The sequence below is a fragment of the Protopterus annectens genome, chromosome 9.part0 (assembly GCF_019279795.1).
Source record: "Protopterus annectens isolate FY-2018-M chromosome 9.part0, PAN1.0, whole genome shotgun sequence".
Taxonomy (NCBI): Eukaryota; Metazoa; Chordata; order Ceratodontiformes; family Protopteridae; genus Protopterus; species Protopterus annectens.
Window position 1 is genome coordinate 1,842,637,299 of NC_056743.1, and position 144,179 is coordinate 1,842,781,477.

Consider the following 144,179-nt stretch of genomic DNA (forward strand, 5'->3'; position numbering starts at 1 on the left):
GATGCTTGCCAATACATGACTAAATCACATAATCTTATTATAAATAACCATTCACTTTTAAAACTGTGTTCAATTTTGGTAAAATGCATGAATGAATTAAAAAATACTAAATAAGTAAAAAATGAAATGAAACTTTCCTTTGATGAAAGAAATACTTCTGCAAAAACTAATCCATTTAGCATCATCTAGTGGCCATACCAAGATTTTGCAAGGAACAACAAAATAACAAACCATTCATTTTCCTTAAAACATAACTTACATAGAGTGTGTTCTAAAAATGCCTACTTTAATATATGTTTGGTCTATAAATACATATATATGTTAAAAATACATAATTAACATATTACTGTTTAATTAAAAAAACTCATTAAAAACCATGTTATTAAAATTGCATTCAAATGAACATTGTAATAAAAATTATTTAACAAAAAAACATGTTTAGTAAAAAGTATGTAGAGAGTTTATAAAGCAATTAGGACACTTTATAAGGTTTGAACAACTTTCTTGAAATTCCTATTAGACGCTTTTTACAATTTGGCTGATCTTATTTTCAAAAAGGGGGCTATGGAAATATTTTCGTTAAGACCAGGGGCTTTGTTTGCCTCTAGTAATAGTTGCCAGTACAGATCCCTATATTCTATTCTTTCTTCCCACAGCCTTCCCCTTTTATCTATGTCTACTATCTCAATAACATAAAATGTAAATTGTGCCTCCGGGCATTCCTTAGTGTGCTTATATAGTGCATTTGTTTCCTTTTTTACCTGTATATCATATATATACTCGTATATTCTCCTTTTTAGTTTCCTTTCTGTTTTTCCAACATAAAAACCTTAGCATGTCTTACACAATGCCAGGTATACCAAGCCTTTAGAATCACAATTATTAAAGTCCCTACTTTCTAGCTTTATGTTTCTACTTTCTATAAAAACTTCTTCTTTGTTTATATATAGGTGCATTGCGAACAATGACCACATTTAAATGTTCCTTTCTTTATTCTCCTATTAGAATATCGGGTATCTGTATTACCTTCCAATAGTTTTTTGAGATTATTGGAATTTTTATATACTACTTTTAAATTACTTTTCGAGATGTTGTCCAAATCAGTGAAAGCTATGAATCTATTCCATTCATTTTCAACTATTTCTCTCACTATCCTTGAACTGGCATTGTACTCTAATTCCAATGCATTACTGAAATTCTCATCCACATTTCTTTATTTACTTCCTTTTCAGTAGCATCTATACCCAATATAGGTTTAAATTTATTCTTCCTACCCTCCATCACCTCTATTTCTATCTTTTCTATTAACCAGTCAGGATAACTTCTATTCTTAAACATTTTTCTAAGAACATTCATTTCTTCCATAAAATCATCATCATTTGAAGTCATCCTAGATGACCTAATATACTGGCCTTTAACTATATTTCTTTTATAATACATAGGATGAGCACTCTTATAATGTAGGTAAGAGTTTGAATAGGTCTTTTTCCTATAAACCTTGGACTGAAATGTATTGTCTTTTTTATATATTTCTATATCCAAAAATTGTAGGGTATCTTCACTCAAGGAATAAGTGAATTCTAAAAAATCTGTACTTGTATTTACAAATCTATAAATACTGGTACCTGTTCACTCGGAGCCACCCAAAGAATACAAATGTTGTCCAAAAATCTCTTATATTATATCCAACACCTCTTATATTGTGATTGTAAAACAAATTTCTCTTCCCATTTAGCCAATACCAAATTTGCACATGTAGGGGCACAGGCTGCCCCCATTCCTACTCCCTTTATCTGGTGAAAGTATTCTCCCCTAAAATAAATGAAGTTATACTTTAGAACCAGATCAATCAACTGCATAATTACTGTACATTCATTGTGACTTAAAGTGTTGTCTTCAAACACTATTTCTTCCAGTAATTTTAATCCTTGTTCATGGGGTATGCTTGAGAACAAGTCTACTACATGTATAGTCAAAAATCTTAGATGCTCTTTCCATAAATCCTGTTTTAAACCTCTTAAAAAATCCCAAGAGTCTTTTAATATATTACACCTTTTTACCCATATTGCCTTCAACTTCCCATCTATAAACTTAGCAAGTGGTAAGGTTTTAGATCCTTCAGCCGAAACTATTGGTCGCAAGGGTGGATTAATTTCATCCTTATGTATTTTCGGAATCCCGAACATGGTGGTTATTCTTGGCTTCTCCACTTTTAAATAACCATATGTCTTACTATCTATTAAACCATCTAAAAATAATTCCTCTAGTACCATATCTATACGTCTGTATGCTATATTGATTTAATTTATAGACACGTTAGAATATTTATCAGGATCCGTCAAATTTAATTCATTTTCCCCTCATAAGTCATATTGTCCATAAGAACCATTCCACCACCCTTGTCTGCTTTCATAATTCTTAGATTTTTGTCACCCCAAATTTCTTTTAATGTCTTACTTTCAAGTGGGTTCAGGTTATTTTTGCATTTTACCTTATTAAAACTATCCTGAACCCCTCTTTCTATTATATTTTCCAAGTTTTTTATCTGGGGGTGTAGGGGGGATTAAATACACTTCTAGTCATTCTTGTTGGTTCATATTTAATATTCTGACTAAAAATGGTTTGAAAATTATTTTTGCTAGTAAATTCCTTTACATTCATTAATGTTCTGGCAAGATCTCCTCTGTTCCAAGGAATACATTTGATATCCTTACTTAGTAGACTAAAATGTTCATTTGTTAAAATTATGTGATTAAAATTATAAATACTGAAATCACACTTAATAAATTTAAAAGGGTTAATTTCATCTTGAACAATGTCTGAAATTTCTAAGTCGGGGTGGTTGGTACTAACCATATTCAATACCTCTTCCTACCCCTTCTTGCTTCCCCTCGAAAATTTGAGTTCTGTCTTTCATTTTGGTATCCTTCCCTATTCTTTAACCTTTCAGATCTCCTTAAAGGTTGTTCCTCACAAAAATCATCTCTAAAATCATCCAAATCTATCACACGTTCACTGACCCTCACATTTTCATTTCCTTTTCCTACCTCACTGTTCCTCCATCCCCAATGCCTTCCTCCTACCTTAGGTTTAAGGTATGCACTATCATTCTTGTACTCATTTAAGTCCCTTTGAAGTTTTTTACTTTATGTTTAATTAATTCATTGCACTGTCCATCTATGTCCCTCCTAATGTTGTCATACTTCACTCTTTCCTCAGGACTGCTGTGAATCAAATCATCTTTTATACATTCATTTAACATTTCTACTTCCTTTAACAATTCATCTTTTACTCTATTGTTTTCTACTATCATACATCTTAATACATCAAGCCCACATATGTTGTAAATTTCTACAAGTTCCTTATACATATTGCTACCAAACACAACATTATTGGGAAATTTAAAAATTCTTTGTCCCTTGGGGACTATATTTTCAGAAATGCATTCAGTTAAATAGGCATTTTCAATGTCCAATGATTTATATTGATTACTGTTATTTGAAGCAGAACTGTTAACAGCCAACCAGTGATTGGCTCAATGGTCAAAGATCTATCAATTGGGGCAATTGCCCAGTCAATTTCTATAAATGAATAAGGTAACCCCGTGAACAACACGATAAACAACCTAAATACACAGTATGTTTTTGTTTCTCCTACTTCATCAGATGTGGGCTTCTCCAAAGCTACACCTTTTTATAGAGCACATTATTTCAATTAACAAATCACCTTTGCTAAGCAATCAACTTGTAATTGAAGTGCTTTTAACCTGATGTTAACATTTATGTTTTACATGATAAAAATTTAAAGATGCGTGCCAATACATGACTAAATCACATAATCTTATTATAAATAACCATTCACTTTTAAAACTGTGTTCAATTATTAAAATTATTATTAAAACTATTGGAAGGTAATACAGATACCCGATATTCTAATAGGAGAATAAAGAAAGGAACATTTAAATGTGGTCATTGTTCGCAATGCACCTATTTTATAAACAAAGAAGAAGTTTTTATAAAAAGTAGAAACATAAAGCTAGAAAGTAGGGACTTTAATAATTGTGATTCTAAAGGCTTGGTATACCTGGCATTGTGTAAGACATGCCAAGGTTTTTATGTTGGAAAAACAAAGGAAACTAAAAAGGAGAATATACGAGCATATATATGATATACAGGTAAAAAAAGGAAACAAATGCACTATATAAGCACACTAAGGAATGCCCGGAGGCACAATTTACATTTTAAGTTATTGAGAAAGTAGACATAGATAAAAGGGGAAGGCTGTGGGAAGAAAGAATAGAATATAGGGAGCTGTACTGGCAACTAATACTAGACGCAACAAAGCCCCTGGTCTTAACGGAAATATTTCCATAGCCCCCCTTTTGAAAATAAGATCAGCCAAATTGTAATATGTGTCTAATAGGAATTTCAAGAAAGTTGCTCAAACCTTATAAAGTGTCCTAAATGCTTTATAAACTATCTACATACTTTTTACTAAACATCTTTTTTTGTTAAGTAATTTTTATTACAATGTTCATTTGAATGCAATTTTAATAACATGGTTTTTAATAAGTGTTTTTATTTAAACAGTAATATGTTAATTATGTATTTTTAACATATGTATATATTTATAGACCAAACATATATTAAAGTAAGCATTTTTAGAACACACTCTATGTAAGTTATGTTTTAAGGAAAAGGGAATGGTTTGTTATTTTGTTGTTCCTTGCAAAAATCTTGGTATGGCCACTAGATGGTGCTAAATGGATTAGTTTTTGCAGAAGTATTTCTTTCATCAAAGGAAAGTTTCATTTATTTTTTTACTTATTTAGTATTTTTTAATTCATTCATGCATTTTACCAAAATTGAACACAGTTTTAAAAGTGAATGATTATTTATAATAAGATTAAGTGATTTAGTAATGTATTGGCACACATCTTTAAATTTTTATCATGTAAAACATAAAATGTTAACATCAGGTTAAAAGCACTAAAGCACTTTTTTTCACTTTTTCTAAGTTACAAGTTGATTGCTTAGCAAAGGTGATTTGTTAATTGAAATAATGTGCTCTATAAAAGGTGTTAGCATTGGAAGCAGCCCACATCTGATGAAGTAGGAGAAACGAAAACGTACTGTGCATTTGGAGGTGTTTATGTGAACTGTTTGTGGCTTGTGGAATAAACTTCTGTTTCCTTTGGCAGCTTCAGTTCTTTGCTTTACTGCTTTACCTTCTGGGTCATCATATTGTCTAATTTCAAGGTTGTTTATCGTGTTGATCACTGGGTTACCTTATTCATTTATAGTTTTTGTTGCTAGCCTTATGGAAGGTGAAATGAGCATGGAAGGTGACGACAGGACCAACAAGGAAGAGATTGGTCAAACCAGGAAATTGACTGGGCAATTGCCCCAATTGATAGATCTTTTGACTCCATTGAGCCAATCACTGGTTGACTGTTAACATGGCGTTCGAGGGGAGGAACCAAGAAGCAAATGGCCGGCAAAAATGGCGCGAAGATGGGCGCAATGGTGGTGCATCTAATTCTTGTAGTTCTGCTTCAAATAACACTAATCTTTACAACACACCAAGGATTTTGGAAGGAAGAGGGGAAACTAATAGTAGTGGAAGAAGTGAAGGCATCAAAATCGGCCAGTTCGCCAGCTGGCAATGGACAAAGTGAATCTGCAATGGACTTCCATAACTGGCTGAAGGTTAGTTTTTTGGCAGATTTTAAAAATAAAACAGCCAGATCTGAACCAGTTTCTGAAAGCTATAGAGTGAAACTGGTCAGGTTTGAAAAACTGCTCTACAAATATAAATCATTGGACATTGAAAATGCCTATTTAACTGAATGCATTTCTGAAAATATAGTCCCCAAGGGACAAAGAATTTTTAAATTTCCCAATAATGTTGTGTTTGGTAGCAATATGTATAAGGAACTTGTAGAAATTTACAACAGATGTGGGCTTGATGTATTAAGATGTATGATAGTAGAAAACAATAGAGTGAAAGATGAATTGTTAAAGGAAGTAGAAATGTTAAATGAATGTATAAAAGATGATTTGATTCACACCATTCCTGAGGAAAGAGTGAAGTATGATAACATTAGGAGGGACACAGAGGGACAGTGCAATGAATTAATTAAACATAAAGTAAAAAAAACTTCAAAAGGACTTAAATGAGTATAAGAATAATAGTGCATACTCTAAACCTAAGGTAGGAGGGAGGCATTGGGAATGGAGGAACAATGAGGTATGAAAAGGAAATGAAAATGTGAGGGTCAGTGAACGTGTGATAGATTTGGATGATTTTAGAGATGATTTTTGTGAGGCACACCCTTTAAGGAGATCTTAAAGGTTAAAGAATGGATACCAAAATGAAAGACAGGACTCAAATTTTCGAGGGGAAGCAAGAAGGGGGAGGAAGAGGTACTGAATATGGTTAGTACCAACCACCCCGACTAAGAAATTTCAGACATTGTTCAAGATGAAATTAACCCTTTTAAATTTATTAAGTGTGATTTTAGTATTTATAATTTTATTCACATAATTTTAACTAATGAACATTTTAGTTTACTAAGTAAGGGTATCAAATTTATTCCTTGGAACAGAGGAGATCTTGTCAGAACATTAATGGATGTAAAGGAATTTACTAGAAAAATTAATTTTCAAACCATTTTTAGTCAGAATATTAAATATGAACCAACAAGAATGACTAGGAAAAGTGTATTTAATCCCCCCTACATCCCCAGATAAAAAAACTTGGAAAATATAATAGAAAGAGGGGTTTGGGGTAGTTTTAATAAGGTAAAATACGAAAATAACCTGAACCCACTTGAAAGTAAGACATTAAAAGAAATAAGGGGAGAGAAAAATCTAAGAATTATGAAAGCAGACAAGGGTGGCAGAATGGTTCTTACGGACAATATGACTTATGAGGGGAAAATGAATGAAATTTGAGGGATCCCAACAAATATTCCAACGTGTCTATAAATGAAATCAATATAACGTACAGACGTATAGATATGGTACTAGAGGAATTATTGTAGATGGTTTAATAGATAGTAAGACATATGGTTACTTAAAAGTGGAGAAGCCAAGAATACCCACCATCTTCGGGATTCTGAAAATACATAAGGATGAAATGAATCCACCCTTGCGACCAATAGTTTTGGCTGAAGGATCTAAAACCTTACCGCTTGCTAAGTTTATAGATGGGAAATTGAAGGCAATATGGGTAAAAAGGTGTAATTTATTAAAAGACTCTTGGGATTTTTTAAGAGGTTTAGAACAGGATTTATGGAAAGAGCATCTAAGATTTTTGACTATACATGTAGTAGATTTGTTTTCAAGCATACCCTATGAACAAGGATTAAAATTACTGGAAGAAATAGTGTTTGAAGACAACACTTTAAGTCACAATGAATGTACAGTAATTATGCAGTTGCTTGATCTGGTTTTAAAGTATAACTTCATTTATTTTAAGGCAGAATACTTTCACCAGATAAAGGGAGTAGCAATGGGGGCAGCCTGTGCCCCTACATATGCGAATTTTGTATTGGCTAAATGGGAAGAGAAATTTGTTTTAAAATCACAATACAAGAGGTGTTGGATACAATATAAGAGATTTTTGGATGACATTTGTATTCTTTGGGTGGCACCGAGTAAACAGGTACTAGTATTTATAGATTTTTTAAATACAAGTACAAATTTTTTAGAATTCACTTATTCCTTGAGTGAAGATACCCTAGAATTCTTGGACATAGAAATATATAAAAAAGACAATACATTTCAGTCCAAGGTTTATAGGAAAGAGACCTACTCGAACTCTTACCTAAATTATAAGAGTGCTCATCCTACGTATTATAAAAGAAATAGAGTAAAAGGCCAGTATATTAGGTCATGTAGGATGACTTCAAATGATGATGACTTTATGGAAAAAATGAATGTTCTTAGAAAAATGTTCAAGAACAGAAGTTATCCTGACTGGTTAATAGAAAAGGTGAAAATAGAGGTGATGGATGGTAGGAAGAGTACATTTAAACCTATATTGGGTATAGATGCTACTGAAAAGGAAGTAAATACAAGAAATGTGGATGAGAATTTCAGTAATGCATTGATATTAGAGTACAATGCCAGTTCAAGGATAGTGATAGAAATAGTAGAAAATTAATGGAATAGATTAGTAATATGTTAATTATGTATTTTTAACATATGCATGTATTTATAGACCAAACATATATTAAAGTAGGCATTTTTAGAACACACTCTATGTAAGTTATGTTTTAAGGAAAAGGGAATGGTTTGTTATTTTGCTGTTCCTTGCAAAATCTTGGTATGGCCACTAGATGGTGCTAAATGGATTAGTTTTTGCAGAAGTATTTCTTTCATCAAAGGAAAGTTTAATTTCATTTTTTACTTATTTGGTATTTTTTAATTCATTCATGCATTTTACCAAAATTGAACACAGTTTTAAAAGTGAATGATTATTTATAATAAGATTATGTGATTTAGTAATGTATTGGCACACATCTTTAAATTTTTATCATGTAAAACATAAAATGTTAACATCAGGTTAAAAGCACTTTTTTTCACTTTTTCTCAATTACAAGTTGATTGCTTAGCAAAGGTGATTTGTTAATTGAAATAATGTGCTCTATAAATGTTAGCTTTGGAAGCAGCCCACATCTGATGAAGTAGGAGAAACGAAAACGTACCGATGTATTTGGAGGCATTTATGTGAACTGTTTGGGGCTTGTGGATTAAACTTCTGTTTCCTGTGGCAGCTTCAGTTCTTTGCTTTATTGTTTTACCTTCCGGGTCATCATACTGTCTAATTTCAAGGTTATCGTGTTGGTGACTGGGTTACCTTATTTATTTATAATTAAAAAAAGGATTACGCTTGGTCTATTTTACAGATGTAGATGTGGAAAAGAAGTTTTGTGTGCAAGATAGTAAAATAGCAGTATTTTACTGCTTACCAAAAACACACAAGGGCAGCTCAAATCTCAGTGGAAGACCAGTAGTCTCAGCAAAGAAATATTTTTGAAATCTATATGTATGTTGCTGCATGATTGTTTAAACCAAATGTAATGAAAATTCCATCTTACATTACAGACAATCAAGACTTTCTAAGTAAACTACAGGGGCTAAAATGGAAAGGTTCTATGTTTTGGCTACATATGGATATAAAAAGCTTGTGTACTAATATGAAACATGCTGAAGGAATACAAGCTTTGTATTATTTGCTAGGGGATTCTCCTTCATCTCGCCTTTTTTTTGTTTGAAAAATATTTTTTTTATGTTTAATGGAGAAGTTTTTCATCAGCTGCAGGGTACTGCAATTGGGGCTACATTTGCCCCTAAGTATGCTAAGTTGGTAACGGCCAAGTTTGAAATGGATTATATATACTCACATAATTTTTATAAATCTCAAGTAGTCTTTTTATTTTTGATTTATAGACAATTTAATTTTCTTATGTAATGGGAATACATCAGATGCCCAGTTATTTATAGCTGATCTTCTGCTTAATAATATGGGCTTGCAGTTTGATAGAATTCAGTTGGGATATAGAGTTAACTTTCTGGATATAGACCTTATGGGTCTTGCGACTGGTATTCACAGAAAGTTTGAACAAAGGAACCAGTTTATGTATGGTAATAGTTGCCATCCACAACATTTGATATCTGTTCTTCCATACAATGAATTCCTTAGAATAAATAGATTATGCAGCATAGATGATGAGTTTAATAAGGAACTATGTGAAGCTGAGAGAATGTTCACTAATAGAGGTTATGATGGAAGTGTAATAGTACAGGCAAAACTTAAGATTATAGAAATGAGGTATGGCAACATGCAAAGTGGTGATAACCGCAATAATGGAAATAAAAATAACATTATTTCTGAAAACTGGGTTGCTGGCAATATTAGAAGCAATAATTTTAGTAGGAGTGGAAATAGTTATGGAAATAGGATAGGTAAAAAAGAAGTATATTTTGCAACTACCTTCAATATTCTAACTGAACAAATAGGGTGGTGCGACAATTTTGGCCCATGGTGTTGAGACAGGGACCTCAGATATGTCTTGTCTAACTGTGCTAACATTTCTTATAAGAGAGCCAGAAACTTATCAGCCATGGTGGTGCATAATTATTTTATACCACCAGATGTCAGTATTAGTAGGAATATTGAAAATCTTAGAGGGAACTGTGCCATTTAATAGTTGCTCTATTTGTAAGAGATAGTTTATTTCTGTATATTAATCAGACAAAATTTGTGATAAATGTGAATTATTTTTGTAATACTGAAGGAGTAATTTATGTTTTGCAATGTACTTGTAACTTGTTTATGTAAGGAAAAGTGTAGGAGCTTTAAAGTTTGGTTCCAGGAATACATCAAGGACATAAAAAATGAAAGGCTGGATAGCCCGTTGGGTAATCATTTTTTGTCCTTACACAATGCTAACTCTGACGAATTTAAGTGTTCTATTATGGAACAGTTTGAGGTAGGTTTAGGAGAGTGTACAAGTACAAAAGATAAACTTTTAAGGAAGGAAACACTTTAAAGCCCTTTGGGCTCAATAAAGAATGTAATTGGAAATATGTGATTTGATTAACATTATTGTACAATTGCTTGTTATAATTGGAGTGTATTTATGCTGTGCTTAATCTATAGTTTTTGTACTCATTGAAGGCTCTTCAGCTGAAGCACTAAGGATTTTATTAACTTCTCTGTTTTTTTATTACTTGTGCTACCTCCTTGTACTTGTGTTTTCTTTTTTTGTATTATATGTACACACCACAGGAGAAATCTGATTGCATGTGAGCCACAGTGCATCATTGAAAGGATGACATCAGCTGTGTCATGCAAAGGAGATGTGTGTGCAAAAAAATGACTTCTAGGGCTGTGTGGAATTCTAAATGTTATCAATACTAAGAGGTGTTATACACTCTTGCAACCATTTACTTTCACACAAGTCTCACTGCTGTATTTGAACTCCCTACCTATTGACTGACACAGTCTACACACAAGTGTATCAAACAGACATCCCACAGGACAGGTATGACTGTAAAAGTATGAGAGTACATTACTAAAATTATGACCTCATCAGTGTGCTGCAGGCAGTATGCATTTGTGGACAGAGCGAAAATGCAACACGGGAATGATCTGCCCATGTAAATGTTTGTCACGACTGGAATTTAAATGAGCACAGCTGTTGATTTAATCCTCCAGTGATGCAATGGACCTACCATCACATACACAAGTTTATTGCTTTGAGATTCAAATCCAATCCCTCTCTAGTTATATAATGTAGAAGACACAGTACTTAATGCAAGTGCCACTGCAGAAGTCTAGCTTCATATATTGTGAGAGTGCACTTTATAGAGGATGATATCAGTGAAATGTTGCAGAGAAGATGATGTCAGGCGAATGGTCTGACATTAATGTGGACTCATCTTGCAGTGTAAAATTAATTGCAGACAACTACTTTATTGAGAGCAGCATTAGATAGAGTCATATTTACACAAGTGCATACAGACACATACACCCCAACAGTGTCTGCTGTGAGAATAGAACCCCCTACTATTCTAACTATGCAATCTATAACACAGAGCATTTAACACAAACACCACCACAGAAGTCTAACTTTTATACTATGACAGTACAGTATGGATAGGATTAGCTTCTCATTTTGTCTCAGAAAAGATAGTCTGATGTTGAAGATTTAATGCAAATCCATATTTGTTGATATGATTTAGCAAGTGCAATGTTATGATCAATAATACATCTGCACTGCTGACTTATCTCAGGTATGCTGTCATTAATATTTACTGTAGAAGTGAAAGTGACATGTGCCGACCTGTCTTCTGTAGATGACACACACACACACACACACACACACACACACACACACACACACACACACACACACACACACACACACACACACACACACTAGTAAAGCACAAGATGGACAATGAATTGTTAATTGGTCATCAGGTTATGATGATGGAATTTAAACCTTAATGAATGGTACTGATATTAGCAAGTGTATGTTGTCGTGCATGAGCAAGGTGGACTGCCAAAAACAAGTAATAGTTAATGTTCCAATGCAGGAGGAATACAAATTATCATTTACATGTGTCAGGGCTCTATGTGGTTGTATATATCATTTGTAAGTGTCAGTGCTGCAGTGCAGACCCAACTGTCCATAATTAAGTGGTCAGTTTATCACACAGCTCACTTCATTTCATATAAGTAAATTAAACAATTTCCATGTAATGAAGTAATATCATTCAGTTACAATACTTATTTTTGTTCCAAATCTCTTCTTAAAGCCCAATGATGAGACACCTATTTGCATGGATATTGGCAAAGTGTTAGCACATGTGTGATTATACTTTGATGTGTTGAAATGGGTTATGAAGTACCAGTGTTCAATGGTTTTGCCCCTGTTTTATTATACCTTTCCATAATAGCTGCAAAGCTCAATTCAAAAATGAAGTGTTGTGCTTGCCTTCCCAATTTGTGCAATGGTATGTTGCAAGCAAACAAATTTCTCTTCTGAAGGAAAAATGTGAAAAACTTTCATTTAATTTGCCTTCTTCAGAGCAAACAGCCTTAATAGTGATGCATGGCTGTCAGCACTCTGGGCAGTACATAGCAGAAAAAATCCACTTGCCTACCTAGCTTTCTCTGTGGCACAAGGTGTAAACTCTCTGAGCTAAATGAAAAAGCAGAGCTGAAGCAGCGTTTGACTCCAGTATGCAGATCATTTTACACACAGTGTCAGAATGTGATTATTATAGTAAGTTTTTTTTCATAACTTTAGGAATACCTATGAATGACTATTATAAATATGTTGCCTCACCAAACTGAGTGTGTAATAGCTACTGAAACACTCTTTAATAACTACTGCATACCAGACATGCTTCATGGGAAATCACAAGTTAACTGGATTTACAATGTGATGTAAGGCAAACACTCACTGCATTTGCAATAACTCATGAAATGCCATTTAGCAACACATACTACAGTTGGTTCTTGCCAGACCTCATGAAACTCTTAGGACTAGAAGGGTCTTCGACTGATACACAGTGGACTAATTCTCAGGAAAGATACCTTTAAAAACAGGCAGTAGGATTTGAACCATTATCAAGATGAAAATTAACTTTACAGTCTTGATCATTATCTCAGCACCCCCACCAAGAAAGTCATAGTTCACGCATCTCTAGACCACACTTTTGGAAGGAAAGTGATAGCCTACTCAGCCAATGGAAGATGTGCGTACTATTTTTCAGCAAAACAATGACAGTGTGAAAACGCTATAACACGACATTTACATCCGTCAGCCTAATGAACAGTAAACAGCTCAAAAGGGTGGGTAAGACGGGGTGAAGACAGAGACAAATAAATATACATGCACAAATGAAAGGGTGTGTTTGGGTCATTAATGTACAACTTTATGGTGTGTGGTCAGTATTCAGCTGTCATGCTGTGTATCAGTAACTCATGGCTCTGGGGTCAAGAACCAAAACCTGATGAAGATGTGATTGCAATAAGGGTGGTTTACTAGATCTTCTATATGGCCTTAGATGTCTTGGCAAATGCCTAACTTGATAAAAAGTGAGATGTGTGTCATGAAACATATCATAACAGTACAACATCACAGTAAGAAGTAATGTGCTATACAGCTGGAATTGAACCCTTGATACTATGGTCAAAAATTAATCTTCAAACAACTGATTTGTGTTAATACTCTAGAGAGAATATTTTACTTGGCTACAACCAATAGTCAAAGGATTGTGAGCATAACTGCTGCCAATGATTTCCTTAAGTCTGCCTTTAATCTGTATTCTGATAGAGCAGTGTGTTTAAGCACCTTTATACATTTGTTAACTGGGAAAGTCCAACTTGGAACGAAGCCAGTTTTCAGTGGAAGCTCGTGAGAAATGTTCCCGATGCATGTTTTTGTAATGTGGGACGAAACTGGAGTACTCACACGAATGCAGTACCCACATGAATGCAGGGAGGACATGCAGACTCCACACCAAAGGCACCCCAGATGAAAATCAATATGGAGAACCTCTTGCTGTGAGGCAAAAATGCTACCGCTGCACCACTGTGCCATTCAATTTATTTATTCGAGGATAACAAGGGTATTGCAGATGATGACAACAACTGACCAGGTTTTTCCACAGGACATGAACAGCCACTCACTGTCACTCAGCTTTGGTGTGTTATACCAACTTATGTGCAAATGATGAAGGGAAAAAAGTGAAGGCTTTCTTATGGGCCATTTCTGGCCATGTGTGTTGTGTGTGATTCTATTTTTTGACAAGATTAACTCATTCCCTCCAGTACAGCTCTTCTGAGTGTGTACCTTTAACTCCCAGTGGGTGTGGCTTCAGCCTTTAAAAAATGAAGTTATCACCTTACAGTAATAACAAATACTTATTGACAGAGGTCACATATCAGTGCAGTTGTGTTTGCCATTATATATGCTTCAAGATAAAATATTTTGATACCTTGTATTTAGCATAGTTTTGGAATTATTAATGAAAATATAAAAAGGCAATATTTGAGACCTAGAGGAGCAGTAGGCGTTAACTGCAGAAACACCTGGAGATATCACTTGGCTGTAATGAGTTAAATGCACAAAAAGGGATTATAGGAAAGTGGGGGAATGAAGAAGACAGGAGGACACACAAGAGAAAGATTGGAGACATTTGCAGGAAGGTAGTGGGAGAGCACCATGCCTATTCACTTCCTCACAATATAAATGTAGACGTGTAGCCACAATTTGCTGAAGTTGGACAGTCATCACATCAAGTGTAGCTGACAACAACAGAATAATATTGTACAGACAATTCTACAAAATCAGGTGTATCAAGAAGACACATAGGTGAAGTCGAGAGCTATGTATGGTTCATTAGTTTTTGTGGGGAGCTATGTATGGTTCATTAGTTTTTGTGGGGAGCTATGTATGGTTCATTAGTTTTTGTGGGGAGCTATGTATGGTTCATTAGTTTTTGTGGGGAGCTATGTATGGTTCATTAGTTTTTGTGGGGAGCTATGTATGGTTCATTAGTTTTTGTGGGGAGCTATGTATGGTTCATTAGTTTTTGTGGGGAGCTATGTATGGTTCATTAGTTTTTGTGGGGAGCTATGTATGGTTCATTTGTGTTTGTGGGGAGCTATGTATGGTTCATTAGTGTTTGTGGGGAGCTATGTATGGCTCATTAGTTTTTGTGGGGAGCTATGTATGGCTCATTAGTTTTTGTGTGGAGCTATGTATGGTTCATTAGTGTTTGTGGGGAGCTATGTATGGTTCATTAGTGTTTGTGGGGAGCTATGTATGGTTCATTAGTTTTTGTGGGGAGCTATGTATGGTTCATTAGGTTTTGTGGGGAGCTATGTATGGTTCCTTAGTTTTTGTGGGGAGCTATGTATGGTTCATTAGTTTTTGTGGGGAGCTATGTATGGTTCATTAGTTTTTGTGGGGAGCTATGTATGGTTCGTTAGTGTTTGTGGGGAGCTATGTATGGTTCATTAGTGTTTGTGGGGAGCTATGTATGGTTCATTAGTTTTTCTGGGGAGCTATGTATGGTTCATTAGTTTTTGTGGGGAGCTATGTATGGTTCATTAGTTTTTGTGGGGAGCTATGTATGGTTCATTAGTTTTTGTGGGGAGCTATGTATGGTTCATTAGTTTTTGTGGGGAGCTATGTATGGTTCATTAGTGTTTGTGGGGAGCTATGTATGGTTCATTAGTTTTTGTGGGGAGCTATGTATGATTCATTAGTTTTTGTGGGGAGCTATTTATGGTTCATTAGTTTTTGTGGGGAGCTATGTATGGTTCATTAGTTTTTGTGGGGAGCTATGTATGGTTCATTAGTTTTGTGGGGAGCTATGTATGGTTCATTAGTTTTTGTGGGGAGCTATGTATGGTTCATTAGTTTTTGTGGGGAGCTTTGTATGGTTCATTAGTTTTTGTGGGGAGCTATGTATGGTTCATTAGTTTTTGTGGGGAGCTATGTATGGTTCATTAGTTTTTGTGGGGAGCTATGTATGGTTCATTAGTGTTTGTGGGGAGCTATGTATGGTTCATTAGTTTTTGTGGGGAGCTATGTATGGTTCATTAGTTTTTGTGGGGAGCTATGTATGGTTCGTTAGTGTTTGTGGGGAGCTATGTATGGTTCTTTAGTTTTTGTGGGGAGCTATGTATGGTTCTTTAGTTTTTGTGGGGAGCTATGTATGGTTCATTAGTTTTTGTGGGGAGCTATGTATGGTTCATTAGTGTTTGTGGGGAGCCATGTATGGTTCATTAGTGTTTGTGGGGAGCTATGTATGGTTCATTAGTTTTTGTGGGGAGCTATGTATGGTTCATTAGTTTTTGTGGGGAGCTATGTATGGTTCATTAGTTTTTGTGGGGAGCTATGTATGGTTCATTAGTTTTTGTGGGGAGCTATGTATGGTTCATTAGTGTTTGTGGGGAGCTATGTATGGTTCATTAGTGTTTGTGGGGAGCTATGTATGGTTCATTAGTTTTTGTGGGGAGCTATGTATGGTTCATTAGTTTTTGTGGGACAGCTGCCCATTTTTTACTTTTCTTTCTTTCAAAGAGAGGCAGATGTTGGGGATGAAGCTTAGAAATGTGAGGGGAGGGTAGTAAGGCCAGGTGAGGAAGCAGGTGCAGACATACAGGACAAATAAGACAGACACGGTTCATGATGGACAGAAAAGGTTGGGGACAACCATGATTGGGGAGAGGTAGGGGACATCAGAGGTGCACCCATGTCAAATCTGCGAACAGGGAGAATCATCACTGTCTCCTCAGTTTCCTGTGTCAGTGATCAATATGGCATTGTCTTGGCAAAGTGACTGAGCACCTTTTCTGCATGGCACATTCAGGGACTGAGGCCCTTTCCATTTTACCTTCCACCAGCCCTGTCAGCTGTCAAGAGACAAAATCACTACCTACACTACTACTACTGCCAGAGGGTACCATTGCACCCGCTATCAAGGTAGATCTACCTGATGTAGATAGGGCAGTTGTGTCAGGGATTCTTGAGGTAGTAACCTAAAGTCCCCACAATATTTGGAGTACCAAAGGTGCACAAAAATGCAGAAAATTCCCCCAATGAGACCTATTGTAGCCTCAGAGGGTTCAGTCACAGCACACTTGGCCAGATGGTTAGATGTCAAATTAAAGGATCTATCAATGGAGGGCAATGGGGTAGTGAAAGATCCTTGGGATTTGTTACAGAATTTACCACAAGACGTGTTTGATAAGAATATTACTTTTATTACGATCGACATTGTAGATTTATTTTCTTCAATATCATATAGTGAAGGAATGAAATGGTTTGAAGAAGCATTGGTAAAATATGGAAAATTTAGTAACAATGATTTTTATCTCATTTTAACGTTAATGGATTTAGTTCTAAGTAATAATTATATACACTATGAAGATGAGTTCTTTAAACAAATTCAGGGGGTAGCCATGGGGGCGAGATGTGCCCCCACATACACAAATATCATTTTGTCTGCCTGGGAAGATAGATACATCATTAATTCCGAGTTTAAACATTGTTGGAAATTTTATAGGCGTTATTTGGATGACATGTGCTTTTTATGGGTAGGATCAGAGGATGAATTTTTAGTTTTCTTTAACTATATTTCAAAATCAACCGATTTTTTGGCCTTCACCTATCAGTGTGATAAGAATATTTTAAAGTATTTGGACATCTCCATAGGGAAATGTGAACATGGTTTGTTTTCAAAAATTTATAGAAAAGAAACCTTTTCGAACTCTTATCTAGCTTACAATAGTGCGCACCCTTACCATCAGAAAAAAGGTATTGTCAAGGGACAATATGTAAGGGGAAGCAGAATGACATCAAGAGAATCAGATTTCAATGATGAGTGTATATTGTTGTGTGATATGTTCAGAGATAGAGGATACCCTATTAAACTTATAGAGACAATAGAGAAGGAAGTTAGGATAGGAAGACAGGATAAATTTAAACCTATTTTAGGTAATAGAATAGGATGGAACAATGAAAAAGTGAAAGCAGATAAATATGAAGGGGAAAGTAACTTTGTAGTAGATTTTAGTGGGGAAGCAGTAAAGATAAGAAAAATTTTAGATGACGAATGGAATAGATTTAGAGAAATTTCGGACCTTGAAAGTATGTTTGTACTCCCCCTAAAATGTACTTATCAAAAGGGGAAGAGTTTAAAGACTATTCTGGAGGGTAAAAATGGAATGAATCCAGTTAGAGAAGGAAAAGTAGGAACATTTAAGTGTGGCAGATGTTCACAGTGCCCATATATTTGTACAAGAGCGACCATCTATATTAATAGTAGGGACTCCCTGATTCAAAGTAAATATTTTGCAAATTGCGAAACTAGTGGGATTGTGTATATAGGGTTGTGTGATCATTGCGATGCATTTTACGTGGGTAAATCAGAAAGAAAACTGAAAAATAGAATTTATGAGCACAATTATGAAATTAGGACGAAATGCACAAATAATGCACTTTATAGACATAAAATTTGCTGTCAGGAAGCAAATTTCAATTTTTTTGTTTTAGAAGTGGTGGAAAAGGACATAAGGGGTGGTCCATGGGAAACCCCTATAGAATATAAAGAACTATTGTGGCAATTATTTTTGGTGGCCAATAAATCCCCAGGACTGAACAATACAGTTTCCCTTGCCCCAGTTCTAAAGATGAGGGCAGCAAAACTTTAGTTATTTATTTATATGGTCTGATTTTGTTTTGTAAAATAGTCATTGCTCTCAGGAACTTTGTGAGTGTATTTCAAATCACCCTTATAAATTGTATTTTCCTAAGATTTCATTCGTGCAATATTATATTTTTACACTAGATGGTGCTAGCACACACAAATATTAAAAATGTACATGATTATCCTATGGAGTATTTTATATGTATTTTAAAATGTATTTTAAATGTATATTATTGTAGAACAATATTAAAAATATTTATATTAGAAAGTATGTTTTAAGGACTAGGTTATGGTAGTTAGGATTTTATAGTGTATATATTTTGTTCGGTTTTCTGTGGAAGTATTTATTAAATTAAATTATTTAATTGTTTTACTGATTAATTAGTTAATGAATTCAAATGATATATAAGGATGGGTGAGTTGTAGATATGTATTCTGTTGTACATCCGAAGAAGTCACTTGAAACGAAAACGCAGTGTGTTTTGTGAAAAGCGTTAATGTGCTTTACGTGCTTTGGAGTGCTGTGAGTTCTAATAAAGAGTGGTACGAGCAATAAAGGAGTCGAGCCTCTTTCTCTCTACCAGTGCCTTTGTGCTTGTTGGTTGGACTGTTTTGGCATTTGGTTCCATTGTTTTTATATTCTTGAGGTAGTGTTGTCAGCTTGAAACCATGAAGTGCTGGGTATTGTGGCTGCAACCTGTGGAGAGATGGGGGGGTTGATCCGCAGTAGTCGGTCTACCTCTCTGTGTTGCATGTCAGTTTTTGTAAGCAGAAATGTATGACAACAGAATATTTTTAAGGCATATAAAATATTTTTCCCAAGAAAACAAATGAGAGAGAAGGAGTGGAGTGACTCAAAAAAGAGATAGAATTAGATCCATGGCAAATCACATGACTAAATAATTTCAGAAAATAAACAATTATGATTATCCTGTCTGTATACCTGTGCCACATCCAGGTATGATGGGAAGGTCTTATTGTGATAAAGCATTAATAAATGACCCTGCTATGGTATCATAAATAAAAGTATTTTTTTCAGTATTGTCATACTGTATACAATTACAATAGCTATTAAGTTTACCGTAAGACCTGATGCATATGAAACTCTTGCCTCCCTAAGGTGAGTTAACATCCTTTTCTGCAACTTAAAGTTCACTGCAATTTCTTCAGCAGCTGTTTAACTCAGAAGAAGAGAAAAAGAGACATGAAAGCAAACTGAATAACAGTCTTGGTTGGGTCCTGCACCCTATATCATTTAATGCTGATGGGTCAGTATCCTTACACAACAAAAGGATGTCAGCAGTGATGTCAGCAGTTCTAAACTCATCCTTCCACCAGCTAAGGAGGTCTTTCTTAACTTCTTAAGTCATGTCATGTCACTATAGAGGTAATGAAAGCCAACAACAAAAGGACCAAAAATCTGCAGTGAACCAAGTTTCAGGAAAGGACTCTAAAAAGCAAACCAAATACTCAGACTTGGAAATGCTTGTGGCTTCTTACAAGTTTAAGTATGTAAGGAATTTCATGTACAGAAGCTATGAGCATTTCCAAGTGTAAGTATTTGGTTTAGTATAGTGTTAATGACCATTCTCTCAAGTGTGTGGGATGCCATTTGCATTAAAGACAGCCTTGGCTAACCTGGTCCAAGCCTCAGTGTTATAATGAGACACAAGTGCTTCACAAGAAGTACCACAGAAATCCTGCACACCTTACTTCTGTACTCTAAATTCTGCACCATCATCTCTCGCACCAGCCATGCCTGCAGAAGTCAAGCAACAACTCTAATTTTGAATTGGCACCAAATTTTAATCTCATGTTTAACAGCTGGTGTGCAAACATGTAGAACTATGCAAACTACATTTGCATGATGTAACGCACAGACATGCATTTGCAAACAAAAAGAAATGTATTTTATCAAACAGAAATGAAGATGTGAAACATGGCAGTGAGATTTGCCACATCTGATACACAACCTATTCACACTTGAGGTGGTCAGCATTGACATGTTCAGCGGCTTGCTTGTTATCTTTGGTGTTTTGGAGGTTAACTAGGATGCCCTGGCACGTAACTTGCAGTAATTACACATTGTAAAATGTTAGTTGACCAGTATGGGAATCAAACCTAAGGAAATAATACACACATTTCAAAGTGATTATTTGTCAGTGCTTTAGGAGTACTCCCTTTCAATCATGTTGATCATAGATCAACTGCATTCAATATCTATAGAGATATACTTCAGATAGCCAAGTATGTGTGTAACTTATCGGAAGTCCTGTGAAATGCATTCCCATGAAAGAGGGAGTATTACTGTTTGTAAATGTATGTCAAATGGATAGACTTTCATGAGCTGATTAATACAGGCTGGAGTATGATACATCCACACTTCACTACACATGCTGCATGAAACACAGAGTTGGGCTATGTGAGGAGAGAAGATCATTTTAACTTAAATATTCTGCCCATCATAAATATGCAAGTGCAATTTTAGTTTATCATAATTATTGTGCTTAAACAATTACACAAACATTCAACTGTGTTTCATAAGTAAACTATTTCTGAGATATGCTACTTAGAAAAATGTACTTATCAAAGCATTAATGAGACATTTCTTAGAAGAAGCATAATTATGATAGTCATTTGTATGAAGTGCCATCTTCCTAATCAAACTGTTGTTAGAAATTGCATTTGGACACCCTTTGTAAGGACAGCTATTTTGTGGATATAAACCCTGAAATCACCTGTTATCTAATTTTAAAGTCAGTGAATTTAGCATCTTGTACCACAGAGAAAGTTACAGAGCAAGTGGATGTTTTTCACTCAGTACTATCCAGATTGCTGATGTCCACACTTTGCCTCTAAGCCTATTTGCACTACAGAAGGCTTCCCAAATAAAGCATTTTACTTTTTTCCTTAAGTAGGTAAGTTTGATTGCACTCTACTAAGCAATGAGCAACTGCACAAGGCAAGAAACAGGAAAAAAAGATATGAAGTTGTGATGAAAGTAAGTCATACATCTGGAGTAGTAATTTTCACTTTCCCTTCATGCTGTATGGATGTAAACCTCAGAGCAACTCTGTTAAGGGGCCTAAGTCACTGCATTTCCAGTTTCTGTTACAAAAAGAAGTATACATCACTTGCACATCACTCATTAGAAATACTGCACGTCAGTGACAAAACTGTTTGCGCTAATGGAGATTACAGAAATGAAATTGCTCGCTCTTTCCTTCAACTTTGAGCCCTGCTTGTGCTCTGCTGAGCTGTACAGTAATTACACAGGCAAAAAAAAAAAAAAACGTTACAATTCCACACAAAAAAACACAGGTAGCATTTCCACCTCTGCTACAAACATTGCACAGGCAAAAAAAAAAAAAAAAAACGTTACAATTCCACACAAAAAAACACAGGTAGCATTTCCACCTCTGCTACAAACATTGCACAGGCAAAAAAAAAAAAAACGTTACAATTCCACACAAAAACACAGGTAGCATTTCCACCTCTGCTACAAACATTGCACAGGCAAAAAAAAAAAAAACGTTACAATTCCACACAAAAAAACACAGGTAGCATTTCCACCTCTGCTACAAACATTGCACAGGCAAAAAAAAAAAAAAAAAAACGTTACAATTCCACACAAAAAAACACAGGTAGCATTTCCACTTCTGCTACAAACATTCATAGCAGCATGTGGCTTCAAGCTGGATTCAAAACTTGCATCTTCTTTCCTGTTTGTTTAAAGTCAGTTCATTTAACCCATGTGCTATGATACAGATGTGGTACAGAAGTTCTTCTCTTACTGCTGTTCAGAGAGCTGTAGTAAAGCACGCCTGTGCCCCTCTAAAGTGCGCTACTGATGCCATGCCAAATTAAATTTCTCAGCTTGGACATTGGGCAGTGGACTCTCATTCACTGCTTCAAAATGGTGCCAGTCATCAGTGCACTTTGTCAAAACCCGCCCAAATGAGGAACACACAAAAAATAGTGTTACAATATCAGGGAATAATAACGCAAAGGCAGGATTGTGAAGTTTCTTAGATCTGTGTGTGTTACAACCTGATCATATGCTCAGAAAATATACATTAACTGTCAGAGAGTGCACTATTTGGAAATTAACCTTGTTAGTGCAATAACAGCACACACTCTGTTATGTTTTTATCCATCTTTGTCACCATCAACACATGAATAGAAAGTGTTCCTCTCTAATTTGCTTTAACATATCTATATCAATGTGATATTGACAAATACTTGACAATAATAATAGCCCACACCATATTCATGCCAGGTTATCAACACTGGCAGCTATTTCTTTTGTGTATTTTTTACAGTATTATCCTCCTCTCAGTTTAACTACAGAAGTGCATTGTCATGGTCATTTATTTGCATCTTAGTTTTAATTTGTACTATAGCTGATCAGCATTTTAAACAGATTTTAGGCAGATAATGGACAGTGTGCTCTTAGTGCAATGAAAAGTGTTGTTAAGGTTGTTCTCATAGCTCTCAAGGTGCTTATACTTATTTAACGTCTACTCTGTATGATATAATCACTTCAGAGAGAAGAGTCACTTCAGTATTGCTTGTTGGTGTAGTCACAGCAATCAGTAAAACTTGCAAGACATTAGTCACTAACAATTGTCATTTGCTTCTCCCTACAGTCATAGGGTCTGTGCATCCAATCATGTAGCTGCTTACAATATTTTTTTTGGTATTCAGGAATCCTAATGATTTCATACCTCATTTGCGCCTTCACATTGCTCACAGGACTGACTCTACACTATAGAAAGGTAACGGGGTAGCTACAAAAGTGGAAAGAGGGGGCACTGATTGGATACAGACAGACCGTTACGTATAGTTACTTGGAGGAGATTATTCTACAAATTACTGCACTGTTTCTTGAGTTATGTTTGTCCTCTTAACTGTTTACATGTTCATATTTTGAATGTATTTCAAAATGCAATGGAAAACAAAATTTGATATGTATGCAATTATAAAAGTTCACTGCTGATATACTACATGTATGTCAGTTCTTGTTGAGCTTTCCAAGTTAGTATGGCTACACTACAGTATTGTGTTATTATTTGCTACTGCATGACTGCCTCAAGCATGTGGATGACTTATTGGGTAGGGTGAGTGACACACTGAATCAGCAGAGTCTGTGATGGAACATCTGCTGGGGGAGGGCCAGCATCCACGTGTCCATAGAGCCACAGCATTCTATGTTGTTAGCTGATGTGGCCATGCCAGATACTGTTCCCGTATTGGCACTACTTCCACTGCTCTATCAGTGAAAGAGGTGTCCACACTTAGATATGGTAGGGCATGGGATTGTGGTCTTAGATGCAGTCATGAAGAAAGCTTGTCCAGCACGCATTACTCATGTTCAGGTAGCACCCCCACTTTCAACCAGGGACATGGAAGTGTCATTGTAAATCCTGGCAGAGGTAGTACACATGGTTGGGAGTGATGGCACTGAAATGACAACTCTACCATGCATGGCTCACACCTGTCGAACATTGCAGGATGTAGTGCTAGCACAGACCCTGATTGTGTTCATGCAGAGACACACTCAGGCAAGGTAAGAAAAATGTAATGTTGATTGGGATAAATCTCCTGTTAGTGGCTCTGATATTTTCTACTTTAATGAATGCTCTGTGTTTCTTACTCACATAGACTACTTTGATTTTGGCTGTGGCCTACTGCCCCCTACCCCCACCGTGAGCAAATGATGTTGTGTATGCCATGGCCTGTGTTCATTTGGGTTTGCCTTAAGGTTGCATATATATCTGATGCACAGAGTGTATAGGTAAGACACTGACAGTTCGCAGGTAGTTTATCTTCTTACTCATTTTATCATTTAATACAGGTTCTACACATACCTTGACATTATTACAGTTATGAGTTATATGTTTTTGGGCTGTCTCTGTCTGATGCCATCTGTGCAAAGACATTGCATATTTAAGTAAAGTTAGTGGACATCAGATGGCATTACTTTTAATATTTGCATGTGCTTAGTGTGGTATGTGTATTCCTTTGCTGTTGAGTGTATGTGTTATTATTTGCCTCTTAGTTGCTAAGTGTGTGCGTTAACCTTTGAGACTTAGGTTGTGAGTGTGTGTGTGCTGTTCTTTGCCTCTTAACCAGGGCAAGGGAATATTGTGCATGCCTATGTATGCTGGCTCCCTCTGCAGTTGGAGGTTCTTCCTCTGAATCCTCGTCTGTATGTGCTGGAGGTGCTGCCCTGCCTGTGGTTTAGGAATGCGTGGTCCTGGCCCTTCCTGGCCTTGTTGCAGTTGTTTCCCCAAGATGATATTGTCCAGCATGGCACAGGCTGTCAGAATTTCTGCACAGGTGCCTGGGTTATACTGCAGGACACCCCTTGATGTGTCTAGACAGTGTAACTGTGACTTCAGCATGCCAAATTCATGCTCCATTATGTTTCTTGTTTGAGCATGAACATTGTTGTATTCTTCCTCTGTGGGTGTGCATGCATTTCTGATGGGTGTCATGAGCCAAGGTTCCAGTGCATAACCTGCCTTAACCCAGTAGATGGCCTTGTGGAACATCACCTCTAGCAAACAATATGGCTGCAAGGTCTGCCATTTGTGTGAATCATGGTAACTATCTAGATTACCTAAACAGACATCGAGGATGATCCCTCAGCATACCTCTCAACATCTTAGAGAAAGAAATCTGGATAAAGCCACAAATAATGGGTGGACAAAGGGCCAAAATAGGGACACTTTTTAAATATTTCTCTTACAAACTTAGAGAGTTGATAGAATAACAGGTTTTACATTGGCCTGAATTTTCTGAAGGAAATTAAGTCTGAAAATCAAATGTCTGCCATTATTTTCTGACTTCAGTCCTCAGTGATTTGCCAGCGATTTGCTAGAAAACTACAATTTTATGAGAAATGAACCAAAATCTGAGTAAAAAAATATGGACATTGTGCAAAAATCTGGACAGTTAAAAACTATGGCCTTTTATTACAGACAACCTGACAGTTGATTGAGTTGAACCTCTTTCTGTTGATGTACATCCTTCCCTGTTCACCAGGGGGGGGGATTTTATTTCTATATGAGTGCATTCTATGGCCCACAAGTCTTCAGGAAACTGTGCTACAGCATAAAATCCTTGCATTGTTCTTGCTCCCTCCTGTGTTGTGCATGGGAAATATGTGCACTCCCTTGCATGTTGTAGCATTGCATTAAAACTTTGGTACAATATTCTGAAGGCTGAGGCCTGTGACTCCCCTAGTATATCTCCTGTACCATTAACTAATTTCATCAATGCTACACATACCTTAGTTTCCACTAATATAGGTTCTCCTTGATTTTCACTGGGTCTGATGTGGAGGTGACAGAAGACACAGAGTTCCTGTAGTGTTTCCCTATTAACCCTTTATTGCTCTACTATCTCAGTCAGTCCATGATATGTCAAATGGGGTCTGAACACCCTTCTTCTCCTTGGATGATGTCTATTAGCAGCATCAGCAGCATAGATTTGAGCGCATTGCACATACACATGCAAGAAAGAAGCAGCAGCAGCTCCTAAGACTGTTTTTTTTTTCTAAGTATGATGGTGGCAGTATTTCCGATAGGTTTTGGAACTCATACCAAAGGGCTTCACCATTTCTATCAGGTTACTTTGGAGCTTCCTGAATGGCTCCACCATCTTGGATTAGTTCATTTGCATGTAATTCAACAGATTATACTTTCATTTCTATACTCTGCTGTTTACCTTTGTTTGGCATCAGCTTTGTAGAACCATTTAATAAATACAAAATGGTGGACTGCTGCATGCATGGCACGGTGCAATGTGCACACTATAACACCACTGAAATTATCCATTCATGAATCTGACCCAAGAGCTATTCAGAAGGGTTGTATGTGTGTATATACTGAATTTGTTATCCGAGGTACACCAGTGATCTATTCTGACTTGTGATACTTTTTTTCAGCCAGCAAAAGAGTTTGGAAAGTGAAAACATCAGCATATTCTGAATCTGGAATGAAAGTATATACACTAGTGTGCTGATATTTTAGCTTTGAAACACAGTTTCATTTATCTCATGTACATTGGAAATATGAGGCAAGTTTTGCTCAGTAAATCAAAACACAGTAGTTTCTAGAAATGAACTGGTTAATACTTTAGGAGTAGATTTTGAATTTGAATCCAATTTTTTCAGTGTTTGCTTTTTACTTGGGCTAGTCAGACAGAATATAATTTCCTTGAAGTAAAATAATCAGAACATGAAGATAAACTCTGGGATTCACGATGCTAAAAATTCTGTGCAGGAGCAGTGTAGGTGCTCCTGCATGGAATATGGCTGTCAAGCGATCCAGGAATGGCCTGTTTTCACGTGCACAAGCATCCCTACACTATTCCTGCACAGAAAGCCATGCTGTATGCTAATCAGCTCATTTGGTGGTCACACCCATGTAATAAGCTGATTTAGTGATCCGGGAAGCAGGCACATCTCCATGCAGGAACAGTGTAGCTAGTAGCCAAATACATTTCTGCAAAATAGAAAACGGAGACATGAAAGCCTCAAAGAAAGCATGCATCCCTCTAATTAGGCATGCCAATGCCAATGGCCAAATATATGGCTATTGGCATGGAAAAATTAATAAAAATATAAAAATTTAAAGTTTTTTTTTTTTGCTGATCTCAGCCATTTAAGTTAAGGGCAGTGCTGCACAAATGGGATCGTGGGGAAAATTAAAAAAAAAATGTTAAAAAATGGAATTAATGTGAAATCTGCATTTTGCCATTATAGTCAATGGCATGCAGAATGTAAATAGTACTAGGGAACAGTGGTTGGTAAGGGGAAAGGCTCAGTGTCAGTGTAGGGACTATGGATTAAGGCAGTGGGGTATGATAATGAGGGGGACTTATAGTGAACCACAAATTTCTTCTAAGTGTCAGAGTCCACCTAATCGTGTAGGTGCTCTAACACCACCGTGTAGAAAGGAGGAGCAAATAACATGAAAAAGGGGTGTGTCATGCTTGCTGTAAGCACATTGGATCCCAGTTGGTCAGGTTTGCCCTTAGCTAAGCACAGCTAAGTGAGGGGGTGTGTCCCACAGAGCTTAGCTGTGCTTAGCTAAGTAAAGAAACAGTAAGCGTGCTCGCTTCTAGAGCAGGGACATTTATTTGTGTTAAAACCCGCTAAACGGGTTTGCCAGGTGCATCCCACGGCTTAAACAGGAAGTATGTAGAAAAAAAAGGAAATAGCAGAATAGAGGAAATGCAGTACATATTAGTAATTAAAATCCTGCAACTCACAATGGGCCATTGAAAGCAGCTAATAATGCTGCTAGCATCTGCCTGCATAGCAAGAAATGGCAGGAGATGTAACAGAAAGAAAACAGTAAACTGTAACAGCACAATAAAGGAGAAATGCAGTAGAAATCAGTAATATGGGACTCTTGCTAACTCACAATGGGCTGTTGAAATCACACAACAATAGAACTGGCAGCTGGCTTAAGGCAATCATACACAAATTGCCACTAATGCCTCTAGCACTCACAGTACATACATACATGCATACATTCATACATACAAATGTTTCAAACATGGGCATTAATGCCCTTCTAGCTTGCCAGTATATCAAAACACTTGTTCCCATAATAAATGTCCAGGCTGTTCTTAAAAATATCTAAACTAGTACTTGCTTTAATGTAATTTGGTAGTCTATTCCATGCATTGGCTACTCTGTCAGAGAACCAATTAGTGCACTTCTCATTCATATAGAATCTTCTATGTAGGTTGTCTGATGATTCTCTAGTACTTATTGATAACCTCAAACATTGCCAGAGGTAGTTGTCTCTAAATGCCTTATATACCTGAATAAGATCTCCACTTAAAAATCTGTAAGAGAAACTGTACAAGTTCAGATTTTTTAGTCTTTCAATAATAACTTAGATCTTCACATCCATGGTTTGCTCTGTACTCTTTCCAATTTATTCATGCTTGTTTTCCTATAGGGTTTCCATATTGTTATTCCATACTCAATTTTGGGTCTAATGTAACTAATTAACAATGACTTCATTATGTTTGATTTCCTAGACTTTATAAATCTTTTTATACAACCTATAGTTCTATAACTATCATTAGCCAATTGGTTGATATGATTAGAAAAACTCATAGCTGAATCTACCTATATACCCAGATCTTTAAATGAGTCTACAGTTTTGATCACTGTGTGCGGTATTAAATAGTCACCTTTCAGCTTATGTCTCCCAAATCTCATATGCTTAGTTTTTGATGTATTTATCAACATATTATTCTCCTGTGCCCAAATGATCAATTTAGTCAAATTATTTTGCAGACTTGCCTTATCTGTAACACTTGTAAACAGTTTACCCAATTTCAGGTCATCGGCATATAGACTGTAGAACACCTCAGATGAAAAAGTAAGGTCTGAAAGATACAATCTAAACAAGTAAGGGCCTAGGATAGAGCCCTGTGTGACCCCTTGACTGTAATCAAGGATTTCACCTGTCCATTTGATGTGTGATACTTGCCATGTCCTATTTGTAAGCCATGCAGCTATCCATCTTATCAGCAGTACAGCAATACCTAGTTGTACTAATTTATTGATCAGTATTTTGTGTATGATCCTGTCAAATGCTGAAGTTAAATCTATATAAATCACATCACAGCACAATTTTTCATTCATAGCTGTTATTATATTGTTATAGAACATCATGTTACAGATAGTAATAGATCTATTTTCATCATATGCATGCTGATATATGGTTTCAAGTCCCAGCCTGTCCAGTTCTGACAATAACGTACCCAGTATTACCTGCTCCATTATTTTTCCACAACATAAAAGTAGACTTAAGGGTCTATATGAAGGGTCTATATGATTCTGGGTTTGTCCTACTCCCCTTTCCCTTAAAGACAGGTTTAATAAGTGCATGTCTCCAATCTTGAGGAATTTCCTCATATTTATATGACCTAGTGAAAAATAGATATAATGGTAGTGTAAGTTCTTGCTAAAGTGTTCTCAAGTTATTGTTACTTATTCCGTCTCCTCCCTGCCCTTTATTTGGATCCAGTTTTCACAGTTCGTTTTTCAATATAATATAATTTGATTCCAGTATCTGGGGTTACCTAGATGTCACTAGGACAACTTACCACCCCTTTCGTGGAGCCAAACTGTTTTGCATAAGATTTTGTAAATATATTTATAATCTGTTGTGTCTGAGAATAAATTTTAGAATCTGCACACAATTTATCAATTTGTGTATCTTTACTCCTTCCACATCTTTATCTATAAAAAGGTTTCCTATTATGCTCAATATCTTTATATAAATTTTCTTCAAATTTTCCTTGATCTTGTCTAACACTATGCTTAATTTGTATGTCCAGCTTGTTTATTTCAGTTTTCAAAGTTGTAGTTCCACCTCTCTTCCATTACTTATATATTTTTTGTCTCTCACCTTAATCAGGTATCTTGTTCTTATGGAAATATACTCCCCTGATGTTGCATGCCTAGATACGGATGTTAAATATTTTTTTGGCTTTTTACACTCAAACAATTTCTCTTTCAAAACTTTCCACATCCTATCTGCAGTTTTTCCACTGAACACCTCACTCCATTTAGTTTTATATAGTAACTGTTCTGCTTCGCTATAATCTGTAATTAGCCTTCTGAGCATTGGCTTAGATTTCAATTTGGCAGAATTATCTAGCAACAAATTAACCTTAATACCCCCTTGATCACTGCACATCAATGGCGGTAAAACTTCACTTGAAGTTACAGTAATTTCTTTATGAACACAAACAATATCTAGTATAGTCCTTCCCCTGGTAGTTTTTTTACAATCTGAATCATTTGTTGTTCCTGAATATACTCTGTGAATAATTTCTTTACTAATGTTGTTGAATCAATAATATTCCAGTCTGTTTCTGATAAATTTAAGTCCCCAGCTAATATTATTCTTCCATCCTGTGTTTCATGTAAGAAATGTATGAATTCCTCTAGGTCATCTGTACTTGACTTTGGTGGTCTATGCACTCCAACAATTGTTATATGTTCCAGAGTCATTTCAAAGCCCATGAGTAATATAGTTGGCAGCTGGAATGTATCATACACAGCCAATCACACAGGCAGCATCTACAGCACAACAGTATAATGTTTGGAAGCACCTTACAGTCTTGTTTTTCCCATAAACTATGCACCATTGGTGTATACATGCAGGGGAATTTTAAATTGAAAAATGTTAGGGGCTGCCATTGCTTTGATCCATCAGTATGTGCTGAAGGCTGACAGTGGTGAGGAGGATTACACTGACAACTGCCCCAGAATCAGAAGGAGAAGGGTGTTCAGACACAAGATAACCTACCAGGGGCTACATGACCTGGAGATAGTAGAGTGCTACAGGTCAGACAGGAACACACCTCAGCAACTTGTTGAGCTGTGTTGGCCTCATCTCAGATCCAGAACAAACAACAAAGTAGAACCCATCCCAGTGGATACTAAGTTATGTATAACTTTCCAAAAACCCACTGGGCACATAATGGGGGTCTCACAGGCATATGCATCCAGGGTACTCCACCAGTTCCTGGATGCCATGTTACCACATGCCTGTGAGCACAGATACTTCACCCACACTCATGAGGAATTGACCAGCAATATGCGGCTCTTCCACCATGTAGCAGACTACCCAGAGGTACTGGGTGCAATAGACTGCATGCACATACACATCAAAGCACCATCCGGTGAGCAGGGTAGGGTCTAAATAAACCACAAGGGCTTCTCCTCCATCAACTGCCAGGTCATGTGCAATGCCCAGAGCATTATCCTGAATGTGTGTGCTGGCAGCCCTGGAAGCTATCACGACTCCCACATCTGGCATTCCTCACAGCTGTATCAGGGATTTGCCAGGGGGGACATCCCATATGGATATGTGGTGGGAGATGCTGGTTATGCACTGGAGCCATGGATGATGACACCCATCAGAATTGCAAACACACCTGTGAAAGAATGCCATGATGAGGCACACACACAAACCAGGATCATTATAGAGCATGTGTTTGGGATGCTTAAGTCATGGTTCTGCTGCCTGGACATATCTGGTGGAGCCTTGCAGTACTCTACATCCACATGTGCCCATATGTTCATAGTATGTGCCATACTACACAATATGATCCTGCTGAAACAGCTGCATCAGAAACAGGATGGGGAAGGGTCACCCAGCCCCCCACCATGGCCAAGGTTCCCACAGGCACAGAGGGACTCAGACGAGAAACCCCCTAAGCCAGCCCCTGTAGGCAGATGGAGGTGTGCCCTGTATGCAAAGACCTTGGCAAAGAGGTAATGCATAGCACACACAATGTAGCCACCCAGGGACTGACACCTTATTCTACTTGCACACACAGTAAAAACAGATGACACACACATTGCACTATCTGTAACTTACCATGTATAGGCAGTGTACTGTATGCATCCAACATAGGCAGCCCTCAAGCAAGGTAAACACAACCGCAACAGGCACAAGGTAAGTCAGTCACCTTAACAGTAAATTAATGTATCACCATGTTCTGCTAGCATTTGTATAGTATTGTTGCATGCATGCAAGAGAATGGAGTGGAATACTGGCAGAGTAGCAGACAACTGACACCTATGTGGGACCCCAGCTAATGTTTGCCCAATACAGGACTCACAACACTATGCATTAGTAAACTAGGTGGCAAATCCTACAGCAGGATATGTGTGTGGGCAACTAACTGGGGAGTCATAGCTCACAGCCATGGATGTCAGTGTGGGGTCCCTTACCCACTCCCAGACCCACACAGCAAGTCAGCTGTAGAAAACAGCACAGAAATCTTTGGCAAAGCTCCACAAATGGCAGCAATGTGAAATCACCCCCCAAAGAACCACACAGTCATAACACAGCAGGTCTTGCAAAATAGAAAACGGAGGCATTACAGCCTCAAAGAAAGCACGTATCCCCCTAATTAGGGTAACAAGTTGACATGCAAATGTATGCCAGCACAATCTCCTTTGTGTTCCTAACTGATATGCATGTAGTCCCCAGTATAGGGCACAATACTATGGTAAATGGAAACAAAATGTAAAGCAGATATCAGCACATTCTCTGCAAATGTCCACAGTTGACAGGTGTGCCCCCCCACATACCCACTGAAATGCAGTAACATGTATGTTTACAGGGAATAGCAGCATAACACAGGCTGATAGGGCTGTACCAAAGCACATGAAAACATGTTGCATGTGCTCAATATGCAGGGGTCAATCAGCAATTTGCATGTGTCGTCAATACTGACAGGGTCTGGCCAGCATGTTCTCCTGGCTGTTGTCTTATATTGCCCTAGGTACAGGCTGTCTGTCACAGAGCCATGTGCAGATAACTGTAGTGTTGACAATTATGCATGTCAGTGATACCTATTGCTCTGTGAAATGACATAGCTGGAAGTCACACTGCTATGTGGAATATACTACACATCTAATGGGCTTCTTGAGGGCTGTGTAGCTGATGTGCTTTGGCTTTTTTCAATACTCATGTATCAATTGTTGATGTGGCCTTTTCCCTTGTTTTATGTCTACATTCATATATACTGGACATGCCTGCACAGTACAATGTAGTCTGTACCCACACACACATATTGTCAAACCTCTGACAGCAACATGTCTGAACAAGGGCAGAATGAAATGTGGAACAAAGGCACAATGGTAGGCATGTGTTCTAAATATTGCCCTGTCATACTGAGAAAGTTGGTAGGTTGAGGGGTTTGTAGTAGTGGGAATTGTCTGAAGATTATGTAGGCTGACACAGAAATGTTTGTCAATATCTTGTAACATCTTTCTTCAATTATACCCAAATAATTTGCCATATGAACATGTGTTTGTGCAGACAGGGCAGACTGGACAGAACCTCTAGCCAAACAGCTGGACAATGTGCCAGAAATGTAAAGCAGACAGGAATGGCCACAGCAGGATATGACATCTCAGGTTACACAGATACCACAGAAGCAGAACATCCCCAGCCAGTATAATAAAACATGTTGCTGGACTATTCTCAACTGGCTGTAGACATACCTCACAATTGACCTAGTTGGACAAGAATGTACATAGCTGCCATCATAATATCAGTCTACACATCAGATGATTACTATTCCTCAGTATAGCACTGTGATCATTTCAGGATGTCTGACATTAGGTAATGACAAAATACACGGCACTGTCAGAATACAGTTATTTCAGAAAATGTCTGCCAAAACAAAACATTACCCAGAGGTAAGTCATCTGTACTGAGAGGTATGTCTGTAGCACACAAAACCCTGGACTGGAGTACTCTTATCTCTGGAATGCAGTCCCACTCTAACTATGCAAGTTGACACTGGGCATGCTCCTACACCTAGAGAATCTCAGGACCAGTTAGAATCTATATTGGTTACAACAATATTGTGTAGATATATCTGTGCATACAAACAGCTATGTACACCTTAGCTGTCCCTACACACACACATCAGACAGGATTACCCCCAGCTGGCTGTAGGTGGCCCATATGTGATATATCTGCATCTGTTGTATGTGACATGTAGGTATACATATATGGCCAAAAGATAAAATAATATATCAAGTATACACACACATGGATGTGGGGAAGTGACAGACAGTGATACACTGAGAGACACAGAGGGACACAAACAGCAGCATGGGTCACACACATGGGTACCCTGAATGGCATACAGTGATGTGCTGCTGTGGGAAATGGCATATAGGTTTCAAGCAGTTGCATGAGCAAGCATAAAAGGTGAGCCCCATTGATAATAGTACTGATGGTCAGGTGTTAAGATCACATTCCCTGCCTGTATGTCTGTGTGTGTGTAGGTCTAAGTATTAGCACTTTGTTCTCACTCACTACACATCACATTGGCCTTCTGCACATGATCTGCTGCTGTCAGTCACCCTAGAAGTACCATTGGATGCCTACTATTCCTATAAGCTTTGTAGTGCATGCAATAACTGTGTAAAACTATGGTATAAGTAACTACATAGGTAGGGGTTCTAAACTCAGTCCTAGCAACTGTGTGTGTGTGTGTGTGTGTGTGTGTGTGTGTGTGTGTGTGTGTGTGTGTGTGTGTGTGTGTGTGTGTGTGAGATAGTGTTGTGTGGAAGACTGAGGGAGTTGTGTGTTTATTTATCGGTGAAACAGTTTTATACCAGTCCCACCCACAATAATTCACACTGCCCCACCCTATCAGTCCGGATAGTGTCAGTCCCTTATCAGCAACCTTGGCCAGCTGTCAGCCCTATAAGCTCAGTAGTCCATGTGATAAATGATTCATACTATACTGCAAATAAATACTTTGTCAGGGGGTTCTACTCTTGTATATGGCAAATGTGTGTGTGGGTGTGTATGTTTGTAAGCTGAAGTATTATGATAAGTTACCCACACATTGCCCCACTTTATCAGCCCTGCTGAAGTCATACCTGATATCACCACCTTTGGCCAACATTCTGCCCAGTAAGCTCTGTAGTATGTGTGATAACTGTGTAACAGTATGGGACAATTAACTACTTAGGTAGTGGTTCTACTCTCATACCTGGCAAGTGTGTGTAAGTGTGTGGGTTTGTAGTAAAATGTATCCTGATATTTAATACCCATTGTCCTTCTTTGTCATTCCTGCTGCTGTCATTACCTTTATAGGTTAACAAGTGTGTAGCAGGCTAATGGTGCAACAGCCTTTACAAGCCTATGGCATAGAAGGGCCCTTCCATTGTGCCAGCTGATGTTACTTCACAGTGCCTGTATCAAGTAGAGCCACTGCAGTGATCCTTGGGTTGAACTGTCTGTGACCCATCCAGTCCTCAAGATTTACCTGAAACAGGGTAAGGTAGGTGCTCTACATGACATGTATGGGATGTGTATTCCAGGGCATGTGCAGTCTCTTGGTGAGGGACCTGTCCCACCACCATGTTGTGGTGATTGTGGTAACGAGGTAGAAGTCTATGCAGTGTGTGGTGTGGATAAATTCAGATGTCTTTATATGTAGCATTTCTAAAACAGCTGGGTCAGACATGACATTCTAAGTCAAGCACAGATAGCCTCTAATTAGGTGATATGATGCAGTGAATAGTTTGACTCTTCTGAGTCTGTCTGTGTAGGATGTGTATGTAATGCCTAGACAACCCTTTGGTAGGTTCTTCTGTTGCCTCTACAGCTGTTGTAGGTGTCTAGTGAGGTACATGACAAATGCGCCATAATACATGTGGAGTGGTCTAATGAGGGAACAGTAGACAGAGAACATAACCTCTGTCATCCTGGATGCCAAACCCTTGGTAATGCAATGTGCCATATAGCAGCACTTCCCCAACACAGGGGCAATGTGGTACTTAAAGGAGAACTTTCTGTCAACCTGTGTCCCGAGATCTATTATAATGCTTACAGTATTCATTGGGCTCCCATCAGTGTGGTACTTACTGGGAACTGACTGTTTTACCAAAGGGGATGATGATGCAGTTTGTGGTGTTAAGCTTCTGCCCATGGTTACCACAACAATCATTGCTGTCAGTGAGGCCTTTCTGTAGGATGTGTGCATCACTTGTCGAGTTCATGATAGCTCCAAGCTTGTAGTCCTCTGTGCTGGGCTGAACTCCTGAGAAGTAAATGCTGGACAGGGCACTACCCAGTACTGACCACTGTGGGACTCCACTTGTGACTGCATGCCAGTCGGACCTGAAGTTTGTCACTGTCACACTCTGTGTTCTTTGAACCAATTTGCAAACCAAACAATGATATATGGGTTGATGGCTAGTTTGTGGGGTTTATCAAAAATACCTCACTGAGGGACGGTATCACAAGCCTCGGACAGATTGATGTAGGCTGTATACAGTGCCTTGACTCACTCAAAGATGTCAACTAGGTTGAGCAGACATGATCTGTCATTCGCAATGCCAAACGGTGTGGTGCCAGAGGTAGGAGATCACCTATATCTTGGTCAATCAGGCACCTGATGATGTGGTCCATTTCCGTACATAGTAGACTTGTCAGGCTAAGGGGCCAATAATCACTAGGGTCTGTAGATGCTACCCCTTAGTGGAGAGGTATGACTGTAGAAGTGTGCCATTTTTGAGGGACAAACCGTGAGGTGAGGCTGTGATGGACCAGGGCACGCAGATTTGGTCCAAGGATTTGTATGCCATGTATAACATAGCCATGCATATGTCAGGATCTCATGAAAGCTGTATTCTTGCCTGTGGACGATGCAGGCCTGCAGTACTGCTGGGTGCCTGGCATTCATCTGCCATTGTAATTGACCACTTGGGGGGAGGAGAGGGGTAAAAATAGCAGTGAATCTGTTGGCAAGATTATGGCCAATATCTGTTGCCTCAGGATAGGAATTAGCATTGTGCAGAAACTCACAGCACTTGTGTTTATTGCTGTTGAGGCTGATGATATAACTATCAATGGCTTTTGTGATTGCCATCAGTGTCTGCTGCAATGCTGCTGTCATAGCTGCCTGTAGGTGATTCCATGAGGGATCCCACGTTGTTTGAGGCTAATAAGGGTGTTCACCACTCTTTGGACACCACCTTATTCTGCAACAGTGTCCTCCTTCTGTTGTACACTTTAGTAATGGCAGGGGAGCATCTGGCTTCCAATGCTCAGAGGACAGTGTCTGGGATAGGTTGGCTATGGCTAGTAGCATGCATATGTGTGCATTTGTACAGTGTATATGTGCATGATTTGATAGCCATGCAGCTATTTCCCATTGCTATGGGTGCAGTGATGTTATTCTTCCCTGTTTTTATGACTGCAACATCAGGTTTGGAGAGGTTTTGCAAGGTGATTACCTTTTTGGGGTGTGTGGGTGACATGTTGATTTCTGTGTTGATTACATCCTGTGTGGATCTCACCAAGTAGGGATTGACAACTGTGGATGGGCAAGAGTTCCATATGTAAGTAGTCAACACAGGTCTAGGTTGTTGCATTCTCTACTGGGGCTCAGTATGAGCTGGTCCATGCCATTGGAAATGAGGAATCCCAGGAAGTGTTGGGCCACTGTCCTGGTGCTTGGCTACTTTCCCCAGGTGATGGAGGGGTAGTTGAAGTCCCCTTCTATGTAAGTGTTGGGTTGGACCTTCATAAATGCCATTGACAGTCTAGGGCCATAGATGTGGACCCATAGCAGGCTATGGTCTGGATTGCACTATTACCCAAAGACAATTGTAATGGAAGTATTTCTGATGCATTATGCTGGGATACTAGTCTGTAGGTGTGCCTATCCATGATGAATATGGACACAACACCACCTGTGGTGGTCTGGTACATGTTTGGGGCCTGACAGCTGTGGAATGTGTCATAGTCTGTTACTGCAGGGTTGCTGTCTGCTGCTGAGTACCACCTCCCTGTTACAGTAGAAATGCCAATGTCCTCCACTCTAAGAAGCGCTTTGGGTGACGTCATATTGAAGGTTACATGTCTACTCTTGAGCAGCATGACCCTCAGATTGCAGACATGTCTAGTTGTTATTGTGGTAATTTGATTTGGAACACTGCCTAATAAGGCAATATAGGGGTGGCAAGACATTTAGCCAGTACCTGGAAAGCCTGGGCTGACAGATGTAGGACATCTGTGACAAGGCATGGAGGTCTGTCAATCATGTTATCCCAAGCAGAGACATACTGGATCCTCTGAGAATGACACACAACACGTAAGCCAATGTTGCAGTCCATCATCTATTGATACTACTGCAACATCATTCTGGGTGATGGCAGTATACTGGCCACACCTACTCTCATATCCTGTATGGACCACATAATTCGAGAGTTCAACCATGTCTCTTGTCATGTAATCCAGCGAGGTGTGTCCCAGGTCATTCACACCCACATGGATACAGAGTGATACTTGTAATTGTTGTGGAGTACCATGACAGGGTGTGTCATGTGTTGGATACTGGTATGTGATAGACAGTTAGCTGTTACCTGCTCCATATTCAACTTAGTGAGTGGCATATGTGTGTGCCTCAATATTGAGTTACCCATGATCACAGCATTGTGCAAGGTGGTTAGCATTAGGAGCTTACGTTGAGGGACACACTCTGTGTAGGTGACATATGTGTCCTATGGCACGTGCTATGTTGTGGTGTCTGAGTGGGTGGCTGTCTTGCTGGTCTGTGCTATTTAGTTAAATGCCCATTGAGTGCCTCTGTAAAGGTGGGTGTGAGGCTTCTCAATGTATGTCAAGGCTGTCATAGTGGGTGTTGTGGTGAGTTATGTGTTTTACATGGAGTAGTGCAGGTGCTGATCCTAACCTCTTGACTGCTAGGCCAGTCTTTGCTGGACAGTGCATATTTCCACATTTGGTGATATAGGGGTAACTCTTATGGGTCTGAGGGTTTGGAGTTTAGAGGAGAGGGTTGTCTTTGTACATGAGGCAGTTGCAAAAGTGCCTCAGAATGGACAAATGCACCAGGTTAATGGGTGAAAGCACACACAACTGCACTTCAGTCACGCCAGGAAGGGTGGTCATAATTAATAAGTACTGGGGCTACGTCTGTGATGAACAAGTACTGATGATGGCTCCCAGGTGTTCTATGCTTATTGATACCATAACCTGTTGAAGTGCAAAGCTATAATGCTATATCAGGTGCAAGGCAGAAAGAACTAGCAAGATGTAAGGGAGAAACTGAAAGCAGACTTTCTGCCACCTTTAATACTTTACCTCAGTTGTGCAGTTATCAGCAGCTTTGGCCAGGTGTACATCCAGTAAACTCCGTAGCATGTGCTGTAACTGCATGACCCTATAGTAGCAATAACTAAATAAGCAGGTGTTCTGATCTCATTACTGGCAAGTGTGTGTGTGTGTGTGTGTGTGTGTGTGTGTGTGTGTGTGTGTGTGTGTGTGTGAGAGAGAGAGAGAGAGAGACAATCAGGTACTGTCTGGGTTATACCCATTTTGACTTGTGTACTACTCTTAACATTTCCTCTCACTCCAATTTAGTAGTCCCGATGATGTCATCCACCTTAGAAGTACATTTGGACTAGGTGAAAATGGTTAAGCTCTGTGGTGCATCTGCTAACTGTGCAACACTAGATTGGCAGGGGTTCTAATCTCACGACTAACTGTTTGTATGTGTGTGTGTGTGTTTGTGTGAGATTCAGGTACTGTGTGGGTTATACCAATTTTGACTTGTGTACTACTCTTAACACTTCCCCTCACTCCAATTTAGTAGTCCTGTTGATGTCATCCACCTTAGAAGTACCTTTGGACTAGGTGAAAATGTATAAGCTCTGTGGCATGTCTGCTAACTGCATAACACTATAATAGCAATAACTAGATAGGCAAGGGTTCTAATCCAAGTAATGGTGTGTGTTTGTATGTGCGCATCATATCTTATACTATTTTGATGTGTGTACCATACATGGCTGGTGACCACCCCCTGATGCCATCGCTTTATATAGTGTGGTAACAGCATCTGCCTCACATGCAGCTTGTTAAACCATTGTACAGTCCTATGTACAGATGTGTCTGGAATATCCAGATGTTTGCAACCTATAAGTGGTCTGTGTACCTTAGCAATGTGCACGCATTGTTGCCAATTAGGCCACAGTGAGTGTACTGCCACATATGGCAACATCAGGTATCATACCTGAAATGAAACATCATGCTGTTACATCTTCCACCCTCTCACTTATCCAGGCTTGTAGATGCAATATATGTGTCCATATGCTTTGTTTTACAAGTGAACTGTTCATGTTATGGGTCATATTAAAGGTTATGGGTTACATTAAAGGTTGAAAGACATGTGGACTGCCATATTGTCATTGCAAGCTGTATGTATTAGAAACACCTGGCATCTTAACAGGGGTGTGTACATGTTTTATATCCACTGTATACCAATAATGTTTCACATATGTCCCTACCTTAGGCAGTTTGTCCAGGACATTTTGCTGGTCTCTGTACTGACATCTTACACTAACAGGTTGTGAGGTATGCCACAGGAATGTTATTATCTCTGCAGATAGGCCCCAGTGGTGACCACTGTAATGCAATGCAGTTAACCTCACCACAAGTGACCATGCACATAATGCAAAATGGCTATTACTGATAGTTGTACCCATGGTAAATTGCATTACCTTCACATGCCTTTGGTATTGCCAAAACACAACACAACAATTTCATACACACCAGCTTCAGGATGATGTCCCATATGTAGACCACAGGGACCTAGGTAGTTGTGAGAGAGAGGTATTGTCAGCACACTCACATTTGGCCTTGGTATAGAATGGATGCAGCATGTCTGTACACTTGCAGTACAAACACCAGTACTACGCAATTTGATGTCATCACCATAGGTGTACACCTCTGTGCATTAGAAGACCTCATCCACAACTGCAATCTGATCTGACACATGCATGTAGATACTCTACAGATACAATCATGTCTGATACATTAGTGTAGTAATCCCCACTGGGCCCTTACCTGCACGGTCCCTGTCCATTGTGTGTGTGGCACCCACCTCAACCATGTTGTGCTCTATACCCTGGTGTTGTAGCAGGGCAGGTTCTGCAAGGCTGCCAAGGAACCCATATGCTACACAAGTTTGTAGTGTGATGGATTACAAACATAAAATAAATGTGAAGTCATTTGGAAGATGTGGAGATGACTGAACCCAAGGGTGACCGAGTGGTCAGTGCAGCAGATGTCAATGGCCATGTTGGTGAAGGGGACAGGGGGTATGGGGAAGTGATGGGTATGTATGATGTTAAAAGGAATGTAGACAGTGAAACTGTAGTGGATTGTGCAAAACACATCAACATGGCTGTGGTGAATATGTACTGTTACACGAGGGAGGAGCATAGGGTGAGTTACAAGAGTGGAGTAAGATGCTCACAGGTGGAATATATCCAATGCAGTAGGGCCAGTTTGAAGGAGATTGGAAACTGTCAAGTGTGACAGGGGAAAGTATTTAGGCAGCATAGCATGTTTGTCTGCAAGATGATGTAAAAATAAACTACTTGCAATGTGTAATGTAATCAATGCATGTACTCATTTGAATATGTGAACTTTGCCACAAAGGAAGCAAATACATTAAATCAAATGTATGCAAATGTCAAGCAAGCTTTCAAAGCAATTTCCCACCCACAATTAGGCAGCTCAGATCACAATTCTACCTTGATGATCCCAGCCTACAAACCTATGCTGCTAAGAGGAAAACCTTCCAGGAAATAAGTAAGGCTCTGGCCAGAAGTAGCAGCCTTAGCCGTGCAAGAATGCTTTGAATGCAATGACTGCCACCTGTTCAGTGATGCTGCCACCACAGAACAACATGTAAACCTGGATGAGTATACAGAAATAGTAGTGGGGTATATCATCAAATGTGTCAAGGACATAACCACCTTGAAGGACATAACTATAAGGGCAACCAATAACCATGGCTCACTAGTGGAGTCTATGAGCTACTGAGAGCACGTAATGCTGCCTTTAAGTCTGGAGAAAAAGATGCCCTGAAAGTTGCAAGGGCCAACCTGAACAAGGGAGTAAGAGTAGCAAAACATGCTCATTGACTAAAAATACAAAAACACTTTTATTTATTTATTTATTTATTTATTTACATTTGTTGACTGGGAGTGTCTGACTGGACGTAGGTCCATTTTCAGCGGAGGCTCGGGGAGAAAAGCTCCACAATTAAAATAAACAGACAGTAGTTACATTGGATTACATAGCAATTAACAATTTAACATAGCAATTAATTACAAACATATTTACAGATGAAGAACATAGTACATCAGTAGACAACTAGAATCTTTATCTGTGAAGTACAAAACAGACATTAACAAATGTTACAATAAGAAGTTCCTGCTGTATAAAAAGTACTAGGCTTATAAGCATCTGAGCTTGCTATAATCAAGGTAGTTAGTGGGGTGGAAAGAAAGGTAGTGGTTGGATGAGGTGGGTGATATTAAAGTGGGAGTTGCAAGCGCATAGCCATCATGTTTTTAGTTGCGCTTTTAGTAAAGTTTTGAAGTGGGTGCATGATGGTACGGAGGTAACTGTGGGTGGGAGGGAGTTCCATAATTTGGCTATGGTGCAAGAGAATAGTGCTTCACCAGCAGAGTTATTGGCTTTAGTGATTTGCAAGTGATTTTTGTTGTTGGATCTTAGTGGTCTGGTGGTGCGATAGGGTTGGAGTAGATTCTGGAGGGATGGGACATTTAGTGGATGGTTTACTAGTTTGTGGGTGAGTGATAATTGATGCCATTGAAGGTGGTGAGGGAGTTCAAGCCAGCCCAGTTCAGCAAGTGAGAGACAGTGGTGACTACGGTAGGATGCCCCTGTGGTGAATTTGGCGATTTTGTTGTAGCAGGTCTCTAGCTTGTTTAGATCACATTGCCTTAGGTTGGTAAATATTGGAGAGGCATAAAGTAGGGTGGAGATAATGTGGGAATTTGCTATTGAAATCTTTGCTGCTTTGGTGAGAAGTTGCTTATATCTGTATAATGCTCCTAGTTTTTTTGTGGACTTTTTTATGTCATGGATATGTAATGTCAAATTTTAGTTTATTGTCTATTTCCACTCCTAGCAATTTGGTGTGTTCAGTTGGGTATATAGTGATGTTGTCTTTTGCTGTAATGTTAAAGTGAGAGTTGTTTTGAGTATGCTTGGTGGGTTGGAAGATGAGTAGTTTAGTTTTGTTTGGGTTGAGTATTAACTGGGCATCGGATAACCAAGTTTCAACAGAGGAAAAGGCTTCCTGCGTGACTTTGTTTGTGCAGGAACTGGGCTGAACAGATGATAGTTGAGTCATCTGCGTATTGTATGAGTGTGCCATGTTTGGTGGCAGAGGCTAGATTATTGGTGAAAACAGAGAAGAGTAGGGGTCCAAGGATGCATCCTTGGGGAACCCCTATGGAGACAGGTAGTTGGGGAGATATGTCATTCTGCCATACAACGGATTGTTGGCGGTCAGACAGGTAACTCTGAAACCATTTGGTGACTGATTGGGAGAAGGATAGGTTATTGTGGAGAGAGATGAGTTGTTTGTGTGGGACCATGTCAAATGCTTTAGATAGGTCTAGGAAAGTAGCAGAGGAGAGATAGCCATTGTTTTTATGCTGAAGGATAGTGTTAGTAAAGGAGAGTAAAGCAGTGGCGGTGCTATGGTTTGGTCGGAAACAATACTGAGTATTGGAAAGGAGGTTGTTAGTAAGGAGGTAGTCTGAGACCTGAGAATGTATGCATCTCTCTAGTATTTTGCAGAGTGGAGAGAGAATAGCTATGGGGCAGTAATTGGTTAGTTCTGTGGAGGGGCCGTCTTTGTGGAGGGGAATTATATGTGATACTTTCCACAGTGTGGGAATGTAACTTTCTGACAGAGATCGGTTAATCAAGATGGATACTGGGTAGGCCAGAGCATCAGCTGCGATTTGAAGGTATTCACTTGGGAGGTTGTCTGCTGCTAATTTGGTGGGCTTAAGTTTAGTTAAGTGTTTTTTTATGTTGGAGGTAGGTACAGGAGAAAAAGAGAAGGCAGTGGGGAGATTACTAGTTGAAGGTGTGGGTTGGAGGGAGGGGGGTTGTGTTGTTTAGCTAGTGATAGTTTGGTTTGTGTGAAGTGTGTGTGTTGAATGAGGTAGCAATATTTTTGGATTTGTGAGAAATATTAGGAGGATGGTTACTGACTTTACCTGGGTGGAGGATGGAGTTTATGGAGGACCAGAATTGTTTGGGGCTGTGTTGGGAGAAGTCTAGGGCAGACTGGTAGTATTGGAATTTGTCCTGTTTTATTAGCTTTTTAACTCTATTGCATAGTTCTAGGAATTTCTGTCTAGTTGAGGGGGTTTTGGTTTTGCTCCAGTGCTCCCAGGCTTTATCCCTGTTTTTCATTTCTGACTTAGTGGTTTTCTGTAGCCATGGGGAGGGTTGTGCTTTTGTTCTGGAAAGTCTTATGGGGGCATGGTAATTAAGGATGCTCAGGAAGGTAGTATTAAAAAATTCAACTGCGTCATCAAGATTGAGGTACTTTAGGGGATGCCAGTTACATACACTTCACAGATAAAAAAGATCCTAGGCAGCTGTGGAAGGGCATTACTGATAACAAACCTCCATCAGCACAATGTGCAGATAATACAGACTTTCTAAACAAACTTATATTAAATCAAGTATATGCAATGTTGAGCAAGCGTTCAAAGCAATTTCCCACCCACCCTTAGGCAGCTCAGATCAGAATTCTATCTTGCTGATTCCAAGCCTACAAACCCATGCTGCTAAGAGGAAAACCTTCCAGGAAATAAGTAAGGATCTGGCCAGAGGCAGCAGTCTCAGCCCTGCAAGACTGCTTTGAATGCACTGACTGGAACCTGTTCAAAGATGCTGCCACAACAGAACAACATGTAAACCTGGATGAGTATACAGAAATAGTAGTGGGGTATATCATCAAATGTGTTGAGGACATAACTATAAGGGCAACCAATAACAATGGGTCACTATTGGAGTCTACGAGCTACTGAAAGCATGTAATGCTGCCTTTAAGTCTAGAGAAAAAGATGCCCTGAAAGTTGCAAGGGCCAAACTGAACAAGGGAGTAAGAGTAGCAAAACATGCTCATAGGCTAAAAATACAAAAACACTTCACAGATAAAAATGACCCTAGGCAGCTGTGGAAGGGCATTACTGATTACAAACCTCTGTCAACACAATGTGCAGATATTACAGACTTTATAAACAAACTTAGCACCTTCTTTAGCAGATTTGAGGAGGCAAACAGCACCACACCAGAGAAACTATCCATGGATGAGGATGCCACACCACTATGTCTCAGAATGGAGACAGTCCGAAAGAACCTAAGAAAAGTCCACTCAGGTAAAACAACAGGGCCTGACATGATTCTGGGTTGACTACACAAGGACTGTAAAGATCAACTGACATTTCTTCACTGACTTCTTCAACACATCTCTTAGACAGGCTAATGTGCCAAGATGCTTCAAGTCTGCCATCATCATTCCTCTTGTCATCCCCGGTCACACTAAATTACTACCGACCCATCGTACTCACACCAGTAGTGATGAAATGCTTTGAAAAGATGTTCAAAGAGCATGCATCATCTTGTCTAGCTGCATATTTTGATCTTTTACAATTTTCTTACAGACCAAATCAATCTAATGCAGAAGCTATACCCTGGCACTACATCACACCTTGAAACATCTTGAAGATAAAAATTGCTACATATGTATGCTGTTCATAGGCTTCAGCTCAGCATGCAACACTTTAATACAGCAGCAGCTGTTATCTAAACTAAGTCAATTAGGCATAGAGCATATACTCTGCAACTGGGTTCTGGACTTTCTGACTGACAGCCCCCAAACTGCTCAAGTTGGCAAGAACCACTCTCGATGCATCGCATTGAATACAGCGGTCCCACAAGGTTGCAAACAAAGTCCACTTCTCTTCATAGTACTGGCCCATGACTGCTCTGCGAAACATCAGACAAATCACATCATCAAGTTTGCCAGTGATACCACCATGATCGGCCTCATCAGGAATGATGATGGGGGGCATACAGAGAGGAAGTGAACCAACTCACTAGATGGTGCACCAAAAACAAACTAGCACTAAATGTTGACAAAACAAAACAAATTATTGTTGACTTCAAGCGGAAATAAAGGTCTCATGCATACATCACAGATTATAATTTCTTATGGGATGGTATAAATAGCTTCACTGCACCTCCCCCATCAGATGGAACTGGCAACTATGCCAAGTTCTCCACCAATGCTTTATAGAAACACATTTATAACTGCATTGAATTGGCCATACCTAACAAGACCAAATCAAGCTCCTCAAGAAAGAGCGAACCTGCCTGGTGGACAACTGCCACTAACAAGCTTTACAATAAGAGGAAGACATTGCTGTCTAAGAGTAAGAGAGAGTGAGCCCTAAACTGGAAAAACTCCCTCCTCAGCTTAAACAAGCAAATAAGACTTATTGTGAAGTCCTCCAAAGCAAATTATGAATCCAACTTAGCTTCCTTAAGTAAGAAGAACCATACAGTGTTCTTTAGTTACATTTGTAACCTAAAAGGAAAGGCCCAGATATGTGCTGAACTAGTAGTTAATGATCCCACATATACTGAGCCTGTGGACATAGCAAACCTGTTGGCTAACAGGTTCTGTGAAAACTTCACTCCCCTGTCCCTACCACACATATGCCATGACGTACCTAGCACTTGTCTCCTACCTTGTATCTCTAAGAGCAGATAGAAAACACCCTCTCTAAGGCCAAAAACACAGCATCTATGGGACCTGATAATATCCCAGGCTGAGTCCTACATGGGTTCCAACAAGAATTAGCAACACCATTGGGTAATCTTTTCAAGCATAGTCTAAGCACTGGCTTTGTCCCAGCTGAATGGAAAATGGCCACAATTATTCCCTTGCATGAAGGTAGTGCTTCCACTGACCCTGGGAACTATAGACCTATTAGCTTGACTATCCTTATCTGCAAGGTCATGGAGCAAATCATTATGGACCTTATCAACAAGGATACAGGTAATCTCCAAACACTTGACCCTATGCAGTTTGGATTTGTTAAAGGGAGATCATACCTGTTAAACCTGGTGGACTTCTTTGAGACAGTCACCAAAGCCCTGGATGAGAGGAAATCTGTGCATACAGCCTATCTACACTTAGCCAAGGCTTTTGACATTATCCCCAACTCAGGCATAATAGACAAACTCAGCCAGCTAGGTATCAACCTTATATCATTAGATGGGTCACTAACAGGCTCACTAATAGAACACATATAGTCAAAATAGGAGAATCCACCTCCAACAGCAGACCTGTAACCAGTGGTGTTCCACAGCGATCAGTCCTGGGACTTCTACTGTTTGGAATCTTATTTCTCTGAAGTACAAGCTAAAACTAAGTTCTGTGGCTGACAAAGTTTGCCGATGACTGCAAACTGGGAGTGGTTATAGAATCTCCAAATTATATCAACATCCTACAAGAGGGTCTTAAACAAATGATTGGTGCCAAAGTCACGGCCTTAAAATCAATGCAAAGAAATGAATTAGCATTTATCATCCCTTTCAGTAAGAGCATTGCTTCTGGTAACTACCACATCAATAGCAACACCCTAAGTACGCACTAGGTGGTGAGAGGCCTGGACACACAGGTTGACAGCAACTTTAGCTTTGATCACCATGTCTCCACAGCAGTAAGAAGGGCATTCTATATTGATAATCTCATAAGTAAGGGCATTGCCTCCAGAAAAAAAGAAGTTATAACCTCCCTGTACTCTTTCCTTATCAGGCCAATAATCGAGTACAACGCCCCTTTTGGTATGTACCTTTCCAAGCACCAGCAGCAATTGGAGAGACCACAAAGCCTCCTCACAAGGAAAATTCAAGGTCTTCAGCATCTGTCCTATGTGGATCATCTGAAGTCACTGTCACTTTATTCTGTTTAATACAGACTGCTCAGAGGTGATCTGTGCCTTGCATATACAGTAAGGCAATCTCTGACCCTGCTTTATTGGAAATGCTGGAAATCCACAAGTCAAATGGTACACAGGTTACTAGCTCTAAAGACCTTAACCTGGTATCTGACATTAATAAAACCTGCTGCAGGGACAGATTTGTCTCCCAGAGGTTACCACACCTTTGGAACAGACTCCCACTTCATGTCACACAGAGCACCTCATTGGCCCTCTTCAAATGTAGTCTGGACAATTGGATGGGTAACTGTAAATTCACCACAGGGCTTCCACCTGTGTCCCTCTTGGACAGGGCCAATAGGTGCTGATCATGGAAATAAGGGTAGAACTTGGCTAGGCTTGTAAAAGCCCTAGATCCATTAGCCTATTAACTTGCTAAGATCCTATGATCACCATCAGTCGTACTGCCGAGGAAAGAGTAAAAAACACCAAATTCCTAGGGGTGCACATCTGAGATGGTCTAAGCTGGGCAACAAACATTTCCAACCTTGTAAAGAGAGCCCAACAACCCTTCCACTTCCTCCAGAGACTATGCAGAGCAGACGTCCCCTCTCACATCCTCATGACTTTCTACAAGGCCACGACTGAAAGCATAATGACTAACAACATCACAGTCTGGTATGGAAACTACTGATGCAGAGATTGCAACGCATTAGAGAATGTTGTAAACAGGCCAAGAAAATCACGGGATCAAACCTAAGTCTTCACAGGACATTTACTCTTGCAGATGCTATGACAGGGTCGTGAAACTGATAAGGGACAAGTATCATCCCGCACATGGACTGTTCCGCATCCTGTCTTCAGGGAAATCATACAGAAGTATCAGGTATAGAACATCAAGATTCAAGAATAGTTTCTTTGCACAAGCAATCAGCCTGCTGAACAAGTAACCTTAACAATGTCAACACTCCCTCAGTCTGTGAGAACATCATAAGTGCAATATGACTCCCCAGGATTCAGCAGTTCTGCACGGAGTGCCTGAATAGTGCCAGAGCTGCTGCACGCAATATGGCTGATGAGCGATCCAGAATCGAGCCACCCGAGGCATGAATGAGCGCTCCTACACTATTCACACATGGACACCACTGCCATATGCTAATTAACTCATTTGCTGGTGAAAAACATGCAAATGAGGGGAATTAGTGATCCAGGAAGCAGGCAGGCATCTGTGCAGGAATAATGTAACATGCAGAAATGTATTCGGTTACTAACCAAATACATTTCTGCAAATTACAAAACGGAGGCATGATAGCTCAAAAGAAAGCATGTTTTTCAATGTAGTAGGCATGCTAATTGCCAAATATATGGCCATTGGCATGAAAAATAGGTGAAATGTTATAAAAAACAAGTTTTATTTTTTTTTTGGGCGATCTTGGCCGTTTAAGTGTAGGGAAGAGGTGTGTAAATGAGTTCGATATGTAAATGAAACAAAGGGGGGAATAAGCTTTTATACCCAAATCTGCATTTTGCCATAATAGTCAATGGCATGCATAAGACAACAATACCAGGGAATAGTGGCTGCTAAGGGGGAAGGCTCAGTGTGAGTGTGGTAACCATGAATTAGCATTCTGGTTTATGTAAATGAGGGGATTGATACTGAATCACAGACTTCCTCTCAGTGTCAGCTTTTACCCAGTCATGTAGGTGTAGCAACACCATTGTATAAGTAGAAGAAGTGGATGACGTCATAAGGGATGTGTCATGCATGCTGTAAGCTTATTGGAGCTCTGTGGCCTGTGTTTGCTCTTAGCTAAGCAGAGCTAAGGAAGGGGGTGTGTCTCACATTACTGAGCACTATTTTCCTTCCATAAACGGGTGCGTGCGCCATGCACCGGGTATTAAACACGCACAAAAAAAAAAAAAAAAACAGGAACTAGCAGCACTGGTCACATCTGAGTACTGGGTATGTGTGGCATGCCTTGGGGCTTAAACAGGAAGGCAATAGGAAGGGAAAACAGCAGTAGGAAGGCAAACAAGGAGAACTAGCATAGCTGTCAGGTGAAATGTATTAGAATCAGCTAATTACACAGGCAGTAGCCCAGCACACTACTATAAATTATGCAAACACCTTTCAGTCTGTTTTTTTTATTCCCACAAGCTCTACACCACCGGTGTACACAGATGGGGAAATTTTACCTGACAAAACTAACAAAATGTTAGGGGCTGCTGTCACTCTCATGCATCAATATGTGCAAGAGGCTGAGGTTGGTGAGGATTTGAATGCTGATGACCATCCCACAGTGAGGAGGAGGACAAGAGTGTACAGACCCAGGGTAACCTACCAGGGGCTACATGAGCTGGAGATAGTGGAGCACAATAGGGTGGACAGAGACATTCTACAGCAAATTGTTGAGCTGTGCTGGCCCCGCCTCACACACAGAAGCAACAGAGGGGAACCCATCCCAGTGGATACCAAGGTATATGTAGGCTTAAGAATACTAGCCACTGGTACCATTCAAAGGCCAACTGGGAATATCATGGGGACCTCACAGGCATCAGCATCCAGGGTACTCCACCAGTTCCTGGATGCCATGTCAGCACATGCCAATGAGCATATATATTTCAACACCCGTGAGGAGTTGACCAGCAATATGTGTCTCTTCCACCAAATAGCAGAATACCCTGTGGTAGTGGGTGCTATAGATTGCATGCACATACATGTCAAAACACCACCCGGTGAGCGGGATAGGGTCTACATAAACTGCAAGGGCTTCCCCTCCATGTGCAATGCCCAAGGCATTATTGCAAATGTGTATGCTGGCAGCCCTGGAAGCTAACATGACTCTCACATCTGGCATATGACACAGCTGTACCAGTCATTTGCCAGTGGGGACATCCCATATGGCCACCTAGTGGGGGATGCTGGCTATGCACTGGAGCCGTGGTTGATGACACCCCTCAGAAATGCACACAAACCTGAACAAGAACTTCATAATGAGGCACACGCACAAACCAGAATCATTGTAGAGCATGTGTTTGGGATGCTCAAGTCACGGTACTACTGCCTTGACATAGCCAGTGGAGCCTTGCGGTACTCGCCAGCTACATGTACACAAATGTTCATAGTATGTGCCATGCTACACAATATGATCCTGTGGAAACAGCTGCAGCAGGAACAGCACAGGGCAAGCCCACACAGCCCCCCACCATTGTCAAGGCCATCACAGGCACAGAGTGACTCAGGGTGACTACCTGAGTCTGCCCCTGTAGGCAGAAAGAGGTGTGCCCAGTATGTCCAGGCCTTGGCAAAGACACAACACATAGCACATACACTGACATGGTAGGGAACCAAGGAATATCACCTCTCTCTCACTTGCACATACAGTAAAAGGGATGCCAAACATGACACTACCTGTGCTTTACCATGTATAGGGATTGTACTATGTGCATCCAACATAGTCAGCTGTCCAGCACCATCCTCAATACTGGCCCAGCCACAAGGTAAATCACTCTTCCTATCAATTACTGAATGTAGTAGTATGTTCTGATAGTTGTAGCTACAGTATGGACGCAAGCATGCAAAGGAATTGGGTGGCCGAATGGGATGGTGCCAGATAGTGGACACCTATATGGGCAGCTTAAAATCCATAACAAATACTGGTATCAACATACTAGGCAGTACTAAACAAGGTAATAAATCCCACTGCAGTACATGTGGTGGCCCAAATAACTGTGGGTATCATAGGACACACACATGCATAATAGTGAGGCTCACATACCTACCACCAACCTTAGCCAGCAGGACAGGTGTAGATGACCATAAAGAAAGGCTGGGCTAAGGCCTCCAAATGATGACAATGGTGAACACCACCCTCCAGACCTACACAGACAGACTACAACAGGTATGGCAGTTGCATGTCACTTCTGAAGGGTAAGAAGTCTGAAACTGAAATGTAGGTCAATAAAACCTAAGATCTGTACTCTACTTATATGCCTCCATTCTGCATGATAGGTCAGAATACAATATGAAATTAAAGTCAACAGAGTACCTGAAATACCAGTACAGTCATAACAAATGTTTAAAATTGTCAGGTGTGCCCCCCCCCCCCACAATCATATGTAGAAATGCAGTAACATGTAAATGTGAGAAGTAATATTAACGGACCACAGATTACCTGAGCTGGGCCAATCTACAAGATAGATTCTTACACGTGTACAATATGCAGGGGTCTGTGTGTTAAGTTGTTGTGTGTTCAATATTGCCTGGATGTGGTCAGCATGTAGGCATGGAGGGTTGTGTCTCAGTGGCCTGCGGGCAGTATTGTGGTCGACAGGGCCATGTTCTGACAACTGTAGTGCCAACCACAATGCTTCTCAGCAATACCCATGTCAGCAGTCGTTTATACTCACTGTTCAGATGTCAGTATCTGTCACCATCTGAAACACGGACATCCCATGAATTTGGGCCCATACATGCACACAGTACACAGGTGGAAATACCCTAGACAGAGTGCATATAATGCAACTGTCAACTACATGCAACTTTGGAATTGTACATACAGATTAGCAGCACATTAGTTATCTGTGTAGTATGGAATACTGATGTAATCTGGCCAATCACTGGCAGACCACAAAAGACACAGTTATAAAGTAATGAGAGACTGCCTATGTCTACGCACAAGGCAGCCTAAGGGGAATATCCCAGGTATATCGGTGAGTCAGCTGTAAGTAGCTTCCATATCACACATGCACTCATCTCACCCCACCATCAGCCACAGGATTATCACAGGTCATGTCCTTGCTGTTGGGAATTAGTACAGTATGACCCCACTTCTGTATGGGAATAACCAGAGAATGCAGCATGCTGAAGAAGTTTCCTGTGCAGGTGTGTCTCTAACTGTAAGCAGCACCCTGCCTGCATCCAAACTAATGGATCAATATGGACAGGAAGTATTGCCAGTAACACACTTATCCTGTCACCCCAGGGTAATCCACTGGCTCACAACCTGGGAATACATGATTGGCAGAATGCACTGGCCTGCTACAGATGACCTGCATCACTAGCAAATGGCCTACAGTCCTCTGTCCAAGACCTGTGCCTCACCCTTAGTGCAAATGGAGACCTAACAGCCTAACACAGTCACCAGAACACAAATGCAAGGCATGTTAACAAATCCCAGTAGCATGCCCCCCATGTCCTACTGCAAGAACTGTGGACCAATCCATAAATACCACTGGAATGAAGGGCCAACTATAGGGATACTTCTCAGATATAGTTTGCATAATGTTAGGAATATGATAGAATAACAGAGGAGGGTGTAGAAACATGGATGTCATGGAGTGTGTGAAGTCTGAAACTCTGATGTGTGCCCATACTACCCTTGCCTGCAAACCCATTAATGGATGGCTACAAACCTACCTGCAAACCACAATGTGAAGGGGGACTGACCAGATATATGAGCCCTGCCTCTGGGTAACCTGGGTGAATCTGTACAGCTGAAAGGTATGACCAGAGAAGGATGTGGCCATTCTGTTAAGTCAATATATGTACAAGAAGGGGATCCTCAGCTACCATACTACCAAGGTGCAGGAACATTTACATAGACCAATCAGCAAGTGCCTGTAGCTACCCCTCCAGAATAGCAGGAGTGTGCAAGAATGTGTAGGCTGCAGTCCACAATACTGGACTCAGCTTCATTCATCTTGTATTTTCCCAGTAAATAACTGCGAGCAAATCATTATAACTGTCAGTAGTTTACTTAATACATCACAATGTAAAAGAGTACATAGTTCTGAATATATCTGCTAACACCAACCATGTATCACAAGCAGCGCAGACAGCAATAGTTACAGTATCCCCCTATCTTTCACCCATTGTGGCTCCATATTGTCAACCTATCTACAGATATCCTACAGAAACAGGTTGCTAGATGTAGGTGTAGAACACCAAGCCCTGGACTGAAGTACAACCCTACCTATCAATTGATTCACACACTCAATACAGAAGGTCATACTGGGCATGCTCCTACACTTAGAGAAATGAAACCCATGTCTGACAACACAGTGGACTATACCTATCTGTCATTTGCAGATGTCTGTGCACACACATCAAATTGTGCACCATTTATGCTTCACACACACATTGAATAGGAATACCCACACATATCTAAGGCCAAAAGACTATAATATGTCAAACATACACACACAGAGACATGGGGTAGAGAGAGACAGACAGTGACAGAAAGAATTCCATTATGAGGCCAGTCCCATCCACTACACATCCCACTGGCCTATATCATACGATGTGATGATGTCAATCACTGTTGACATTCCTTTTGCTAGCCCTCAGCCCTATAGTGTCTGTGGTGCTTGTGATAACTGTGTAACACTATAGTACAAATAAGTATTCATGTAGCATTTGTAAACTCAGTCCTGTCAAATGTAAAGTTGTGTGTGAGTGAGTGTGTGTGTGTGTGTGTGTGTGTGTGTGTGTGTGTGTGTGTGTGTGTGTGTGTGTGTGTGTGTGTGTGTGTGTGTGTGTTTCTAGAGGAATGATTTATGGTCCATTCACACACACTGCACATCCCATTGCCCATGTTAGCACTCCTGCTGTCAGTCACCTTGAAATAACCATTTGGGCAAGTCTCAGCTCTATAAACTCTGTGGCACTCGCAATAACGGTGTAATACTGCACTGTAGCAAACTAGTTAGGTAGGAGTTCTAATCCCAGACATGACAACTGTTAAACTGTGTGTGTGTTTGGAGATGAATGATTTTGAGGCCATTCACATTCACTACACCTCCCATTGCCCTACTTTAGCACTCCTGCTGATGTCAGTCCCTTTGAAATAACCCTTTGGCCAAACCTCAGCCTGTAAGCTCTGTGGCACATGCAGTAACTGCCTAATACTATAATGTAGCAAGCTGGTTAGGTCGAATTTCTAATTCTGGTCCTGGCAACTGTAAAAATGAGTGTGTGTCTTTGTTGACAAGTGATGGTGTGGTCATTCACACTTACTACTCTTCCCTTACCCCTCCTTTAGTACTGCTGCTGATGTCACTCACCTGCAAAGATACCTTTAGACAGCTTTCCAACATATAAGCTCGGTGGTGCTCGCAATAACTGTGTAATACTATAGTGTAGCAAACTAGTTAGGTGGTAGTTCTAATCCTGGTCCTGGCGACTGTAAAAATGAGTGTGTGTGTCTTTGTTGACACCTGATTTTGTGGTCATTCACACTTACTACACTTCCCTTACCCCTCCTTTAGCACTGCTGCTGATGTCACTCACCTTCAAATATACCTTTGGACAACTCTTCAACATATAAGTGCGGGGGTGCGTGTGATAAATGCATACCACTGTAGTAGCAATACATAGCTAGGTAGGGGTTTAAAACTCAGTACTGGCAAGTGTGTGTGTGTGTGTGTGTGTGTGTGTGTGTGTGTGTGTGTGTGTGTGTGTGTGTGTGTGTGTGTGTGTGTGTCTGTCATCAGTATCTTGTGTGGGTGTTGGTGTGATTGTGTAATAACAGGATCTGTTGTGGGGTGGGTTTTGCTACATTATTATTTTGAGGACCTATATGTCCCAATGTCCACATTACAAGGACAACAGTTCTCAAACACTGTAGAGGCTGGTGTAGACAATACACAGTCATAAATGTCTAATGCCTTGTGCAATGACTATGTGACAGTATGGATTAGTGAACAATACAGGCATCCCTTATAATACTCAGAGACCACTCTCCACCCATGATCATGCACAAACACGCTTGGCTAGGCAGCAACCACTATATTGGTAGTTCTCCTGCAAACTGCCTCACAGATAATACCCATGGTGTGTAATTGCAGTGGACTACATGCCTACTCTCCACAACAGTGCCACTGACATCAGAAAGTACTTTGATGTGGTACATCTCCTGATGGAGTGTGGGTTATGCAGTAAGTAAAAGTGCATGGAACCCTGTTCCATCCCCTCAGTAGCCCAATTTATGTGTTCAGTGGTCCTTTTGCCATATTCCCCACTGGACACCTGCAACAACTGTAGAGTCTGCAAATGTACCCCATAAAAGGAATATCATGCCTTATACACATTCCCTGTATGGACAGACACCAATAACTCCAATGTATCCCCATATTATACTGTTTATGTTGGTGCAATCACTACCTCAGTTATATAGCCTGGTCTCAACAAATGAGGTCAAGAATGCTACTTCTGAAGATACCAATCTGTCTACACAACACGCCCCAGAGACTTCAAGCACACTTCCACACTTCAAAGATCATGTATGTGGGAGATATGCACAACCTAGACACTGTCCATGTTATGGAATATAAATCACATACATGTGAAGCAGTGCACATCACTGGCCACCCACAATAGAAATCTGGATGAGTGGATGGGGAAGACAATACCCACCCCTGGGGACCACTCCAGTGACTATACCCCTGAGCCACAAATGGGGACTATTTTCATGTGGCCTGATGCCAGGGTATTCCCTTGGGCTAGCCTTGTACAGCCTTCAGGCCCATTCACTTACTACACACCTACGAAACAATGAACCTATGCATCTCAATACTGGTAAGTGTGTGTGTGTGTGTGTGTGTGTGTGTGTGTGTGTGTGTGTGTGTGTGTGTGTGTGTGTGCGTGTGCGTGCGTGTGCGTGCGTGTGTGTGCGTGTGTGTGTGTGTGTGTGTGTGTAATTAGTAATCTCAGTGTGTTTGGTTGATGAATATCCCCTGTGGCTGTGGTTATTAGCAATTGGAGGTGTGTACAAACCACAACATGTACCATTCTACATTCTACAACAGATGTAAATCAGCATAGACCTATGTACAACCCCCAGCCCTATAATCTGTGAGGCATATGTAATCATTGTGTTACAGACCGGGGATTTCTGTGCACATACATTACCCTGCCTATGACACGGTAGATGTGTCACCACGCTGCCATATCCCATGGTCATGCTGCAGGGCCACTTCCTGGTGACAGACAGATGCCTAGAATGGAAATGGGCTACAGCATCTGAGAATACATTCACTCAGCACTTCACTTGTGGGGGTGGGAGAGGTAAAGCTGGCACTAAATGTGTTGCCAAGACTGTGGCCAATATCTGTTGTCTCAGGATAGGTATTAGCATTGTGCAGTAACTAGCAACACTTGTGTTTAATGCTGTGGAGGTTGATGGTGTACCTATCAAAGGCTGTTGTGATTGTCATCATTGTCTGCTGCATCTCTGCCATCATAGATGCCCATAGGGGATTCCATGTAGGATCCAAAGTTGTGTTTGAGACTAATAAGGGAGTCCAACAGTCATGGGACACCACCTTTCTCTGCAACAGTGTCCTCCTTCTGATGTACACTTTAGTTATCACAGGGGACCATCACATTGTCTCCCAGTGTTTGGAGGACAGTGTCTGGGTTCGGTTGGCTTTGGCTAGTGCCATGCATTCATGTATCTGTTTGTATACTGCCTATGTGTATGACTCCACAGTCATAAAGCTATTTCCCATTGCCATGGGTGCAGTGAAGACATCCACCCCTGTTTTCATGGCTGCAAAGCCAGCTTTGGAGAAGTTTTTCAAGGTGGTTACCTTTTTGGGGGGCGTGTGGCTGACATGTTGAGTTCCATGTTGATTACAGCCTGTGTGAATCTCATCTGTGGATGAGCAACAGTCCCATATCTAAGTAGTCAACACAGGTCAATGTTGTTGGATCCTCTACCGGGGCTCAGTATGAGCTGGTCCAGGGCAATGGAAATGATGACTTTCAGAACTGTTGGGCCACTGTACTGGCACTTGGCTACTTTCCCTAGGTGATGGAGGGGTAGTTGAACACTCATACTATGTCAGTGTTGTTTTGGAACATCATGAATGTCAGGGTGTTGAGGAATGTGCATTGACAGTCTAGGGACCTAGATGTGGACCCACAGCAGGCTATGATCTGGATTGCACTATTACCCCAAGGCAGTATTACCAGAAGCATCTCCAATGCATTTTGATGGGATACTAGTCTGGAGATGTTCCTACCCATAATGAATATGGAGACAACACCACCTGTGGAGGTGTGGTGTTGCCCATGTTTGGGGACTGACAGATGTGGAATGTGTCATAGCCTAATACTACAGGTCTGCTGTCTGCTGCTGTGAACCACCTCTTCATTACAGCAGATTTGTGTCCTCCAATCCAACGACTGCTCTGAGTGACTGCATCGTGAAAGTTAGATGTCTACTGTTGAGCAGCATGACCCTCAGGTTACATACATGTAGCTGTTATGGTGGTAATAACATCAGGCAAACTGCCTAATAAGGCATCACAGGGGTGGCAAGACAATTAGCCAGTAGCTGGAAATCCAGCGGTGATAGATGTAAGACATCTGTGGCAGGTCATTGAGTTTTGTCAATCATGTCATCCCAAGCAGAGAGGTACTGGATCCCCTGAGAATGACACATAACACGTAAGTCAATATTGCAGTCAATCTGTTGATAGTACTGCAGCATCATTCTGGGTGACAGCGGTACACTGCCCAGGGCTACTGTCACACCTGCCTGGACCACATAATTAGAGAGTTCAACCATGTCTCTTGTCAAGACATTCACACCCACATGGATACAGAGTGATACTTGTAGATATTGTGGAGTGCGATGACTGGCTGTGTCATGTGCTGGATGCTGGCATGTGATAGATACCTGCTCCATATTCAACTTAGTGAGTGGGATATGCATGTGCCTTAGTATTGAGTTACCCATGATCACTGTATTGTGCAAGATGCTTAGCCTTAGGAGCTTAGGTTGAGGGGCACACTGTGCAGGTTGAATATGTGTCCCTTGGCATGTGCCATGTTGCAGTGTCTGAGTGGCTGTCTGTCTTGCTGGTCTGTCTGTTTGAATAAATGTCTAATGAGTGCCTCTGGGAAGGTGGGTGTGTGGCTTTTCACTTCATGTCATGGCTGTCAAAGTGAGTGTCATGGTGAGCTACATGTTCTTCATGGTGTGGTGCAGGTGTTGATCATAACCTCATGACCTGCTAGTCCAGTCTTAGCTAGAGAGTGCATATGTCCACATTGGGTGGTATATGGGTAACCTCACATATGTGATTGTTTGGAGTTTATAGGGGAGGGCAGTTGTAACAGTGCATCAGAATGGACAAGTGCTCAAGGTTAATGGGTGAAAGCACAGATAACCACCCTACACACATGCCAGGAGGGGTAGACATAGCTACTAAGCACTGGGGCTACTTCTGTGATGAACAAGTACTCCTGCAGGCTCCCAGGTGTGCCACACGTCTTGATACAATAACCTGGTGAACTGCCAAGCAATAATGCTAGATGAAGTGCAAGACATGAAGAAGCAGCATGATGTATAGGTGATACAGAAGGAAGACTGTCTGCCTCCTGTAATAGTTTAACACAGCTGTGCAGTTTCCAGGGGCTCTGGCCATGTGAAAGTCCTGTAAGCTATGTAGTGCGTGCAGTAACTGCGTAACACTATAGTAGACATACCTAGATTGCATAGCTTATACCATTTTGATGTGTATACTACACATGACTGGTGACTACCTCCCACTGCCATTATTTTATATAGTGTGCTAACAGATTTTGCCTCACATGTACTAGGTTAAACCATTGTACAGTCATCTGTACAGATGTGTCAGGCATATCCATATGTTTGCAACCTATACATGGTTGGAATTTTTCTGTGTCCCTTAACAATACTCATGGATGTGATATTCTAGACAAATAGGTCACAGTGAGTTTACTGACACATATGGCAGCATGAGGTATCATACCTGACTGAAACCTCATGCTGATACAACGTCTACCACCCTGACAGGTGGCCTGCCTTGTAGGTGCAATACATGAGTCCAAATGCATGGTTTTACAAGTGAACTGTTCCCGTTATGGGTCACTGTATATATATTTAGAGAGAGAGAGAGAGACATGTATATCATACTAGTATTTACAATTAACATGTGGATATATGTGACATACCCTTAGCTGGCCTAGGAGTGTCACAGTCAGTACTGTTCAAACTAAACTCCAGTAGTAGTCGTATGTGACTGACTCAGGGGCATGAGCTGTTTTCTATGTCACTACAGACAGACATAGATACTACGGCCACAGGTTTTATATCAGTACAGCAAGTGTTGTTGGGAAGTATTTGTTGAACTTCCTATTTATATACACCCTACTACATTCCATTACATGCTTACTTGTTTCACATACTTTTTTTTTCTTTGCCTGTTTCAGTTGTTGTATTTCACACATAGATGGGTGTGTCTCACAGATGTCTTTTTGTAGTCTGGTTGTGGTGAGGGTCTTGCTTTTTTTCTTTCTTTCTTTCTTGTTTTCTTTCTTTCTTTCTTTCTTTCTTTCTTTCTTTCTTTCTTTCTTTCTTTCTTTCTTTCTTTCTTTCTTTCTTTCTTTTCTTTCTCTCTGTCTCTGTCTCTCTCTGGTGGATGTAGAAAAATGCATCTGTTTTGCATAGGCAGCAGCTTGACTTTTGTAGGTAGTGCTCATGATCAGCTGATGGCCTGTGCATGAATTGGAGTCCCCCCACTTACTAATTGCATGTGGAACAGCTGTGGTATCATTCATATAGCCGATTGCATGGAAACACACTCCTATATCTTAGCACTTCATGTGGGTGTTGGCCCTTTTCCTTCACTGTGAGCAGCACTTCATGTGGGTGTCTGACAAGCAGCATCACAGAGGGTAGCTGGAAATACCTCTTATAACAAACACTGTGGAGACAGGCCAATAAACTGGAGGGGGATGTTCCAGACATGGGGACAGAATGTAAGTATTGCTATTCTACATTTGAGGTAATGTTACTTTAACAGGGTTTGTGTAGCTATGGCTGTTCTGCATGATTTAAAGTCTGACATGACAGTGTTATATGGTTGAGAAAACTCTCACCTGTAGGGCTACCTGCAGACAGGCCAGAGTCTGGAGTCTTAGATTTGGTGTGTTACTCACACATTTTCTGTCTTTATAAATGCAGTAGCATACTCTAATGATTGCAGTCAGTAAATGGTAACATCCATGTGTGTTACTGACTTCATATCCCTCAGAAGAGATATAGGTTCATAGGTTCATACTAGGCTATCTGCCCTAGGGCATTTATAAGCCTAGCCAGAATGTGTTTGGCTTTCGCCACCCATTTTAAATTAATTTTGCTATGCCCTTTTTCGAGGTTAGTATACTGTGCCTCTGTCTAACAGTGACACAGAAGTGATACCCGGGGTAAACCTACGATCTCTCATCCACTCATCAAGATTCCTCTTGAAGAGAGTCAATGAGGGACTCTGCCTAACCTGGACTGGGATTTTATTCCAGAGTGAAGGGAGCCTCTGGATTATGAATCTGTCCCTCCAGCATGTCCTATTTATTTCAGTGCTGAGGTTCAAGTCTCTCAAGCACGTAGCTCGATGGGATTTGGATTTTCTGAGGTGCAGCATGTCCATTAATTCTGGGTTGGACATGGCTTTATACGTCAAGCACAGATCGCCTCTGAACAGGCGTTATGCCACTGAGTAGAGCTGGAGTTTCTTTAACCGGGCAGCATATGGCATCTGTTTGAGCCCTTTGATCCTCTTGGTGAGGTACTTTTGGGGTCTTTCCAGTTGCTGCAGGTGTCTGGTAAGGTACATCCCAAAAGGGGCATTGTACTCAATTATGGGCCTGATGAGGGATGAGTAAAGAGGCACGATGACGTCCCCTGATCTAGATGTGAATCCCTTCATGATTAGGTGGGCTATATAAAATGTTTTTCTAACCACTTTGGCCACGTGGTTGTCAAATGAGAGATTGCTATCAACTTGGGTCCCAGGTCCCTAATTACTTCTTCTGTACTTAATGGATTACCACCTATGTGGTAATTTGTGGGCACTTTGTTTTTGCCAAAGGGGATGACTATACACTTTTTGGCATTTAGCTTGAGGCCATGGCTCTGGCACCAGTTGTCTGTTTCTATGAGGCCCTTTTGGAGGATGCTTGTGTCGGCTGGAGAGTCGATTATGGTGCCCTGTTTGCAGACATCTGCGAACTTGGTCAGCCACAGTCCTTCCGTGTTGGCCTGTACCTCCGAGAAATATATACCGAACAAGAGAGGTCCCAGGACCGAGCCTTGTGGGACACCACTTGTAACTGGTTTGGAGTCTGACATGGCTCCAGCAATTCTAACCATGTGGGCTCTGTCCTTGAGCCAATTTGCAATCCATCTAGTGACATAGGGGTTTATATTTAAGCTGGTGAGCTTATCTATAATGCCTGAGTGGGGTATTGTATAGAAGGCTTTTGCGAGGTCTAGGTAGGCTGTGTGGACCACCTTCCCCTCGTCAATGGCCTTGGTGACTGTTTCAAAGAAATCAACCAGGTTTAAGAGGCAAGATCGGCCCTTAACAAAGCTGAACTGGATAGGATCCAGTGTTTGTAGGTCCCCAATATCTTTATTTATGAGGTCCATGATGATCCTTTCCATAGCTTTGCAGACCAAGCTAGTCAGGCTTATGGGGCGATAGTTTCCAGGATCCGTTGAGGCACAACCTTTATGGAGAGGGACCACTGTTGCTGTACGCCACTCTTTGGGCACATATCCTGTAGTAAGGCTGAGACTGAACAGTAGTTTTATGTTTGGGTTTAGCTCTTCTTGGAGTTCATGTAGGACGCAGCCCGGGACACTGTCTGGTCCCATTGATGCTGTGTTTTTTGCTTTGGAGAGGGCGGCTCTTACCTGAGCATTTGAGATGTCAGGGGGGCAGCACTCTGCAATAAACTCTGTTACACCAGCAATTTTCTCACTATATAACAGCACTATATCAATAATGGCTCTGTATCTGTGCCTCTGTCCCCCAAGTCTGTCATCCTGTGTCCATATGTCATGCATTAAGAGGTGGATATGTACAGTATATCATTATTTACTGACATCATTCCTGATATCAAGCCAAAGTTATATCAGACTGTCAGACATGTTATGTAAAGGAGGCCTTATATTTGATGACAAAACCTGGACATTCTGTTGTATTCTGTACAGTAGTGTACAGTAGTGAGGGCTGTGTACTTATGGCGATTGTTGACAGAGCGTCAATATTGTGTGGCAGTGTATTGTGAATATGTTATTTGGCCTGTGTACAGAATGGGGTAGATGTCAGTGTTCTTGGTCCTGTTCTATCTGATGTTGCATGCTGCTCCAGTTACTGGTACCCTTTCAGCTTATATATTTGTAGGGCCAGACTGAGACATACCACAGTCAGGCATCAGACTACATTGTGAATTGGGTCAGTATATGTAGGGTTAGTGTATGAGTGGCAGACATGATGATGGGTTTTATTCACACAATCCATATACTATACTATTCATTAGGCTTGCCATTATGTGACTGTGACTGTGTTGAGATTGCTTGTGGGTATGCACTTTCACACTGGTGCCTGCCTGCTATATTTGCAATTACATGTGTATTCCCCTTAGAAAAATTGGGTTAGTGTTGTGGCAGTCTGCCTGTAGTTTAGACAGTGCTTGGTGACATGCCTAGCAGCTCAGTGTATTTACCTAGTGTGATGTTATGTCCAAATATTTGTCAGATGTACTGTTGTTTGACCACCATACTTGTTGTGTATTTCTGACAAAGCAGTAGGATGCTGTGAAGATGTATGTCACTATGGGAAATATGTGGGCTTGGGGTCTCTGCTCCTCCTGTTAATATATGTTAGGACAGGCAGGACGGTGTGAATGCATCAACTGTGTGAGCTTATCTACTCCAGTATTTGTGATATGTCCCCTTTTTCATGGCTTTAAACATCGCCTTTGTCAGGCTTGGTCCACATTTCTTGCACTAAGTAATTCTGTGCATACATCTTGAATGACCAGATTGTTTCAGACTGTCCACGTGTATTGCTCATATTACTGCTGTATTCCACAGAATCATTACTGTGATTTATGTGGTACTTCACTATGATGATTTTATGATGTCTGTCAGTAACTGATGGCATACATATCAGTTTCAGAAGAGTCTTGCTTCAGAATATGTATGTTGACACAAGCCCTGCTACTGGAGCAACATTTTGCATTTATAACTGCAATATTTACATTACGTTCCCTTGCACTAAGACGTTGAGAAGACGTTGAGAGTTATGGTGCTGAGGTATGACTCCACTACATGTTATGGCATACGTTTTATATATATATATATATATATATATATATATATATATATATATATATATATATATATATATATGTATATATATATATATATATATATATATATATATATATATATATATACATATATATATACATATATATATATATATATATGTATATATATATATATATATATATATATATATATATATATATATATATATACATATTTATATATATATATATATATATATATATATATATACATACATATATTTAGACTGCGGTTCAATTCTCAGCTAGAGCGTCTTCTGTGTGGAGACATGCATGAATGGCCGTACCTTCGTTGAAGGTTGTGCATCAGGGCTGGCAACTCGGCAAGTAAAAATCTACTGCCAATCATTAGCAGATCGGAGTTCCACTGTGGCAACCCCTAACCGGGAAAAGCCGAAACACACAACAACAATATATATATATATATATATATATATATATATATATATATATATATATATATATATACTTTTTATGTGTAAACATGATTGTTGTATAGTCCTTCTCAGATGTATCTCACCATATTTATCTGATATGTGTATATTTAGATATAGAAACATGACTGATTCCACACTGTTATCACTAACAAGTGGTAAACAATTGTAGTACTCAAAGAAGTTGTTCCCTACTATTCAGTATGTGCACTGAATGATATATCTGAAAAAGCGAAAGGCATTCTTACAGCTCAGATGGCTTAGTGGTTAAGTGCTGACTCTATAGTGTACAGGGTCCTGGGTTCAAGACTTGCATGGGCTATTTATTTTATTGTTGGGCAAAACAAGGGCTGATGGAGATGGTGATTAAGGTGCTTTAAAGAGGCTTTAAGTGGGTTTGCATGTGTTTGCACAATGGTAAGTTCTGCTAATATACGGTTAAATTAATACACGCTTACACCATGTAGCCTTTGCTTACCAATGTACAAATCTGCTTAGCATTTACATTTAAGCAATGCTTAAACCTGCTTAGCATAGCCTGATCACATTCCAGTCTGATTAAATAGGGTAATGACATCTTTAATAAGTGTATTTAATTCCATGTACATAACATGCTTCTATGTACTGTCATTACAGTAGCAAGGGGTGTGAGTATACTGTATGGGATACCTGAGTATACATGGGTAGTACTACAATATTTTCTCTTTGTCTGTGTTTCATACTTGGGTAGTATCCCAGGTTATATGCAGTCACACTTGCATATATTGTATGATTGCATTACTACTTTTAACATTGCTTTTCCAAATAAGAGTAGATTGCAGATTGTAGTACGGGAACCATACACCCCTGCATGCAAAGCTAGACTCTGAGTACTGACTACCATGTTGTTGGCATTTTAGCTGTACGTTTTTATGTATTTGAGCTGTATGTTTTTATGTATCTCCTATTGTGAAATCACTCCCCTTCAGCTATTTAAATTTATTGGCCATCCTACCATATTCCATAGTACCAGAATACAAAAGTGAGCACCCCCTTTCAATCTCTCTTGCTGTTTTAAAAATAGTGACTCTCCACTAAAACTTAACTTTTTAGACAGGTAAAATTTAGGTTACCTACTTTCACATCTAATTCCTCTAGTGCACACTGCAGTGTTTAGGATAAACCATTTTTTCTATCTTACCTTTAAGCATCTATTGCAAGACCACCAGTTACTGGAGAGCCCACATTCTGCCTCTCAGTCATCATCTTTGGATTAGTGCTTCTGTTTTCTCCTGGTGAGAGAAGGAGTGCAGTTACATTATTTCCTGGAGACTGCTGATCACCGGAAAGCTTAATAACTGCTTTATAGGTGACAGCTTGGAATCTGTGCTTATATTCTGATCCTGGTGAGAGTAGGACCAGAGTGCACTGATTCCTGACTCTTTCTGGTTGGAGTCCTTGTGACTAGCACTTGCTCTAAATCCTGCTGGAAAGCGATAGGAAGCCTTAAACTGATACAATCACTCAACTCTCCTTGTTAATAAGGAGAAATTAATCATAGGCACTAAACAGCTTATAACTGCAAAGTACTTTGTCAAGGTAAGGGAAAAAAAAACACCTAACCAGGCATGTCCATGCGTCAGCTTCCAGTGATTTCTCCTGTCAACCTGGTGAATCTGGGCATACTGGGGCAATGCAGAAATTGCCTCATGTACACAGACAACCCTCTCCTCCTACCTCCCAACACTACAACCTGCAAGAGATGCACTTACATAGCCAAACTGGAAGCAAAGCTCTCTCCAGCCAAAATTGTGCTAGTCAATCAGAAGGAGAAGGTTAACACCTGCACTACACCTCAAGCAACACATAGCACTTCAAAACCCTCACCACCAACACACACACATAGCGACACTAAACCACATATGCAGAGGCCCTTAACATTAACCTGCCCAAGCAACAAGGACGTCCAAAGCTGAAAAGCAAACAAACACCAATCACAACCAAAGTATCACATAACTCACAACACAAGTGTGCTATCCAACAACAGCCCCTAAGACAAGACAACATACCCAACACTTTAGTCATAGGTGACTGCATAGTCAGGCACACTGATGTCCCACTCACCAGGCTGAACAAGGAGAAAATTACAGTCAGCTGCCTGTTGGGTGCCAGGATCTCCTACATAATGCATGCAATCAAGTCACTCCATAACAAGTACAAATATGACTTTGTCATTGCCCATGTTGGAGTAAATGACTTGAGATGTACCTCCCTTGACTACATGGAAAGAGACGTGGAAGAGCTCTCGTATCATGAGACCCAGACAGGTATGATCCTAGCCCTGAGTATCATCCTGTCTTCATCCAGAATGATACCACAGTATACGGACAAAATGATTGACTTTAACAACTGGCCAAGGTTATGGTGTCATTCAAAGGGGATCCAATATCTGTCTGCCTGGGATGCCATGATCGACAAACCTCAATGCTTTGCCAGAGATGGTCTGCACCTGTCGCCCCTGAGATTCAGTTTGCTGGCTAAGGCTCTTTTTCCACCCCTATAGTGCCCTTTTTAGGCAAGGCTTATGGACAAAACCACCACCATGACAGGTGCAAGTTGCAAAATCTGAAGGAAATGCTACTCAGTGCTATAAGTCTAAACCTTGAAATGCACTCTCTCGTGGCACTCCTAAAATGGAGAACATTGATATCTGTGCAGTAACTAAAACCTGTTTCAAGGCTCCAGAGAGTAGCCCTGCAATATCAGGCTACAACTCTTATCACACTTTTCAGCCACCAAACCAGGACCGAAACACTAAAGGTGGAGGAGTGTCCATATTCACCAAGGATATTCACACCTCCAAGCTAGTTGCCCAATACAATGCATCTGAAATTCTGCAGGTGCAACTAACACTAGGTAAGACTGCAATCCAAATTGTAGCTTGCTACAGATCCCCCACCATGCCCCAAGATTCTCACTGCACATTTCTAAACATACTGGAAAATATTAAGATACAAACAAACAACCTAATACTGGGTGATTTCAACTAGCCTGCCATTAAATGGGAAAACTGCTCATGTACCAACACCTTTTCCCAGCAGTTAATGGAATTCAGAAATTGCAATGATCTGGATCAACTAATCCATAGTCCCACCAGGGGCTCCAATATCCTTGACTTTGTCATTACCAACATGGGAAATTGATGCTCCACACCAGTGGTCACCCCCTCCTTGGTTAGGTCTGACCATAAGCCAATCACCTTAGACATCCACATCCCACCCCCCACCCCCCAGTAAGGAAACATCTGTAAAAAACTTCTCCAAGGCCAACTTCATGCAACTCAAATCAGAAGTGAAAAACTTAATGACACCCATGCAGATGGGAACTGAAAGTTCGACTGCCAAATCCTAAACTAAAGCACTGTACAAGCACATCCACTTGTGCATGAATTCTGCCATCCCAAATAGAACCAAGATGCTCTCCTCCAAAAAAGTAAGCGAATCTTGTGGTCCACTGTCATAAACAAACTATACAACAAAGGGAAGAAACTGTTGCAGAAAAGAGGAAAATCTCAGGATGCAAAAAACTCCCTTACCAGCCTCAGTAAGAAGCTGAGATCCCTCATAAAATCATCCAAAGCTAGTTACGAAAATAAAATTGCCAAAGATTCCAAACACAACCACAAGGCTTTCTATAGCTTGGTCAAACATATAAATGGCAATGCTCAGATCTGCTCTGAGCTACAACAGAATGGAAATAAATGTACTGATCCCAAGGATATTGCCAATATCCTGGCAGATCGATTCAGTGCCAACTTCACCCCCCCTCTCACCCCCTAAAGGGCCCATCTCAATACTGAAATTCCAGTAATCATGGCCACACAGGTAAAAATTGCGCTCTCCAAAGCTAAGAATACAGCATCCATGGGACCAGGCAACATCCTGGGCAGTATACTACATGAACTACAAAATGAAGTGGCACCTCACCTAAGTGTCATGTTTAATCATAGCCTCACCTCAGGCTTCATGCCCATTGAGTGGTGCACAGCTACAGTTATCCCACTCCACAAGGGGGGATCCACCTTAGATTCTTGGGAACTACCATCCCATCAGTCTGATGAGCCTGATCTGCAAGGCCATGGGACGTATTATCATGGAACTTATAAACAAAGACACTGGCAACCTTCAAACACTGGACCCACCCAGTTTGGGTTCATGAAGGGCCGATCATGTCTCCTGAACCTGATTGACTTCTTCAAATCAGTCTCCAGAGCTATGGATGAGGGTAAGGTGGTCCACACAGCTTATCTGGACCTCACCAAGGTGTTCAACACCATCCCCCACTCTGGAATCATAGATAAACTTACTAAGCTGGGCATAAATCCCTACATCACTCGATGGGTTGCCAACTGGCTTACTGACAGAAACCACACTGTAAAAGCAGCCGACTCCAAATCCAGCTCCAGACAAGTGACAAGTGGAGTACCCCAGCATTCAGTCCTGGGACCACTCTTGTTTGGCATCTACTTCTCTGAAGTATAGGCCAACACTAAGGGACTCTGGATAACAAATTTTGCAGATGACTGGAAACTGGAAGCCATTATTGAATCCCCAAATGATGTGGATATTTTACAAAAGGGCCTTACAGAAACAGATGCTTGGTGCCAGAGCCATGGGCTCAAGCTCAATGCCAAGAAGTGTATAGTTATCCCCTTTGGGAAAAAAACATGTACCCATGAATTACCACATAGGTGGCAGTACACTAAACACCAAAAGTGTGATAAGAGACTTGGGAACATAGGTGGACAGTGGTCTCACCTTCGATAAATATATTGCCACAACAGTAGAGAAATCCTTCTATGTGGCACACCTCATCACTAAGGACTTTTCATCCGGAAAAAAGGAGGTCATTGTCCCACTGTACTCATCCCTCATTAGACCCATCATAGAGTACAATTCCCCATTTGATATGTACCTCACAAGACATCTGCAACAACTGGAAAGGCCGCAGAAACACCTCACTAAAAGAATCACAGGCCTAAAGCAGATGCCTATGCTGACCGACTAAAAAAACTCCAGCTATGCTCTGTCGCATATCGTCTACTCAGAGGCGATCTCTGCTTAACATACAAGTCCATGTCAAACCCAGAGCTGTTGGACATGCTACACTTAAAGAAATCCCAATCCATGAAAGCCACACGCTCCAGTTGCCTAAATCTTGTCATCACAATGACCAAAACATGCTGGAGGGATAGGTTCCTGACCCAGACACTCCCCATACTCTGGAATAGACTGCCCATACATGTCAAGCAGAGTGCATCCTTGGCTCTCTTCAAAAGGAACCTTGACAAATGAATGGGAGATAGGAAATTTACTCCAGGCATCATGTCAGTTGCTCTGCTAGACAGGGGTCCAGAGAAGTAAATATTGTGGGAAGAAATAGCCAGGGAATTGTTATGGCTAGGCCTGTACAGGCCCTAGGGCTGATAGCCTAGTACCAACCTATGGATATTGATCTGATATGTTGATATTAACTGTAGACTACTATGTTTTTAGGACATGTCATTGAGGACTGCTGTCATGTAGTAATGGCATACGTATCTGTTTCAGATGTCTATCTTTCAAAACTTTCATCCTAATGCATAACCTGTTGGCTATATACTTTCTGTCTGTCCTCTGTACAGATGTGCAGATATCAGGCATTCATCTTGGCTGCTTACAGGCAATCTCTGATTGACTGAGACTGACATGTCTGCCTAGCTGTGATATGAATGCCACAGCTAGGAAACCCCACTCTTTATGCACCACATGCCATAGATACCTCAACCAGACTACCACAATCAACAGAACATGTTTGGATACAGGTCCTTAATCCAGACACTGGCCATGTTATGCAATATATGTTGCACAGATGTCAGTTGGAACACCTCACTGGCCTTCTTCAAGAGAAAACCAGATGAGTGGGGTTGAATTTAACTGTCACTCTGGGGATCACACAAGTGGCAGTAGTTGATAGATGACCTGCTGACAAATGTCAGGTGGCATGATACCAGTGTACCCACATGCTCTACTTGTCTCATCTCTTCATGGACATTAGCCTGGTACACACCTAGGAACACCTGCACCTATGGACCTCAGTACTGACAAATGCGTATGTGTGCATTACTGACTATAACAGTGTTTGTGTGTTTGCAAACTTGTAATTGAAAATACTCTGAGGGCCTTCTCACCCACTACACCCCCATTGCTATACTTATAAAGGGCTGCTGCTTAAATTTACCTTGTGACACCCTTCACCTTATGGGCTACCTGGACCTTGCAGTACCAGCATAACACTACAAATGGGTAGATAGGCATGGGTTATCCATTGAGTCCTGGCAAGTGTGTGTGTGTGTGTGTGTGTGTGTGTGTGTGTGTGTGTGTGTGTGTGTGTGTGTGTGTCTGTGTCTGTGTGTCTGTGTGTGTGCAAGTGTGTATGTGAGTGTACATATTTGAGGAGACATCATTCTGAGGCCTCATTCTCCAAATACACTAAACCTTGCCATACATTATAAGGGATGGTGATGTTGCTGACATTAGGAGAGCCATGACAAAACCCTCACCCTACTATCCCTTTAGCATGTGCAATAAATGCATATCCCTGTAGCAGCAATAATTAGATAGACAAGGGTTTGTTTTGTCATCCTGGTAAGTGTGTGATTTTGGGTATGTCAGAGCATTATCATGGGTTTCAGTGAGTACAATATCCAATGTGGGGTGAGGTTGCAGGGTATACTGTCTGTACACCATGGTACTCCCAGAACATGTCACAAGGTCCACTGTATGAGGACTGATGTCACCATCAACCATGCATGTAACTGATGACACTCTTCAGCCTAATAATGCATGTGCTGTGTGCAAAAACTCTGTGACAGTATGGACTCACTGACAAGGTAGTCAGCACTGCTAAACCCAGATCTGTCACAAATGTGTCTATGACTGTATGTGTTTGTCAATGTGTATATGTCAGTATATTATACTATGTATTGTCCATTAACACCCAATACATCTCCCATTACCATACTGTACAAGGCCTGGCGATCTTGTTCACTTTACAGGAAGCTCAGGACACACCTCACCCTACAAGCTCTGTGGTGTGTGCAATTAAGGCCAAACACATTAGTAGCAATAAATACCTAGGTAGGGGTTCTAATCTCAGGGTTGCCAAGTAAGTGTGTGTGTATGTGAAGGGATCTACTTCAGTTTGCAGAAAATATATTTACTAAGAGATCATTTGTCCAAGAACTAACTGGCAAAAGGTAACATTGCAAAGCAATCTTCTTGTGGAAATTCATTCCATCAAAACTAGTAGTGGATGCGTAAATTCCCTTTTCCCCACTGTACAACTGTACAGCAATACTGGAATTAGTATAGATAGTTGGGTGTGGTTATTGTTGGCACAGCCACTCACATTGGGGGTATTATTGTGCGTATCCCCCCTTTAGTGTGCTGTTATACTGTACAGTTTATTTTAAGAGGTTAAGTAGTTGTTAATCACACTATGTGTGGTTCTACATCAGCCTACACCCTCCAAAATGGGGGGCTGTGCCCCCCACACCAGCACAACCATGTATACCAACTCCAGGATTGCACTACACTGGGGAAAAGGACATATACCCTGCCAGTACCATTTTCAATTAAATTAAATTTGGCGGACTGATTATTTACTGATGTGATGTTTTGGCAAATTAGTCTTGGTGGAATTACATAGGCCAAAATTAGTTCTCTGCAAAATGAAGTACATCCATGTTAACAGTATTCTATGTGTATTGCATCAACACAAAAGCCTGTGTGTGTTATTCACAAACATTTGGTGTGTGGCACCCAGTACACTTACCATTGTCCACTGTATTAGAGCTGCTTACATCAGCCACCATCACTTACCTATATACACCCTTCAGACCTATCAGCCATGTGGCACATGCAGTAACTGTTATACAGACCTGTTTCTTGTGTACAGCTGTACCTGGGATATGACACAGTCAATGTGTTACCACAGTGCCACACCCCTTGTAGGAAAGGACAGCAGACCAACATCCCCCTGACACAAAGACACCTAGAACACAAACAGAATACATTATGGAGACCACATTCAGTCAGTGTTAATAACAGCAATAATGCATCATGGCTGGACAGCTACACACCCTGACATGTAAGCATTAAACATTCCGGCTGACAACACTTTAAACAGGATTACATTGTTAAACTTTAGTACATTCATCCTGTGCATCAGAACCATATTAACATGTCCCTGCATCTATGGTGTGAATGACAGGGATGTGGCACAGGTATCATCATATGCACAGGGTGTGATGTGGGTTTGCCAGAGGCCTAGACAGTGCCATTTGGTTGACATAATGTGTGTTGGTTGGGGGTTGTTTATTAAATAGCCTGTGCTGATGTGGTGTGTGTAGGTATGGAGGTGCCCTAGCTGTGACTGTGATGTGTGTGTGTGTGTATGGATGCACACAGTTCTGCAATGTGGCTGTCCTATACAAGGGTATGTTGGATAGCTGTGGACTGTACATGGCAGGGTGTACAGTTCACTGTGTCTGGCCATGTACACAGGAACTGCACCTGCCCACGGGAACCATCAGGCATAAACCAATATATGGTAGTCTCCCCTGATGTTGACAATTGTCCGCTGGATCTGCATCCCTGCTGGGACTAGCCAGGACCATGTGCACATGGCCTGCTGTATTGTGGTGTGGACAGCACTCCCCCTCTGCAATTCTGGTGCTGGTACTGCCACTACAGCAGCGGGAGTGAGATGTTGCACATCCAAGTAGACCTCTACCTGTTGGTGTTGTTGACCTATGTCCAGATGGCTGATGCCCTACTCCCACCACATGCTCTACCACAGACACCACATGGTTGAGGATTCCCACCATCTCACCCAACCGTCTGTCCATGATCTCCGCAAAATAACGGTGGGCATCTGCATGATCACAGATGTAGTCACATACAGCCAGAAGACTGGCCCTCTGGAGCCTCAGACTGCCTCTGGTGTAATGTTCCATACATGCCTGTGCCTCCATGATGGCCCGAAACATGTGTCTGGTGACACCTGCTGTGACACTTCTGCCAGGGGTACCACTGTCCATCTACCTGTGTGGGACCTTACCAGTCATCCAGCTATGGCTGCTGTGTACAGACACACTTGCCATAGTCACCACACTTTCCTGTCCCATGCGACCACCCGCCAACTGTCCATCATCTATGGCCAATGGTGATTGGGTATGTGTGGGCATTGTGACTGTGTGTGGGGATGGGGTGGATAAAAGTGGGATACCAACCAATGGCACAGATTAGGCCCCTGACAACCCTGCCTGTACCTCACTATGCCTATCATCATTGTCAGAGTCTGTGTGGACACTAACATCAGTTTGCCTGCAGGAGGGACCCTGACCCACCTTGCCACCTGTGAGGGGCATACAAGAAATTTAGATTAAGATCTGTACATTATGGTTTACGTCTGCACACATACACACACACACACACACACACACACACACACACACACACACACACACACACACACACACACACACACACACTTACAGGTGAGATGGCACAAAGATATTACACAGACCTCTCATTACCCAACAATTGACATGAATGACAAATGGGACTCAACAGCATGCACTGCAGCCATTCGTAATCCTTGTTACCAACATTATACATATCTGTGATGCATGAGTTGTGTTAGTAGGTTATGCCCCTTCCCCTGGAACACACTGCAACCATGTACACATTATTGCTGTACATCTGTACAGCTCACTGGCATGTACTGTGGACCATATCTCACAAGTATACAGACCATTGTTGAATGTATAGATGTCTGGCAGTTATGTTTGCTCTGTTGCTCACAGCCCTTATATGTTTGTCTGACACATAACTGGGATGATATGAGGACTGATGTCAATAATTAATGCCTGACCTTTGATTTGCAGAGCTCATCATCAGCAGTGCATGTATGTGCAATACAATCTGGTTACACCGACAACCTTCAAAGCTTAATGTAGATATGAGGAGTGTACACACCCCTGTTAACATGCCAACCACTTCTATGATATGCAATGGGGCCACAATACTGTATCTGTTAACATTACACACACCTGATATATGACATAGGACCTGTGCAATCCAAGGCAGTATCAAACAAATGTGTTATTCATGCAGATGCTGAATGAGATGTGTACAATATGTGGGTTGCATAAATGTGCACACTCTTAACAGAATGGTTTGTTGAAGCACCTGTTAAGTGAACTACTGCAGTCACTATTCCTGGAAGGGGTATACTAGCATGGCCCATCTGTACTTGGCATTATTTGGTCTGTCTGCCCTACAAAGGTTCTCCATCTCTGCCAGATTGCAAGGTCAGTGCATGTGCACAACCCTTGGAGGTCAAACAGTGGCTTCACTATTGCTATAGAGTCTGGGTTATGTCTGGCACATTTCATAACTTTGACTGTGTTCAGATACAGCCATTCTTAGCTAGTTTTGGATGTATGCTTCAGTTCACTGTTGTGTTTGAAGCTGACACCCCTCCCCATCCTCAACCTTATTGCATATGCCTGACAACTATGGGCCACAAATGAGTGTTATTTTACAATGTTCCAAATTCCAGCCACCATGTCTACTGGCCTAGTTCCAGCTAATGAACAGCAACCTTAAAAGTGTACACTGGCACCAGCAAGCTAAAGGTTGAGGATGGTGGCTCTGAGGTGGAGTGAGGTGTTGCTTGTGCACCACATGTATCTTTATAAATACTGTCTGTAGGTTTGAGACTTGGCCTCATGACACCATTATACATTGCAACGCATGCTTTTGGGAGGCTTCATGTTATGCTTATGCTACCTGTACAGAGCCCTAGATGATGTTTCATGTGGGACAAATCTTCCTTCTGATTACCCTAACTCATAGGCCACACTTATGCAGAATCCAGGCGATTGTCAACACAGGTACTGCAAAGGCAGTACTTGCTAGACATTCCTGCAACTCTCTCAGTGTTGCTGCATGTCTCTGGGCAGCCTCCATGGCCAGTTTGCAACATGTTTTGTCATCTGTTTTGGATGGGCATCTGTTTATTGTCTACATCACTGTTATCCCATATTTAATACACCTCTAGATGACTGTCTGCACTGTTTGCCATTGTATATGCAATGGTGAGGTAAGGTTTCATTTCCCACTCCTGACTGCTACCTTTTGGATATGGGATCCATTTCATGCTTTGTAAGATGTGTGCAAGCCATGGCTACCTTTGTTGCATGCAACTAGGCAAATGTCATGGACATACCTTTTGGACAGCAGACCATTACTTGGTGTGACATTGAGGCCCTGTACTTGATGGCAGGTGTGTACTCAAGAAGAGTGAATGCTGTCAGTACATCACAAGCTGCCTCCGCAATATGTTATTTGGAGTATGTGCACACATATGCTTCTAGTGTTTTGTAACGTTAGTTGTCCTAACATAGGATTCCATATTACACATTCATTGCTCATGTTAGGATCACATTACAGGTTGTAAAAGGTGTGGAATGTGTTAGTGTGGTCTAACGTATATATCAGGAACAGTTGCCATTGTAATAGTGGTGTGTACACTGTTGTATCCACTGTATAAGGGTAATGTTTCATGCCTGTCCCTACTGTAGGCCATTTGTCCCACCATTTTGTTTATCTCTGTCCACACATCTTGCACTGACAGGTTGTGAGGTATACTGCAGAAATCTTACATACCCTTCAGATATGCCACCATGGTGACCACTGTGATGCAGTGCAGTTAACACCAACAAAAATGAACATGTACAGCATGCATTATGGGTAGGTGTGTTAAATGTGTGCATGGCAAATAGCATGGCCTTAACATGGCCATTGTATTGGCAAATCTGAACAAAATAACTCCATACTCACCAGCTACAGGCTGTTGTCCAAGTTGTTTACCAGAATGACCTAAATAGTTGTGTGAGAGAAGCAACGTAAGTAGCCACACCTGTTGCATTGGTACAGGGTGGAAGCAGCATTTCAGCACATCAACAGTACAAACCCCAATACTAAGGATCATGCACATCTGTGCATTACTACACTCCAGCAACAGACTATCTTATCTGACATATGCATGTAGATACTTTACAGATAAAAACGGATAAGCAACAGTGTTCTAGTAATGTGCACTGGGGCCTTACCTGCACTGTCCTTGTCCATTGTGTGGATGGCATCCACCTCCACAATGCTGTCCTCAGCTTGATGGCTTGTCCAGTGGATGGGTGCCCCAAGGCTGGTGATGAGCTCCTCAGCATGTGTCAGTGGGGGTTGGATGGCTTGACCCCCACCTGTGACTAGCTGGTCCCTTGCAGTGGTAGCAGCATGCTGACTCATGTTGTGGATGAGGTCAGTGCAACGATGCCGCACTTGCTTATAAATTCAGCTGTGCAGGCCGACATTGTTTACCCTGTGGACGAGCTCATTCCACAGGGTGGTCCTCTCCTGCAGATCCTGGGTTCTGTGGCTGAATAATATGTTTTATGTAATGCTGTATAACATATTGTATGATGGTGTCAATCTCTATGTTGGTGAATGCTGGCAGCTGTGGATGTTGCATATTACCTGGAAGACATAGACAAGAAAAAAAGTCACAGGACCTCATACATTTGTCCACTTGCATATCAACAGTGGATATTACTTGCAAACAATCCAGACTATATCATAACATTGTAAGCTATCATGGATTTGGCATCTTGCATTACACTCCTGGCCCTGACCTGTCTAGTTCCCGCAGTGTTGGACTCTTAATTGCATAGACCTATATTCTCCATGCATTTCTGTGTAACAGGATTATAGTGACCATCTTCCATGTGGATGGTGTGTGTATGGTGGCAAGTCTGTGTTTGACTGTAGTGTGCAATGGAGCTGTGAGCACATGCCTGAGTTCATGTAGGAGGCAGACTGTGATGTTATCATGCCCCATGGAGACTTGCGGTTTTTGCCATCAGTCGGCATTGTGTACATGCTCACCATTGATGAGAGCAGGAGTGTGGTTGATATGCATATCCCCCTGTACAAATGTGGACAGGGTGACACTATTTCCACCTAACCTGTCTGCTGCAAGTTGCCTGTATCCATGGCATGTGTGTATAAGGTGTGCTTTACCCCCAGTACAGGTTGAATTGTGTTACTGCCTCTGAGACTGACTATATATGTGGAGACATTGTTGCAATTGGCCTTGGTGGTGTGGATATGTCTGATTTATAGTCATAGTCAGCCTTACAGGAAGTCACATGTGAACCTACATGCTTGCTCAGATAGAGGTGGACTTGCTTCCAAGTTGTGGTCTGCACCTATGTCATTACTTCATGACTTCCATTCTCAGCTATTTGCCAGAATAATATAGATGTTAGGAGGAACAGACCAAACACTATGATGGGTAAATCTTGACATTCTGTGAAGATCTGCACAGTTGACAGGTATGATCCACTGCAGACAGAGCCAGATACTATGGCCATAGCAGTTGTTCAGCAGGATATCATTGCAGCAAGTCTTGTTGGCACATATAATTCTTTCAAAATCATCTATCCCATTATTATAGACCAAGTATTACATTCAATCACATGCTTACATGTTTCACATACCTGTTTTATTATTATGCTCTCTTCTGTGTTCCAGTTTATGTCTTCCTTGTTTTGTTTTTGTTTGTTTTTGTATTATTTTTGTATTGTTTTTTTTTCTCTATCTCTATATCTCTATCGCTCTCTCCACTACAGGGATTGAGCTGGTTTGAAGAGGTTGCAGCATGGCTTTTGTAGGTGATGCATATGATCAGGTGATGGCCTCTGCACCAATTGGTGTTCCCCACTTGCTAATTGCACACAGGCAGCTGTGTAGTTCTTCCAATAGCCAATGTCATAGCAACCCACTATTAAAAATGACTAATTCTTGTAGGCATTGTCCCTTTACTTTCCTGTATGGAATACGTCTTTCATGTGTGGGGGCAGCAGTGTTACAGACAGCAAGTAGGAATACTTCTTACAAGACTTGTGGACACAGGCCAACTATGTTTGCATAAGGTTCCAAACTATGGACAGAGTGTGAGTATTGCTGTTATATACTTTGAATACTGCTAGTTTTACAGGGTTTGTGTGTACATGTCAGTTTTGCATGGAATGCAGTCTGTCTGCATAGCTCTCAACTGTGGGGCTATCCACATATTGGCCAGAGGTTTGGCTGCTATGTTTTGTCTGTTCCCCATACAGGTGTTGTCCTTGACAAATCAGTATCATTCTCTCTGTTGATTGCTATCAGTACATGGCAACATCCAGTTCTGTTTTTGACGTCATATTCCTCAGAAAGGGTATGTTGCAACCAATCCTGTACCACCAGCAACTTTCACAGTGTATAACAGCAATATTTGAAATATGGCCATGTGTTTTGGCCTCTGTCCTCCACTTATATACCAAGCTTTATCCAGATGTCATGCAGTAAGAGGTTGATAGGTATGATCTATCATTATTTAGTGCTGATATTCTTGCTATAATTACAGTGATGTTGTGGACTCCCACACATGTTATGGGGTAGGGACCATAAATATGAGGGCTGCAAGTGGACAACATGTGTGACCCTGTACAGTCAAGAGGTCAGTGTATAGAGAATACTGTTATATACCCTTGTAAGACATTTTATGGGGAATGGGTATTAAATGTTTTAACGTAGGCTGTTAGAACATGTGAGGGATATTACTAATAAGAAACAAAAAGGTACACGGCTGTACATTTTCATACATTTCACCATGGGGACAGTGGTGAGTAAAAGCTTACTGTTTTGCACACAGTTCTGTTTGGCAGTGTGATAGAACAGTTTGAAGTGAAGCGTGTTATGTAAAGGATCCATTTACATTGTAGCAATTGATACTTTTCTCCCTAGGGGGTTAACTACAGAGTGTAATTGGTGGCTGTTGAACTAAATCTGTAATTAAGTGTCGATTGATTCTTGTCTTCAAGGTAAGTGTGTTTTTTTACTGTTGTACAACTTGCAAGCTTTGCCAAGACAGCAGAGTATCATATTTTTTGTGGATTACCTTGGGTTACCACCTATCCCTCTTTGCGAGGGACAAACCATCTTTGTGCATTTGTGTCCTGCTGATAAAAACTGACAAATGGCAAATGTCCTGGTATGGTGGGACCAAGAATGTATCATATGATTTCTTTGATAGTTGGATAAATCAGTTATTTTGTATTTCAAACACCTAAATGCTATAAGAAATGGCATAAACAACTTAAATAGTACACAAATAAACATTTATATTTTTGCAAAAGGTATGGTGTTATGTCCTTGTAATGCAATAGTTCTCATTTCTAGGAAATAATCAGACTCTGGCCATTTGAAAAGATAGCAAGTGCAGGATTACTGGCTGTTTGATTTTCTGTGCACTCTCTCTATATACTCTCTTTATATATATCTATATGTAGTTACATATTTATATATATATATATATATATATATATATATATATATATATATATATGTGTGTGTGTGTGTGTGTGTGTGTGTGTGTGTGTGTGTGTTTGTGTGTGTCATTTGAATGTTTACTGCTTCCACATTGTACGTACCCTATGGTAAACTGACAGTTTTGCATGATATGTTAGAGAAATCTTCCCAACATCTTACAGCTCAGATAACTTAGTGGTTAACTGCTGTGAGTATGGTGTACAGATTCCTGTGTTAAAAACTGGCAAAGCCTGTTTACTTTGTTGCTGGGTAGATGTAGGCAGAGTGATTAAGGCACTTTAAAGCAGCTGTAAGCATGTTTGCGCAGGTTTGTAAGACCCTAAGATGAGCTAAAACATGGTTAAATGTTTAGGCGTTTACACTGTGTACACTTTGCTTAGTAATGTTTGCCAATGCACAAACACACTTAGTATCTGTATATAAGCAAGTCATACACCAGCTAACCACATCTGCACATTGCTAACTATTGCTCACTTTTCCTTTGTAGTAGGTATCACACTAATGATAAGCTTAGTTTCTACAGCTCAGATGACATAATGGTAATTTGCTGTAGCTATGGTGTACAGGATCCTGTGTTCAAGAGATGGCAGGGCTGATTATTTTGTTGCTGAGATATATATGTGTATATATATATATATATATATATATATATATATATATATATATATATATATATATATATATATATATATATATATATAGCTACTTACTCCAGCTAACCTCTCTCTAATCTTAATTTTCTCCACTTATTCTTACTAGTCTCTACCTCCACATAATTTCTAACCCCCTCCATTCTTTCTCCCTGTTCTCCTGACCTACTTCTACCTGAATTCCTGTCTGTTTTCTCTTCTCCTCCTTTGCATTTATATTTCTCATATACTCACATTTATCCAGTGGCGGCTCATGCCATCAGACTGCAGGACTGCAGCCCCCTCCCCAGCTGTGAAGAAAAGAAAAGAAAATGTTTAAAATAAAATATTTATAAATTAATTATTTTAAAAAAATTATTGGCTGGCTGCAGTGCTCTAAGTGAGTCCGACTGACTCGCAAAGTCCCGGAACTCGAACTGCACATGTTCGACGAGTTCTGGGTTTTAAAAAAATAAATAGTTTCTGAATTTCTGTAAATCTAGACTGCTATAAAAGCAGTCCAGATTAAGGGGAGAATGCATCAGTGTGATGCCCAGAAGTCTATGTGGTTTTAACCGCACAGTAAAGTGGAGTGGGATCAGACTGCCACGTCCGCAGTCATGTACATGACGTGGATGGCTGGATGGCTACCGATTGGTTCTCGCTCTCTTCCCAAAAAAGAGAGTGAGAACCAATCAGTGATAGTAGGATAAGTACTTTGGTTGCTAGCTGTAGAAACAACTTGTTTCATTTGTTTGCTTAATTTTTTGGCTTGCAGTTTATTGCTTTGCTGTCGTTATCGAGAGTCTTCTCAGACTCAGCGAAAATTGACTTGAACAGCTAACACCCTATCCCTAATTTCAGTTTGTGAGATGGAGATGGACTCAGTCAATCATTTTTAATGTTAAATTTGAGGTAGGTGTCTGACTCTGTAATTCAGGAGGGCAGAGATAAATAAAACTTAACTAAGGAGTACAAAGAGCAGTTTCTTAGCCACTCGCTGATAAACAGCAGGAGATTCTCTTCATTTTGATCAGTTTTGATTTTCACATTTTACTTTACTTTAAGAAGTGTTGCTTCAAAGTTTTGTATTTCACCTGTGGTTTATGCACTGTATTGTTTAGAACAGTGTTGTTTCCCATGTTGCTGTTGGCAAATGAAGTGCCCTTTGAAGTGTATTTTATTCGATGACTTTGCATTAGCTTCAGACTGATACATACTGGTATAAGTAAAGAGTATGGCAGTGTACAGAAACTTGTACCCCACTCCAAAAATGTTTTAACTGTGGATTTTTTTATGAAACAATTTTTCCACTTCTGCTTTGTAAAATACTCTTTTACTTTTCTTTTGTAACAGTAAGTGGTGTTTTGGTTTTATTGTTTCCAATTGTTTATTTATTTATGTGTTTTATTTGCTTTTGTTTACTGTGATAGTACACCTGGACTGACAACATAGCCCCTTTTCAATGGAGGCCCAGGGAGAAAAGCTCCAGGAAAATGTGCAATACTAATAATAATAAAGTAGACATTTCCTTGTTTTATAGAATATGAGGAGATGTATTTTAATTTACCATAGTGGAGGCGCAATGAACAGCAGACTAAGTGCAGATCTGGTGATTTAAAGAATCTATAATATAAGAGATTGTACTGCAACAGTCTTGTTAATCTAAAAGTCTGAGTAACTGCTAAACATATGCTTGTTTAGTAAAAAAAAAATACTGCTGTATTTCAGCATTTTCTTTTACTGGACATGTTCAGCATTTCTTTATTTTTTTCCTTTCAGACAGCAGGTTGTCATTTCTGAAGCTTACTTTCCAGTGCAGACAATGTGATTTAAGTTCATCAATTTTCTATCAGCAGTGATTTCACTGCAGTTATCTGGACTTACCTGATTATGATAAATCATAGATCTCAAGTAAATCCATCCATCCATTATTGTCAAGTGACATCCATGTCCCATAATGGTCCTATGAACAGCAAGCAGTATCCATATGGTTTACAAGGCAAGCCGCTACCAAACTAGATTGTCAGATCTTTCTTCCAAATCAACTAGATTGTCAGATCTTTCTTCTAAATCACACACACACACACACACACACACACACACATGCACACACACACACACACACACACACACACACACACACACGCACACACACACTGCCTGCACACCTATATACAAATTAGTATTGCCAATCTAACTGCTGCATTTCTTTAGAATGTTGGAGGAAGGCTGAAAAAACTGCATGAACATAGGGAGAGCGTATAATTCTGCATAGAGGGCACCCAGTTGAAAACTGAACCAGGGAACTTCCTGTGAAACAATAATGCTGATCTCTGCTCTATTGTTCTGCCACCTAGGAATGTACCTTTACAGATTTATTTGAAATAGCTATGTGATTAGACTGAAAATAAATTATAACCAATTTAAAGTAATTAATAGTAAAATAAACAGTTGCTAATTAAGTGGGATATCTAACATGGTCAGAGGAAACTGGAGAATCAACAATTCCAACTGGACAACATTCCACAGGCATTAGTAATGTACTGATAAAGCCCAGTAAAAAAATAGAGTGACTAATCCAGCAGAAAATCTGAACAGCAATATTGAAATCTTCTTCTTCTGAAGCTGCTATTTCCTTGTCCTCTGCTACCTCTGGCTTTTAAAAAGGCATGGTTAGTTAGAAGGAGGAGGAAAGTACAAAAATTATCAAAGTAACAACAGTAGCAGGTATAAGAACCCATGTTTTTCATTTCCCTCACTAATAGAGGCCCTTAAAAAGCTGTGGTTTCCCCAGTGGGGAAAATAAATAAACAAACATATCTAACGGAAGTCACTGCAGCAACAGGTATAAGGGCATGACCAGCATGTGTGTGTGTGTGTGTGTGTGTGTGTGTGTGTGTGTGTGTGTGTGTGTGTGTGTGTGTGTGTGTAATGCCCCAGTTAAATATACCTGGTGGCTAGAGAGAGAAACTCAGGAAATATACCTGGTGGCTATAGGGAATAACTCAGAATCAAATCTGTAGGAAATATACCTGGTGGCTACAAAGAGTAACTAGTTGCAGGTAGCAAGAACTTGAATTCCCTTCCCACCACCACTTGTGAAAATTACTCATATTTTGCCTCATATTTTTGTTCTGTTCTATTCATCATAAAATCTGTGGTTTTCTGGATTTTTAATTCACTAAATAATGCCAAGCATTTAAATTTCAGACTTCATATTCTTCAAAAAGTACATGCTGAAGGGGGCGTGTTCAAGATGTCCACAAGGTAGCAGCATTTTCTACTAGCTCTGTCTTTCAAATTCATTCCTGATAGGAATTTTAATTCCTATTTATCCTGAAATTGGATTTTGTATCCTAAACAAATTTTTTAAACAATATATTAGGAGAATTTTTTTAATTTATTTAAAAATTTTTTCTTAAATATTACATTTTCCTGTCAAAACATCTACTAGAAATCTTCAGTAGCAGAACAAAATGAGCCATAACAAATCTTTTCAACAAGAATCTTCATTTAAGAAAAAACTTTAATCATTAATATCTAACATACAAGAACTCTCTTCAAAACTAGACAAAATTGATATGAAAATAGATAATTTTAAGGAGAAATGTATGCAGCAAATGGATATCATACATGAAGACCTCACTCAACAGAAGAAACAGATATCAGGTATAGAGACTGCTATGAATGACATTGATACCAGAACAAAGGAGAATGAGCATAATGTTGAATTTCTATTGAAACAAAATACTTTTCTTCAATTAAAAGTAGATGATCTAGAGAATAGATCTCGAAGAAGTAATATAAGAATATTTGGCTTACCTGAAGGTACTGAAGGATCAGATATGGTGAAATTTCTATCTTCTTGGTTGCCTCAAATTTTGGAACTACCAGAGGCTCTCTCATATGGTGTCGAAAGGGTGCATAGACACTTTGCAATGTCTAAAAATAACAAGCCCAATTTTACTAGATCTGTAATTGTGAAATTACTTTCTTCACATGACAAAGAACTGGTATTAAAAAGAGCTTGAGCAAAATCACCAATCAAAATAAAAGACAAAATCATTAGATTTGATAATGATTATCTCCCAGCTGTAATCTCTAAAAGAAAATTATTTTTACCTTTACTCAAAGAACTTAAAACATATCAAATTAAAGCTAGTCTTTTATTTCCAGCAAAACTAAAAATCTTTTTTCAAGATGGTCTAAAAACCTTTGAAGACTTGGATACTGCAATTTTATTTATTAAAAACATTAAAATAATAGAAAGAATTGAAGATATGGAATGGGCTTCCACCAGTCTCAAAAGAAACGCTGAGAGTAACACTTGGAAAACATTTGATTCTAAAAAGAAGCTAAAGAAATGGCTTATACACATAAGGTCATTTAAACTTTTTGGCTTTGGGATACTTAACTTTGGATGATAATTTTTTTGAATATAAGTTTCTAGTTACAATGACCCTATAAATCGAGGAAATGAATCTGGATTTACAGGTGAGCTATTTAATTTTGTTTATTGTAACGTGTTGTTGTGTTGTTTTGTGTTGGGTTTTTTTTTTATTATTTTCTCTTTGCCTTTTAATGATATCTTGCTCATAAAAATGGTTGTGGTAATGTAACGTATTTTGTTTGGCTTATTGGTTTTGTACTAATAGTCAACAGTATACATCTAGTGTTTTGTTTGTTCTGATGATTTGGTCGTACTATTCTGTCTGATGCCTATAGAGGGGTTGCCTCTCCGGGTGTTATCTTTGTTTGAAGCCATACTACTTTGTGGATGCCTTGTAGTGCTGGTTAGATATGCTCCGATGCTTGATGTGCGTTGAAAGGGGGTAAGGCGGCATTGTAGAGAATGGCTGTATGTGTTTTATTTTTATTTTTTTTGCTGGTGAATTGGTGTTGTTGATCTGGGAATGGTTATGTACTTTTTTGGACTTGTTTGCAGCATTGTATATCAGTCGAGTGCTGGTTGCTTCTCTGGTTGATGTCTTGGTTGCCTGCCCATATGTGGGTGGTGAAGTGTTCTTTGGGTTCGGTAGATAAAGTGGCATGAAAGGTAGTGTTTCAGGAGTATATTAGTATTGATTTCTTGTGTTTATGCTTGGTAGGACAGCTGGTTGCTAGCTAGGATTTCTTTGTATTTATTGTTTTAATGTAGTTGGGAAAAGCTGGGAAGGTGACTAATGTGGTGGCTGGTTCTGTTGGCGATAGTTGTGTGCTTTGACTATTTTCATCTGAATGGCTTGCTCGTGGTGTTGAGCTCTCGAGTAGTAGTTGTTTTAAAAAAAAATGAGAGAGAAAATCCTTTGAAAAGCATTATCGTTGGTTTCCCACTTCACATACAAAAAATAGTCATTTGGATTGAGCTCGAGAGGTTCAGTTGTGTTACGAACAACTCTGCCAGATGGTGAGAAGCTCACTCACATAAATAAATGTCCAGCTTTGACATTTGACCTTGGACTCTGTCTATTCACATAGACTTGGAACTTTGAGATGCTGGCAAGAGATGGGTGAAACAGCTGATTCCCTAATTCGAGACAGTAACAAGATACATTTCTTGAATACTTTCTGTTCCTGTCATTCTCTTTGCCACTAGGTATATTCTGTTTATGTCATTTATGAAAAGACATTGTGAATATAATTCATGAATCATCATTAAGAATTTAATAAATAATAACTGGATGTTTTCAAGAACATGTTTTTGACATTTAGGATCCTGTATGTTTGCAATAGTAGTAAAATGCATAAAATATGACTTAGTTGGCCTCAGTTCGATTAGCAGCTCAGACACAAGAAGACCCGGTTGGTATGGGCTTATTTATCCTGGTGATGTGAAGAATGGTGGTGTCAATTAGTTGGTTACCACCGTACAAGTGATGGCTTGCATGACACTGGAAAGGACAGGATGAAGAATGTGCTCATGTTATCCCTAGCTGGTGATGATAGCTCTTTTTAACTTATATGAAAGAGAATCCATTTGCATTTGAAGGGTGTAGAATGTCCCTAACTGTGAGATGCTTGTGTCAGCCATCAGGAAAGGAGGGTAGGGCCTTATCAGAAATGCTATCATTGATTGGTCACTAGTAGAGGGCACAAAATACTGCCATGGATGCTTGAATGGCAGCTCTGCTGGTAAGCTGTCATATCTGTGCAGGGGATATCCAGTATAGGGAAATAAATGGGTTCAAGACCAGTAGAAGGAAAGCTGATTGTTGGGAATCATGGCGATAAAAAGTATACAGCAAAAACACATTTTCACAATTTGTTTGACCTTTAACTTTCCACTAATTAACTTTTTGGTGTACAGTTAACTTGGTATCACTCCACAAACAAACAAACCTAGTTCCCCTCCATTTACTGCTGGAACAGGAATTGAAGTAAAATCACTGCTTGTTTAGGCTATAAATTGTTTCCTCTTTCTAATCATTTAACTCTTTCGTAATTCTCATCACATATTAAGAAAATTTTGGATACAATTAAATGGTAGTTTGGCATGCATGTTTGTGTTTCTTATGTATTAAGTCAGAGCATTTTAAATGAGTTAAATGACTTATGCATCTGTTAGCAGGTCTTACTTCAATGCTTTATCTCTGATGTTATGCACTGAAGAAAAAAACACTAAGTGATCCTACATTCTCTTTAACCACACTTATTTACCTGAAAACTACAGTCTTGTTTAAGTGCAAATCATACTGTTTCCCAACTAACTTTATGGATGTTCACTAATGCCACATAACTAAATTATAAGTTTAATATACCACACGAAAAAGGAAAACAACTCTTCTAGATACCTTTTTGGTAGTTCTGACATTGCAAAGAAATTACACCCAAAGCAGCTTTTAGTGAACATAGTTTGTTCTTTTCTCCTCTACTGACCAATCATAGATTTACATAGGAACATAGGAGGTTACTAAGCTAATAGCCCTGAGGTCCTTATAATTCTGGTCATGTTTCACTCATTACTTATTAAATATAGAGATACAGACTATATTTTCATGCAGAAAAAGATTAACATTGACTGCTCTTATCTAACAGGACACAGGTGAAACTCCCAGGCTAAAATTGCTGTTTCTCATCCAATTGTCTAAAGTTATGCATATATAGAGTCATTGAGAAGATCTTTTTGACTTGAATTGAGAAATTTTCCCTGAGGAATGGCGACATTCATGAGACATAAATGTCTCTCTGGGAAATTCTGTTGAGGATGCAGACTGAGTTGGGTTCCCTAAAGTGAGTGAATTTTGTCCCTTGTGACTTATAGATATGAAGCATTTTTATTAAGGCAGGATCAGAGACTGCTCTGTAGGTAAGGCACAGGTCACCTCTAAAAAGTTTATACTGCAAAGAGTACTGTGACAGTAATTTCAGTTTGTTCATGTATGCCATGTACCTGAATTTTCATATTGAGAGATCTTAGTGGTCTCATTTGCTGTAGATGTCTGGTAAGGTACATATCTATGTGAGCATTGTACTCTATTATTGGCATGAAGAGAGATGAGTAAAAGGGGTTATAACTTTTTTCACTTCAGAAGCAATGCCATTACTTACGAGATGTGTAATGTGAAAGGCCTTCCTTGCCACTCTGGACACAAGATGATTAAAGTAATATTATTATGACTTTATTTTATATGCAATGTTTAATTTACAGCATGGCTTATGAATATATATAAATGAACAGAGGTTGACCATTAGAATATGAACTACGGTTATGTTGCTCCAATTGTTTCCTTTAGATGTTTCACATATTTGATCTTGTTTTTTTTTGGTAGAAGTTTTTCAGATTCTTCAAATGACTATAAATAATGTGAGCAACAGGGATTTTATAATTTTCCTAACAACATGTTTAACTGCTGAATACCATGCTTTTTCATATCCATTTCTTGTTTTATCCTGTTAGTATAAAGTGTTCACATGAATTAATGTAAAAATTTTAATTACTACAAGATGCTGATATGTTGCAAGTACTCAGAAAATGTATAGAACATGATAATCTAGCCGGGTTGTTCATGATTCATAGTTCGATTAATTTCACAATTTTTTTTTACACCTGCTTACTGCAATAGCAACATTTCACATATTAATAGTAGTATTGCTACAGTTTGGTATTTTTACCTGAAGATAACTTTATTTTTTAGACAGTAGCTGGTTTAATGTTGCTACTAGATTAAGAGTTCATTTAGGTGACACTATGTCACCTAGATTGGGAGTTTTAAACTCCAGAAGGGGATGGATTGTAAATATTGTTTTACTAACCAGTTATGGTATTATTTGTTTGAAAGTTTTTTTGTTGTTCACCACTAATTTGTATAGTAAATTCTTTCGAAGAGATCTGAAGATGATTATTTCTATTCCAACTGGGAAATTTCATACTAAATTACTATAAATTAATATAATATTAACACCTGATGGTCAATTGTCTGATTTATTTTGTTTAATCTTAAATGACAGCTATAAAAAGTATTTCCATTAACATTAATGGCTTAAATAATCCAGGTAAGAGATGTAATTTATTTAGATACCTTAAAGTTCAAAAATCTCAACTAATATTTTTACAAGAGACTCACCTTTTCTCAAAGGATTTATCTAAACTAAATAATAAATCTTATTCTGTTTTTGTAAGCTCTGAACATCTTCAAAAGAAGAGAGGAGTAGCCATCTTGTGGAATAACTCACTATCATTACTCAAAATAATAGATAGCCATAAAGACAATAAAGGAATGTTTTGTGCTATAACTTTGGAACTAAATTAAAAATATGTACATTATTTAATATATATTGGATTCCAGGTATAGGTACTAACACAGTTAAACATTTAGATCAAATTGTGCATTTTACAAAAGGAAAATCAATAATAGCAGGGGACTTTAATTGTATATTAGATCATAAAGATTCTTCTAATAAAGGTAAAAGGAAGATCTCATCATCAGCTAAGAAATTAAGAGATTTTATTGAAATATTTCTTTTAAAAGATATTAATCATTTTATGACTCCAAATTCATTATTTTATACTTTTTATTCCCACAGACATAATACATATTCTAGAATTGATAACGTTTTGGTTTCCAATGACCTATTAGATTTTCTAAGTAATACAAAAGTAATAACATGGCTTATTTCTGACCATAATGCTATTATTTTTGATCTCGATATCAATAATGTCTCTACTATTCAAATCAAAATAATACCAGCTTATATTACAAAGTTAAAAGAATTTAAAGAATTCATTATAATTGCAATTCAAAATTTTTTACAACTGAATAATTCAAATAACATATCAAAAAAATATATATATGGGATGCTTTAAAAGCATATCTATATGGAAAAATTACGAGCTGGTATTATAATAAAAAGAAATTATGGGATAAAGAACTTCGTGATATACAACATAAAATAGATAATTTAAAGCTAAATAAAAAAGTAGATACAGATACTATTGATAAACAAAATGGAAATAAACTCTCTAAATAATAAATATATTGAAATATTAAACCATAAAACAAAAACAATTGCAGAAAAATATAAATTAATGGATTATTCAAATAACCCAAATCTTTAAAGTTATTGGCTAATAAAACTAAAATATTAAATTAAATTTAATCATATCAAAGAGATATTCTCTCCTCAAAAAAAAAAGATGGTAAGTAATCTTCACAACATTCTATCGGAATTTAGAACATTTTTTAACAATATCAACCAAAATTCTAACACAATAGATCCTAAAGAAGATATAAAAACTTTTGTTAGCAAATATACTAATAAAAGACTATCTACTGAACAGAAAGATATTATAGACAAATCTATTTCCTTTAAAGATATTCAAACACAAATTAACAAATTAAAACAAAATAAAGCCCCGGGAAATGATGGCATCATTCCAGAAATTTATAAAATATTACCTAATATGGCACTAAAATTACTTCATGAAGTCTTTAACCTCGCACAAAACTTTATATTAAAAACTAACAAAGATCCAACCAAATGTTCCTCATATATACCCATTTCTTTACTCAATGTAGATTACAAAATGTTCATGTCTATTTATGCTGATAGATTAAAAAAAAATCACCTAATTTAATTGACGATGATCAAACAGGATTCATAGTGAATAGGAATTCATATGATAACATAAAAAGAACTTTAATTTTGATTGAATCAGTTAAACAATTAAATAAAAATTTTACATTGATTAGTTTAGATATTAATAGTGCGTTTGATTCTAGTAACTGGAATTATTTATTTATCCTATTAGAAGAACTAAATTTTTCTAATAAATTTATAAATCTCATTACTCAGTTATATATAGATAGTCAAGCATACATTAAAATTGACACAAGTATATCACAAAATATACCATTAGTTAAAGGCACTAAACAAGGATGTCCATTGTCCCCTTTATTATTTACACTAATTATGGCACCATGGGCAAACCTAATAAGATGGGATAACAATATAAACGGTTATAATTTAAATTCCACTTCATTATATAAAATACAATTGTTTGCTGATGGTATTCTTCTCACCCTGGCTGATGAAAATACATCTATTCGAGCCCTCTTTAATAACATAAATCATTTTCAAAGGAAATCTGGTCTAACTTTTAATAATAATAAAACACAAATTCTCTTAATTGGCCCAAAACAATTTAATTTATATGATGATTATAAAAAATATCTAACACAATCAAATCAAATTCTTTATTTAGGCATTTCAATAGCTAAAAATATTAAGGATATCATACAAATTAACTATAACAGTTGTCTTACAATAATTGAAAATTTAACAAAGAATTGGAATAGAATACTTTTCTCTATAGATGAAAGACTCACTATTATTAAAATGATTTTTCTCCCTTAAATTCTTTGCATTATTCAATCCATCTCTATACCTCCCCCGTACTGGATAATTAAAAAATTAAATGCATTTTTTTTAATTGTTATGGTTTCCAAATAAATCTAGAATTGCTTTATCTTACCATATGAAAAACTAGGATAATGGATGTATAGCATTGCTTAATTTAGAATTTTATTCAATTTCATCTATGGTAAAAGTGATTTCTCTCCTAATTGATACTAATTATCAAGCTAAATGGAAAAAAAAATGTTTGAAATATTAATGTTGGATACCACAAAAATAACTCTCAAAAATTGTTGTTTATAAATAACCCATCAATTTGGGTCCTAAAAGATTAGCTTTCCACCTTTTGTTCCCTAAAATTTAAAAGTAATTATTTAACTCTTTTGTTAACATCTTTTAGAAATTTTATATTTAAATATAATGCTTATAAAGAATGGTTATTCCTTCCCTTTCCTATAGCCTACTCATCAGGTATTCTTTTTACCTCTGACTCTAATAAAATGTGTATCTTTAAATAGAAAAACTTATTCTTTTGGTATCAATTGATGTCAAATAATGTCTTGAAATCAGTAAATTTACTAGATGTTGAATTCAGATTTGGGTCACTTTATTGGCTGGAGTTACATGAAGGAAGGAATTTTATACAAAATAGAATTGACTTAATGACCCCTTCAGTTAAGAAAGTTATACCAAACTTGATACATTACTTGATTTTATCTCTTCAGAATAATTCTCCTTCCCCTAATAAACTCTCGCAAATATATAAAGCTATCAAATCGGATTTAGATGTCTACTCTGACAGTTACTGGAACTTTTTATTTTCCATTAATAATTATTCACCCACAGACAAAGACAAATTCATTATTTTGAAATCATCTAGTATGACTACTTCCTCATTAAGATGGAGAATATTTTCCTGGAAATATCTAAATAGATCCTTTATTACTCCTCATACATTGAGTAAAATTGGGAAAAAAGATAAAAACTGTTGGAGATGTAATAATAAATAAATGCTGATTGGTCCCATATATTCTATGACTGTATCGAATTTAAAAAAATTTGGGATGATATAAATGATTTTATGCAAGCTATTTTTACAGACAACTTTACTTTAACTAAATCCTTAATATTAGTTAATACTCCAGTTCCAGCTTGTATTAAGGTATCTGATTACCCTGTGATTTGGTCTATGCTAGCCATAGCAAGAAAAATCATCACTAGAAATTGGAAATCTAATTCCTTTCCATCTTTACAAGAATTTAAAAATCTTCTTAATGAAGTCTCTTGTTTGGAAAAGCTAACCATCGGGAATAGAATTTCTAAAAATACTTCTTCTCTTCACAGTTGGAATAAAATATATGATTTTTTAAGAAAAGTAGTTCTATATTATTGTATATATCATTTACATATTTGTAAATAATTTTAAATGTATTGATCTATGGCGAACATATTGTATATAGTTATATATTGTTTATTGTTATGTTATTACTTCATGTAAAATTCATTTTATTTTATTTGTTTTAAAAAAATGAGTTCATTTCATTTAACTTTATTGTATATTAAATTTCTCAAATAAAACTGTTTTGGAAAAAAAAAGTATATGCTAACACCATTTTATTCTAGCAATTTTCTAAGTTTATAAGATCAATATTTGAAATTTGTCCCTATTGTTGGGGCTATATTTCCCTCATTATTTGCTTTGTACGGGTTTTATTGTGCTAAGAGGTTGAGAGCTATGGTGAGAACTGAATTCACTGAATATGTTTGGGGGCTGAATTCCCCAATTATTTGGCTTTGTACAGGTGTTATGTGCTAAGAGGTTGAGAGTTACGGTGAGAACTGAATTCACTAAATGATAGCCATTTAAGTTTCAGTCTTCCTGTCTTTCAAGAAACAGCTGATTTGGCATAGTGGTATGCTGCACTGATCGCAGTGCATGACTTGGTAGTGAAATACATGGTGGTAACACAACATTTTATTCTAGCAACTTTCCAAGATTATACAAGTGATGTTTAAAATGTGTCCCTGTTTTTTGGGCTTTTGTCCTCTCCCTTAAATTTTGGCTTTTTCCAGATTTCTTGTGCTACAAAGTTGAGAGATACAGTTGAGTGTTGAGTGGATTTTTTTAAAGAGCTAAGAGCTTCAGGGGAAGAGAAATTTAGTGCTGCTTATGCAGTGTCTGCTTGCATCATTAACAACATAATAGGTTGAGCACTTGCTTTTGATGCAGAGGGATGTGGGTTCTACTCCCATAGTACGTAGATCCATTGTTGATACTGTACTATGTTGCACTTTTAAAGGGGTGGATGCTACAGTCCTGAGAAGGTCCTCTTTGGCGGAGATATTTAGTAACTATGAACCTGTTATCAGTTTGCCATCCATTCCCTATTGCAATATTACTAGCTTGTCATTTTTTAATGTAACATAGGAAATTTATTCCTCAAGGGCAATAGCCACTTTATTTGTAGATGAAAACATGAAATACAAAGTTGTTTGCTAGCAGCAATCTCTTCATTAGTTACACATCTCTTTAATGTGGAATTATTTAGATGACTTTTACTTCTGCAGAGATTGTGCATATTAACCGATACTGGTGGATTGTAGAAGTTTGAGTAGACTTTTTTGATGGAAATGTTCTGAATTGGGCAGTTCTGTCATTATTGGTGCATGCATTTTGTTTCATTGTTTACTGAAAAAATGTTCAAAACAATAAATTTAAAATGCTGTCTAACAACTGTACTGTATTATACAAGGAATATAATTTAATATAATCAGGAAGGTGTATCAAAGAACACATATGTTTCCTGTGCAAGGGACCTATGATTTGAAAACAGCCCAAAGTTAGTCTTTATCTGCCACTGGCCAGATGTATTTTTTTGAATGTGGGTTTCAATGCTGTTTCAATGAATGTGAGTTTCAAGGGCAGAGAAGTTTTAATGCTAAGTCCATTTTCATTGTGAGACTGCATTGCTTTGTTTAGCAATTTCTATTAGTGTTTGTGTTGTAAAATGTAAAATAAAACTTTTAAGTAAAATCCAAGTCATTGTAGAAGTAAAGCAGTATGCACATTACAGTGTTTATGGTAAATGGGATGAAATAGCCAAGTAATGGGACATTGGAATAGCTGCAGGGGGGAGGCCCCCATTTGACCATGATTTTGTGAGGGGGTGAGCGGCAAACTCAGACAGCCCTGGCTGAACTACACTTCTTAACTATCCAGATTTTTGCAAAATGAATAGATTTTTGCTTCTTATTTTTGGTTTGTTCCTCATAAAATTTGTGGTTTTCTGGCAAATCATTTAGGAATGAAGTCACTAAATAATGACAGACATTGAGTTTCAGACTTCATACTCTTCAGAAAAACGCATGCTGAAGCAAGACCTGTTGTTCTGTCAACTAAGTTTATACAAGAGCAATTTTTAGTGCCGTTTGTCCCCCCAATATATTTGGGCTTGTCCAGATATCCTGCTTTAAGAGGATGAAAGGTACATGAAAATAAATCACTTTACAGAATTAGGTATATCCAAACCTTTCAACTTTCCCTGATTTTGGCTCAAAATGTTGCTCTCCCCCCAATAGTCCTTCCGCAAAATGGCAAATTTGGAAGAAAACATGGAGGGTTTACAATTAATAAATAATTGTAATGATCAGAGTTATGGATTACTTTTAATTTCAGAAATGCATGTAGATTCTCTTATTTTTTCAGCTGCTCAACTTAACATTACTAATATTAAAAAAGTGTCCCTTCTTTGACAGGTTGCCAGCTGTATTGTGTGGCTATTTTACATTTTTGCTTCACATTTGTGGTCTGTTTCTCATAAAATTGTGTTTTTTCTGGCAAATTAGTAGCAAATCATTAAAGATTGAAGTTAGAAAATAATGACAGACATTTGAATTTCACATTTCATACCCTTCAAAAAATTCATGCTAATGCAAGACTTACTATTATATTATCTTTCTAAGTTTATAAGAGCAATATTTAAAAATTGTCCTTATTTTTGGGTCTGTGTCCCACTTCTATGTATGGCTTTGTCCAGATTTCTTGCTCTGAGGCTGAGAAGTAGGACAAATGTGGCATGGCCATCACTGTCAGCCAGAGACATTTCAAAATGTGACAAACTTGTTGCACCCTACTCCCCCACGTAGTGACTCTGGATATGTCCAAGTAAGGCGAGGAGCAGTTATGCAGTGTAAGTGTGCAGAGTATCTCCCTATCCAAGGTAGACACAAGTACTACAGTGGCTTTTCATCTGCCCTTGATTTTTCAGAATGTTCTGTTTTTTTGTCATATTTTATACTGTTGATTTATGCTTTTTATTCAGAAAATGCATACCATTGCAGTGCCTGTTGCTCTGTGTTTAAGTAGTAATGCTTTAGTGACCATCAGGTAAGCTTGTCTGAGACTGTAAGATGCAAGTAAGCTTTAATAAGCATAGTGTTAAAGAATTAGCAACAGTGAAAGCCTTTTTGTTGTTGCCATGCAGAGAATATTTACATAGATAGCGTATAAGCCTTAGGTATTGAAATGCGTATGACAGTATTTGTAATAAAGGACAGGATTACAGTATTTTCAGAAGCTCATTACATTTGTTGGAGACTTGCAGTCATCTTTGCAGGCTTTACTTGTAAACTAAGCAGAATGCTTATCTATCATGTGTGGTCCATAACCTGTGCAGTAATCCTTTAAGCAATTTGTCTTGAGCTTGTTTCTTGTTTGATCTTCACTTTTTACTTTGATCATGTTTCCCCCATGAAACAAGTAGATAGTTAGTGTCCGGCAGCAGGTCTTTTTGGATAAGAAACATTTTTACAAGGGGGGGGGGTATTGTTACTTTCAGCATACTACTTGGTACTTTTATAAAGTTGAATATAAATTATAATTAGAACTGTAGTGCAAGGAGAAATGGTTTGAGTTGAGTGCTGCTTGTTTTCTTATACCTGATTTTGACTGGCATTCCAGTAATGTATTTAAAAAGTAATTTATTTTTTCATCCCTCGCAACCTTTTTGTTTCCATCTAGATATTAAATAAGCTGTCATGTAGCCAATGCATTGAAATATTTTTTCTTCTACAATTCATTTTGTCTTGATTGGACTCTCATAATGACAGTTTGGCAGTGGCACCCAGGGCAGCGTATTTAATTAACGTCCCAGTTTTTTGCGGCTTTTAGCATAGCATAGCTCCACCCCTTTCTAGTTGGCCACACCCAATCTCATTGGCCCAACCCATTCAGCTGTCTCCTGCAGCTCCCCTTTGATTTAAAGTCACCAGCCGCCACTGCATTTGTCTATCTTTTCTCTCTCTCTTTTTTAGGTTGGAAGCCATTCCTGCTCACTATAAAGCAAGTCATCACCCCCCATCTCTCACTCGAACAGAGGTTCTACTTGAAAATTTTCAGAACTCATCTCTACACTGTCCCACTTCTGTGGAGTATGTGCAGTACATAAATATTTCTTGCTGTGTTTATCTTTGGTATTTATAAGGCTATCTGAACACCCCTGAACCAGACCTTGCCACCCCCTCTCCCAGACACTCCAGTAACCCAACTAGCCTCCCTCACAGCTTCTCACCACTTTATTTATCCTCCTCACTGACCTTACTTTTCAACTCTGCACTTATTATTCTACTGATTTCCCCACTAACTTCTCCCCTAAGCTTTTCAGACTAAGTCTCCTTTGTACTACACACCTAATCTCATCCTTTATATCTGCCCTGCTTTGCTTTGCTAGCCTGTTCTCTCACTGAATCTTTTTACTCTCCTGTTTAGACCATTATGACAGCTTACCCAGCTCTTTTTCTGCATTACACATTGTTTTTTCCACATGCTGTTTTTCTTTTTTCACACATTGTTTTTCTAATCTGGCTATCTGCTGTATTCACGCCTACCCAATCCATTTGTTCCTCTACCATACCCCCATTCCCACCCACCGCATATCAATTTCCTTTATAGTTAAACACCACACCCACACTTCCTCCCACTCTCATTTCCTGTTCTGTTGCTCCAATAGAAACTTACTCCTCCCACAAGCACCCTCCCCTAATAATATACTAGCATTACCTTTCTTTCTGCTCTCTATCCAATCTAAACATACTTCTCCTATTCAGCATTACCCTTACCCCCTCCTACACTTTCTACTTATAATCCTAAACTCTCTTTACCTCTCCCTCCTTCCTCCTCCTCAACTTCTTACACTTACTTTATCACTTCCATTTGTATTACATCCACCTTTACTCTCTCCCTCAAGCATACACTCCTCTTTTCACTTCATCTTGTTATCCTATTACTTCTACTTACATTTTACTACTTTTCACACTATCATGACCTCTTCTGCCCTCTCCCCCTCTCTCCTCCCCTTATTACTATTCCTCCTTCTACTGTTCTGCTTCCATTTGACTTCTTTCCACATTCATCTCACTCTCTATCCTAATTCCCCTACTTCCTCTTACCACACTACTCACTCCAATACTCACCACTTCTTCACTATATCACCCTCACTCTTTTCCTTATCCGAATTTCACTTACCAAAAATTAAATTACCTCCCACAACTCCTACACCTAATCTTGTAAAACTAAAATTAACCAACCCATACTCACTCATATCCTATCTCTCTCACTCATCTTACACTCTCCTAATCTCTGGTGACATTCACCCAAACCCTGGACCTCAAGCTAAGCAGACTGCTCCTTTCACAACCACACACACTCCCCTAAACACTGGTAAGTATCTTCCTAAGCATCTCTCTTTTCCTCTCCATCAGTATCCATAGTATCCTGAACAAAATTACAGAATTTCACACTTTGATTACTCGGTACTCTCCTAACATAGTCCCTCTCGCAGAGACCTGGCTCAAACCTCATATTTCTGACAAAGAATTTCTCCCCCCAGGATACAACATTCTTCATCTAGACAGAACCCATAAGAAAGGAGGTGGAGTTTCTGTATTCCAACTTCCTAACTCTAACTCTCCTACGTAATCCACCTCCCTCTTTCTTCCCTGCTGAGCTTTTTATAGCCAACTTTAAACCCAATCCTCACAAGACCATAACAATTGCTGCCATCTATATACTACCTGGTGGCAATATACCTATATTAGAGCAGATTCTTAACTGGTTATCTGACCACATCTCTAATGAAACCATTATACTGGGTGATGTTAATATCAATTGGCTTACCCTCACCAGTAACTCACGTTCTGCTAGCATCAAACTATATGGTTTCACCCAGCTCATTTCCTCTCCTACATTCCTTAACAAGTCCACTAACTATAGCTCTATCATTGTCTGGATCCTTGTTACCAATCCCAGCCTCTATTCTCATACTGCTACATTACCTGACTCCATCAGTGATCACTGCACCATACAAACCCTCAGAACCCCCCCCCCTCACATCCCCAAACCTCAGAAATACAAAGAAATCTGAAAATTATCCACTTTTACCCGTGACACATTTAATCTCATCCTCTCTAAAACTAACTGGACCTCGCTCTTTACATTACCCCTAGATGATGCTATCTCTTTAACTCCACTTTTCTTAAAATTCTTAACTCTCTTGCCCCTTTACATACTGTCAGAGTCAAATCTTATACCTCTCCCTGGCTATCACATACAACTCATACTCTCATGCACAAAAGACACTCTGTATGAAAACTCTGGTCCAAAACTAAATCTGTAAGCCATTTCCAAACTTACATGGATCTCTGAAATCTCACTAAAAAGCAGATTAATCAAGATAAGAAGAATTTCTATCACCAGCCTCAGTCATCACAATCCTGTAACCCTAATAAGTTCTAGAGCACTATTAACCAAATTCTCCACCCAGGTAACCCTTCAACACCTAACACTTGTCCTAATAATTCACCCCTCAAAACAGTGCTTACATGGGAAGGTTCAGCACTGCTTACCAATGGGCAAATCCACTTATTTGGGATACTCATTGCTTAGCATTCATATTTACACAATGCTTACACCCGGTCAGCATAGCTGTGCAATGCTTAGCATTGCTTATGTTTTATTTTATGGACTACCACCTGTATGGGATTGATTCATCATTCCTGATATATTACAAATTTGTTTACCTTTTCTGACATCGGCCAATGTGCTTTCATTATATGTATTCTTGTGTGACTATACTGTATGAGGCACTTGAGTTTGTATGGGGTTTCACAACTTTATTACACTGACACCTCACATCTGGGCATAATACAGTACTCCGGTTTGAAATATAAGTTACTTCCTACTTAAATATACAAATAAATTAAAATTGTAATGATTTCACATACAAAATGGAAATTGCTTTAGTGAGGCTCAAACCATGAATGACTACATGCAAGGCACACGCTCTGACCGGTACACTATTGCATTACTGCTTATGTTGGTTGTCTATTGGTATTTAACTTCTCGTGACATTTAAGCTGGGCTAAGCATAGCTAAGTGACGGGCACTCCCATGCAACTACGCTTAAACTTTATTGCAGATGTGAAAAAAAAAAAAAAAACAGATTTATTTGTTGGGGGCTGTGCTTTGCAAACGTTGATGACATATAACTTGTCACAGTATGTCCGGATTTTTTCCCTATATTCTTGGTCCACTTTTCATTAACTTGTGGCTCTCTGGCACATCATTATAGATTGAAGTTTGACAATAATGATAGACATTTGCATTTTATACTTCATACCCTTCAGAACATTCATACTATCATATATCGCAAAATGGAAAGATTATTGGGAGTTAATTAGTATGCACTTCATGAAAATCTCCTTAACACATAAAAATATGATTGTAAATAACTCCATGTTGTGGTTGCTAAAGGAATTTTGTACTTCACCTATTACACCTAAACATATGGTTTGTTACCCATTAAATATTATTATTAGTTATCGTAACTTTATATTCATGCACCCTAAGTATAGGGAATGGAATTTTATTGTATTCCCTATAATGTATACTCAGGGTATGCTTATGTCATCTACTTCTGAAGGAGCTCATTTAGCTATAGATAATGATCTAAAGTACTGGTATCAGCTGATATCTGATAATAAAGTTAAAATCTAGATTTCTTAAAACAAGAATTTGATGTAAGAGAAACTTGCTGGTTAGAGGTTCAGATCTTTAGACAACATCTCATTGATAGAATAGATCTAATGTCTATAACAGTTAAAGAATCTATTCCAAAACTGATTGATTACTTGATATTAAATTTACAGCATAAAGTTTCTGATAAAGGTAAACTTTCATATATACATAAAATTATCAGACAAGAAACTTTTTACAGTGTAGATTCATACTGGAATTATTTCACCTCTATTAGTGGGGACCCACCAACTCAACAAGATAAACAATATATATTGGAATCTGCTTATAGAACTACATCTTCCATTGTCTGGAGACTTTATACATGGACATTTTTACATAGATCTTTTTATACACCTTTGATGATGAATAAAATAAATAATAAAGATAATCTATGCAAGAGATGTAATGTAGAAATTAATGCTGACTGGGCTCATATGTTTTATGACTGTATTAAGTTGAAAGAATACTGGAAGTCAATTAATGAATTTTTGCAGGCTCTTTTTACAGATAATTTCATTATTTCTAAGTCTCTTATATTATTCAACACACCTGTACCTCAATGTGTTAAAAAGATTAAGCTTCCCTTGTTATGGTCTATCCTAGCAGTGGCCAGGAAAATAATAACTAGAAATTGGATTTCAGATACACCTCCTTCGTTCAATGAATTTAAAAATGTTATGAATATAATGTGCCATATGGAAATAAGCACAATTAGAATGAGAACAACTAGAAAAACAGATTTATTTGTTGGGATGCTTTGCAAACGTTGATGACATATAACTTGTCACAGTATGTCCGGATTTTTTCCCTATATTCTTGGTCCACTTTTCATTAACTTGTGGCTCTCTGGCACATCATTATAGATTGAAGTTTGACAATAATGATAGACATTTGCATTTTATACTTCATACCCTTCAGAACATTCATACTAATGCAAAACCTGTCATTTTATCAACTTTCTAAGTTTGTGATACCAATATTTCACAGTTGTCCCTTACGGCTTTGTCCAGATTTCTTACTCTAATGGGTTAAGAGGTGTGCATTTTAGACTTCATACCCTTCCCAATATTCATGCTAATGCAAAACCTGTTATTCTATCAACTTTCTAAGTTTGTAATAGCAATCTTTACCAGTTGTCCCTTATGGCTTTGCCCAGATTGCTTACTCCAATGGGTTGAGAGCAATCTTGCTCTTTTTAAATTGCTGTACAGCAATTCTGGTGTGCAGGGGCCCTGTGTGTTGTGAGAGCACTGCTCTCAAACACCCTCCCCTTGCTCATACACATCCCCATGTAAGTATGACAGCACAGCAGCATGCCTTCATACATATGCATGACGCGCTGCCATGCTGCACAGGAATAGTCCCTTCCGTGCAGGATATGTTATTCCTGCACAGACATTTGCTGAATCCTTTGGACTGTCTTTACTGTTGTAGAATTAAATTATTTTGTTTATCTAAGTTATGCAATCTGAACTAAATTATTACTTGCACTTGTGCTTTTTACTCATTCCACTGCCGTACCACTGATGGGATCTGTGAACTATGCTATGCTCCTATTCTATCTTAAAAATGGTGGTGGGTAAGTTATCTATGTGGGTGTATTTATATCTGTACTGTCTAGAATTTCTTCAATTACATGCTTCCTTCACCCTCTTATGAAAACTGTTTTCAATGCACATGAGCCTGAAGCAATGAAATTTCGTCCGGTGATACGTTGCATTTGCTAATCTTAATGACAACGAAGTTTACTTTGACATTGACTTTGATTTTACAGTTAAGATATGCAAGCTTAATTTGCTAGTAGTGCATAGAAGAGCAATACCGTAGCTAAAATAATACTTAAGTTGTACTGCAAACATACCCTTTGCTTCCCTCAGTCTTTCCAAATGCCCTGCATGTTTTCTTGATTGGCCATAAGATGAAAAGGAGAAAATAAGAGAAATGTATTATACATATCAGTCTTGCCCAAATGCAGCTTTCTGACAAATATAAAACCTCTTTATCTGTATACTTACACAACTGTGAGATGTCAGTAGTATTAAACTCATCTAGCCACTGGTTGAGTGCATCCTGCCTGCAGCTTTTGAGGTCATTAAAATGGTGCCTGCACTGTTTTCCAGTGTTTGGAATGCCAGTCACACTGTAGACAGCCTTGGCCAGACTATTCCATGCCTCAAACTTGTACTGGGAGCTAGTATAGTCCCCCTGCAAGAGCCTTCAGGTATGGAACTTTACAAGGAGTCCAATAAAGATTCTGGACTTCTCTACACCTCACCATTAAGCCCTAAATTGGGCACCTTCCCTTCTAGCTTCAGACATATCCACTCAAGGAAAACAGGAATAGTGAAGAGTGTCTTCCCGCTAATTCATGTTACCTCATTTACTGTTAGTGTGCAAATTCGAACAAACATGCCAACTGTGTTTGTTCATCATTAAGCAGAGAGCAACAGTGCCAAACAGAGGGGAAAGCAGTTTATGAACTGAGAAGGGTAATGTGACAATTGGCATTAGTTTTTAGTTTGGATGCCGATGTACCTGTTAGCTGAGTTAACTTTGTAGTCATGTATTGGGGGTGTAAATTATATGACCTGACACATTTGTTGTGGGGCTTTACACACTGATAAAAATAATTTGTATAATGTGGGATTCAAGCCTATGCAACATAGACAAAACATACTCTTTCACAGAACTAATTTTTCATACTGTGCTTGGCAGACATGCTTGTTAATTATATATAACTACACATGATAAAGTGAGGGTTTAACCATGTATGTGTGTGACGTGACATGGTCCTGGTTTATACATTCATGTGTGTATGAGCATCATTCAGAGCTGAAGGCCACCCAAGGCCAGAGACGATAATTATACTTACAGAAACATAATATTCAGTATATACTCTATCACGCATATCATTCATATAAGGTACAGTGATATACAAACTTATTTTTATTTATAATTATGTTTACATTTTTTTTAAGATTGAGTGAACAAGCATTAATAAAGTTGAGAGTGTGCTAGCTCAACTGTATTGTGAGCATTAACTTATACCACTTACCACAGGAAAGGGTAAACTGCATCTATTTCTACAGTCATTACTGTGAAAATGTTCATTGTAACTGAGACATTGTTTGTCAGACCTCCTCAATAGCTTTATACATACTGTTTAACCATGTATGTGTGTGATATGACAGTTCAGAAATAAATGTGTAACTGTAGAGCAATAATTATTCTGATAACCACAGTAACACATTTAATATATATCTGATATCCTGTGTATACCCAATAAACTGCTGTAGATAGTTGTTTCCATTTTTAATTATTGTTTTCATGTTAACTGTAGTATAATGTAAACTATAACAACTGAAATAAAACTTTAGACTTTACTGGATTAGAACTGAGGCTCACCTGTATTACAGCCTGATATGTACACCTGCTGCCACAGAAACTGACAAGGAGCAGCTATACATTTTCATAGTCATTATTAAGTATGTGTGCTGACTGCCATGCACTGCCGCTTATCATGTTTGCGTGGTGGCAAAGCATACAGGATATAATGTATCTATTTTGAAATTGTATACTGTCTGTTTCTGGTCTATACCTACAGACATGCAGGCATGTTTACCTACATGCTACCAAGTTCTACGGGATTGCATGGACAGCTACAATGGCTACCAGGGCTTAATATAAGGCTATGCATAAAGTTCTAACACATTATAAGAAAATGTGGTCAGTGCAGAGTACTGTGCAAACCTCTTTTAGGCATACAGAATAAAAGTTTTCATGATGATCAGCAAGGGTACATAGACTGCATTATAAATAGTTATTCAGGGGAAGTGTGTGTATTGAAAAGGGCCACACACATGAATTGTAGGAATGAACACAGAGGAAGAGGACAACTGAAACATGGTAATGTACAGCATATGAAGGCATGTCAATGTACATACACCATAAAGACAAGACAGTTTTAGCATGAGCAGTAATCACATATCTAAATAATACAGTATGTACTGCTGTTTACATCTCCTGTGTGGGTATAGTCATATCATCACACAGTTATTATATATTATGGCTGTCACACAAGTTGACATATCAGTGGAGAAGGTGTGTTGTGATATAGGTATCCTGACATGATCATTGGAAAGGACATTTATCAAGGTTGGTATATAGAATAGGAGGTAGGTACTGTGAAGATATGCAAAATAAGTTGTTTGAATAGGAATGTAATTTCAGCATAGGTCTCAGCCAGTCAGGACACATAACAACAAGCTCACGGACAACAGTAGACCAAAGCACACACAGTCATGGACAATATCAGAATCAGAATAATACCACCTTTAATCTGTGTCATTCACATAAAATATGTAATTGTGATTTATTATAAGTGATTCTGCATGACAACACGTGTACAAAAGTCATGATTTGCCAGTAATCTATAAGGGGAATCAAGCACACATTTCTTAAGAATTAACATCTTTCAGAGGTGGTAAGAGGGACACCATTACACCTGCAGTTTAAATTACAAACAATCCTGGCTAATTGACAGGTTTGTATGGCATATATATGCCACAATCCACATCTGAATGAATGTAACCCATGCCATTAATGTTGTCAATATTATCTGTCATGCATGTGATCCATTTGTCTGTCCACTTGGTGTTGTAGGTATTTATGCCCACTTGAGACAGTTACTCTGTAATACCCAAATGTGGATTTGTGTCAAATGCCTTGGTCATCTCAAGTTGCCAAGACAGGCAAATCATAACACGCATTATTATGGTAAAAATGTTTACTAGTTTCCGTGACTAAAAGATAAATGTTTGACAAGACTCCTGATCTACATATACTATGTGCTGTGTGATTTATCATGTTTACCAGCTGTGCTACACACACTTGATTCACAGCTTCAATTTATGCTGTCTTTATCATAGAAACAATTTCTATTAATTTTAATTTATTTAGCCATTTCACCGTATTTGTTCTAAGCTGTGTGCCACACAAATATTAGTATGTTAAAAAAGGAAAACATAAACAACATTACAAAATAGGTTTTAACACACCTTACAGATTTTTACATAACTCTGGATTTGATCTATCCTTCTAATGAACCTAGAAAGTATACTAGGGGTGTCTTATTTCTCGTTGCTACAGAAAAAACTTTGCAGCAGGAAAGCAAACCATTGTGCAAACAAGCAAATCCCATTTCCTCCACAGTATTAACAAGACAAATACATTCGTAAACTCTCAGTTGTTTGTATGTGCTCCTTCCAGACCTATTGCAATGTGTGATCACACAATCAGTTATGAGTACAGCTTGCAGCGATGCAGCTATGGTTTCTCTTTGGATTGTGTCCATTCTTCTCCTATCTGCACTGTTCTCTCAGGCATGCAATACACTGGTCATTTTATATCATTGTCCTTTAAATGTATGATAAAATGTTTTCTCTTTGGATTGTGTCCACTCTTCTCCTATCTGCACTGTTCTCTCAGACATGCAATACACTGGTCATTTTATATCATTGTCCTTTAAATGTATGATAAAATGTTTTCTCTTTGGATTGTGTCCACTCTTCTCCTATCTGCACTGTTCTCTCAGGCATGCAATACACTGGTCATTTTATATCATTGTCCTTTAAATGTATGATAAAATGTTTTCTCTTTGGATTGTGTCCACTCTTCTCCTATCTGCACTGTTCTCTCAGGCATGCAATACACTGGTCATTTTATATCATTGTCCTTTAAATGTATGATAAAATGTTTTCTCTTTGGATTGTGTCCACTCTTCTCCTATCTGCACTGTTCTCTCAGGCATGCAATACACTGGTCATTTTATATCATTGTCCTTTAAATGTATGATAAAATTTTTTCTCTTTGGATTGTGTCCATTCTTCTCCTATCTGCACTGTTCTCTCAGACATGCAATACACTGGTCATTTTATATCATTGTCCTTTAAATGTATGATAAAATGTTTTCTCTTTGGATTGTGTCCACTCTTCTCCTATCTGCACTGTTCTCTCAGGCATGCAATACACTGGTCATTTTATATCATTGTCCTTTAAATATATGATAAAATGTTTTCTCTTTGGATTGTGTCCACTCTTCTCCTATCTGCACTGTTCTCTCAGGCATGCAATACACTGGTCATTTTATATCATTGTCCTTTAAATGTATGATAAAATGTTTTCTCCTTGGATTGTGTCCACTCTTCTCCTATCTGCACTGTTCTCTCAGGCATGCAATACACTGGTCATTTTATATCATTGTCCTTTAAATGTATGATAAAATGTTTTCTCTTTGGATTGTGTCCACTCTTCTCCTATCTGCACTGTTCTCTCAGGCATGCAATACACTGGTCATTTTATATCATTGTCCTTTAAATGTATGATAAAATGTTTTCTCCTTGGATTGTGTCCACTCTTCTCCTATCTGCACTGTTCTCTCAGGCATGCAATACACTGGTCATTTTATATCATTGTCCTTTAAATGTATGATAAAATGTTTTCTCTTTGGATTGTGTCCATTCTTCTCCTATCTGCACTGTTCTCTCAGGCATGCAATACACTGGTCATTTTATATCATTGTCCTTTAAATGTATGATAAAATGGTTTCTCTTTGGATTGTGTCCATTCTTCTCCTATCTGCACTGTTCTCTCAGGCATGCAATACACTGGTCATTTTATATCATTGTCCTTTAAATGTATGATAAAATGACATGACATTGAAAAACAGTCTTCAGCAACGGCAAGAGAGTTTGGCTATTACTGAAGTGAAATGAGACCTGTGTGCTGTTCACTTCCATTTAAAAGCTTGCTACAAGTTACTTCTTCTCTTTGTAAGGGTATCTGATACACTCAATGCAGGTCAGGTAGTCTAAATTGTTGTTGTATCTTCCTTCTCCCTCAGACTAATTATTCACAGTTGCAGTACATAAGCAGCTGACACAGAGGTACTGCCAACACTGTCCTGGGATTCAATAAACTAACACTGAGGTAGTGCCTACACTATCCTGGGGATTCAATAAACTCCCTGTAGGCTGAGCGCAAAGCCTACATGGACTTTACATGTTTGCTTGGTGAGCAGCAGCACTAACTAAATGGAAACAAGCGTGGTTTCATGGCCAGTAACAGTGCTGCCAGCCAGGAAACCATGTAAATCAACATGGACACCAGCAGACATGTAAGCTTGTTTACCTACTGGCAAATTAGGTCTGCAGGATTGCATGGAAAGCCCCAGTGATTACCAGGGTTATTAATAATGCAATCTATATCGTTCCAACAAATTACATGAAAGTGCATGCAGTGCAGAGTATTCCGGAAACCTGTTTTGGGCATACTGAATAAAAGCTATGTAAATGATCAGTAAGGGTACATAGACTGCATTATAAATAAATAGTCAGGGGAATGTTTGTATTGAAAAGGGACACACTGATGAATTTTAGGAATGAACACGGGGAAGGGGACAGGTGAAACACGGTAATGTACAGCAGATGAGGACAAGTCAATGATGAAAGTTGTAACATGATAACTAATGACATATCGGCATGATACAGTACAGACTGTACAGTTATTGATTATTATGTGACTGTCACACAAGGTAACATATCAGTGGAGAAGATCCTTTGTGATATAAGTATCGTGACATGAACAATGGAGAGGACATATATCAGGGATGGTATATACAATACAGGTTAGGTGCATATTGTGAAGCTGTGCAAAATGAGTTGTCTGAATATGAATGTAGTGTAAGCACAGGTCTCAACCAAGCAGGATGCATAGTAACAGGCTAATGGACAACAGTAGACAGAAGAACATACAGTCATGGACAATATCAGACTAATAGTGACAGGATTCCCATGTCTTTGACATAACATATGTGATTGTGAGTGATCATAGATGGGTCTGCAAGAACACACTTGCACACCTACTATGATATGTCAGCAATCTCTGAGAGGAATCAAGCACACATTCCTCAAACTTTAACAGGAGCAGCAGTTGTTTGTTTAGTTTTTGTGTTGGGGTATGGCGTCTGACCCTAGCATGGATGTTCCTCGTATATTTCGGGAGGAACCAGTGCCCCTTGTGGGAGCCGTTGGTGGTTTGGGAGCCTAAGGGGGTTCCCAGAGAACTATGGAGCAGTATTTAAATGGCTCTGTGCATATCATGGGTGGAACTTTGGAGGATCGACCAATTGGTACAGTTATGGGTCCATTGTTTGAGACTTTTGTGAAAGAAAGAGCAAAAAGAGTACTTGATCCCCTTAATTCTGTGGGACAGACAGTGACATGAGAGAGCTGTGCGATAAATATGAAAAGTTGTTGGAAAAAGAGACGAAAACGTATTTTAATATCTTGGGTCTGCAAAGATATATCGATCTGGATATTACACCTAAAGGACTAAGATTTGTTAAAAATCCCAGTACTCCTTTTGATTTGAACTGTCTGATAGATAAACAGTTCAAGGAGCACTGGTTTAAGGCTTCACACAAATGTGTGATCGAATGGTTACACATTTTGCTAGAGAGAGACCAAATTAAACACAAGAAGTTAAGACAGGAACTAGTGGTTCTGTCTCAGACTATTAGTAGCTCTATGGGAGTCCAGAGTATTAAAAGTTTTTTGGAGAGGACTAATAAAAATCTACTCTCATTGGAAGCTGAACTTGTGGAGCAAAAGAAATCTAAATTGACGAGGGATGTGAATGAATATGAGGCTGGGCTTGCTTTCACGTTTTCATCCAATCGGAAGGCGGGGAATCGGAAACGTCAGCACGTTAAGTTTAAAAGGAGTGCTTTGCATCATTTATCGCCTTGGGTGAAGAAAGCCATTATGAGATCGACATAAGCGACGATTTTCCTGAGTTACCACAACTGGAAAAACCAGCGGAACATGCGCAAACCTTTCGGAATCAAGAAAGACAGCAGCAGCCACAACAGCAGTTTCGTCAGGAACAGAAACGAACGAGGAACTTTGGGTCTAACAACGGTGATACAGGGAGAGGGTATAAAGTGAACTTCAAACAGGGACAAAACAATGGACACTATTTCAATAAAAGATTCAGATGGTGAGTCATGTACTGTACCAAGTTTATTGGTTAATTTATCTTGTTGTAGCTTAATGCAGGAACAAGTCTCTGTGTTAAATTTAGGGCTCATGTTTTTGCCCACAGTATTACCTAGAGGACATGTGGTAAGGCAAGAAATGTTCAGATTTTTAAGAAAAATATATTTAAAAAATTATTTTGCTAGGATTTCAGGCATTGATATTGTAATGGGAAATAATTCTTTGATTAATGATTCTGACGAAAGTTTCTTTTCTTGTACTGACGATGCTGGGGGAATGTATGACAATGTTATGGAAGAAAATATGCTCCAGAATGTACAATGTGGGATTGATATGTCTTTTATACCAACATTTAACAAGTTTATGCCACCTTTTGAGAACCCATGTATTTCACAATTTGGGTCCATGATAGGATTTGGAGGTGGAAATGTTTGTGATGCTATGTCATTAGAGAGACATAGAATAACATATAATCTAACCCTAATATAATCCTAGAAAAAAAGGAAGGATATAGTAATAAAACCTTCTGACAAAGGGAATAAGATTGTGATTATGAATGCATTTCAATATTATAATATGTGTAAGAACCATTTAGATGATGTTGATGTATATGAAAAATGTAGTATAAACAAATACAAGCAAGCAGTAGTTGAGTATGAAAGGATGCTTGACAATAGTGTCAGGATGGGTTATTTTACTGAGAAGGATGTTAGGGACAGACTTTTTAATCGGAATAGTGAAATAGCTGTTTTTTTCTGTTTACCAAAAATACATGAGTATGGAGGAACCACCTGGTAGACCCATTATTTCTGCTTGCAAGTATTTTTTACATAATATAGGTTTAGTATTACATAAAATACTGCTACCTTATGTCAAGGCATCCCCAGCATATATACAGGACAGTTTAGATTTACTACATAGAATTTCCCCGTTGGTGTGGAACAAGGATAAGTTTTGGTTGGTACTCAATGTAAGGAGTTTGTATACCTCCATTAAACACGAAGATGGTCTGGAGGCCATTGGACATTTTATGGGGGATAGTCCTTTTTCTAATTTTGTAGTAGATATGGTTAGTTTTTGTTTGAAAAACAACTATTTTTATTTTAACAATGAGTTATATAGACAGAGACAGGGTACGGCAATGGGGGCAGCATTTGCCCTCATGTATGCCAATCTTTTTATGTCTCTTTTTGAGAAACAATTTTTATTTAAGTTGGGTTTTATGAAGAGATATGTTGATTTTTAGTTTCGATTTATAGATGACTTGATATTTGTGTGTGATGGAGGTTTAAATGAAGTGGATGAGTTTATACTGGAGATGCACAGAAACCCGTTTGGTCTATCATTTGATGGATTAAAGAAAGGGAGTAAAGTGACGTATTTAGATCTTATTTTGGAAGGAAATATTGACGGGAGTGTTTCTTCCAGTATACATAGAAAGTTTGTGGATGGTAATCAATATCTCCATGCTTCTAGTTGCCATCCTCCTCATGTATTGAGGGCTTTACCCAATGGGGAATTAGTCCATATTTCTAGACTATGTAGTGATGAAAATATGCTGGGAAGGAAATGGAACAAACTGAATGCATGTTCTTGAGTAGGGGCTATGAGCCTAGTATTTTAAAGGAGGCCCAAACTAGAGTATGGGAAAGAATATATAAGAACAAAGGTGGAAGGAATAATAGATCTAGTTATGGAGTGAGGTGTGGTGTTCGGGTACCTGACCATAAAGAGGCGACTAGAAATGTGACAGATACAATTTATTATGTATCTGTGTACAATATCAAAAGTGAGGAAATAAGAACACTAATAGAATATTATTGGAAATATTTGTTGGAGGACAGATTTTTGGCGGGGATTTTACCTGGAAAACCCCTTTTCTCCTATAAGAGGGGAAGAAATTTAAAAGATATAGTAGTAAATGGTAGGTTTTGTTTACCAGCTGTGAGTATACCAAATACATTAGTGGTGAAGGGAACATCATGCTGTAATAGATGTAATGTTTGTGTAAATATTGTGAACACTTTTAATAATATAAATGGGGTCAAATTTGAACCTAGAGATGTTTATTCATGTAGAAGTAAAGGGGTGGTTTATGCATTGAGATGTCTGTGCAACTTGTTCTATATAGGGGAAACTAAAAGGGAATTCCGTGTCAGATTCGTGGAGCATATAAGAGATATTAGGAATAGGAAGGAAGACAAAATAATTGCTTCACATTTTAAAATGTTTCATGGTAGTGACACTGCTATGTTACAAGGTACAGTTTTAGAAGCTGTGGAATGTTTCTGTGATGATGAGAATGTATTAAAGCAGAAACTGTTGTATAAAGAGAGTATTTATATTTTAAAATATAAAACGTTTGTGCCTAATGGTTTAAATAATGATTTAAATTGGAAATGTTTGCTTTCAAGGTCAAGTGATTATTTAATTGGTTAACAATTGATGTTAATTGTGTAAGGTATAAAAATGTGTGTAAATATTTGTTACTGTTTGATATTCCTTGAAGGTGGTGACACTGAAACGCTAGAGAATAAAAGTTTGGTATTTGCCTTGCTGTTTGTCATTTTTGCCACATTCGGTGGCTCATTTGGGTCAGAGTTGTTTCATTATTGGAGGAAGAAGGAGCAGCAGTTGTTTGTTTAACACTGAGGTAGTGCCTACACTATGCTGGGGCTTCAATAAACTCCCTGTAGGCTGAGCGCATTTCTGATGTTACTAATGTATGCATCAAACTTACCCACTATTGCCCTACAATAGTTTTTATTTATTTTATTTTATTTTACATTTGTTGACCGGGCTAGTCTAACTGGATGTATGTCCTTTTTCAGTAGAGGCCCGGGGAGATAATCTCTGCTAAACAGATAATATTAAAATGAGTACACTCAAATTTTAGGCTAGAGCGTCTTCTGTGTGGAGGCATACGTCAATGGGGCATGCCTTCATTGAAGGTTGTGCATCAGGGCTGGTAACGCCGTACGTAAAAATCCACTACCAATCATTAGCGGACCGGAGTGCCGCTGTGGTGACCCCTAACTGGGAAAAGCCGAAAGACACAAACAAACAAACAAACAAACATACAAACAAAAGACATAATTCTTACAGTAGTAATCTTGTAAAGGAAGTTTGTGATCTGCAGAGGTGCATGAGGAGGACTAAGAAAAAAGCAAACAAACTTTAGGTCACTTACAGATCATTATCATTGAGGTTAAAGATGTGAGAAGAGAGTACAGTGGAGAAAAGGAGGCAGTGAAATATTAGTCTGGATAAGTGCATGGGCATAGCCAGTGAGTTTTAAGGTATTCTTTGAGTTGCTTTTTGAAGTGTTGTGTCGAAGTGAGGGATGTAAGTTCAGTAGGAAGAAGGTTCCAGGCTTTCCCCACTGTATTTGAGAACAGTGAATCTCCTGACTTATTATTGGATTTGTTGCATAGATACTAGTACCTTGTTTGCTGAGCATAGAGTTGTAAGATTTTTGTAGGGAATGATAAGGCTAGTGAGAGTTGGGGTATTACTAGGATGATAGAGGGATTTGTGGGTGATAGTAAGTTGATGTAATAGAAGTTGATTGGGTAGCTCCAGCCATCCTAGCTGTTTAAGTTTATGACAATGGTGGGTTCTAGAAGGGGGGCTAGTGGCAAATCTGGCAATGCTGTTGTAGGCAGTTGCCAGTTTGTTGAGGTTATTTTTGGATAGATTAGTATAGATGGGTGAGGCATAGAGGAGGGTGGAAATGAGATGGGTTTGGGCGATAGTAGTTCTGGCTAGAGGAGTAAGGAAGGGTTTAATTTTGTAAAGAGTGCTGAGTTTTCTGTTAACTGCTTTTATAGTGGTGTTAATGTGAGTGTCAAAGTTAAGGTTGTGGTCAATGGTTATTCCTAAGAGTTTAGTTGTTGGGTCAGGTGATATGACAGTGCCATTATTAGATGTAACTGTGAATTCTATTGTGGAAGATTTTTGTGTAGGAGTAAAGAGCAGTAATTTAGTTTTTTTTTTGGGATTCAGAAGGCAGCAACATTGGAACCAGTTTTCAACAATATTAAACACACTTTGGGTGAGGGATTGGAGTTCAGATGAGGTAGTGGCAGAACATAATAAAGTAGACTCATCAGCATATTGTATGCAGGTCGCTTGAGGAATTGCTGTAATAAGATCATTGATGAAAATTGAGAATAGAAGAGGGCCTAGAATAGAGCCTTGAGGGACACCAAGGTAAATAGGGAGATGCTTGGAAAGAATATTGTCCCAGAGCACAGCCTGCTGCCTATTGATTAGATAGGACTTGAAAAATTCTAATGTCTGTGTGTCTAGTTAGAAGGATTCAAGTATATTTAAAAGAAGCTGATGATTAACCATATCAAAGTATTTTGAGAGGTCAAGGAAGAGTGTGGAGGATAAAGTATTATTATTACGGTATTTGCTGATGCAGTCAGTGAACGATAGGAGGGCAGTGATAGTGCTATGGAATGGCCTAAAACCATGCTGGCAGTCAGCAAGTAAGTTCTTTTGGAGTAGGTGATCAAGAAGTTGGCGGTGGATACATTTTTCCATGATTTTTGCTAAAGGAGAAAGTAAGGCTATTGGGTGAAAGTTTGACAGTTCAGTTGAGTTGCCACCTTTGTGAAGTGGGATAATATGGGAGGTTTTCCAGAGGGATGGTATAGTTCCATCCTTAATGGTTCTATTTATTAGGATAGAGACTGGATAGGCTAGAACCTTTGCTGCTAATTGCAGATATTCTGCTGGGAGACCATCAGCGGAGGGAGTGCATGGCTTGAGTTTTTGAAGAAGGGAGCAGATGAGAGATGTAGGAACTGTTTGTAAATGGAATGCAGGAGCTAAGGTATTAGTGTTGGGCGGTAAGTTTGTGTAGGCAGGAGGTAGGGAGTTAGCTAGAGATTGGATAGCATCAGTAAAGATGGTATTAAAGGCATCTGCTATATGCTTGGGATTGTCACTAGCGGTTTCTGATGGGGTAGGTGTTTTAGAGTGGCCTGGACATAGAAGTCTATTAATACCTGACAAGAACTTTTGTGGTTTGTGTTGGTGAGATTGTTGGAGGTGAAAATAAAAGTTTTTTTATCGAGAAGTATTGATTTTTTAGTGGCATTTCTTAGCTGTCTAAATATTTGATGGTCTATAAAGTTTTTTGTAGTTCACCATTTAGTCCAGCTTTTATTTCTTGTTAGGATCTTTTGCCTAGTCTCTTTAGTGAGCCAAGGTGCAGGTTTATTCCTATTTCTAATAGAGCGAGTAGGGGCATGATAGTCCAGTATTTGTAAGAATTTGGAGTTAAACTAGGACACTGCTTCCTCAAGTTGGAGATATTTTAGGGGTGACCAGTCACATGCCTCAAGTTCTGTTTGGTAGTTTTCTGGGTTAAAATTTCTGTTGGACCGAGAAATTTTGCAACTGGTCGGTTTGGGAATATTGATCTTATGTCTGATGATATAAGTGAGTGAGTGGTCACTAATGTCATCAGGAAGGATTCCTGCTTTATATATGAGGGGTGACTGTTTATTAGGATCCAATCTAAGGTGCTTTCTTTGTTATTAGGTTTATTGATCCTAGTAGGAGTGGTGATGGTTTGGGAAAAGCCATATAGGTTTAGGTGGGAAGTTGGCTTGGTAGAGGTACAGCTATTCCAGTCTATATTGAAGTCACCCAACACTATGGTTTCTTGAGGGTAGTAAGCCGAGAGCCAGCTACGAATATTTTCAAGGGAGTTGATGTTATTACCAGGGGGAAGGTAAGAGCATATAATATAAATAGCTTTGGAAATATTGATCTGAAGTTTTGTGATAAGAATTTAAGTGTTCCCTAGTGAAGGTAATTGTACATTAAATGGAGTTAGTTGCAGGCCAGATATTGCCACCCTACCACCCTTTTTGGTTTTGCGGTCTGCCCTCAAAATATTATATCCAGGTGGGATTATTTCATTGTCCTGGGTAGCAGGTTTAAGCCAGGTTTCTGTTAGACATAGGATATCAAAAGAGTGTACGTCTAAGAGAGTGTGATGTTGGGCAAGTTTATTGTTTAAGCTCTGTATGTTAAGGTGAGCTATAGAGAGAGAGAATTGGGAGTGCTAAAGGGGTTATTACAGGTGGAAGGATTGGATGCATGGGGGCAGGTGGTGTGTTATTGTTTGGCCCAGGGTTGGGATGGATGTCCCCATGCAGAAGGGGATGTTGTTTGAGTCTATGTGAGAGCTTTAGGAATGTATGGAGTAGATTTGGTGATTTTCTATGATGAGGGTAAGTAATATGGGCTAGTCTATGATACTTTGAGAGTAAGTAATTGGATGTAGCTGTTATGCCTACATGATTTTAAGAGGCTACCTGGGTAAGTGGGCAAGTTTGCTTGTAGGGATAGTGAAATTCAGAGTAGGTGAGGTTTTCATAAGTGGTTAGTATATATGGTACAGATAAAAAAGTTAGGAGAACATAAATGAGCAATAGCTTCACCTGTTTAGACATAGGTGTACTTGGCATTGTGAGATGGGATTATAAGTTAGTTGGAGGTGGAAGGGATTGAGAAAGAGGAGGGTTGGAGAGAAGTAATACCTGCTGAGATAGTGTTATAACTAGTAACAATATGTAATTGTCTAGTAGTAATCTAGTATGGCAACGAGCAGTAGAATGTGATTGGTTGTTTATGTGGAGGGTGTTGCAGTAGAGGTATAAGTGTAGAAGTAATGGGGGTGGGTGGAATTAGGGGGTAGGGTAAGGGAGTGGAGTGAGCCTGCAGGGTGAATGGAGCGGGTAGAGACAAATAGTAAGGTAAGAAGGCAGGTAGTGAGGAAAGCAATCAGAGATATTGGAAGGTAAGTTCAAAGTAAGGTATATGAGGAGGTCGGGGACTTTTAAGTGGTGAGAAGGGAAACAAGATAAGAGTAATTACAGAGAGAAAAGGGGGGATAAAGGTGGTATCAGAGGCAAGAAAAAAAAACTTGGTATAAGGGCTTGTTTTTCTAAGAACAAAGTAACTAGTAGGTAGTGTTCTTATACTGCCCTCTAGTGGTAATTCCCTGTAACATTGATAGTTATATCACAAGGGGAGATTGTGCTAGTTGTAGGGGAAGAAGTAGAAAAAAATGAAGAGCAGGGGGGAGAGTTTAGAGGGTAGACTAATAGAGGGTATAGGGGATAGAGAGTGGTAGACTATGACTACTGGTATTCCTGATAGGGAGCGCTCCCTAAGACAAATAGAAACAGGAATTAGTTGTAGTAAGTGAGGAGCAGGTTTGACATACTTTTTTAACTACTATTCCAGCTTCCTAGGACAATACAGCAAAGGGAAGGCAGTGATCCTTTTCCTGCTCTGGAATGAGGTAGCAGAATTTGAATAAGAAGTGTTAATTTTACTAAGTATAATTGTATACCCTGGTAGGAGCCTTAGAGTAGCTGGCTTTGGCATGTTCTGGTGGCAATATCTACCTTATAGTCTTGGCAGAGACATCATAGCTGGTAAATATGTGCCAACCATTCCCAGGTTTGTGTTGTGTGTGTGTGTGTGTGTGTGTGTGTGTGTGTGTGTGTGTGTGAGTGTGTGTGTGTGTGTGTGTGTGTGTGTGTGTGTGTGTGTGTGTGTGTGTGTGTGTGTGTGTGAAAATCAAATCTCAAAGAGTGTGTGTCACCTAGTTGGAGAAGGGACACAAAGCACTAGTTTCACAGAGAGGGTGGTGGAGGACTTTGATTAGAACACTTGATTAAGAACTCAACTCTTCAGTTGTGGTCAGTGTGAAGTTTTATTTGGGGCCTGGTAGGAGAGAGGGAAACCCAGTCTCAGGACAAGAGTGTGTTCCCTGTGTGCTCTTAAGGGAAATTGTGCGTGGTGAAGAGAGCTGCATCTGGAAATACTGTGTGTATCTATTTCTGTTCAAAGTGTACATCCCTCAGTCAGTGGTGAGGATTGAGGCTCCTTGATTACTGGCCAGAGGAGGGACATCACAACAGGTTCCATTTTAGATCCATAGCCATGATGATGGAGTATAAGAAGGGATCCAAGACAAACTTGTGAACCTTCAGAAAGCCAAATATCCTAAGGATAACTGGTTTCATTATGTACTAGTAACTGTCTTTTGTCAAAACTCCCATTAATAAGCTAATCTTCCAACCATAAATCCATTTTCTGGTAGGCAATATTAATTTCATTTCTTGTAACTTCTACAAAGAATTCACTGTTTACGGTCAAACATTTTTTTGAAAATAAAAAAATATATACCCATTACTACAGCTCCACTCCCCTTATCTGGCTTAATAATCCTTATAGAATGGCAAAACCTTAACTTGTTTATCCATTTTCTCTCTTCAAAGGTTAAATTAGAAAAAAAAAGTTAACCTTTGAAGCTAGATGCCATAAGTCTATTTCACTCATTGCATGAAGCTAAAAAAAGAACCATAGGGGGACTGTAGACACTATATCTACTTAATTTTCTTTCAGAGATTGTAGCTGCCTCAGAATCTTTAAAACCAAGAGCACAATTGAGTTTATGTACATATAGCTTCAACTCTATCAAGTGTCTCACCAAATTAAACCTGATTGAGAGAACAAGTGTGAAACCCTTACAGAACAGATCAGCATACATCAGGGGAATGTACAAATAACAATAACTATACAGTTTATACCTCTTAATGTTAAAAACAATAACTTGACTGGCAGGGGAACTAAATTATTTTAATTCCATTTTTGACCCCTGCCCTCACTGTTATGGTCCCTGTTGGAAAAGGACCCTGTCATCAAACCTTGGTTGTTCAACTGCTGGTGTTCCCTTCCGTTCAATTTGATATTGTTCCTTTTGTTTTGCATCCTCAAGAAACATTGCAGAAGGGTTTATTGCTCTAAAAAATGTTTTCCCCTCTACCTGTTACACTGCCAGTGTCCTCATCTATAGTCTCAATATTAACCGTCTCTTTATTAATCATATGAAATTTGTCTTTGATCTTATTAAGACCTTGATAGGCTACTTTGTTACAATAATCATCAAAGCCCCTTTTTAACTTCTCTCCTTTCTCCTTTTAATGTTGCCACTTGACTTCTCCATGTTATCAAACACGTTATAAAAAGACTCAACCATGTTATAAAAAAATCCTCCAATGATTCAAACAGTAAATCATTTGTAATCTCATCCGTAAAAGAGGAAATTTGTTCTTCTATTTTTTTTCCTTAATTTCTCTTTCATTATTTCTTGTCAAAATAGTCATCAACTCAAAACCAGGTCAATCAAACATTTCCAGAAGTTCACAATGTAAGTTGGAGCTCTAGAGAAACCCTTTTGGATATATATAAATGTAAGCATTTTGGAACCGGTTTCCCAGCTATACTAAGTTTAAAGAAGGAATTGTCTAGTTGCAGTTGGCTATATTTAAATTTGTTGATTATCTTCTTCAGCGAATCGGAATGTATAGGTTTACATTTACACAATGTACTGCTTACTCAATGAGATATTAGTATACACTAAAATAATGAACATGCTTAATTTGTGTTAGTGTCATTTACCATGACATCTTACAACATAATGTTTTAGTTCTAAGACACATTTCTCTAATTTACTCTTTTAGTTATTAGAAAAAATGTATTATATGCAAAACTTTCTAATATTACTTGCAGTATATGTTAATTTTGTTCAAATGATGTTGCTGTGCGTATATATAATGCCTTCTCTTTTTCTAAAACTGTACTAAAGTCTTGTAATTTGGAGGTTTTTCTTTAGTTCTTCTGAATGCAGGCTTGATCACAATACAGCTAACCCAATTGACAATAAATAAATAAATAAGCTTATGATGTGGTAGGTGTTATTCAGCAAAGGCTCCTTGTCAGAGTGAAAAAGATGCTTTTTTGCCGCTTCATTTTTATCTTCTTTCAAAGTGAAGGCTTTGGAGACTATATGATGTGTACTGATGTGGATGAGTTTTCATCAAATGTTACAGCTTTGCAGAGATTTTCTGCTGATAATAGTACAGGATGCATTGGCAGAAAATCTACTGGACTCTCCTTCCATTTTCTGTAGTGGACATTAAAATTGTATGAATGCAGCCAAAGTCCCTGTTTTTCATCCTTGACTTTGGATTTAGGATTGTTCCAAATAATATAAACTGTTTGTGGTCTGTGACATGAATGAGTTTATGTCTATGCAACTGGAAGTGGAAATGTTCACAGCTTCAACCTATAGCTACAGCTTTTCTCAATATCAAAGTATTTCATTTGAGCACTCTTAACAGCATGATTCATATGAATTTTTTTTAATCTATAAATTTCTATAACAATAACATTAGCTTCTTCTAGGTTTGCATTTACAATAAATATATATTTCTTCCTTTACTAGATCAGCATTTTAACTGTCATTAAAATGTTTTGTGTAAAATTAGTACTCATCAGCTAGGAAGGAGTACCAATCAAAAAATACATAACTTTTCATTAATATTTATGGATTGTACCATTGCTTCACTCATTGAGGTCCTATGGACCAACAGGAATATTATAATGTTCCCTGGAATGCCAGCAAATTATGCTTTAACTTTTGAATAGTTGTCTGTCTCAACAAATAATGATAGCAATGCATCTAAATTACACTATTAGTCTTCAGTTAACAACAGATCGTGATAGTAATGCAGCTTAGTGCTAGATATTATACTAATAGTCTTCAGTTATCAACAAATAATGATAGTAATGCAGTCTAGTACTAGATATTGCACTAATAGTCTTCAGTTAGCAATGAATAGTGATAGTAATGCATCCTAGTGCTGGATATTACACCACTAGTCTTTAGTTAGCAACAGATAGTGATAGTAATGCAGCTTAGTACTAGATATTGCAATACTACTAGTCTTCAGTTAACAACAAATAATGACAGTAATACATCTTACTGCTAGATATTACACCACTAGTCTTAGTTAACAACAAATAGTGATAGCAATGCATTCTATTGCTAGATATTGCACCATTAGTCTTCAGTTAACAACAAATAGTGATAATAATGCATCCTAGTGCTAGATATTACACCACTAGTCTTCAGTTAACAACAAATAGTGATAGTAATGCATCCTAGTGCTAGATATTACACCACTAGTCTTCAGTTAACAACAAATAGTGATAGCAATGCATTCTATTGCTAGATATTGCACCATTAGTCTTCAGTTAACAACAAATAGTGATAATAATGCATCCTAGTGCTAGATATTACACCACTAGTCTTCAGTTAACAACAAATAGTGATAGTAATGCATCCTAGTGCTAGATATTACACCACTAGTCTTCAGTTAACAACAAATAGTGATAGTAATGCATCTTAGTGCTTGGTATTACACTACTAGTCATCATCTAACAACAAATAGTGATAGTAATGCATCCTAGTGCTAGATATTACACTACTAGTCTTCAGGTTATATATGAATACATGATTGCTAACTTAGCTTTTGAGGAGTCAAGGTGCACTACTATCCTTTTTGAAAGATATGAAGTACTGAAAGAGGTATAACTGGTGTGGATTTTAACCTGCTACCTTTGGAATGTGGGATAAAGCCAAAATAATTATGGACAAAGGGCATGAATCAAGGATGCTTTTATTAATAGGCACTGTTCAATTAGAATGTTCATAGTATAACATGATTTGCTTTAGTGTGCATTTTCTAAGGATTAATAATGCTTTATTTATAATTTCTGACACTATTTGCTTTCTATAATCATCATCAATCAGCCAAAAAGTATAACATTTTAGAAGGGATGGAACAAAAATATATTACAAAATCAGGAACATCTTTGATAATCATGAACAGGTGTCAGGTATGGTGGCTAGGTGCTGACAGTTTATTAGTCAATTGATCAGGCCATCTAAACGAACATCTCTAGTGACAAACTATAGCTGGAAATTTATAAATTCCATCCCTGTCCTTTTGCTGTTTTACATTTCTGGTCACTATGATTTTCCTCTAATAGCATGCATTTGTCCCTTATTAAACTAAGTGCATGCATTTTCTTATCCATTGACAATAATACGCCAGGACAGAATTAGGAAGTAAGGTGACCTTTGTCAGGGTAAGAAGGATAAGAACATCAATCATTATGGTAGGGAATGGGTCAGGAGAAAGTAGGACATTAAGGGAGTGAGAAACAGACCATGACTGTGGCTTATAGATAATACATTGATAATTGTTTCAGCTGACCCAGGTTTGGCTAGCAGCTTTGATACAGTACTTGGCATGGGAGACATCAGAGATGAAGGGCAAATGTTGGTTTACCCACACAAGGGAGGAGGACTATGGTCTGTCCATTGGGAGGATCATGACTTTCACATTTGCTTGTGTGATACATAACATGGTGACCCAGGGACTGTGTGCCAGGTGGTATTGTTAATCTGATAGTATAGTTTAGGTGTCTAGGGTAGGGGTTTACTTTTCCAGCACAGGAACTAATTGTACTGGTGTGCCATGAAATGCTGCAGTTCAATCGCTACTCCTCTCACTTTGTGTTAACATTCTTTATTGGGACTTACCTCATTTAAACATCATCATATACAAATGTGATATAATTTTCATTGCTGTCCATAAATCAGCCCAATAAATTGCTGCATCCTTACAAAAATCTCTCTTGTTCATTTTGAAATGTTAATGAAGAATAAGTTAACTATGCTATCTGGATCATCAAAAAGCCTCCTTAAGTCTCCAGCACAACCTTTTAAATATACATTCAGTGTCGCTCTTATTTATCTACATTACAAAATGTCTAGGACTACTGCCAGACAACCATCTCAACTTTCATATCCTGTAACACTAACGTCAAGCCCAATTTAAATCACTCTCTACCTAGATTACTAAGAGAAATTTACTGTGAGTAATACATGCATCTACAATGTCAATTCCTTTAGATACCTAGGACTGTGGCTTGACTTATTTCTCACCTTTATACCGTGTCTAAACTAGGCAGAAATTAAATTACCTTTACTTCTCTGTTAAGACAATATCCCCACATTTGTCCAATTCTGTAAGATTTGCCATAGGAAACGGGTCATTTTCTCACAGCTGGAATATGGCCTGCCACTTATCATTGCTGTCTCAAAAAAAAAAAACAAGTATGGTATCCCAGTCATTTGAAATAAACCATGTAGATTTATTACTTTCTCCCACAGATAACTACAACATTGTCTAGCAACAGCAAAAGCCAAATGTCTTATCAGACTAAGGGCAGATCTCTTATTGGCCTCTCAGTTATTTAAACTCCTTCCCTATGACTCCTTTACTCCATTAGATGCTAAGCTCACCCTAAAGATATACACCTATAATCTTAGAGTTCAGGACCATAATGGCCCTCTGATCTAGACCCCGGTAGCCAGACTTCAATGTACTGAGTACTGCTTCTCTGCACTTGATCCAAGACAATGGCAGTCTCTACCTTCTCATTGCAAAGAAATCACCCCTGTCCCTCATTGCAATGCAAAGAAATCACCCCTTATCCATCATCACAAATGAATTGAAAATCAACAACATTTTAAACCATTCTTAATGCAAATGCTACCATTCAATACATGTAAAATAACACATTCATTCACCTTTACATACATAATATTTCACTTATGTCCAGCTGTTAATAGAGTATTATGTCAACTCTTTATCACCCATATGAACCTTTACTTTCTAGCTAACCTATATCATCTGTCCTCAGTTCCCGTTCCTCTCACCACACTCACCTGTTTACAAAAACACGTTTTTTTTTGTACATAATGTATGTGTGCAAAATGTAGTGTTGTATGAAGTGCTAAAATAATCTGGTTTATACAATCCTGTAAGTGTATTACTGAACAATATTGCATTTCCTGTTTGAATTTATTCAACAGTAATCATCTTTACTTTATTGAAAGATCTTGTATACTTTTGATAGTGTCTGCACTTCCAGGCAGAGTTTGAAATTCATCCATAGAGCTCAGAGCAGCACCCCAGTAAACAAATTCATATAAATTAATACACGTCTATAAAATGTCCCCAAAAATCCTGCAACTGAAAGTGCCCTACAAGATCTCAAACCTGCTTACTGTTGACGCTCATCTCTTTGTTGCAATGACCATATTAACCTCAACACTTGAATAATTACTTGCAGTTATAGCTCCTTTTTCAGGTCAAAATATTGCTGTACTACAAACTTCTGAAAATAAAATGCTATTTCATCCATTTATCAAGCTATTTTACATGTCTGTATCTCCAAGAGCAAGGTAAAATGGCTCCCTTTCTCAGCTAGGTCCAACTTAATACTCTGGCCTTTAACCTTCTTAAAGGTAGGCACCATACTTCCCTCATTCGTGTATTACACCCTCACCATTTAAACTACTCCTTCATAAATTAATTAATCTCTAAAACTACACAGACCACAATTATTCCTATTTGCTTGTGAAAAGTCATATACCAAGATTTTCCAGGCTGCTTGGAACAACTTACCTAATGACATTACTGAAACTGACAATCTAACTCTCTTCAAGAAAGGGTTGTAAGTCTCATTTAGTTAAGCAACACCAATGCACCTGCCTTAGAGATACAGGATAACAATTACATACAATCAAGTAGTTCTGTGTTGTTTTCTGCTACCATCTCGAATTAACTTCTATTTGTTTTGGCACCGTACCACAGCCTGGAATATGAATATGGGTTCTACAGCAGATTATGATTATTTAATTTATTTATTTAACCTGTTTAACCTATGCTCTCATAATGCTGCTTTGATTGTGGTACCTCTGCTTTTCTATGTCATATGATGGCCAAATATGTTATGTATGATTTGGCTTTGTTTCTCCTTTGTTCATCTGTCATGATGCTATTTTACTTACTGTGTTTCTGTGTCTTTGCTTTCTTAACAATGTTTCTCAGTCAGCTGTCCACATGTATACATATTCCAGATTTAACGTAGATGTCAAAACTGCCATGCGGCTCAGGTTGCACTTGAAAAGGAGTCATGTTTCAACCCACTTATCCAGTTAACAAGCAGAATATTTAAATGGATGGATAGATAGATGATAGATAGATAGATAGATAGATAGATAGATAGATAGATAGATAGATAGATAGATAGATAAAAAGATAGATAGAGGGATAGATAGAAAGATAGATAGAGGGATAGATATACTGATATGTGTAGATGTATGCATGCTCCTACATTTTAAGCAATTGCAGATGTCACAGCCATGCAGTGAGGACATTGTCACATTTCTAAAAAACAAAAAAGACCAAAATGGATGACAGGTCTATTCTCTGATTCTCTGTACTCACTCTCACCTGTGAGGGGAAGGTTGGTGGGCTATTACATTGGTGGGGGGGGGGGGCAAAGGAGATGAAGGAATGTGGCACAAGGGACCCAAAACTAAAAAAAAAAAAAAAAAAAAAATGAGTGATACTATAAGCGGGCAGCACAGGTGACCCAATTTAGGAAGGCATAGGCAGGAATATGAGAGATATAGGTAACAATCTGTGTAAAGTGATAGGAATGGATCATTCAGGTTCGTAAGATTTAATCTTCTTGACAGCACCCACATATTCGATATTGTCTGAAGTTCACTTATCATTCTTGTGCATATCACTGGAGGGTTGTCCAAGGCAGGAAGAGGATTTAAGAACTTTTTGACCAGGAAAGCAATCACATAAGAAAGCAAAACGGAATGCTATTTTCTTTTCCGCTTTTCTTTCAGGATTTTTCCTTCCCAGCAGGCACTATATTTAAATAATGAAATGGTTATATTAGGCTAGGCTACAAGACCATAGTGGCAGAAAATAAAACCCGAACAGGCACTAATAAAACTTAAAGGGCTTGGGGTGGAGTTCAAATAGCCCAGACACCATCAAAATCATTACTCTGTAGACAATTGCTTTTTAAGCATTTCCCCTGCAGCAGTGTGTCATTATTAAAGTAGTATTTTTACAGCATTAAAAACTGAAGTCCATTTGGCTGATAAAGGAAACATGCTCCACAGGGTGTGTGTGCAGGGAGGAAGAGGGCATTATAGTGGTTGATATAATGGTTAAGGAGTTTGACTCATAGATACAAGGTACAGTATATGATTTTCACCTTTGAGAGGGAAATTAGCTAGGCTTAGAATGGCCCATTACGGCAGCTAGCCTAATAATTAGCTGTAAATAAAAGGTATAACTATATGGTAGCATAAGACTTTCAAATCTGATTTATTCTGCAAGTTAAAATTCAAAATAAAACATAACTACAATTGTATTAAGAGGTAGAAATATAGTTAGTAAAACATGGCCAATGGACCTAGCCCATGTGCAAGACCCAAAACTGCAGATCCTGAATGAATTCCAAAATTCACAATTGCAAAAGCCTCCTTGCACCCCTCTGCTAACAACCCTGTTACTTATATATGCTAATTCCAAGATTTATGTACCACATGCTACAGAAAATACTCTCAAGTGCTGACATATCACTTGCAACATGCATCCCCACATGCATTCACAATTGCAGCAAGGCTGTTCTGAAGATCACAGTTGCAGAGCTTGGAATTTCAAAAGGCACCCGTGGCTGATGACATTTCTCCCCAATAGTTGCTATACTTCTCTTTTATTAAATCTAAATTGCATGTTTTTTATCCATTTGCAATATAGCAAATGGTAAATAAGTACCAGAGGTACTATTCTAAGCATCCTTTGACATACACACAAAAAGGAAGGACCATGGTTATAAGAGAGCTGCTATCAAGAACAGTCTGTAGACATAAAAACATGCTTCGACCATAGTTTTAGTTATGTTTTGCAGATAGCTTTGGCTGTAGATTTACTTGCTTACAAACACTGACTCATGCTTCACCAGGAGTGCCTATCATTACAGTCATCATCAAACACTGACAGTCTTTATTTAATTTATTTAAAACAGGTTGAAAGTACATATGTGTATTATTATGGACCTCATAATGAAGGACATAGGCAATCTCCAAGCACTTGACCCCTCCCAGTTCAGATTCATCAAGGGTAGATCTTGCCTGTTGAACCTGGTTGACTTTTTTTAGACTGTCACCAAGGTACTGGATGAGGGAAAGTCAGTACATACAGCTTACCTTGACATAGCCAAAGCCTTTGACACAATCCCCCACTTGGGCATCATCGAAAAGCTAACACAACTTGGAGTAAATCCCTATCTCATCAGGTGGGTGGCCATCTGGCTCACTGATAGAACCTACAAGGTCAAAATAGGTGCCAGCACCTGCGACAGCAGAGCTGTCACTAGTGCTGTCCCCCAGGATCTGTCCTGGGACTTCTATTGCTTGACATATGCTTCTCAGAGGTCCAGGCAAAGACAAAAGGCCTGTGGCTGACCAAGTTTGTGGACAACTGTAAGTTGGGTGCTGTCATTGACTCCCCAAATGATGTTAACATACTTCAAGAGGGTCTCACAGCAACAAATGACTGGTGCCAAAGTCATGGCCTTAAGTTAAATGCAAAAAGAAATGTATTATCATACCATTTGGCAAAAACATGCCCCTACGGATTACCACATTAACAGCAATCCCCTAAGCACACAACCTGTAGTGAGAGACCTGGGTACACAAGCTGACAACAATCTCACATTTGACCATCATGTAGCAGCAGTGGTCAGAAAAGCCTTTTACTTAGTTCAACTCATACATAAAGGGATTGCATCCAGAAAAAAGGAGGTTATTACCTCTCTGTACTCCTCCCTCATTAGACCAATAATTGAGTACAATGCCCCGTTTAGTATGTTCCTCTCCAAACACCTGCACCAAATGGAAAGGCCACAAAAATACCTCACAAAGAGAATCCATGGCCTCCAACAGCTGTCCTATATGGACAGGTTCAAATCACTATCACTGTACTCTGTATCGTACAGATTGCTCAGAGATGATCTGTGTCTTGCCTACAAGGCAATCTCAGACCATGCTCTACTAGAGATGCTCCATATCCATAAGTCTAACTCCTCGCTTAGTACCCGATTGAAAGGCTTAAATCTAATATGTAACATTAACAAAACCTGCTGGAGAGACAGGTTTGTCTCCCAGAGGCTGCCCAGTCTCTGGAATAGACTCCCATACATGTCAAACAAAGTACATCACTAACCTTCTTCAAGCGCAACCTTGATGAGTGGATGGGTAACCACAAATTTGTCCCAGGGGTTCCACCTGTGTCCCTCACTGACAGGGGTGACAGGTGCTGATTAAGGTTTCTTTTTTGGGGATAAACTCTTGGCTAGGCTTTTAAGGGCCCTAGAGCCATTAGCTTAGTAATCTCCTATCATCCTATGATCCTATGCTAGCAAAAGGGTTACACTAGGTAATTGGGAACACCTACCTACCTGCCACCCAAATGGAATACACAAAATGGTAGGGTTGAAATAGTTGTAATAGTGTTTTGATACTCCTGACAGTGATTGATGTTCTCACTTCATCTGTCTAATAAATAAAAGAGTCTGTTGCCATGGATATGAACTTTCCATCTGTCTCTGTTACCAGCTTGGGGGATATGGGTATCCTGAAGTAATGTAGAAATTGCTGCATATTTACTGACAACCATTTAATTCTCAAACAAGCTGATATGGTATGTGAGAGATGTAGTAACACAATATCACTGGAGGCAAAGCTCTCACATAAATGTACTCCTAATGTCAAAAAAGTTGTCAGTAATATACATTCTACACACATCATGCACAATTCAAAGCAGATATATTGGCCCATATATGCTAAGGCAATTAAATGTAACCTTCCTAAACCACAAAGACCTCCTAGATGAAGTACACATAACAAATATCCCCAGCAGCCCCAAATACACTCTTTGGAAACAACACTCACAACACTACATAGAGCTACATCTCTTGGAGCCTCTACCTCTAAGCCCATAAGGCAAGCCACCCACACAATCCAACAGTCTAGACATTGGAGACTCCTTCATGAGACACATTGATGTCTCCCTCCCCAGGCTGAGTAAGGAGAAAGTCACGGTCAGTTGCTTATCAGGGGCTAGGATCTGCCACATTATACACACACTCAGGTCATTGGACCACAGTTACCAATATGACTCAGTCATTGTACATTTGGGAATAAATGACCTGAGACATACCTCCATAGACTATATGAAGAGAGACATCACGGAGCTGTCAGAATATGTGTCTTAGGGCTGTATGAGCATAGCACTGAGCAGCATTTTACCTTCTCCAAGGATGATACGAACAAAACATGACAGACTTTAATAATTGGAATAGTTTCTGGTGTCATTCTATTGGGTGCAATATTTGTCAGCATGGAAGAAGATGGTCAACAGACCACGCTACTTTGCCAAGTATGGTCTGTACCTCTCCCTTCTAGGCTTTCGAATATTAGCTAAAATATTGTTTTCTCCCATAGTGCCTTTTTTAGGCAATGCCAAACTGAAAGTACTTCTGACATAGAAAATCAAAACCAAGAAAATCTAAAGATATTACAGCTCATTGCTAGGAGTCTAAACAAAAAACACTACTCCATGGAAGCTCTCTTTACCCTAGAGAATGGTGACATATGTGCGATCACTGAGACATGTTTAAAGCCATGGAGATCACACCAACAGTGCAAGGTTACAATGCCTTCCACACATTTAGGTCAGCTACTTCACAGGCAGGGACTAAAGGTGGAGGTGTCTCTATTTGCATCAAAAATAAATATATTTCAAGGTTGGTCAAACAGGACAATGCACTTAAACTGCTCCATATTCAAATCACCATAGGCAAAATCCAATACCACTTTGTTGCAAGCTATAAGTCCCTCTCTATGACCTAGGAAACCCATACCATGTGTTTAAACTTATTAGAAGTACTAACCATCTAACCCAATACCATAGTCATGGGTGACTTTAATTACCCCACTATTAACTGGGAACCCTATATGACACCAAACCTACATGCACAGAGATTCCTGGAGTTTGTAAGCATAAACTCCCTGGACCATATAGTCAATAGACAAACCAGGGATGCAACCATACTGGATCTGGTCCTCACTAATATGGGAGAGTGCTGCATACCCCCTACTGTAATGCCTTCCCTGGTAAGGCCAGACCACAAAATGGTCTCCTTTGAAGTAAACATAAAACCTGGACCCCCCCCCCCCAGCTAAATCTGGAATATTCAGGAACTATTCTAAGGCTAACCTCCTGCTATTAAGTGAGAACATGGCAAAATTTCAAGCCCCCATAAACCCTGAAAACACTGCTACCTATGCAGAACTTTTTGCTGAAACCTTGTACATGCATGTTAATAGCTGCATAGAGGCAACATTACTCACCAGGAAGAAGTACAGAACTATCTCAAAAAACATGCCATCCTGGTGGAATCACAAAATCAACAGGCTGTGTAACAGGAGGATGAAAATCATGCCAAAATTAGGAGGTACAGCACCCAGCAAGATAAATGTACTCTCATCAAACTAAACACACAACTCAGGGATAAATACAGTCTGCCAAAGCCAAATGTGAGGTAAGTTTGGCCTCCCAGGCCAAGGACAGCTGCAAAGCATTCTTCAGCTATGTCCACAACCTCAAAGGCAATACACAATTGTATGCAAAGCTCATTGTAAATGGAGCCACCTAAACTGATCCAGAATATATAGCAAACCCTCTGGATGATAAATTTAGCTCCAAATTTTCCCCTCTCTCCCCCTCAACCTTCCCTCAGGAAATATCATCAAGTATAACTCTCCCTATTATCACTAGAGAACAGGTCCTTAATGCTGTCTCTAAGACCAAGAATACTGTATCAATGGGCCCAGACAATATTGCAGGATGCCTTCTAAATAGCATGAAACATGATCTATCAGGGCCTCTGGAATTATTGTTTAACTGTAGCCTCCAAACAGGCTTCATGCCTCATGAATGGAGAAAGGCAACAGTCATCCCACTGCACAAAGGTGGACCATATTCAGACCCTGGAAACTACAGACCCATAAGTCTAACCAGTGTTATATCTAAAGCCATGGAAAGAAATAACATGGAGATGATCACAGAGATATAGTAAGCCTCCAGACCCTGGACCCAATCGAGCTTGGTTTTGCCAAAGGCAGATCATGCCTACTCAGCCTGGTGGACTTCTTTAAGAAGATCACCAAAGCAATGGATGAGGGTAAAAGCATTCACACTGCCTACCTTGACCTAGCCAAGGCATTTGACACAATAGCCCCCTTTGGCATTGTTGACAAACTCAAGAGGTTAAGTACAAATCAGTATGTCACCCGGTGGCTAGCCAAATGGCTCACAGACATGACCCAGGAAGTTAGAATTGGGGAGTTCACCTGTGCAAAGAGGCCATTCACAAGTAGAGTCCCTCATGGATCAGTCCTTGGACCGCTCCTTTTTGGCATTTACTTCTGAGAAGTCAAGGCCAATGTCAGTGGTCTCTGGCTGACTAAATTTACAAATGATTGCAAATTAGGAGATGTCATTGAATCTCACACTGACACAAATGTTCTCCAGCAGGGGCTGACACAGACAAACAACTTGTCTCAGAGCCATGGACTAAAACTAAATGCCAAGAAATGCATAATAGTATCCTTTGGGAAGTCATCCGTCCCTAGTAACTATCATATTGACAACACGCCCCTTAGAGTTGACCCAGTAGTCAGGGACTTATGGACACATATAGTAATCTAGCCTTTGGGCATTACATGTCTGCAGTGGTTGTTGTGCAACTTATAAACAAAGGTATGCCATCTAAGTCCAAGAAGATCATTGTTCCATTGTGTTTGGCATTCATCAGACCTATCATTGAGTACAATGCCCCCTTTGATATGCCCCTAGCCAGGCATATCCAACAACTGGAACATCCATAGAGCTTTCTGATAAAAAGAATACAAGGCGTAAATAAAATGTCCTATGTAGACTGCCTCAAGGCTCTATCCCTGTATTCTGTCTCCTACAGGCTTTTGAGGGGAAATCTATGCCTGCCATACAGTACATTGTCAGACCCCAGTCTGATGGGCCTCCTGCATATCCACAAAAGAAACAGCACCAGAATTACCCATTCTAAAAACCTAAACCTTGTCTGTGATATAAATAGGACCTGCTGGAGAGAGAGGTATGTATCTCAGAGACTACCCCGTCTATGGAACAGGCTCCCCATCCATGTGAAGCAGAGTTCCTCCCTAAACCAATTCAAGTGCAACTTGGACACTTGGATGGGAAACCAGAAATTCATCCCTAGTTTGGCACCAGCGTCTCTAATGTAAATGGTTCATCTCCCAGGCTCACGCTTACAATTATCAAGGGTACCAGAACTTGTCAGAGAATTGAGATGCATGGCTAGGTTTAAAAAGGCCCTTGTGGTCATTAGCCTAGTAAACACCTATGACCCTATGATCCTATAAACCTATGAGTTCAGTGTGGTTAGGACAAGTTGTAAAATGTTTGCGATATATGTAGCCTTTAATTCTATGCAAAATAACTTGTTTATTTGTATTTCTTGTTCTAATTTGTCCAGGAAAAACAATGAGACCTGTGAACAACAGAAATCAGAGCATATTAGGGAATGCAATAATATAACTGATATTTTGTAATTGCTGTGGCAAAAAAATTATATATATATTCATATCCTGATATAACTTCTTTTAGATTTTATATATGTCAAACATGTATAGTAGCAGTGCATTCAGTAAAAAGAAATTAATAAACCTTTGAATATTGCCAAAAACAGGGACAATAATCCTGAATTTTTCAGTAGTGTCGTCTAGTGGCAGGAATTCAAAAGTACCTTGGAAATTTTAATTTGTTACCTTTTTACAGTGGATTAAATATTCTCATCTGTATATAGCCCCACTTCAGTATAAGTATTGAAACATGCAAAGAGTGTATGCTCTACTGTGAAGCTGTTTAACTAAAGTATAGGGTTTTATTCCTAGTATACGAAATGTATTGTATGGAAAAATATAAGAGCTAAAATGTTTTCTGAAGGCTAATGTGTTGACAAAGATGTCACCACCACACATACGATCACTTATAGTGATAAAGTGTGAAACTGCATGTGCACGCGTGCGCACACACACACACACACACACACACACACACACACACACACACACACACACACACACACACACACACACACACACACACACACACACACACACATGCACACACAGACACTATTATATACCTTAAATTTCATAACTGTATATGTATACACATACACAGAGACACATCTCTCAACAGCAATACAGAAATACAGCACTGTGTGGAATAAGTTACCAAATACTGTTTGGGGATATTTGGTATATAAATGTGTGACATATAACTACAGCTGTGACTCATGAGTAGTCACTGTGAGAGCAGAAAGACATGCATATGTATGCACCATATGCATTTTGTACATGTGACAATACCTATGATACTTGCAAGGCCTTACCTATGGAATATAAAGTGCGGTGATGCACAACACACATGGCTACAAAAATTAAGAGGATGCACATGAATGGACCTCTGTATAGAGATGCATGACAGTGTGATGCCAATAGGCAACGTGTCACAACTTGATATAAACATCTACTCAGCATAATAGTAGTATGCTGTCATAATCTACACAAGATCCAATGTACACACACCGATGCCAAATATTGTGTCACATTACCATTATAACCATCTACATTACCACAAGTGTATAGGCTTGTATGACATTCCAAAGAGGAAAAGGGATATACTGTTATTGGATAGTCTAAGTGACGTGAAGCACAATGAACTGGTGGGCCACATATGCCCATCATTGGAGCACCAATGTCATCCTTGGTGGTTATGATGTTCCACATGCAATAAATACAACCATCTTGCTTGCTAAAAGCCATGTTATGAAAAATGCAGCATGCCGCAGAACATGTGATAAAAACATATATGGCTGCAGTAGCAATTATGTTCTAAATGGGAGATGGGTATTCATGACAGGTAACATAACATCAAAATACATATCAGTGTAAATCATTGCTGCAGCCTTGTCTTCATGTCTTATATGCCATCTCACTCAAAGTGACATTGTCGCATTAATGGTACAGACCTATTGCTCAGTGACAGTGTGTGGTACCACACACAGGTTCTGTATGACATAATGAATAATAATGTGTGCATTGTGTTAATGAACACAGGATAGGTACATCACAGCCACTGTGCAATGCAAGCAGATAGACCTGGTCATTACTGGTCAGTGTTGGTTACTGAGCAAGTGATTGCACTACATACAATAATGTGAATATCGTGAATCAGGTTACAGTACAAGCATGACATATATATGCTAGTATGCATCTGTGAAGAATATAAAACCATGTCTTATGTAGCATACACTATACAAATATGTGGCGTGTATATGCTGGGAATAGTGAATTTTTAAGGATCACACAACCTGTATTTACACCCCTATAGGACCTTCCTCATGATGCCTACCTTCCCTGGTAAGGTCAACAACAGCAACAACATCCTGAACCACTTGTCACATTGTGCAGTCCATCTCATCAAAAATTTCCTGCATCATGGCCTGCATCTGTTCATGGATAACATCTTTTACCAAGTCCTTCTAATCTGGTTGTGAAAATGGTCATCCAGGGCACTGGGTCACTCCACTGCTCCAGCCAGAGCAATGGTTTGTAGCACTTGCAGAACTCATGATGCAGGGGGGCAGGTGGTCCATCTTTGTCCTCCTTCTCACCTTCGATAAACCTTAAGGGAGTCCATCAACAAATCAACAAAAGAATAATAGTCATACACTATTGCACTATTGCCTTGCCTGCAGTCATGTAGGAAGATTGCTACCTTTAAATTTTTAGCGCTTTCAGTGGATACACTATATTTATGAGTCATGATATGCAAGGTAATGTTACTGTTAGCAAAGATAGTGACTCCTGGCCTGATATCAGGATATCTGTATATGAGGGGTTGACAGTATTTCTACAATTTAAGCTTTGAATTCGATGACATGTTTGCACATAAGTATGACATGTGCAGAGATGTAATATCTCCATACCCTGTTGGGATCATGTGAAATGAATTGTCCTTTGATCAGCTATGTAAAGGCCAACCTTTCAAAAGGACAACCTGACAACCTTTTAATCCTTAAAGAAAGCAACACAGTGTGCAAGAGATGTACATACACAATTTTCATGGAGGCAAAAATCTCATTTACAAGCATGGTTGACAAGAACCCAGACTTTATCCATCACACACACACACACACACACACACACACACACACACACACACACACACACACACACACACACACACACACACACACACACACACACACACACACACACACACACACACACACACACAAACACACATACACACACGCATACACACATACACATGCGCGTGCACACACACACACAGACACACACAGACACACACAAACACACACACACACACACACACACACACACACACACACACACACACACATACACACACACACATAGACCATTTTATGCTGAGGAACTTAAATGCAATCTCCGCAAACCTCAAAGACTTCTTTAGCCTGCAAATGACAACACCTTTCTGCAGCAATCTCTAAAGCTCACACCAAAGGCAACACCAAAGACCACACATATGCCTACATTCAATGGTCCCCCAAGAAAGCAAGCAAATACTTTACTCAGAACTTCGGTCAGAGGAGCCTCCATTCATTGTATAACACACTGATACCCTACTTGCCAGACTGGACAAGGAGAATATAAGAGTTAGTTGCTTATCTGGAGCCAGGATCAGCCAAGTTACATACACACACTCAAGTCATTGAACCGCATGTACAGTATGATTCTATCATAGTCCATGTGGGTGCAAATAACCTGAGACATACCTCTCTAGATTATATAAATAAAGACATTATGGGCTTCTCTGAATATGTGTTTCACACTGGTAAATACCTTGCATTGACCAGAATTCTACCTTTACCTAGGAAGATGTCACAGTATGAACAAAAAATGATCAACTTTAACAATTGGCTTAGTTTCCCATGTCAGTCCAGGGAGATTCAATATCTGTCAGCCTGAGAAGACATGTTAAACAGACAATGTTGCTTTGTCAAAGATGACCTGTCCCCCCAGACTTCCAGATTTTGGCTAATATTTTATCCACCCCCTTAGAGCCTTTTTTAGGAGATGCAAAGAGATAGCCCTACTGACATACCAAATAAAACTCAGAAGGACCCTAAAGGTGTTACTGCTCAATGTTAGGAATCTTAACAAAAGTTCACACCCTACAAGCTCTCCTCAGTCTGGAGCATATAGACATCTATGCCATTACCAATACTCCACTAATGCAAGGTCTTTCACATATTTGGATCATCAGCCACACAAACAAGGACTAAAGGTGGAAGTGTCTTGATACACATTAGCAACAAATGTACCTCAGACTGGTTAAACAAGATCATACACTGGAGTTTATCTATGTGCAAATCACCTTAGACAGAGGCCTTTACCATAGCTTAGCATGCTATATGTCACCATCTATATCTCAAGAATGCCATAAGTCTTATCTAGACCTACTGAAGGCACTCTCCATTCAACCAAACACTCTATTCATACGAGACTTTACCCTCTATAGACTGGGAAACATACACTGCCACCATTTTGCAGGCAGAATGTTTTCTGGACTTTATTAACAGAAATGCCCTTGATCAGTTAGTGCACACTTCAATCAGAAGTTCAAACATACTGGATCTTGTTCTCACCAATATGAGAGAGTGCTGCATCCCCCTGTGTCACATCCTCACTGGTAAGGTTGGGTCACAAAGCTGTCTCATGCAAAATAAAAATCAGCTTGGAAAACACAGCAAAACCTGTTACAGTTATAAACTATTCTAAAACAAACTACATCTTATTAACTGACAGTTTGTCAAATTTCAGTGCCTTGTCCTACCCAGAGTCCTCAAAAGCCTATGCAGAATTATTCATAGAAACACTGTACAAATGTAAATGGCTGCACAGAAGTTGCTGTACCTACCAGAAGTAAGCCGAAAACAACCCTCCAAAACAGACCACACTTGTGGAGTCCTAATCTTAAGAGGGTATCTAATAAAAGGAAGAAAGGTTGTGGACAAAATCAGAAAGTGCAACTCTTATAATGAGAAGAGCCCACTAGTAAAAGTAACAGGAAACTAACAGGACTAATTAAATCAAACAAGGCCATTACAAGATCAAGATAGCATCTCAGGTTAAAGACAACCACAGGGCCTTCTACAGCTGTGTCCAAAAGATGATAGGTAACACCCAACAGTGTGCTGAAATCTTAGTAAATGGTACCACCTTCATTGAACAGAGTGACATAGTGAATTTATTGGCCAACAAGTTCAGCTCAAGCTTTACCCCTATACCCACATACCAATCACAGTTGTGTTAACAGCTAAGTGCAGTGCTTGTACATGAGCCATGCAAGCTCATATTTGACCGACGAACAGAAACATGTCTTTCAGGTGTGTGTGTGTGTGTGTGTGTGTGTGTGTGTGTGTGTGTGTGTGTGTGTGTGTGTGTGTGTGTGTGTGCTTATGTGTATGTGTGTTATCCGAATAAAGAATTCATCTATAAGGGGCTGAGAAATAATGTAGAATTCAGTGTGCCATGTGCAGTATGTCTTTCCTTACTTTCCTTGCTGCTATGACATTATTATTTCATGCACGATGCATGTGGGCATATAAGTCATGCTACCCACATACTTTCATCATGTCTTGTGGAGTGATAGAAATACATGTATGGTATGGTTATGCTTAGGCCTTGTGTACAAATGCACCATGCATGTAAATACGTGTTGTGTAGACTTATGCAAATCCATGGTGCATTGTGTAACTGGGAGTACGTTCATTCTTGTTTGAACCTACTGTGCTTCAGTCATGATCTGCATGCAACTGTATATTTACATTTAATATAGATATGACAAGAATTACCTAATGCATGCATTTCTCCATGTGCTGTTATCATGGCATGCATGTTGTAAAGATGTCATCCTTCTCTGTCAGTATGTGTGGTTGCTTTGTTTACATGTTTATCGTTTGATGTGGCCAATGCTCAGCTATGTTCAGTTGTACTAGTACTCATGGCCATCATCATGTGCATGCACATGACATGTGCCATAGCAGTGTTTCTCTATTCATTTAAGTGCTGTTATTGAATATTCTAGAAATATGCATAGGCTGATGCCTTACCAGGTACCAGTATGTAAAGACCACCTGTGGGTCGCAGTGCATGTTTCTGGCTTGTTGGAGTGTACAGTTTATGGTTGTACTGTGCTGTCTTGTGACATGTGGAGGTATTTCCAAATTTAGTCATATAGATGCAACCACGTCTGCAGAATGACCTTAGTCTACATGTACTGCATGTGCAGCAATGTGTGTACACAGTGCATTTACCTGTAATATATATATATATACATGTGCAGGAATTAGTGCCGCTCAACTGTACAGATTTTTGCAGAATGTCCAGATTATTGCATCATATTTTGGTCTGTTTTTCACAAAATTGTGGTTTTCGAGAAAATCATTGGCAAATTATTGAAGACTGAAGTCAGAGAATAATGACAGACATTTGAGTTTCAGACTTCATACCATCAGAAAATGTATGCTAATGCAAAACCTGTTATTCTATCAACCTTCTAAGTTTGTAAGAGCAATATCTGAAAATTATCCCTATTGTTGGGCCTTTGTCCACCTATTATTTATGGCTTTTTCTAGATTTCTTGCTCTAAGAGGTTGGGAGGTATGATATTAACAGAGGGTTCACATTTGCATAAAACATAAAGATGTGCTATACTCTGTATCCTCCATTGATTTGGGCAAATGAGTTGACTCAAACTGGATCAGTACACTTACGCATACCTTACTAGCACATGCCAATATTCATAAATTCACAATTATAGGAGCAAAATAGTAAGTGATTACAGCATGTGTTTGCAACCATCTTGCTATCTTTCCTGCCACATTGCTGTTCTCATCCTTTCTATTCATTTCTGCTAATGTCCTCAATAACTGTGGGATGCAGAAGTGCATCACATTAACGGCTACATTCACACTTCCAAGGATTAAGCATGTACCTCTACAGAGCTGACTATCAATGTGTCTGCTCAGTGATGCTACTGTAATTCTTAGTATCAAACCTTGTTTAGGAAGATAGTAGAGCATTGCAATAATTGCTGGTAGCAATTTTGTTAATGGTATTTTGTTTTACTCCTATAAACAGGGAGGATAGAGTTAGCACCCAACTGATGGATGACAGTACAATGAAGGCACTGTCTGGACTGGCACTGGGGGTACAGATATATGTATCCATGTAGCATGTAGCTATTACAGTTGTTGTGGCATTGTAGTACACATTTACAGGAAACTACACACACACACACACACACACACACACACACACACACACACACACACACACACACACACACACACACACACCTGAAAGACATGTTTCTGTTCATCAGTCAAATATTAGCTTGCATGGCTCATGTACAAGCACTGCATTTAGCCGTTAACACAACTGTGATTGATATGTGAGATGTGAAACATGCTTGTGAAAAAAATAATAATACTGTTTAATTACCTCATAACTGCAAATGTGGAAGTAATGTTCAATAGTAACAGTAATTCTGTAGACAGCAAGACCGTCTCACATACATAGCTGACATAAGAAATGTGTAATTACCTCATAATTACAAATGTGGAAGTAATGCTCAATAGTAACAGTAATTCTGTAGACAACATAACTGTCTCTCACACACATAGCTGACATAATAAATGTGTAATTACCTAATAATTACGAATGTGGAAGTAATGTTCAATAGTAACAGTAATTCTGTAGACAACAAGACCATCTCACATATATAGCTGGCATAAGAAATGTGTAATTACCTCATAATTACAAATGTGGATGTAATGCTCAATAGTAACAGTAATTCTGTAGACAACATAACTGTCTCTCACACGCATAGCTGACATAATAAATGTGTAATTACCTAATAATTACGAATGTGGAAGTAATGTTCAATAGTAACAGTAATTCTGTAGACAACAAGACCGTCTCACACACATAGCTGACATAAGAAATGTGTAATTACCTCATAATTAAAATGTGGAAGTAATGTTCAATAGTAACAGTAATTCTGTAGAAAACACAACTGTCTCACACACATAACTGACATAATAAATGTATAATTACCTAATAATTACAAATGTGGAAGTAATGTTCAATAGTAACAGTAATTATGTAGACAACATAACTGTCTCTCACACATAGCTGACATAACAAACGTGTAATTACATCATAATTACAAATGTGGAAGTAATGTTCAATAGTAACAGTAATTCTGTAGACAACACAACTGTCTTACACACATAACTGATATAAATGTGTAATTACCTCATAATTACAAATGTGGAAGTAATGTTCAATATTAACAGTAATTCTGTAGACAACACAACTGTCTTACACACATAACTGACATAAATGTGTAATTACCTCATAATTACAAATGTGGAAGTAATGTTCAATAGTAACAGTAATTCTGTAGACAACATAACTGTCTTACACACATAACTGACATAAATGTGTAATTACCTCATAATTACAAATGTGGAAGTAATGTTCAATCTTCTTTGTCTTTCGGCTGCTCTCGTTAGGGGTCGCCACAGTTGATCATCTGTTTCCATTTCTTCCTGTCCTCTGCATCTTGCTCTGTCACACCAACCATCTGCACATCCTCTCTCACCACATTCATAAGCCTTATTTTAGGCCTTCCTCTTTTCCTGTTAGCTGGCAGCTTCATTCTTAGCATCTTTTTCCCAATATACTCTGCATCCCTCCTTAGCACATGTCCATACCAACATAATCTTGCCTCTCTGGCTTTGTCTCCAAACCTTCCAACCTGGGCTGACTCTCTAATATACCTGTTCCTAATCTTGTCCGCCTTTGTCACACCCAGTGCAAATCTTAACATCTTTAACTCTGCCACGTCCAGCTCTGACTTCTGCCTTTTTGTCAGTGCCACTGTCTCCAAACCATATAACATAGCTGGTCTCACTACCCTCTTGTAGACCTTCCCTTGCACTCTTACTGGTACTCGTCTGTCACAAATCACTCCTGACACTCTTCTCCACCCACTCAGTCCTGCCTGTACTCTCTTCTTCACCTCTCTTCCACACTCACCATTACTCTGAACTGTTGATCCCAAGTATTTAAACTCATCCACCTTCGCCATCTCTACTCCCTGCATCCTCACCATTCCTCTATCCTCTTTCTCATTCACACACACATATTCTGTCTTAGTTCTGCTGACCTTCATTCCTCTTCTCTCTAGAGCATATCTTCACCTCTCCAATGTCTCCTCCATCTGTTCCCTACTCTCATTACAGATCACAATGTCATCTGCAAACATCATAGTCCACTGGGACTCCTGTCTGATCTCGTCTGTCAACCAGTCCATCACTATTGCCAATATGAAAGGGCTCAGAGTTGAAACTTGATGTAATCCCACCTCCACCTTAAATGCATCCGTCAATCCCACCGCAGACCTCACCATTGTGACACTACCCTCGTACACATCCTGTACCACTCTTACATACTTCTCTGACACTCCCGACTTCCTCATACAATACCACAACTCCTTTCTAGGCACCCTGTCATATGCTTTCTCTAAGTCCACAAAGACACAGCGCAACTCCTTCTGACCTTCTCTGTACTTCTCCATCAACCCTCTCAGAGCAAATATTGCATCTGTAGTGCTCTTTCCCGGCATGAAACCATACTGCTGATCACTAATCATCACCCCCCTTCTTAACATAGATTCCACTACTCTTTCCCATAACTTCATGTTGTGACTGATCAATTTAATCCCTCTGTAGTTACTACAGCTCTGCACATCACCCTTATTCTTCAAGACCGGTATCAAAACACTTTTTCTCCATTCCTCAGGCATCCTCTCACTTTCCAAGATTTCATTAAACAATCTAGTTAAAAACTCCACTGCCATTTCGCCTAAATCATAATTACAAATGTGGAAGTAATGTTCAATAGTAACAGTAATTCTGTAGACAACACAACTGTCTCACACACATAAGTGATATAATAAATGTGTAATTACCTCATAATTACAAATGTGGATGTAATGTTCAATAGTAACAGTAATTCTGTAGAGAACATGACTGTCTCACATATATAGCTGACATAATAAATATGTAATTACCTCATAATTACAAACATGGAAGTAATGTTCAATAGTGACAGTACTTCTGTAGACAACACAACTGTCTCTCACACATAGCTTACAATAAATGTGTAATTACCTCATAATTACAAACATGGAAGTAATGCTCAATAGTAACAGTAGTTCTGTAGACAACATAACCGTCTCACACACATAGCTGACATTTGGCAAACATCAAAGAATAAAGCAATACTAATGTCATGAACTCTATCTTTACCTAGACTTAGGAATGGGTTCTATTCCAGTCAAGGTATTAGAAACACAAAACATTTGGAAAAATTAAAAAGGGCTGACAGTTGTGGTATAAATTGGTATGTCACACTTCAGAACATTTATGACCTATTTTATACGTATTCTACAAATACATAGTGTTTACAGAATCTGGGGATCCATTTGTAATGAATTCTAGTTGTACTCAGACTTAGGAATGGTTTCTACTCCTGTCAAGGTATTAGAAACCCAAAACACTTGGAGAAATTAAAAAAGGGCTGACATTACTGATGTAAATGTGTACATCACACTATAAAATATTCACAAAATATTTTATAAATATTCTACATGCACTTATAATTGTTCACATAATTTGTAGATCCATTTGTAATATGCAAAGAAGCAACATCTAAACCTAATGGAACTTTTCAACCTGGGTTCTGTTAAGTTTTGCTTTTAAATAAATGAAAAAGACAAAACTTGATGTTATCCAGTCATTATAAACTACTGCTCTGTTAAAAAAATATACTAGCTGAAATTCTGCCATTAGTGTATATATATTGAAACATGTATGTCGTAATTGCACTATATTTTAAGCTGGAAAGACACCACAAAATTTGTCTCAGCTAATTTGAAAGCACAGTCACGCTATCAGAGCTAATACATTTATAGAAGCTCTTTTTTAATGTTACAACATACTGAATGTAAAAAATTGTATGTTTTTATTTTTTGTTATAACTGACATACAAGAAGGTCCATGGGGTGGCAGTATAAATGCATTACTCGAAAATAAGGAGCTAAAATTGTAGTTCATTTTAAATATCAGCCATCCTAGAAATTACTGTGAATGTTAATTTAAAATTGATTCTTAAATTGTGTTGTACTAGGTAAGGTACGTTTCTCTGGTTTAGGATCTATACATATTTACTAACATTTTTTAAAATGTTTTCTAAAGAATTTTTACATGTATTTTGTGTCTTTAAACTGGCAACTCTACTATGATTGGATGCTCAAGGTACATGTAATACTTTTTAGATGATATAAGTGTCTGTGTTGGTTGCAGAAGTTTTACACTGATGAAGTCTAGACTCACTGTAAAATGAACACAGTTACTGCATTCAAAATTCAGTGCAAGCATTTTTTTGTTCACTTTTCTAGTTAAATGGTCTTACTGATTCTCATTTCTGAGTTAGATGGATTCAGCGAACGTTCCAAGGTAGCAAGCGGATCTGGCTGATACTGTGAGCTCTAAATGTGAATTAAGTGTGATTTATTTTCAGATGCATCTCATGTTTATGTGTTATTTTAACAGCCAACTGGCATTTTTTCCATAAGTCCAGTATAGTGGAAATAAGTTTATCTAGGATTATTTGGCCTTGGCTTGGGCAGATATCACCAAGTAATGAAGTGGGACTGGTGTTGATGAATAAAATAAGATGAGACTGCAGAATGTCAGATTTTTAACATGTATACTGTATTTATTTTGATTACGTTATGGATCGTAGTTCAGATAGCATGGATGATAATATCTTATTATAAAGCAGTTGCACATATGACAATGCCATATTAAAAAGTAATACAGAGTAAATGTACGAATGTCGTTGACTGTGGTTCATTGACTGAAGTTGAAAACATTACTCTGATAAACAACTAGCAAACATCAAAAATAATTCTAAATATAAACAACAAACCAAGAAAGTTAAAAGAATAACTTCCACAACACTATTTTGAATAAGGATAGTAATAAAGGTTACTCAATAGCCTTATTAGCACTAGTATTGTGGAAGTTATTTTTTTAACGTTCTTGGTAGGAGCACACAATAAGCATTCTCCTTCGGTTTGCTGAACACATTACTCTTCCAATAGTAAAACTG